Source organism: Vulpes vulpes, chromosome 14 (genome assembly GCF_048418805.1).
Source record: "Vulpes vulpes isolate BD-2025 chromosome 14, VulVul3, whole genome shotgun sequence".
In the NCBI taxonomy this organism is placed as follows: domain Eukaryota; kingdom Metazoa; phylum Chordata; class Mammalia; order Carnivora; family Canidae; genus Vulpes; species Vulpes vulpes.
Genome location: NC_132793.1, coordinates 59,155,509 through 59,299,687, shown reverse-complemented (window position 1 = coordinate 59,299,687; position 144,179 = coordinate 59,155,509). Strand labels below are relative to the sequence as shown.

General features: G+C 36.3%; 1 protein-coding gene, 1 long non-coding RNA gene and 1 other non-coding gene across 6 annotated transcripts; 1 reads left to right on the top strand and 2 right to left on the bottom strand.

The window, feature by feature from the left end:
* Positions 1-29,389: 29,389 nt before the first annotated feature.
* On the bottom strand, positions 29,390-103,088 carry CHD1 (chromodomain helicase DNA binding protein 1). Of its 4 annotated transcripts, none has more exons than XM_072736689.1 (37): positions 102,735-103,088; positions 100,571-100,761; positions 76,885-77,086; positions 75,794-75,895; positions 74,735-74,799; positions 72,650-72,802; positions 72,239-72,510; positions 70,673-70,898; positions 70,185-70,285; positions 69,753-69,931; positions 68,769-68,896; positions 68,107-68,323; positions 67,344-67,433; positions 66,139-66,329; positions 65,034-65,222; positions 63,520-63,682; positions 62,513-62,665; positions 60,026-60,097; positions 59,429-59,578; positions 56,305-56,453; positions 55,617-55,713; positions 55,408-55,503; positions 53,433-53,609; positions 50,390-50,550; positions 49,056-49,097; positions 47,671-47,801; positions 46,787-46,925; positions 46,412-46,562; positions 45,102-45,224; positions 44,069-44,197; positions 43,364-43,627; positions 42,869-43,009; positions 37,645-37,823; positions 34,882-34,978; positions 33,895-33,946; positions 33,166-33,376; positions 29,802-31,360 (listed from the first exon to the last, which is right to left on the bottom strand). In XM_072736689.1, exons 2-37 carry the CDS (start codon positions 100,621-100,623, stop codon positions 31,015-31,017), a joined length of 5,391 nt encoding a protein of 1,796 aa, XP_072592790.1. In that variant the 5' UTR covers positions 100,624-100,761; positions 102,735-103,088; the 3' UTR covers positions 29,802-31,014. The 4 variants fall into 4 exon arrangements, with proteins under 4 accessions (XP_072592793.1, XP_072592794.1, XP_072592790.1 ...); XM_072736691.1 differs by lacking the exon at positions 102,735-103,088 and adding an exon at positions 101,534-101,580; XM_072736692.1 differs by lacking the exon at positions 43,364-43,627 and having other exon boundaries at positions 29,390-31,360.
* A 322-nt stretch (positions 103,089-103,410) lies between these two features.
* On the top strand, positions 103,411-105,298 carry LOC140595428 (uncharacterized). Its single transcript, XR_011997017.1, has 3 exons — positions 103,411-103,526; positions 104,194-104,310; positions 104,473-105,298. It is a non-coding gene; the product is annotated as an uncharacterized lncRNA (long non-coding RNA).
* Positions 105,299-143,349: 38,051 nt separating this feature from the next.
* Positions 143,350-143,456, bottom strand: LOC112915641 (U6 spliceosomal RNA). Its single transcript, XR_003234125.1, has one exon. It is a non-coding gene; the product is annotated as a U6 spliceosomal RNA (small nuclear RNA).
* Between the last annotated feature and the right edge of the window lie 723 nt (positions 143,457-144,179).

Sequence of the window (144,179 nt, the reverse complement as noted above, 5' to 3'; positions counted from 1 at the left end):
TCACTAGGGGATCAGCTGGAGCCGTGAACTAGAGTACCTGCATGTGCTTTTCCACGTGACTTTGCCTTGGGCTTCCCTACATAGCATGGCAGCCCTAAGAGGGAGATTAAGAGTGAGCAGAGCAGAAAACAAAAGCAGTTTCCTAATGCCCAGAGAGGATCAAACAGAGTTAAGGTCTATACCAGAAACTAGCAGTGTCCCTTATTTCCACTATATTCTGTAAGTCAGAGCCATCACAGGTCTTATCCAAAGACAAGAAAATAGAGAAATAGAGACACTTGGGTGACTCAGTGGTTGGGTGTCTGCCTCCGGCTCAGGGTGTGATCCCTGAGTCCTGGGATCGAGTCACACAACAGGCTCCCTGCAGGGAGTCTGCTTCTCCCTCTGCCTATGTCTCTGCCTCTCTCTGTGTCTCTCATGAATAAATAAATAAAATTAAGAAAAAGAAAATCGAGAAATAAATCATCTCTTGATAAAGTAGCATCAAAGTCATATGTAGAAGACAATGTGGGATTAGTGTTATCTTTGGAAAACACCATCTGACACAGATATAAAAGCATTGTTTTGACCAATATTGTACTTCAGATTATTTTAACTCACTATTAAAACATTAAATGCAGTAAATTATCATCTATCCAGCAAATAAAGGTATCCTATCTAGACTTTCCTAAGGGAAAGAAAGAAATGCCTCATTTGAGGAAAGAACTCCCTTCAAATAGTAAGATAAGTACTAGTTTATGCCTAACATGTACATCACACACACCCACGCTACACATAGAACAGACAGAAGTCTTTAATATGAAAGGCAAGATCATAAATCCAAACACAAACCTCATTGATAATAAATCTAAATGCTTATCTTAGAGTGTCGTATCTTCTCAGCTCTTTATCAACTCAAACTGAGATTCACTTAAATCATCTATATGATACTGTTAAGTGTTTCAGACTATATAATCGTGTCTTCTTGGATTTTACAACCTATATCAAGGGGGAGAAAAATATTACCTCCTCTTCATGATGAGTCTTAACAATGGTTGATGTGTCCCTTATTACTGTTTGTTCTTGGGCTTTTTCTTCCCCAAATGGCTACCAAAATAAATTGCACAAAATATAGAGTTGACTGGACTGCCTTTTAACCTGCGTTAATTTACTAACCATTTCAAGCATTTGTTGTTGCTCATCAATAGAGACAAGATTACTGTAAAAGTCTCAACACTTTTTAGTGCTCTGCATAAAATGGAAATGTAAATCCCTTTTATAGTAACTAACACAGATTAACTTTGGTGAAACTGATATCAACTCTTCATTTTTAAATAGGGTCATTAGGTAGACTTGGAAAAGCCCAAAATACTCTCCCGATGCTTAAAAATTTCTAGGTCTCGTATATGTTAGTCTTCTTACAAAGACTACTTTCTTAAGTGGGGACTTAGAAAATCCCAGATAGTAAAAATGTAGGCTCTTCCATGGCCAGAAGAGAGAAAAGCATTTTAGAAGACTGCAGTTTTTCCTGAGAAGAACTTCCCCCTGCCTTGCCTTTGGTGCAATGGAGAGGAGTCCTTTCACCTCTTGTTCTCCATGAGCAAAGATTCAGTCCTCTTTCCTAGCTCCCATCCCCAGTGTAAGCCTTGCTGCCATTTACCAGTATCGACAGTCCTGAGAGCTCCCAAGCTCTCTGAATGATGAGGTTAGGGAAAAAGTAGCAGGAGGCTGGTTCACTGGAGGGCACTTTGAATCGATTGTTAACATGTGTTGGGAATGCAGGTCAATGCATTCTGGGATTGGGCTCAGGTGGCTCACTGAAGGAGGTTACTTCCTTGGGCTACCTTTGACCTCAATTTAAGCAATGTATTTATAGTTGGGATAATGTAGTGATAGCATGACCTTATGGTAAATTGAACGAGCCCATTAACGATGCAATGATCACCCATTATGAAGCCCTTTTTTACAGGAATGATGCATTTAGGTCTTGGATAGAACTTGATAGGGACCAAGGTGGTAGAAGCGTGGGAAGAAACTTCAGAAACAAAGATAAAGGGTTTGTTTTCTGGTGAATAAATGGGTCACTGTTCCCAACACTCCATTTCATTAATCAAGTTGGCAGGATAATCAACAAGCTTAATTGCTAGCAAATGATTAAAATGGGAAAAAATAACATGTCCAAATAGCTGGAAAGTATGGTCAAAATTTTATAAGATTTTAATATAGTCTTGTCATCCAACATATCACTGGCACAGTCAGAACAGAATCTATTAAGAATTTTTTTGGCCAGAAAAAAAAAAAAAAAACCCTTAAGGATTTACTTCTCCATTACAGGCTATGTATCCCTTATTTTCTTGAGAATCTTATTCCAATTCTCAAGTTTACTGGAACTACCTTGATGCACTTATAAAACTAAGCGGATCTCCATTATTCTTGTTCATGATGCTAAAAACAAATTCCTTAAGGTCGTTATTGTATTCTGTTATCTACACATTTTGTTGTGCCATTACCAAAAACCTCTAGGAAACTGAAAATGATGATGGTAAACAATGAAATCGCTACATGAAAATCAGATGTAATATACCAAAAATGTAGAGAATAAAGGAGTGTTCTTTTAACTGTCCTCATAGGTTATGAAAATGATAAAGAGAGGCAATGACTAACGCCAAACTCTTGTTCCAAAGACAGACAAGTGATATTTCAGATGGGTATCTAGAACATTCAATCTCCAAGCCCTGAGCCTTCAACACCTCTGTCTCCTACATTGGATGACTCAGTGCTACAGTCTGGTTTATCTAGTCCCCACACACCCGGAGCTCTTGCTTAACTAATCTATTATGTCTGTCTGACAAGAGGACTTTCCCAGAAATACTTCTGAACCTCCTTCTCATGAATTATTTTACAAGCAAGCTCTCCCTTTGACACCTTACTCAGCATAATACTGTATCCTGTGTAGATGGATCTTTGAAGAGATAAACAAAACTGATATACCTCTAGCCAGACTCCTTAAGAAAAAAAAAAAAAAAGAGTCAAAATAATTAAATAAGAAATAAAAGAAGTTGAAAACATACAACGGATATATGGAAGATCATACAAGAATGCTACAAACAATCCTATGCCAATAAATGGGACAATCTAGAAGAAATGGATAAATTGCTAGAAACATACAGTATTCCAACATATAGTCAGGAAGAAATGCAAAATCTAAACAAATTACTGAGTTGAATCAGTAATCAAACCCCCCCTCCCCCCAAAAAACAAAAAAACAACAAAAAGTCAATGCCCAAACGGATTCAACGGTCAATTCTACTGAACATTTATTTTTTTTTTGATTTTTTTTTTAATTTTTATTTATTTATGATAGTCACAGAGAGAGAGAGAGAGAGAGGGGCAGAGACACAGGCAGAGGGAGAAGCAGGCTCCATGCACCGGGAGCCCGACGTGGGATTCGATCCCGGGTCTCCAGGATCACGCCCTGGGCCAAAGGCAAGCGCCAAACCACTGCGCCACCCAGGGATCCCTCTACTGAACATTTAAAGAGGAGTTAGTATCTATTCTTCTCAAACTCTTCCAAAAAAATAGAAGAGGAAGGAAAGTTTCCAAAGTCATTCTATGAAACCAGCATTATCTCTGTACCAAAACCAGAAAAAGATATCACATAAAAGAAAATTACAAGCCAATATCCTTGATGAACACTAATATAAATATCCGTAACAAGATGTAAACTGAATTTAACAATACATTAAAAGGATCATACACCATGACTAAGTGCTATTTATTCTAGATATGCTAAGATATTTCAATACCCACAAATTAATCAAATCACATTAGCAAAAAGGATAAAAATTCCATGGGGGATCCAACACGGGAGAAATCAACAGAATCCCAAAACGAAGTGAAGGAAGATCCTAGGTCTGTGCTGCAAGCTAGAGGTACACCCATTCCAAACAGGAAACACCAGTAGGCTTGGAAGAGACTTCCTAAAGAAGTTAAATTAGGGCAGCCCGGGGGGGCTCAGCAGTTTAGAGCCACTTTAGCCCAGAGTGTGGTCCTGGAGATCCGGGATCGAGTCCCACGTTGGGCTCCCTGCGTGGAGCCTGCTTCTCCCTCTGCCTGTGTCTCTCCTTCTCTGTGTCTCGCTCTCATGAAAAAATAAAAAAATAAAAAAATTTAAGAAAATTAGCAGAGTACCTAATGTGTTTGAATATATTAAGGATTTATATAATTCGGAGGGAGTTTTCAACTGAATTGAGTACGTAAAGCCATGTAAATGATGGACAAGATGCTTAACAATCCCAAGGAAAACAAAATGAGTAGATGAAACAGAGAAATCACGACGTACTGCAGGACTCAGCAGCAGACAGTGTTTACTCTGGCAGCATAACATCTGAAAACCGAACACAGTTTCTATTACACATATCTGTACAGGAAAGATCAGCATGGGAACTCAGATGGAGGTAAAAAATCAAACTAAACCCTCTTCTTTCAAAATAAAAAGGTCCTAGTTAGTGTCTGAAACTGTAAGATTGAGAAGTAGCCATACGCTCGCTGTCTTTAGGTATATGTTCATTACATATACATAAAATCAGGCTGGAGAGTTAAAAAAAAAAAAAAAAAAAAAGCCAAACGATGGCTCAGAAGGCTACTCTATTCCATAAGAGGTTTGTGGAGGTATCTAAGGTCTTTGTAGTATGTGTATCTTTAATTCCAATAAAAGTTAAAAAGTGTATTTCAATTAGTTGAGGTACAGAATACAAAATCTTACCTATTGTAACATAAGCAAGAATTAAAAGAAGGTACGAGCTGGCAAAGACATTGATATGGAGAAAGAAAGGCCTTCCTTGGGTTTTAAATGATATACTTTCATAAAAATGAAATTTGGGGTTTGCATACTTTTCAGTGTTTATCACAATAGATTTCAAAGGTCCAGAGATGAGAAAAGCCCCATATGTTTCTATTGGGTTGTTAGGACAATGATCTCACAACTGGTTGACATGAAGGCTTTCCACAGGGCACACAATTTCCAAGTTCTTAGTTCATATGTGGTATTTTCTAAAATAGTTGTCCCTGAAGACATCCTTGGGGCTGAAGACGATGCTGGTTTCCCTTGCCCACGTCCTCTACATAATCGCCTTTCTCCCAATTTTCAAATGAAATGCAGATCCCTCCCTCATCCCTAGTCTTAGCGTGAGACAAAGCCACGACTCCGAAAACCTCTGGAGCATCAAGCCGGGAGACAAGTCAAAAGCCTGGAGTAAGCAAATGAATGACTCTGATAAAGGGGTGATACTCATTTTACAAATCGCGTAGTTTTTTATTCTTTCTTCCCACAATACAGGAGTATCTAAGCCAATTTGTCAACTACTAGGCCATTAAAGTATTTCTGATGATAACTGTGACTGTCAGCATGTGACAGGGCAGGAGTTGAAGGAATCTTGCTACTCCCTCAACAAAACACTCTCCGTTTCTATATACAAATGTGGTTGTTAGAGCAGAAGAAATAAAATCGATGCTGAATCCTGTATCACTCTAAAATGTATCCTGGTCCATCTCATCAATATCTACATTTTGAGTACCATTTTACTTTTTAGGTTTAATAATTACCAACACTTGTATTTATGCTATCATGATTATATATTAGTAATAACTAATAATTATGGTCACTTGAAGTTTTTTTTTTTTTTACAACTCTTCCGATTCATATTTTTGCAGGAAAAGCTTGATAAGGCAATCTAGAAAACCCTACAAATATGTATGTTGTGACAGAAGTGGAATTTATGTTTGAGAAGAATGAAAAGCAAATTTTCCAATTTCTAAAGCAAGGCTTTCCTCATAATCCCTTTAGGGATTACAAAGGGGTTGTTTTTTTACTTAGTTAACAACAAGGATGAGGGGCACCTGGGTGACTCAGTGGGTTAAGCATCTACCTTGGCCCTGGGTCATGATCTCAGGGTCCTTGTTCAGGTCCTGTGTCAGGTTCCCTGCTTTTCCCTCTCCTCTCCCTCTGCCCCTGCTCATTTTCTCTCTCTCTCCTCTCTCTCTTGCCCCGCCCCCTCAAAAAATAAATAAAATCTTCAAAAAAAAATACAAGGATGAGGTCAGGCAGGGCAGTAGAGACATACCACCCATAGAAAGCCCAAGTTCCTTGGGCCCTCCCTCCTCTGTTCCCCACCATCTACGTTTTAAATGGATAGTGATGACTACCAAATTGTCATGTATTTGTATTTCTTTGACTATATGGAAAAGGTGATACAATTTTTTTCATTTTTAAATTTTTCTTTATTTTTAAGTGTCAATATTTAAAATATGCCAGAAATCATCTTTTGTTACATAACAATCATGCCTTTCTCTTGAAAAAATTTAGGTACCAACTTCAGTGAAGATATTTAATTTTGAATACCTTAAACTTAGTTACCAATTCTACAAGGGGATGCATAATTTTTGAAATTATTTTTACAAGTCTGAGAGCAAAAATTTTGCAGTACACCTGCCCAGTTTAACGGGTGGGTTCACACCGCCCTCTTGTGGTGGTTATGATGGAAGGACACATAATTTAGACATGGTTTTTTTTTTCCTCAGAAATTACATTCTCCTTGTTGCAATGAATAAATAGCAACTTGTTGTAGAGATGAGTACATCTCACATCTTCTTACTAGTTTTATAAAATTTGGATATAGTAAAAGGATCTTGAAAGTTAGAATATGACAACGCTTGGGGCATCTGAGGGGCTCAGTTCCTGATCCCAGGGTCCTGGATGGAGCCCAAGTCGGGCTTCCTGCTCAGCGGGGAGCCTGCTTCTCTCTACCCCTCACCCCGCTTGTGCTCTTGGTCTCTCGGTCTCATTCTCTGAAATAAATTTAAAAAAAAAAGAATATGACAATCCAATAGATCAAAAATAAATCAGCTTATTTGCCTTCAATAATTGGGATTCGGTATTGACCAAATAAGATTTTTGCTTTCCACATATGTGCAGACCGTGCAGAGTCCAGAGACACAACGGAGGCACTCCATCAGCTGAGTGAAAAACTCATCCTATCGTTTCAGGTTGTTCTCAGGGTAACTGTGGAGCTTTGCCTAGGAAGGCAAAGCCTCTGCAGTTTTCTCCCTACTTCCCCCTTCTTCCTACCCTGCCCCACGGAACTCCATGCCCTGGTGCTGTCAGCAACGAGGATATCCATTGTGGACAAAGGGTGGCACAGTAGACAGCAGGGGATAGTGAAATATCAAACAACAGGATGTGAATTTTGCACACACCCCCAAGCTCATTGCTAGCTGTGACCTTGGTTGATATAACAGAATTCTCAGGGTCAGTTTCTACAACAGTGCAATGCAGGCCTCACAGATGCCATGTGCAACTGCCAAAACACATTGGAAAGGTGCTCAATAACGGCAGCCAACTGCAACGATGGCTCTTTTACACATGCGAAGGATGAGCGGGTCTGCGCACATGGAGGATACAGTCCCAGTGAGACACTTCGGGTAGCTTTAGTCACTTTCATTTGTTCAGTCACAGCAGTGCCATCACATACATCTTCCGAACTGTTTTCTTTCCTGTTCTGAGACAAAAATTTCACCCTTATTACACTTGCTCGCTCTTCTCGCTTCCTCAGGTGACTGAAGTTGGTTTATGATGAGCAAACAGATGCCGGCCCCACAAATATGATCCTGTCAGCGACCCCAGCCTGACAGCAATGCCCCACTCGCTTCCTTCACTACGGAGAAGGCCAGCTTCTCCCTGTGTGCTCAAACCCTACCCGTCTCACCTTCATGGAGGCTTGACCGTTGCTTGATCATGTTGTTTTCCTTTTTAGTGAGAAATATCCTCAAGTATTTGCTTCTCTTTCAACCAACCTTACCTCCACCTCCTAAATAAAAATTGCCTTTGTACGCCACGTAATCCTGTAGATGATGATTTATTGCTCTGTCCCCCTTCATCATTAAACATCTTGAAAGAGTGGTCTATAGTCAGAGTTTCTGTTTCCTCACCTCGCATGCTTTTTTCATTCTACTCCATGTGGAATGATGAATGTTCTTCTCCTTGACTGAAACTGGTCAAGGTCAAAAATTTAATTCTGATACCAATTCCAATAAAATGGATTCTGCTCTTAACAGATTCCTTGGCAGCTTCTGACGGTTGACCACTCAAATGAGAAAATATATATATATATGGTATGTGTACATAGTGTCTTAGGGATGACTTGGTGGTAAAGAATATAAATTCACAGTAACTTAAATAAACCAACATTCATTTGTGGGGAAAAAAGACTATTATCTCAGGAAATCTCAGCAGGAAATTCGGCCAAGTGCTGTAAGATCATTCACTGGGTCACTCTGGGTATGCATTCTGGGAACTCCTGTTCCTCCTCCTCTCCACATGTCGGCTTCATACCCATGTTTCTTTGAAGATTTCCAATATATAACTTTCTAGGTCAAGGGATCAGCAAAGACCTCTAAGAGTAAGTCTCTCACAATAAATTTCCATGAGAGAAACCTGATTAGTCCAAGCTTGAAGTATGAATCTTTTCCCAATTAGCTACGGTCTGTGACGGTTAATTTTTACATCAACTTGCCTAGGCTACGGTGCCCAGTTACTTGATCAAATGTTAAATGTTCCTATGGTATCAATGTTGCTGTGAAGGTATATTTAGATGTGATTAATATTTAAATGAGTAGACTTTGAATAATGCGGATTAACTCCCTCCCTCTAAATTTGAGTGAGCCTCATTCAATTAGTTATTAACCTTGAGAGCAAAGACAGATTTCCCAAAGGAGAAGAAACTTTGCCTCAAGTCTGCAAAATAGAAACTCTAACTTTCCAGCCTTTTGACTTGTCATAAGGGTTTTGGACTCCCCCAGCCACTATAATCATGTGATCCAGGGCCTTAAAATTAATCTTTCCCTCTCTTCCTTCCTCTTCTATCTCCTCCCCTTCTCTCTGTATCAATACAGGTAAGTAGATAGGGAGGGAGGGAGGAGGGAGAGAGATATAGATAGACCAGAAACAGGTATTGTTTCTCTAGAAAACCATAATAATACAGTCACAAAGAACAAGCTTAACCACAGCAGTCTCTCCTGTTATTGAAAAGCAGGTTTAGGATACTGGATATGAGCAGAGTGGCCCCAGCTCTATTATGCATATGATTCCAGAGAATCTCAAACTTAATTATATTTATAGTTCATTGTGCTTGCTCAAGAAAAATTCGCCAATATATTAACATCTGTTCATTACTATTTAATCTAATATCATCAATTCAAATATTAGCTACCTAATTAAAATTTCAATCTTTTCTTTAAAGAATGCCTATTCATGTTGACATTTTATACCTTCAAAGTCTAGAATTAAAATAGAGAAGACTCTTTGGAACCCTCTGCATTCTTGGAGGGAGAGACAAGTTATGGTTGACAAAAATATCCTGTACATAATATGGGTTCCTGTGATGGGGGAAAGAGGTGGGAAGACCAAGGACAAGAGTGGGAAGGAACCCGATTCTCTTTATGACACCAGTAAACCTTCATTTTTGCCCCCTTCTTCCTAGAGGAGCAAAAGATGATCTTGGATTCCATCATAAATACAAAATATGTATTCATCCAAATGCTAAAATTACTGAAGAAATATAAATGGTGTTTTGTTTCTATCCCTGGGTCTTATTTTTCAAATCATCTATATAGTTACAGTAAAACCATAATCAACTGGAATTCTACTTACCAGAAAATAAGCAATGGAGAATCTGAGGTGAGAAGCTTTTTTTTTTTTTTAAAGATTTTATTTATTCATGAGAGCTGCAGAGACACAGGCAGAGGGAGAAGCAGGCTCCCTGCAGGGACCCCATGTGGGACTCGATCCCTGGTCTACAGGGTCACACCCTGGGCGGAAGGCAGATGCCCAACCACGGAGTCCCCCAAGCGCCCCAAGGAGAGATGGTTTGAGGAGGAACATGGGTTGACTTAAGAGAGGGAGAATTCAAGGTGCTAGCAGACAACCAGCCCCTAAGAGCAACACTTCAGAGCTTAGAAGTCACTGTTGGCAACAAGGTGGAAACCATCCACTGAAACAAAGTACTTCAAGTGGCAAAAGTCGGTGGGCTTGCTAAGGGCGAACAAGTAAAGACAACAAGTAGAGTTTGGTACATGTTTAATGATTTCAAACAGAGAAAGGGGTCTGACATGAGGGAGATAAAACATCTGCTTGGAGCAAGCACCATGGTTTGCCTCTCAGGCCTTTTTCCTCTTTCACTCTTGCTAGGCAAGTCTTAGTTTGCCTCATTCCACTGGGGGGTGGAGGAGTTACTGCAGGCTCCAGGGTAAATCATAACTGAGCTAAGCCCACCACTTGTCCTCCTTTCCTTTTGCCACAGGCTTGTTTAGGCATATGCACATATACACACGTTTGTACAGCACTGGTGGCTGAATTATGAGAGGGAGAGTCTCCAGTGTGGAGACTTCTGAGAAAGATACCTTCACTAGGATAGAAAACACGGAAGAGAAGCCCCCCTTTGGCTACATATTGCTCCTGTTAGAACAATACAAGCAACGTGGCCCTGATGAAGGACACTATCTCAATAAAGGCAAAGTAAAAAAGGAAGGAATCGTGTTGACTATAATCACTCAATTATTAATTACTCTCGATACTAAGTACTTCAGGACTATGGGAGGTGACTTCTCCTCCATGTTTAAATCAGTTGAATAAGATTTTCTGTTACCTTACTTGTTGCCCAAAGTGCAAATTAATATCTAAAATACAGTCAGAGTCTTAAAAACAAGGCAAGTGAGAATCAGCAATGTCAAATGCTCTCAATAATTCAAGAAGAAGAAAAGTCATTGGTCTAGATCCCAACTGAAAAGTGTGTGTTGGGGAAGAGGGGGAGAGTCAAAATCCTTAATTTTGTTTCTTATTTTATATATCTCTTTTCTTATTATACTAAGTGAAATAAATTTCAATTTCTCTTATTCTCTACATATCAAAACTTATAAATGTATCCATACACTTACCAATTTAATGCATGCAACTGAGAAGGACATTTTATTCACACTTGTATCAGTTAGGGTGTAGTCGGAGAAGAAGAATGACAGTGTGGGGATTTGGCACAAGGATTTGAACTTATTGATTGTAGGAGATGGTTAAGGAGTCTCTGAAAGGCTGCTGACCTTGCATCTGACGTTGGAGTTTGATACGCACATGTTAAGACAGATGGGAAGGGAAGACAGATATGAAGTGAGGAAGAGAAGAACAATCCCAAATTCACAAGGAAGAGCTGGAGCCCACAGAACAGACTGAAAAATATGTTCAGTTTTTGTTGCCTCTCACACTGATTGAGTGAGTATCCTGCAAGAAGTAGGGCCTTTGATCAAGCCAAGGGATCAGAGACAGGTGCAGTCCCGGCCACTGCCTCATGCTAGGAGGTGAGCCAGCAGATAAATGACAAGATGCACAAATGGTGCCAATCCCCTCATAAAGCCGCCTTTTGGTCCAGCCTTACTGGCAACATATAGAAAAGGGAATTCTGGGGAATGTAATGGAGACTAATAAGTTGGCACATTACAGTAATCCACATTTGCTAGTCTCATGAAAGAAAGGGTCTCTATTATCATGGTGATACTTTTTCCTTAATCTCATGGAATGGCCTTTGGAAAGGACATTTGATACTTGTCAGTATCAGACTACTAGTCTTTTAGTAGGACCCATTTTGCAAAATATTTGCACCTGCTCAGGCATCCTACTATTTCAGTTAGAAGTTACAAATAAGGGACCATTTATCACCACTGGACTATACCCTGAACTTGGTGTGTATACAGATAGTGAAAAGGTACATTCTGAAAGCAGTTGCTTTTAAAGACACATATTTCTTGCTATGATGTCAAGAGACTTCTACCAAGTTGGCATCCTCTACTCTCAATTTTGCCCAAATTTATCAAAAGTACTGTTGTCTCAACCTACAAAATTTAGACCCACAATAAGGGTCATCTAGAAACAAAATAACATGTAAAGACCCTGTTCTATTCTTGGAAAACTAGTTTTGCCAAACACGTTTTTCTTGTGTTACAACTGAATGAAAGACTAAGCCCCACATAAACCATAGCTATGTTCAGAACTGTAAATAAAAGCCAAGTTAAGAAATATGTATTTACTATTGATTTCACCAGTAATTTACCTGTATCCACTTTGGTATGTCGGTTTACCTCTTTGTGCCTCTTTTTTCTTATTATACTAAGTGAAATAAAGTAAATTTCAATTTCTCTTATTCTATACAAATCAAAACTTCTAAGCGTATCCGTATACTTTTTTTTAAAATTTTTATTTATTTATAATAGTCACATAGAGAGAGAGAGAGAGAGAGAGAGAGAGAGAGAGGCAGAGACACAGGCAGAGGGAGAAGCAGGCTCCATGCACTGGGAGCCCGATGTGGGATTCGATCCTGGGTCTCCAGGATCGCACCCTGGGCCAAAGGCAGGCGCCAAACCGCTGCGCCACCCAGGGATCCCATCGTATCCGTATACTTAAGTCCAAAATATTTAAGACGTATAGAACAGAACAATTTAAAATATAAAAATATTTCCATTCATTCTGACTCTGGCATAAATATACTTTAAACATACCATTATAATGGAGTGATTAACTATTTTTTAATGATTCGCATAGACCAAGAAACAAATCCAACCAGAGAAATTTTGCATTAAATGTATCATACATTTTTCCTTGTACATTTTTAAAGTTGTACAAATTAATTAGAAACCTTAAGGCCAATATAAATAATGTACAAAAAAATACATTTGCCTAAAAACACATACTTGTGAGAACAGCTAAGAGGATAGATTCACCCTACCGTGTAGCAACACTCTTGTAATACTGTAATTAAGTGGTCAGACAACTGGATGACTGAAACAAAATAGCACAAAATTCCACTTATGTATACCCAACAATTTGATATAGGTCAAAAGTTACACCATGAATCAATGGGAATAGTATGGACTATAAGATAGTGTTACAGAAATTAGTTCACAATATGGAGGAAAATAAAACTATCTCCTTGCCTAAAACCTTGAACAAAGTAGATTCTAAATTAATTAAAAACTTAAAAGTAAAACCTAAAGCCATAAAAATGAAAAGAAGATAATGTAGAAGAGTGTTTTGTGGCTAATGTAGAGATAAAGGACAGTCAAAATTCAAAAGTACAAAACACAAGGCAGGGAAGAGACAATGGATTTGATCATCATTAAGAAATTTTGTTCAATTAAAGATTTTATGTAAAAGTTAATGATAGATAATAGATTAGGAGGAGATATTTATAATATTTCAAACCAAAAAGGGACTAATTTTGCAGCACCCCAAAAAAATGATAATGATCTATCGATTTCTTGTTAGAAATCGACAATTAAGTAAGACAAGCAATAGGAAAATGGGCAAACTCTATGAACAGGCAATGCACAGAAGAAACTCAAAGGAATGTGAAATATACGAAAAGATGCTCAAACTTAATCTGGATGTGCAAGTAAAAATGAAAAAATTTTAAATAACATGAAAAGATGCTCAACATCCTACATTATTAGGAATATAGTTGCTCATTAAAGTAAGTGAGATACCCTTACACACCTATTAGAGTAGCCAAAATACAAAACACTTGACACCACCAAATGCTGGAGAGCATGTAGACAACATGTAGAACAGCATGCAGAACAACTCTCATACACTGCTGGTGAGAATGCACAATGGTAGAGTCTCTTTCAAAGCCAATTTGACAGTTTCTTACACAACTAAACATATTCTTCCCATATGACCTCTTTCATATTTATCCAAATTAGTTGAAAACTTAGGTCCTCACTGAGGGGGGTACTTGATGGGATGAGCACTGGGTGTTATTCTATATGTCGGCAAATTGAACACCAATAAAAAATAAATTTATAAAAATAAAAAAATAAAAAAAAGAAAGAAAACTTAGTTCCTTACAAAAACCTGCACACTAGTCTTTATATGAAATCTTCACTCATAATTGCCCCAACTTTGAAGCAACCAAGATGTCCTTTAGTACATTAAGGGATAAGTGAACTATTATATCTAGACGCAGTGGATTATTCTTCAGCATTAAAAAGAAATTAGTTATTAAACCATGAAAATATAGGAAAAAATTAAGTTGCACAGTATAAAATTAAAGAAGCCAATCAGAAAATGCTACATATTGCATTATTCCAACTGTATCACACTCTAGAAACAGCACAACTATGGATATAGTAAAACGATCAATGTTGCCAGGAGTTGGGGGAAAGGAGGAATGAAAAGACAGCGCACAGAGACTTTTTAGGTCAGGAAACTATTGTGTATGACATTATAATGGTGTATACTTATCATGCATCTGTCACAACCCATAGAATGTATACCTCTAAAATCAGGAACAAGACAAGGATGTCCACTCTCACCACTTTTATTCAACATAGTACTGGAAGCCATAGCAGCAATTAGACAAGAAAAAAAAGGCATCCAAATTAGCAGAGCAGAAGTAAAACTGTCACTATTTGTAGAGATGTGACACTACATAAAGAAAATGCTAACTACTCCATCCCAAAGCTATCAGAAATGATAAATGAATATCCATAGTTGTGCTGTTTCTTGGGTTTCATACAGTTGGAATCGTACAACATGTAGCATTTCCTGATTGACTTCATTTTTATAAACCTGTAAATTTGCAGGTTACAAAAATAATACACTGTAATTACTTGCTTTTCTATACACTAAAAATGGGCTACCAAAGAGATATTAAGAAAACAACCACATTCAATTGTAACAAAAAGAATAAATACCCAGGAATAAATTTAATCCAGGAGATGAAAGACTCATACTCTGAAAACTCTAAGACAGTGATCAAAGAAATTGACCAATATTTAAATAAATCTTTAAATAAATGGAAAGAGAAGATGTTTATGGATTAGAAGAATATTGTTAAAATATCCATAGTGCCTAACACAATCAACAGATCTAATGCAATCCCTATTAAAATAATAGTATCTTCCACAGAACTAAAATAATCCTAAAATTTGTATGAAATTACAAAAGACCACATATAGCCAAACAATATTGTCAACGATGAAAAAAGCTAGAAGTATCACAATCCCAGATTTCAAATTATACTACAAAATGACAGTAATCAAAGGAGCATGGTGCAGATACAGAAATAGATCAACGGAACAGAACAGAGTGCTCAGAAAGAAACCCACACGTACAAGTGCTCAATTAATCTATGACAAAAAAAAAAGGCAAGGAGAGTTTCTTCAATAAATGGTGTTGGGAAATGGGGCTGGGAAAACTGTAAAGCTACATGCCACATCCTGGATCACTTTATTGCACCATACACAAATACAAACTCAAGATATATTAAAAACCTGAAAACATAGACAGTGAACTCTTAGACCTTAGCCTTAGCCATATTTTTCTGGATCTGTCTCCCCAGGCAAAGTGAACAAAAGAAAAAAAAAAGGGAATTGAGACTATGTCAAACCAAAAAGCTTTCAAATAGTGAGGAAACAACAAAACTAAAGGGCAACCTAATGAATGGTAGAGGGTATTTCCAAGTGATTTATCTGATAAGGGATTAATATCTAAAATATATGATGAATTCGTACAACTCCAAAACAACAAATAATCCAATAAAAAAATAGGCAGATGACTTTAATACACATTTTTCCAAAGAAGACATTCAGATGGCCAACAGACACATGAAAAGATCCTAAGCATCAGTAATCATCAGGGAAATGCAAATCAAAAATCACAATTAGATATCGCTTTACACGAGTCAGAATGGCTAGTCAAAAAAGATGATTAATAACAAGTGTTGGCGAGGTCGTGGCGAAAAGGGAATCCTCGTGCAGTGCAGGTAGGAATGTAAACTGGTGCATATGGAAAACAGGACAAGGTTTGTCAAAAAATTAAAAACAGAAATGCAATATGATACGGTAATCCCACTACTCAATATTTACCCAAAGAAAAAGAAAATACTATTTTAAAGAGATAGATGCACTCCTATGTTAAGTGTAGCACCATTTATGATATGGAAGCAATTGAACTATCACAGAATGAATGGATTAAAAATGTGGTATATATAGAGAGTGGAATCTCTCAGCCATAAAAAATGAAATTTTTTTGTGACAACATGGATAGACTTAGAGGTTATTACGCTACGTGAAATATGTCAGAAAAACACCAATACCATAGGTTTTCACTTACACCTGGAATCTAATCCAGAGAAAAAACTTGTTTCCCAGAGGGGAGGTTGATGGGGTGATGGGCAAAATAGGTGAAGGGGATAGAGAGATACAAACTTCCAATTTTAGAATAAGTAAGTCATAGGGATGAAAGGTAAGGTATAGAGAATATAGTGAACAAAATTACAGTAACATTGTATGGGGACAGATGGTAACCACACTTAAGGTGATGAGTAATGTATATAATTGTCAAATGAATATATTGTATTATAATTGTATGTCAAACTACACTTCAATAATTTTTTTTAAATGTAATGACAAAAGAAAAGGAAAGAAGCGACAGAAGGAAAGAAGGACTGACAAACTACTGAGAAAAAATAAAAAGCCATCAGAGGCCTCTTTGTCTCCTCCACCCCCACACCATTGCTGCCCACTGTGCGCGCTTCCCTTGTACCCTTCACTTTTTTGTTCTAGGTCTTGCTGAACTTCTCTTTTTCTCAGAACCTCTCCCTAACCTCCTCCTCAGAACCCATTAAGACCTGGCCCTTTAAAATTAAACCCTCTTAAAATCCTAATGTTAAATCCTTAATTTAACCTATCCCCTGGACTAAAAATTTCCCCAAAGTAAGTGAGGATTCCCACAAATTTGCTGAGGAATCTAACATAGTCGTTTGGACTTACCAACCTGGTTCCTCAGACTTAGACCGGCTAGTTCACATGATCGTTAGCAAAGGCCAAGCCCAACTCGGGATGAAAACAGCTAAGTAGGATGAGTCTGAAAAATCTAGAACCACAAAGGTAAGACCAACCCCCTGCCTTGTTATACTATCTGGTTTAAAATCACTAAGTGAATTCACCTGGCAATTCCTAGGGCTTTTCCTGAAACCTTCTGATGAGAATGAGATTCAGGCTTGCACTCAGAAACCCAGTGAACCTGTGCACAATTCTGACTCAAGTTGACTCCAAATGGTTTCTAAGGCAAATTCTGGCCTTCTGTTGATGTTGAATCCACTCAGGTGGATTCACTCAGCCTTTAACTGTGTGTTCATTAACAGGCTCAACTGAGATCTTTTCTTTCTAGTTAAAAGGACCAAGGTGGGGCAGCCCCGGTGGCGCAGCGGTTTAGCGCCGCCTGCAGCCCGGGGCATGATCCTGGGGACCCTGGATTGAGTCCCGCATCGGGCTCCCTGCATGGAGCCTGCCTCTCCCTCTGCCTCTCCCTCTGCCTCTCCCTCTGCCTCTCTGTCTCAATGAATGAATGAATGAATAAATCTTAAAAAGAAAATAAATAAAAGGACCCCAAGGTGGAATGGGAAACCATGTCCACTCTACCTTTGGTTAAGTTAGCACATCAGCTCGCCCCCACCAACCTAGGTGGTTCAACTAAAAGAAAGGCCACTAAGGATCCAACTAAGGATTTTTCCTTAGTTTTCAACTCTAACAAACGGAAGCCTCTAAACAAAGCCAAACTTCATCTGATCTTTGTCATTACTGCAAAATCTGGGACACTGGAAGAAGTTTAAGCTCTCCAGGAGCCTCCAACCAATCCTTTCTGAATTACAAGACTCTGAGGAACTACAGCAGCATTTCTCCATCTTTCTCCAGGTTGGAAATGAATCTCTTTCTGTACTTATTGACGCCAGAGCTACACTGTTGGAGCTCACCCCTACTGTTATTTTTTTGTAAGATTTTATTTACTCATGAGAGACACAGAGAGGCAGAGACACAGGCAGAGGGAGAAGCAGGTGCCCTGCGGGGAGCCGGATGGGGGACCTGAGCCAAAGGCAGATGCTCAATCGCTGAGCCACCCAGGTGCCCCTCAACCCCACTATTATTAAACAGTCTCTGCCTTGAAGTATTCAAATGGCTCACATAGCAGGGGTTTCTAATAAAGCTCAACACATTCCTGTGTCTCTACCGATTCCATTTAAGCCCTCTGAGGGATAACCTCTTCTCCTTACTTCTTTCATCCCTATCCTTTAATTGGGCCAAGATTTCATATAGAGATAATACACTAAAATCTCTTTCTCCAGAAAGGGAGAGATAATTCTCAAATTTGATAGCAGCAACCAAAATAGGCAACCAGATTGATCAAATAACCCTTCGGTATCTTTATTTGTTCCATCTCTGACAACACAAGATCTAATAGGAAGGGTACTAACTATTGTTCCCTACTGGACGGGCTACAGGGCATCAAGCCCATAAAAAAAGATTATAAGCTTGGGGGGGGGGGGCGCGCGCGTTACTGCTCCCCTGGGGATAAGACCGGCTAATATCTCTTTATCTTTATTCAGGAAGGAAAAGATTACAGCTGGACAGTTACGCCCCAGGGATTTACCAAAAGTCCTTCCTATATCTCCCCAAATTTAAAAACCATTTTGGACGATACAGTCACCTGGAAGCTCTGCTTTGTGACAACATGCAGAGGACTTGCTTTCTCTGCTCCTCTTCTCAAGCCTCTTCGCATGGAAGACAGTATCCACCTGTTAAAACTTTTAGCCTTAAAGGGACACAGAGTCTTTAAGGAGAAATTGCAGTTTGCTCCAAGGAAATTCTGTTATTTGGGCCACCTAATTTTACAAAAAGGGCTACATTTGTAGATCAAAATAGGTTCCATGGCTTCTTGAGCTTGCCCCAAGTCAAAACTAAGTGCCATTTACAAGGTTTTCTTGGCTAGTGGAATCTAAAAACAAACCTGACCCTATCACTTGGGAAGATCGGGATGATTTTGCCTTTAAAACCCTAATGAAAAACTTAAAAAACATCCTCCGCCCTTGAACATCCCAATGACCAATTTCCTATTTTCCTGTCCCTGCTGAACCCCATCCCACTTCCCTGCTCCTCACACAACTAATCATAAACCCACCACCACCACCACCTCCTTGCCTCTTCTGGGAGTGGTACTCTTCAGGACCGGTTGTCTCTGGCAGGTCACCTCCTTGCCCCTCCCTGATGACTTACAGGGAGCTCCTTTGCTTAACATCAACTTTTTTGTCCTGACAGTTCTTATTTAAAAGGATCAAAGTGGTAAATGTTATGCTGGGTATACCGTTCCAGCTTCTTTGGAAATCATCCAGGTATCTCTGCCCTTGGTTGCCTCGGCCCGGCAGTCTCAACTGTCTTAGCTGAAGCCAAACTGCATATACCCATGTGACAATGGTGATGCCTCTGCAGTAGCTCATGACTTTGGAACGCCCCAAAGTTGCACTGCTCTCAAAGGAACCAACAACCAAACTTCTGTCATGGTCTGTGGAGATGTTCCTTCAAATGATAATCTAGAAAAATTGTAGATGCCCAGCAATTGGCCCTAGAAAAGGAAAAACAATATTGGAAGTCTAATAATTGTTGGTTTGGTTAGAAAAAGAAAACTCCAGCTTAGGTCAAATAATAATACAGTTGTAGGATACTGACCTTAGACGGGAAATGCCTCAGAGTTCTCCCTCATTCCCCTCCTTGTTACTCAAATGTAGCCTCGACAGTCTGCAATCTGTGCATTTTCCCTTTGACGTGGAATAGGACAACCAGTAAATGTCTCTCTTTTGTTTTTAAAGATTTTATTTATTTATTCACGAGAGGCACAGAGAGGCAGAGACACAGGCAGAGGGAGAAGCAGGCTCCACGCAGGGAGCCCAATGCAGGACTCGATCCAGGGACTCCAGGATCACGCCCTGAACCAAAGGTAGACTCTCAACCACTGAGCCATCCAGGCGTCCCTAACCACGCTTTAGGACAGTATTTACATAGCATGCCCCAGGGGATGAAGACCTTAAACATCCCACTTGCAGCCCAGAGATTTTGTTTATTGGAAAAAGCTATCCCCAGAAAGGCTTCATAGTGCAACTCTGTTAGAAAGGCCCCTCTCAGGTCCTGTTAATGGATCCTTATGGAGCCAAACTCCAAGGAATCGACCCGTGTTACATCTAAAGAAAGCACCAAGCCTGGGGCATCTGGGTGACTTAGTCAACTAAACATTGGCCTTTGGCTCAGGTCATGATCCCAGGGTACTGGGGTCAAGCCCCATGTTGGGATCCCTGCTCAGCGGGGAGTCAGCTTCTCTCCCTCCTCCCTGCTCATGCATGTGTGCTCTCTCCCTCTCTCTCTCTGAAGCAAATTAAAAAAAAAAAAAATCTTTAAAATAAATTTTATTTATTTATTTTTAAAAGATTTATTTATTTATGATAGACACACAGAGAGATAGAGAGAGAGAGAAGCAGGCTCCATGCCGGGAGCCCGACGCGGGACTCGATCCCGGGACTCCAGGATCGCGCCCTGGACCAAAGGCAGGCGCCAAACTACTGAGCCACCCAGGGGTTCCTTTAAAATAAATTTTAAAAAGAAAGCACCAAACCCTGACTGGAACTGCATCCCCACTGGCAGCCTGGAAAATAAAGATTTCCAGGAATTAAAGCAGCTGAAGAAGATAGCTTTCCCCAGAAGACAGAACGGGTTTATTTACCTTTTCCTTGCTGTTGCTTTTTATCCTATTTCCTTCTTTACTTTTTTGACCCAATCTGTTGCTTAAAGAGGGAACTTCCCTGTTGGATCTGTTACCAGAAACTCCGATCTATCCACAATGTCAGGGATCCCTTGGTTTTCTCTGCAAGCAATTTGTTTGATCCCAAGACCTATCAAGATAGGCTGTTAGAGCTGGATGTTCACATACTGGTTTTAACCTCTAACCATAACCATACTCTTTAGCTGTTTGCCTTCAAGTTCGGCTCCTAGTTTAGAACGATTATACATACAACCCAGGGTCATTATTCTGCTATGTAAACATTTTTAAATTTTGCACCTGTTGCCTGTCAAATCTCTATAGAAGTGACGCACCCAGTAGGTGGTGTTAGCTCGGCACTCACGGATGATCTCCGATGCTTACAATCTTGTAAGATACTGACCTTAGACGAGAAATGCCTCAAAGTTCTCCCTCATTCCCCTCCTTGTTACTCAAATGCAGCCTCGACAGTTTGCAATCTGTACATTTTCTCTCTGACATGGAACAGGACAACCAGTAAATGTCCTTCTTGGCACTAAGGGATAAGACCACTAAATATCAAAAATCTAATCTTGGAGCAGCAAGGTTTTGAGGAAAGATCTTCATCAGAAGGGGGAAATGGGGAAATGTGAAAATAAAAGAAACCTCATTTAAAATGGAATTGGGAAGCCCTAAACGGTGAGCTTTCATGTACCACCAGTCACCATAAGAAGCATTACCTTGCATTTCCCAACAGGAGACTTACTTGACATACTCCGGCAGCGGGAAGGAAGAATTTCTCTTTGTCCAGCAACAGCCCAGCCAATGAGAACTCCATGAAACAGCCCTTTCAGCTTCCTCCTTTCTTCTGTAAAAGCAAATCCCTCTCCTCTGTTCTCCAGACTTGCCTCTGCTTCACCATACTTTGCTTGTCCTGAAATGCAATTCCTCTGCTATTCTCCAATAAACTCATTTTGTTGGCAAAATAGCTGGCTCTTTTGTTTAAGGTCAACAGATAATGAAGGACTTAGAGTAGCCACAACAATTTGGAAAATGTACAGAGTTGAAGCACTCTCACTACCTGACTTCAAGAGTTATATATAGTTATCAAGATTATTTTAGAATAGGGTCAGTAGAATATTCAGAAATAGACACACACATGTGGTCAACTGATTCTTTTTATAAAGGGGTCAAATAACTTAGGAAAATTATTCTTTTCTGGAAATGATGCTAAATAAACTGGATATCCACATGGAGGAAAAAATGAGCCCCAACTCTTAGCTCTCATCATACAAAAAAAATTAACTTGAAATGGAATAATGACCCCAATAACTCTTCTAGGAAAAAGAAAATACACACACACACACAAGAAAATCTTTTTGATTCTAGGGTAGACCTAAGCTTCCTATATGGATGGGATACAAAATATAGTAAATATTACGGGGAAAAAATTAGAAAATGGACTTCATAAGAATTTGAAAGTTTTACTCTTTGAAAATTACTGTTAAGAAAAAAAAAAGTAGGTCACAGATTTGGAGAAAGTATTTACAATACACATATCTGATAAAAGACTGGTATTTAAAATATATTTAAAATGCTTCCAGAGGAAGTTGATATTGTGAGACGATATGTATATGTTGGGGGCAAGGGACATTAGCAAAATCTCTAGCTTCTCCATTTTGTTGTGAACCTAAAAACTGCTTTAACAAATATAAACTACTAAAAAAATAGGATAGAATAAATGCTTACAACTCAGTAGCAAGAAAGCAAAGAATCCAACTACAAAATGGGCAAAAGATTTGATAGGTACTTCAAGTAAGACATATAAATAGACAAAGCACATGAAGGGATCAATATCATTCGAAATCAATAACATGCAAATTAAAACATGTGACTGCATTACAAAAGTATTACAATAGCTTTTTTAAAAAAAGACACCATAGCTAGTGCTGGCAAGGATGTAAAACAAGTAGAAATTTCATACATTGTAAAACGGTACAGCTATGTTGCACGCATTTGGCAGCTTCTTTAAAAGTTCAGTGTTTACCGTATAATTTAGCAATTCTAAAGTATTTACCAGAGAAATGAAAACATATGCACAAAACAACTTGTAAAAGAATGTTCATACAAGTTTTATTCATATTAAAAGCTGGAAGCCCATGAAGTGAGCAGTATATCCATACAATGGAATATTATACACCAATAAAAAGGAATAAAAACATGAACTAACCTTAAAAACACTGTATTAAGCAAAAGAAGTCAGACAAATCTAATAGTAATTAAGCGAATCAGTACGTGGTTTCCTGGGCTACAGTTTAAGTATGGGGACTGACTGGGAAGGGCACACAATAGAAACTTCTGGGGTGATGGAAATATTTTGTATCATGATTATGTTAATGTATACATCTCTCAAACCTCAGCAAACTGCACATGTATAGTACAATTTACTGTAGATGTTTATCTCATGCCTCAATAAAGTTGACTTAATAAACACCCATTTTAGAGTTTCTCTTCTTAAGATAGAACATTCCTCCTATCCTAACAAGAAAAAATAATCTAAAAAATCATAGTCTTATTTGAAATCATTAGAGAGTAGAGGTCACCAGGCAACAAAGAGAACTGAATTCTAAAAACATGACAAGATTCTCCAAGGGGAGCTGATACAAATGAACCATATATTTGACAAGAAGAAAGACTGTATAAAGCAGTTAAGAATAAATCAGTTAGGGGCACCTGGCTGGCTCAGTCAGAACATGTGACTCTTGATTTGGGGTCCTGAGTTTGAATGTCATGTTGGATGTACAGAGATTACTTAAACATAAACCTAAGCAAAAAGAAGAAAGAAAGAAAGAAAGAAAGAAAGAAAGAAAGAAAGAAAGAAAGAAAGAAAGAGAAAGAAAGAAAAGAAAAGGAAAGGAAAGAAAAGAAAAGAAAAGAAAAGAAAAGAAAAGAAAAGAAAAGAAAAGAAAAGAAAAGGAAAGAAAAGAAAAAGAATAAACCAGTTAATGTTTAATGGATTCTTAAAGGATGACTGTGGGCTAGGCTAGTGCTGGGGTTTGCAAAAGCAGCATAAACACGAGGTGCTACAGGAAATTTAAAATTTTTGAAACACACTGATAATGTCCGTCTGTCCAAAATATTGACCACCAGCTTGAGATGATTCAATTTCATCATTAGATCCCACTACATTACAAAGTTTCATGGTTGTTTTTTTTTTTTTTTTTTTATAAAAATCAAGTGCTATAAGAAAATCCGTGCAGAACAGGTAATGAGGATGGCAGTCCCCAATGTGATTCCATGACTTAAGATGTTATACAACGGGTGCACATATCCCAAGAATAAGAACTTGTGGTTATTTTAATACAAAAAAAAAAAAAATCACTTTTTTTCTTTTAATACTCAGAAAACTAAGATTAGAAGGGAACTTCTTTGACAAGATAAAGATCATATACAAAAGCGCTATGGCTAGTAACTAACTTACACTGTGGTGGAAGAATGAATTCACCCCAAATGGGAATAAGGCAATTCTTGTAAGATGTCCATTCTTACCAACATCATAATAAAGGTCCTAGGAAGTAGATTAAAGCAAGAAAAAAAAAAAAAAGGCATAAAAGATTGTGAAGTTACAAATAAATTTTTTTTCACAGACGATACAATAATCCATGTAGAAAATCTCAATGAATCTAGAAATTATAATTATGGAGTATACCAGGGTCACAGGAAAAAGGTTAAGTACAAAAATCAATAAATACTTAAAAGCTGAAATTAAATGGGTACCAGAGTGGTTCAATTAGTTTTGGATTCTTGGTTTCAGCTCAGGTTATTATCACAGGGTGGTGAAACCAAGCTCCCCCATCAAGCTCCTCACCCAGCTAGGAGTCTGCTTGGGATACCTTTCTCTTTCTTCCTTGTCCTCTGCTCCTCTCCTCACTCTCAAATAAATGAATCTTTTTAAAAATTGTAATTAAAAAGAGCATTTATGAGGAATAAACTAACAATATATATGCAAGATTCATTCATATAGTGAAAAACCACAATGATGGGAGAAAGACCTAAATAATTGAATATATACTGTGCGCTCTTAAGTCAGACATCTCAATCTTGTTAAACTGTCAATATTCTAATTGATTATAGGTTCAATATAATTTAAATCAAAATCCCAGCAGGCTTTCAGTAGAAATTTACAATTTGATTCTAAAATGTCTGGGGAAAACCAAAGGAATTTAGAAAGCTCTAACAATTTTAAAAAAGAACAAAGTTTAGAACTCACACCACCTGATTTCATAATTTACTATTTATTTAAAGATTTTATTACTGAGAAAGAGAGTGAGCATGCATGAGTATAAGTAGGGGAGAGCAGAGGAAGACAGATCATCCTAAACCAACTCCATGCTGGGCACAGAGCCCGACACGGCTTGATCCCAGGACCCTGAAATCATGACCTGAGCTGAAACCAAGAGTCCATCATTTAACCATAAACTGAGCTACCCAGGTGCTCCCATAATTTACCACTTAGAGTGTAGTAATCAAGACCGTGCGTTGTTGGCATAGGCAGAAATATAAAAATAGGACAAAATGGAAGCCCAGAAACAGACTCACCTATATATGAACAATGGATTTTCAATAAGGTAAAACAGAAATACAGGGGAAAAAGATAGTCTTTTCAATAAATGCTGGAAAAATTGTATATATACTCCCAAAAAGAAAACCAAAAACTAAAATCCTGCCTGCACACATACGCCTCTCATTCATACCTCACATTATATACAAAACTCAATTTGAGATGGATCGTAAGACTTAAATGTAATTCCTAAAAGTATAATCCTTTTAAAAGAACACATGCGGAAAATCTTTTTGTGATCCTGAGTCTACCCAGAGACTTGCACGTGAAAGTTTATTGCATCTTTATTCATAATGGCCAAATGACTGGAAACCCAGTTGGTAAATGGGTAAACAAACTGTAGAATATTCAATATAAAGAACAGCACTTAATAATAAAAAGTAATGAGCAGTTAATGCAAAGCACAGATGAACTGCAAAAATATTATACTAAGTGAAAGTTTGGCTCAAAGCCTTTATTTTGTAGGATTCCTTTAAATAACATTATGGGAAAGGTAAGCCGATAGATAAATCAATGGTTGCCAGGGACTAGGTTTGGGGAAATTAGGATGGGATAACTTTTTTGGGGTGATGGAAAGATTTTTGTATCTTAAATACGTTGGTGGTCAAACAACTGCATAATATACCAAAGCTTATTACAATGTATACCTAAATACTCCTTAGGAGTAGAAAAAGTCTATCTAAAAACATCAAAATATAGACAAATCATTTTCCATTACATACCACATCTCTGAATATCTCTTCAAAGTATCATGATCTTTCCTAAGTAGCTATAAGTTACAAAACCCAATTTTTCATTTTATATATATAAGCATAGTGTTTTAAGTGGTTAATTAACCTCTGTATTGCTCAAGTCAATAAAATAAATATTAAAATTCCTGAAATTTACTCGAGACCTTTCTCTCTTAATTTCTAAACATGCAACTTAGGTGTTTATGTTTTAGGTGGTTTTTAAAAATTAGTTAAAAAACAAAAAGATAGTGAAAGACTAGTAATAGAGATATTGATAAGGCAAATAAATGTTTCCAAAAATACTAATGGATCATGTAACAATGGAAAGACAAAAAAGCTTAATAATGCTGGCCAACTTATGGAACATAGCATTTCTGGGAAAGAATCAAAATAATGAAAACAAAATACAATTGATATGTGAGGCACAGTTTTAAGTGCTAGGGTTACAGCAGTGAACAGGATAAAATCCTTCCCCCAATGGAACTCACATATTCATGAAAGGGCAGTCAATGACAAGTGAAAAAGAAAAAAAAAGTCAAGTAATAGTCTAGGTAAGTGCTAGAAGGAAAAGGTAAGGGATTAAAAAATGATTGATAGGGGCAGGGTACCAGTTTAGAGACTTGACATGTGAGCAGGGACTTGACTGGATTATTCAAGCGAGGGAACAACAATGCAAAGACCCAGAAGTTCTTTGGGGTATTCTAAGCAATGGTAGTGTGAGATAGAACAGAAATAGCTAGGGGTAAAGTGCCACAGATTATAAAGTTGTGAATGCCGAGTCCATTCATTTATCAAAAATTATAGACATCGGCAGTTTTTATTTGAATGTTTTTGATGAAGGGCTGAGTCTGGTTTTCCATATTTAAGATTAGATGCCTGTTAGATATTTAAGTGCAGATGAGTTCAGGGGAGTAGTTGAAGCTGAAGATACTCTACACAGCAATGAAAAGGAAAAAAAGTAAAGCAGGTGAAACAGAGGACACAAATAAAAAATATTATGACAGTAACACCACAGGTTTCCACAAAGCAGAAAGAACTGGTCAAGAGGCAAGACCTGATCTAAAATATCAAATAAACAAAGAATATCACACCTAGACACAGTACAGTGAAAAGAACACCAGAGACAAAACAAAGTTTGGAAAGGACAAAGAGGGGAAAAACCGTGAATGCCAGGTCAAATTCCACAGCTCATCTACAGATTGGATACCTAATAGTAGTCTACAATAATAAAATTACAGCACAATCCATATTTCTGCCAGATAATATAGATGATCAATGCAATCAAGATGTTAACTTATTTAAAGAGAAGTATTATGACTTCACGTTTTGAGACTATTTATATGTTCCCAATTAATATTTAGATCAAGACTCAAATGTAGACTGGGACAAAGAATTAAAATAATCTTACTCATTTGGGAGTTTGAATTACCAATCTTGTTTCAAGTAAGAGCTGATTTTTTTTTTTTTTTTAAAGGACAGGTGGCTAATGGCCTTTTAGGATAGAAAATATGGCACATGAAGCTTTACCGAAGAATTTATATAGATATTTGGGAAAAAACCTCGAATTATTCTTTAATCATACTTTACCAAATAATCTTATCTTTCATTCTTTAACATAGTTAATATTTCCTATCCTTAAGTCTTTATAAAGAATCCAAAGATTTCCTGTAATAAAACCAATCTACTAGGTTCTTAAAAAAGAAGTTAGCCTAAATAAGGCATCTATAAAATTACTTACTACAGTCATTCTCCAGAGAAAATTTCAATTGTTTTGTTTTAAATGTCTACATTTAGAAGATTTAAGAATTTTAACAAAGAAGTTTTGACATTTTGTCTCAAGATTTTTGTACTATTGCCTAGTTGCCTGTCCTTAAATATGTTCATCATAAATCTTGCACTATATATAATAGTTTCATATTTTTAAATTGAGTCTTAACTAATGGGTTCGATAGTTGTTCATATTAATATGTTTAAATATCAATTTAGACACAGTTAAAAATATTTTTTGCATTACTTGCTGAGCAATGAACTACTCAAAATTTTAACAAGCCACATTTATGAGTTCACATTACAATTTCAAATGAAGCTGGTTGTCTAAAAGAATCCGATATTTAAAAATTGCTTTTCCATACCCCACAATCCCCCAAATCACTACACCCCTTGTAAAGAAACATCACAACTGTAAAACTACATTATTTACGGCCCAAAGACTATTTTCCAGTCAGAAACAGTAACGAAGGTAGGAATTACGGCATTTACCCTAGTGCATATTCTTTAAATCTCATGGAAATGAAATCAGTATATTTATATAATCCTTTCATTACTTAACTACAAAAATGGATTACAGAAATTATATAACGTACTGTTTTATGCAAATAAAAAGGTTTGTTTTATTAAGCCACTCACTCTGAAATTAATGAACGAAATCATTCACACTCCAGTTTTCCACAGCTTTCCAATCTAAAATTACTTTCTAACATATCCTGAACAAAGAATATTTTCTTTATAAGCAAACAGGCCACTGCTTTTAATAAGAATCATTTATTGTATATTATTAAAGGGGAGGGTTAATTGGTACAGTACTATGCATAATCTCCCACCCTTGAAAATTTAAACACAAATGGATAAAAATAGCAAAGCAGAATGAGCATGTAAAAGACAAAATTTATGCATATCTTATAGAGAATGTTCCCTGTTATATTTATGTACTAATGTTCTCCATTGTGTTTTAATAAGTTTATGGCTTGTTCCTCTTCTACAGGATTGCTGACTTCTTACAAATAATGAACATATTTTCCATCAATTAATGTTACATACAGTTTTAGGTTTTTCATTCAATTCAACTAATTAGGTGACTGAAATATTTAACTAAATGTTAAATCAGAGCCCATTCCATTGCCTCAAAATATGTAATACTGTTCTATGAAATCTGTACAATAGGATATAATACAAATATCCCAACTACAAAGTGATGATTAAAAATGCCAACCCTGATCTGTTTACTGTATTAATATAACTTCATTAAATATTATATTTTTTCATTAAATGCGATCTTCTACTAAATACGGGAAAAAGTGGAAAAGCTTAAAAATGTATACTGGCACTAAATTGTTTTTATCACTTTTATATTTATATAAATTAATGTTTAAAAACTGAGTTATTCTTCATATGTTATCTGATACGCCAGAAAAAAATAGATTATCATTCTTCATGGTAACTTAAAGAGGGATCAATACTTTAAAAAAAAAAAAAAAAAAAAGGAAGGAAAGCTTTGTTTTGTACACATAAGATTTTAGACCTAAATGGATAAAAGGAAAATATTTAAAAAATAAATCCATCTATGGATAAACTTCTGTAGACTGCTCCCACAGTTAATAAACAGGGACACATTTAAGAATATTACAGGCATATACCAATATATTTATATTTGTCAAAGTTAAGATTCAAATTTGTTACATCACAGCACACATCCAAAATGTATGCCAACATGATTCAAAAATCCGCACTGAATATAACAAAATAAAAATCTGTGAATAAATATAAGGCATTCTAAAATAAAATCTGCAGAAAACCAACAAGAGTCCAACAAAGATTTCTATGATCTAAATTTTACTTCATAGATTCATAAAGTCTTCAAAATAGATTTAGTTGTAGTGCCACACGTTAGCAATAATCAACTGCTTACCAAAATACCTTTTTCCTGGTAGCTAAATGTTACTACTAAAAACAAAACAAAACAAAACAAAAAACAAAAAAAAGTTAAGTGCTTAAGGGAATAAGAATGCAGCAGAAAATTACAGGAGCCCACATATCCTTTTTCTTAAATTTAATTTGTCATATATAAGGTTTTTATATACAATCAGTGTGCATTGTAACAGTTTATATTAAAAGTCAATCAAGTTTATCTAAAATGTTACCTGGCTGCATAGCACATTTGACATTATTGCCCACATGAAAAGGGAAAACAAATGGATTTACAATAACTTTTGGCCATTTTGGATTCTGTAAAGTGTTCATACACCTACCCTTTTAAACCAAATGCATCTGAAAAAAATGTTTCCAGAGCATGCAGTTTAGATTTTACATATTATCTCACCATTTTGTTACTACAAACACAATATTTACTAAAAAAGAAAAAAAAAAAAAGAAATAACATGTATCTAATAAAATAGTCAATATAAAAAAGAGGACTAATGGAATTAAGTGGCCCCTTTCCCCATTTTTTACATTCTAAACAATGATTCCATCAAGACAAATCATTAAAAAGTGTTATTACACTGATAAATTTTTTTAAATGATAAGAAGGCCTGAGTTGGTAGGGAAAGGAACAGTCAAAAAAAGCCTGAGAAGGGAAAGGAAGTAAGGAAAGCTCATTTAATCCATTTACAATAATTTACAGCCATTTTTATGTGTGTATGTATGTATGTGTGTGTAAAAAGGCATAATAATAGATCACAAACAGGAAATTCCTGGCTATTTTACAGATATAAGTACAGAATTTAAATATTCAAGCTTGTGATGAAAAGCGGCAAGGTGGTCGCAGTGTACAATGTAAACAAGTAGCTTTGGAAAGTGAACAAAGTCCTTGAGTGTTTTTTCTTTATTAAGAAAAGAACTCTCTTTCATTCCTTCCTGAAACATGATCACAGGTCAGAGTAAAGTTCATATACAAACATAATTTAAATGGAGGTCAGTCTAAAATCACTGACTTAAAAACAGTTTTATCCAGCCTATATGGAAGGGCAGTGTTGAGGTCCCTGTAATAGTAAACATTTTCCATTTCTTTAAAAAAGAAAAAAAAAAAAAGTACTACAGTATTTGTAGTACAGTGCAGCATAATCCTTAAATATAAAAATATTTTCTCTTCTGTTGGGATAATAGACCTTGCATCCTGGAAAGAAGTAACAATACTGCTACTGATAGAAGATCTGTTTATATCTTTCAAGTCATGTAAGGCAATTACTGTGTTGGTTTATGATATATGGCTAAAAGAAAAGTCCAGAAAGACAAAGTATCAGTTTTTGTTATGTTTTCCGACTACTCCAGGTATGCTCAGGTGTACTTTTGTGTTCAATTGAATGTTCAAATGGAGATCTGGAGCCATAAGGAGATCTCTGATCTAGTGGTGATCTGGGGCCACTACTGGAAGCTCTGTGGTCCATTTGCCAATCTGAGTGATACCTATAATCCCTGGAAGATTTATGGTGTGTATACTCAGAACTTGCCCGATGGTCTGAATGTAACCGATGATCTGAATGAGAACGATGATCAGAATGAGATCTATCCTTTATACTTCCTTCCAAATTTGACCTGTGATCTCTACTCCTGTGATCGTCCAGTTTTCTGTGTTTCTCTCTATCACTGTAATACCTAATAAAAGATAAATTAGAATTAAATTGATACTCCAAATTAATTGTTTCCAGATTAAAAAAAATTAAAAAATAAAACACAAAAATACTTTAAGGCATCCTTTTAATTGTGTATTAAGCTCTGTGTTTTACTATAAAAACTTCCTAAGTGAGCTTCAGTCATTGGACCTATCTCTGCATGCCTCTCTGGAAAAATCATTCAACTCACAAAATTAAAGTGAACCATACAGAATACCCCAGACAGCATCTAAGTTTACACGCCCATTTTATTTTTTAATTATTTTTTAACTATTTAATACTTAATATTTATTTTTAATTAAAGCATAATTGACATACATTATCATACTAGTTTCAGGTATACAACATAGAGATTTGAAATTATACACATTATGAAATGCTCACCATGGTGAAGTGCAGTTACCATCTGTCATTATACAAAATTATTACAATACTGACTATATGACTAAACTATACTTTATATCCCCGTGACTTATATATCCGTATAACTGGAAGCCTGTACTTAATCCCCTATACCTATTTCACCTATCCCCCCCAACCCTCCAGACAACCATCAGTTTGTTCTCTGTATTTAGGAGTCTTGTTTGTATTTTGGTTTGTTCACGGTTTTATTTTAAGATTCCAGACACAGTGAAATCATATGGTATTTGTCTTTCTCTGCCTTATTTCACTTAGTTCACATGCCCATTTTTCAATTGGTTACTTTTTACTCTACATAACAATTACATTAATGCATCTTAATTATCTGGAAGTGGGGATTAAGATAATGGTCTAGAATATCCTTGCAATCAGAGCCTTTTATGAACCTCCAAACAGAAAGAAAAAAAAAAAAAAAAAAAAACTTCTAAAATGCAGTCTGTGAACTAATTTGCAGAAGAGAATTTTCACTAGTTGGGGAAAGGTCATTGTTATAAATTATATAAATTATGTTCTATAAGCCTGTAAAATTATAAATATTTATTACTACAAACAAGGCTTTTCATTTTGTGCCTTTTTCTAAGAGCCAATCTACAATTGACATAATTATAATGTGACAGTGCTTCCACTACAGAGAAGAAATTATTGCAGTGAGCACAACTAAAATGCAAAAAAGCAAAAAAAAAAAAAAAAAAAAAAAAAAAAATCTATTAATTTCTTTACCTCTGACCTTTTATTCTCAAGTTTTTTTCTTTTGCTTTCATAGTTATCATTAACTGATGAAAATATTCCTTTACCAAGTAAAATGTATTTTTTTGTTATTATATTCAGGTTGTTTACTATTCAAAGGCTTCAAAAAACAATAAACTGAGAAAACTTCCTGATTTCAGGACTTCCCAGATTGCTGTGATGAAGTTTAACCTCAATAAAGTGTCTTCACATCAGTTAATTTTTCCCCTTTGTGTTTTGTTTTAATGGAATGGAACATAGAACCCGCTCGCTGAATTTCAGTCATATTCCATTGAGCTTTTATTTGACTCTATTATTGTTGAAGAGTATTTGAGCCAATATTCTAAAACCAACCAACAGAAATGAATCCCTATGACTTACCAATTATAGAACTCCCTACATTTTCATCTCTCACTGTACTTTCATATTTATAATTAAAAAAATATTTTATAGAAATTCAGTTCTCAATATTAACAAAAAGTATTATGTATCAGTTTTTTTTATTTGTAAGCAAACATCTTTATTTCACTCAATATTTGCTATTATTACCTGAATACTGAATTGGATGAAAATGTCAAATATTATAAATTAAAAAAAAAAGTCACGAATAGGCAAACTTTCAGAACTAATTGTCCAGTTTACCTGCTTTCTTGCTTGTAATGATCCCAGTCACGATGATCTTTACCATTACTAAAAGAAGAATAGGGTCTTTTCCTAGAGTCACTCTTTTTGTAAGAATCTCCCTGATGCCGGTCTTTATGATGATCATGATACTGAGATAAGTGTCTATCAGATGAATAACTGTCCCTGCTACTATCATCGTGATTTGTATTCTCTTTTAATCTTTCCACATCTGTCAGATAAAGAATACAGCTTTTGTTAATGATGTTTAAAAAAAAAAAAAAAGAAAAGAAATACATGGTATACAAACTTTGCTGCTAGATTATAAGAACTCCTTTCTCAACTCCAGCAAAACAAAATCAGTTGTCCAACAAACAGACTTTAGAGATGGTCTATAAAAGCAGTAGAGTAAGGCCTACAAAGGGGTTACTGTATTCTGAAGTGTGAAAAAAAAAAACTAAAAAATATAAGGCCCACTCTTCTTAGACTATACTTTTGTGAGTCTTGCACCTACAGAATACATTATTCTAAATAATATTTTTAAAAATTACATTCATTTTAACAATTATTCTGTAAGTTCTAGAAACAAAAGGTTGATTTATGAAAGGTTAATTTAACAAGCTAATATAAAGGATTACTGTTTAAGATAACAGATTTGACTTAAAAATGTGAGTATATATTATGTAAAGCAAACCTGAAAGAAGAAAATAATTTTTAAATTTACTCTCTAAAACAAGTGGTAGCACTTACCTGGATTTCTAATCACTTGAGCATTCAAGTTGCTGTTCTGGTCATTATTTTGCTAAAATAAATACACATATGTAAGAATCTTTTAAGTGGCTTCAAATACCTTTATAAAATAAGATAAACAAAACATCCTAAAAAGAAATCATGATGCTGAAAGAAGTCCTCATATATTAGGATGTATAAATGTATCATTTGCAGACATCTTTTTTTAAAGCATAGACTATTTATCCCACAACTTTCTTAAAAATTTGACTTTGAAAGAATTCTAGACTTAGAGAAAAGCTGCAAAAATAATACCTAGAGTTTCCATATGTCTTTTACTCAGCTCCTCCTAATGTTAATACCTTATATAACACCACAGTATAATCGTAACTGAGTAACACTGGTACAGGACTATGAAGGGAACTAGAAACCACATTCAAATTTTACATTTTTCTACTAAGATCTTTTTTCAGCTCCAGAATCCAATCTGGTATTCCATATTACACTGAGTCTTTATGTTTTCTTAATGTCCTCCAATTTAGGACAGCTTTTTAGTTTTTTTCTTGTCTTCAATGACCTTAACACTTTTATAGAGTACTAGACAGCTATTTTGTAGAACTCTCAATTAAAGTTCGTCTGATATTTTTCTCAGGATCAAACTAAGGTTACGCACTTTTGTCAAGAATTCCATAGAAGTGATATAACCTTTCTTAGTGCTATATTATACTGAGGGTTCATGATATTAATCTTGGTCAAATGTTTAAGGTAGTTATTAAATATCTTGGAGGAGATACTCTGAGACTATCCCAGTATCTTGTTTTCTTGCCCACTAATTTTAGCTTCTTTCACAAGATCCTATGGGCAAAAAACTTTAATCGTGCTCTAACAGTGATTTTATAATTCCTTCAGTCCTTCTACATTTATTAAAGGAATTCTTCTATAAAGAAGAATATCTCTCAGTTTTAATAACAAATTAAAGGAAAAAATATGATGGATGCATTAATTTACCTGAGATTCCTGCCGTTTTTTAATAGCATGTTTATATAATTTATGTAATTTTCTTGCATCAAACTCTGTAAACTTAGATACAAAAATCCACAGGTTTCTAGGAGAAGAATAGGTAAATTAGTCTAGTGGAAGAATAGGTAAATATTTAAGCTTTTTCATGGAACCCTTAACCTCTAGATATAAACACAAACACACACACACACACACACACCACACACAGAGCCTTCTACAGAACAAAGTCTAGGAGATTATTTCTAGTATTTTTAAAAACTTTATATGGCTAAGACTCCAATCTATTTTTTTTTTAAGTAATCTCTACATGCAACATGGGGCTCAAACTCACAACCCTAAGGTCAAGAGTCACATGCTCCACTGACTGAGCCAGCCAGATGTCCTCATACGGTAAGATTCCAAGTGAAATTAAACATTAAGGGACGCAGGAGTAGTTCAGTGGTTGAGTGCCTGTCTTCAGGGCATGATCCCAGGTCTGGGATCAAATTCTGTATCAGGATCCCTGCAGGGAGCCTGCTTCTCCCCTCTGCCTGTGTCTCTGTCTCTCATGAATAAATAAAATCTTTAAAAACAAAAAACAAAAAAAAAAGAAATTAAACTTTAAGTTTTACTTTTCTTCCAAATCCCTTCATTTTATCATCTTTTAGAGTGAAAGGAGTAATCTATCCTAATTTGAAACCAAAAAAGATGTAAACTTACAAATCAGGAAGGGACTCCTAAGAAACAAGCTATGTTAGCAGTCTGACTAAAGATAGCATCAGATAATGTGGATTAAGTAGTTTAAGAAGGGTCCTAAAGAATTTGTTAAAAAAAGTAACTGTATGGGGGTGCCTGGTGGCTCAGTAGGTGAGTGCCTGCCTTCCATCTTATGCTCCGGTCATAATCCCAGAGTTCTGGGATTGAGTCCCACATTGGGCTCCCTGCTTAGTAGGGAGTCTGCTTTTCCCCCTGCTTGTGCTCTGTCAAATAAATTTAAAAAAAAAAAAGCAACTGCATGGAAGTTATCAACAGAGAAACTTTGAATCTGGTTCTTGAAAAATAAAAAGAGAATTCGGCTTTAACCATTTAAGCCACACACACACACACACACACACACACACACACACACACACACATAACTGAAATTTACTGTACCCCTGTTCTATGGTTCTGTGGTTTGGGGGTATAATAATTTGGTTTGAGAATAATTCTGTTTTACAGTATTTACGGAAAGCATTAAAACTCCAGTATATATATTCCAACTATAAATGAAAGATTAAGGCAGATAATATAGTACTTTAGGATTATTTCCTCTCCTTCCTCATAATTTATCTTTTTAAAAAAATATTTATTTCAGAGAGAGAGAGAGAGAGAGAGAGAGAGAGAGAGAGAACGCACATCTGAGAGCAAGAGAGCAAGAGAGCAAGCAGGGGAAGAGGCAGAAAGGAAGGGCTTGATCCTAGGACCCTGAGGTCACAACTTGAGCTGAAATCCAGTCAGATGCTTCCCGACTGAGTCACAAAGGTGCTCCTCCTATCTTATCCTTATCACCCAATTGAAAAATATGCAGTGCCTTATATACACTTTATAAAGGGTTTGCAGATGATTACTAGTAGGTTCAGAGATATTCTCTAACTGTTCAAGGTCACAAAGCCAGGAATTAGCCAAGATGGGGACCAAGCACATCTGATGCCAACTCCAGGAATCATCCCATGGCATTAGGGGCACATGACTTCAGGCTATTATTATGCATGGTTTCAGTGTCATCAGTGTCATCAGACAGGATAGCTCAGTTTCATCTGTTTTTAAAAGCCTAGTGATCATAATCAACTTCCTGTCTCTATAACAACATGGGTTCTGGTTAAAGGGCACAAGGATAGTACTTTTTTCATTTAGTGTAATCACTCCTTCTGAAATATGTCATTAAGTTTTTTGCTTTGATGTGTAGCTGTGCTGCAAAGAGCAAGGAAATCAGCAGACTAATAAACTGATATGACTGGTTTGTGGTCATTTTATAGTATTCCTAAATTGTTTAATAGTTTGGTTTTAACACTTATCTGGATCTGGTAATCATTAAGTGATTTGTACAGGATTATGGCAGTTCAGATTTACAATTTTAAGATCAACTGTGCTGCTGCTGCTTCGAAAATAAAGCAGGAAATAAAATTCATCTTACACTGCCTGAGAATATTAATTTTTACAAGGCTATTTATTCATACCTGAGTACGAACTGCTAAATTTACATGATAATACATTTTTGTGTCTGGTACTACAAATTCTAAAGATATTACTAAGAAGAATTTGGTGAAGTAGAGATTTCTAAAAATCAAATGCAATCTGAATTCTAGTGAAACAGTTTCCTTTCTTTTTTTTTTTTTTAAGATTTTATTTTTTGGAGAGAGCACAAGCACACACGTGAGCACTGGCGGGTAGAGAGGCAAAGGGAGAGGGGGAGGGACAGGGAGACTCAAACTGAGCTCTGAGCCCAACGCAGGGCTCAATCCCAGAATTCTGGCAACAATGACCTGAGCTGAAGTCAGATGCTTAACCAATTGCGCCACCCAGGTACCCCTCCACCGTTTTGTATTTAAAGGCAGAGGTGACTCCAGTGGTTTATCATGATGTATAATTAAGCAACTGTTCACTAATAAAAAGATTTAAAGTTAAAGGAAAAAATGAAAACAATCAGAATAAGAAAAATTGAAATGTAAGACACAAAAAGATGGCTACATAATTATAAATTTAACATTTCCTGTAAAGTACATTACTTACTTTCTCCACTGCTTGATTTGTTCAGGATTTGTATACTCTTTTAGACATTCTGTGATATGGTCTCCAATTTTTATTAAACACTGTCTAGTATGCTCCAGTTGTTCTCTTTCTGAAAGGCCTTTTTCAGGCCTATCAAGTTGTTTCAAAGCTGCTTTGACAGGCCTCATTCTTTCCTTACACTTTAAAAGGGAAAATAACATGTGTTAAAAAGAAGAATTCAAGAAAGATCTACTTCAATGGTATCTTATATGAGTAAATATAGCACTGTTTGATGCTAAAATTAGCATTAAAGCTTACCTCACAGCTCTTAAACATCAGGGTTTTTTTTCCCTCATATTTTCTTCAGAAAGTAAGGTTTTCCATTATCACTTAAATTAGATCTTTGTGTATGTAAAAGCTTTGGATTTACTTACCTTCTGTAAAAATAGTTACTTTTTACCCTGTAACACATCATTATGCAGCCTTAAACACAGAATGTTAAGAAATAAAATGTCTCAAAACATAATATCCTAGAGATCCATTTTTTTTTAAAGATTTTATTTATTTATTCAGAGAGAAACAGAGAGAGAGAGAGAGAGAGAGAGAGAGAGGGGCAGAAGGAGAAGCAGGCTCCACGCAGGGAGCCCAACGTGAGACTCGATCCTGGGTCTCCAGGATCACACCCTGGGCTGCAGGCAGCGCCAAACTGCTGTGCCACTGGGGCTGCCCCTAGAGATCCATTCTAATAAAGAATATAATATAAAAAAAAATAAGAATCTCCATAAAATATGCTGGCAAAGCTATTAAAAACAATATAGCTATAAGGATAAATGTCTACTCTTCTAAATCTTTGGGATCAAACAAAGCTGCTAACGAAATTTTACTCTTATATTTTGACTGGTCAGGGAATTGGAGATGCTTGATAAGAACCAACCTTTTCCTTGGCCCATGTTATCACTGATATGCTAATAAAAGAATGATATATCAAAAAAACTGTATGATTCAGTTAAAGTTTAGTAAGTGCAATAAAAGTAATTTTTAACCAAAACTAAAATAAAAATATTACTAAAAAAGCAAACTATACATAAACTTTACTTATATATACAAATGCAAAACAAATTTAAAATGAACAATAATTAAATTCTCAAGCAGCAAAATTGGGATAGTTCCTGGAAAGTTAAAGATGGATCAACTACAGACAATATATTTAGCTGATCCAACGCCATTACATTTTAAAAAGAAATCCTTACACTGCTGCTGTAGAAGGGCCATTCTTATTTAAGGGCCACACTTACTAAATTAAGTGTCTATGTATGTGTGGAATTGAGTATTTTATTCTATTTTATTTACCTATTTGTCCAAATCACTTAGAAGTTATCCATCTTTTGTCAGAAATAATTTAAATAACATTAGAATTACATGTTTTTTTTAGTTAAAATTAGAACTCAGCCAGGCCTGATGTCTTTTTTTAAAAAAAAAGCAAACTCTTTTCCTTTCTAATTTTTATTTTATTTTTAAAAGATTTTATTTATTTATTCATGAAAGACAGAGAGAGAGAGAGAGAGAGAGAGAGAGAGAGAGAGAGAGAGCAGAGACACACAGGCAGAGAGAGGAGCAGGCTCCACGCAGGGAGCCCAATGTGGAACTTGATTCCGGGACTCCAGGATCACACCCTGGGCCGAAGGCAGGAGCTAAACCGCTGAGCCACCCAGGCATCCCCTCTTTCTAATTATTAGCATTACTCCTACCTGTTCTCTACATGTCCTGTTTCTTGTTCAATTTTGGTAGTTTATATTCTGATAGAAAAGGATTCATTCAGCATACGTAATTTGAGTGCATACCATGTTCTAAGCATTGTCCCAGACCCAGGAAATAGAGCAGTAAATAAAAGAGAACTTTTCTTTGTGGAACCTGCACTCTAGTAGGAGAAAGCAGGCAATAAATAAACAGGATGCAGTGTGTTGGATGGTAACAACTGTGATAAAGAAAAATAAAGAAAAAGTAGAGAACTTTCTACTTCATATAAGATTTCAGAGAAGAGTAATGTTTGAGCATACACCTAAAGATAATGAAGGAGAGTAAGCTATTTTGAATAGAGGAAAGAACAACAAGTTCTTGTATGTTCAAAGGAATAGTATAAATGCCAGTGTGGCTGGAGTCTACTAAATGAGGGAAATACAAAGCAAGAGATGATAAGAGTTAATAAATGAGATGCAGTATCTTTTATCCTGTTATTATGAATCTTTCATCCTGAGTGAGGGAAAGCCATTCAAAAGTTTGAAGCAAAAAAATAAGAGGAGATGAGTTTCTTCTCTCTGTAACAGTCATTATTACTCTGGTTGCCATGTAGAGTACGCACTGAGGAATGAAAGGGGTATAAGTTCAAGAGTGGGAGCCATGAGAAACAGCTATGAAGCTACTGAAATAATCAAGGGCAGAGACGGCTGTAGCTTGATGCAGTATGATAGAGCCAATACGATTTACTCATTGACTGATAGCAATAAAGAAAAAAAGAGGAATTCATGACTAATATCTATGCTAAGCCAAGGCTAAAGTTGGGAATTGGAACAATGATAAATATCTATAAAGCACTTATTAGATATCAGAAGCTATGTGCTGTGTAAAGACACCTCGTTTGATTCTGATGGTAGACCTTTGCAACACTATTTTATTGAAGAAACTAAAGCTTAGGGTGAAATGACATCTGTCAAACCCAGGTCTGACCTCAAATGTTGTACTCTTTTTCTTGACTGTTAAATTTTGAATGACATTTAGGAGACAAATCAGTAAGACACAAAGAAAATCAAGAGGTGTCAAATTAGGCAAAAGATGTAAAGGAAAATGACCAAGAAAAGGCCTCTGAATTAATAATCAGAGCTATTTCCAAGTAAAATTTATATAGCAATAAAATTCTAATCATGCAAGCTCAGAAAGTCTGGTTCCAGAGTCCATGTTTAAAATTATTTCATTCTTCATCTCCATAATACAAGAGATTTTTAGGATCAATCATGAAGGTTAATGGAGAAGAAATTCATGCATTGGGCACAACAGGAAATTTTCCATTTCAGCTGTTATATGAACAAGTCAGAAGGCTAAGGAGGAAATTGGGCAAAAAAAGGTGGCAAGAGGTACAAAGGTACAATTTCACCTAACTCAGTAATGAACAGGGAGAGTAAAGGAAGCACTTCAAAAAACTTCAGTTTTCACTTCAGAAGAGCAAAAGCTCACCACCACCTCCCTATTCCCACCCAATAGAGAGGGTTAAAAAAAAAAAAATCAACAGAAAATGGATAGAAATGCTAGATTAAGAACTTGGTCAAAAACAGAAGGTTAACCTTAAAAAGATGGGAAGGAACCCGAGATAAAAATGAAAAGTCCAGAGAAAGGTTCAAATAAGTAAGATGGAAGACAGGAACAAAAGTAACTTAATTCTGACTGTCTCCAATATTCTTAGGGATTGAAGGGATATAAAAAGCCAAAAATTAGGAGGGGGAAAAAAAAACTGTCATAGGAACTATTAAACTCAAAGAGCATGAAAAATATTTGAAGCTGTATTAGGGCATGCCATGGAATTAAAGGAACAAATAAATGGGTTCATTGATCAACATTCTCTAGTTAGGGTACAAAAGAAATGGGACAAGAAGGTAACCTGGGCATTTATAATGGTTTCAGAGGTAAAATAAAAACATGGTTTTAGAAGTGAGAAGTTCCATCTTTCAAGTACAGTATTTATTACTAGCAATAAAACTGACAAGATGACACCCAAACGGCACAAATGATTCAGAGTCTAGAGATCCTAAAGAAGAAATGTACCCCCCCCCTTTTTTTTTTTTAAAGATTCTGTTTATTTTTTTGAGAGTAAGCTAGCAGTCATACACTCCTGAGCACAGGGGTGGGGGTGGGAGGCACAGAGGGGAAGTGTGATGATCTGAAGCAGACTCCATGCTGAGACCTGACAGAGGGGCTCCATCTAATGACCCTGAGATCATGACCTGAGCCAAATCCAGAGTAAGATGCTTAACTGACTGAGCTCACCCAGGCAGCCCAAAGAGGAAAATTCTTATATGAATGTAGATCTACATTTGTGCACATTCTAACTGCATATGTAAGACCCAGACTGTACGTTGTTCCTTTAGGTGCTACCAATAATAATGTATCTCTTATTCAAGGATAATATGTACCTGTCTTGTATCATACAGGCTTTTTCTTTAACATTGTTACTCCTTCCTGATTTTGCTCTATATCTGGATTTTTTTTAGTCCTTTATCAATCAATCTGCTGGCATGTCTATATTCAATAATAACATCCACTACAACCACTATCAATTTTTTGAGCAAAGAACTACCTGAAAACTTCCCATGTATCAACCATCTGATCATATTTAATTTCCTAACAGCAGCACTCTGGCTCTAGAGGCAGTACATTCAATTACTATACATAATTATTTCCCCACACTGCAACCTCACTATAAAGGTTTCCTCAAAATGTGTATCAAAATTAATTTCGCAGGTGAAACTATTCTGGGCTCCTGACTGTATCCAGTAAATAATTCATTTGGGAAAAGGCCAAGATAGATACTCCCTGACTTTGATGAACAAAAAACATGACAGCATGTAAAACCACTGTTTTTAGACCTGTGTTACTCAAAGTGGTCTATGAACCTGTCTGTATTAGTCCAAAAGAGGGAAGAAGTACAGAAATTTTAGAAAACTTTGTATCATTTTGACAGTGCAATTTTTTATCTACTGAATCTAGTAATATAACATTGGAGCTTTACATTTTGCCTTTTTTTTCCCTCTCATTTTCACTTTTCTAATGAAATGTTTAAAAAGAAAAAGAAATGTTTTCATTTGTTTTTATTATACTTTCTAAGAATACTGGTCTATAAAAGATTGGGGGAAAAAAAGAAACTAGTCCTTCACTGTAGATAAGAAGCACTATTACATAGATAAAAGGTTCAGAATCTGAGAAGTTTAAAATTCTAAAGCTGAAGGGAAAAAAGTTTGCTCCAAGGATTCTCTAAATGCCTCTCTTTAAAGTCTTTAATTTATTAAAAAGTTTTTCAAAGTTAATTCTAATTTTAAAATAACTTTTAAAATTTAAATCTATTGCCTTTATAAATCTGAACTGTAGTACTACCCAATTCAAATACATTTCTAAATTGAAAGCTCCAAAAGATAAAATTGCCAATTAAAATAAAATGTTATATGAATTCTTATTAATAACCAGCAAGTCTACTACTTACAATGCTGAATGTCTTCTGATCTAGCTCTTCAGATTCTTCAGATATGGGAACTGGTTCACCACTTGCAGTGATATGAACTGGAGCATCTGACACTGAAGATTTCTTGGATCTTTCCTTGCTCTCAGACTTGGATTCGTTCAACTAAAGAAAGAGAGAAAATAAAAACAAAAATCCAACAAAAACAAAGGCAAAATAACACTTGCAGAAAACAATGTCTCACTTTCTATTATTGTTTGTTCTCATTTCATACTCTGTTTAATCTTCCTAGGAAACCAAAAATAATTCTACTCTGTACTATTACCCTATAGGTAAAGCATTAAAAAAAAAAAAAAAAAAAAAGATTCAAACCTATTTTTCTCCTTTTCTAGATATCCACATGTATTCTTAAAGAACTTAGTTATTTAGGCTAATTTGAGCTGATAGGCAATTTATTTTCCTAAAATGTAAATAGGCTGATTGTGACACTTTCTAAGTTTTACATTATGATTTGCATACCTTTTCTTCCTTTATGTCTTTTTCTTTCTGTATAGCTTCTTTTACTTTGTTTTCTCTTTTCTCTTTAAAATCTTTTTCTTTTATATCTTTCTTATCCTCTTTTTCTTTTATCTCCCTTTTAAGTTCTCTTTTATTCTCTTTTTCTTTTGCTTCCCTCTTTTCTTCTGATTCCTTCTTTATAAAAACATCTGGCTCAGGTCTTTCTTCACTGTCTCTTTCTGTTTTAATTTTTTTATTTGGATGTTTCACAGAAGTGATCTCATCCTGAAAAGTGCAAGTATGGCCAATGTATTACTAACCAAATCTTGACAAAGACTAATTCCTTTTCTTTGCAAGACTATGGATTGCATGTATGTGGATTCAGAAAGAAATAACCCAGAATCCCATTAATAATGATACATGCAATGTTCACCTTCCTATAAAAACTAAAGTAAGCCAACCCCATTTGAAATTCAAAATAAAATTAAAGGAAACAGAATCTCATTTTAAAAAATGGCAAATGTTTGAAAAGGAAGGTCCTTTGCTCTATCCCTCTTAGTGCTATCCTGTTAGAGGAGACTATGTAATGAGCTTTATAAAAAAGGAACTTCAGTACCTAAAAAGTAGAATTTCAGGTCTTAGTTCAAATTTTAAATGTCACGTATACTAAAACATGCTATGTCTCTTTCTAATATAAAAGTCTGTTTTTCTAAAACACGTTCTTACCTTATCATCATCTTCATCGGACTTCTCTGAAGGCAGGGGTGAAGAATCACTCTTCATTTCTTCTTTCACTTTTATAGACTTCATTGCTTTATTCTTCTTAGCTCTTGCTTTTCTCCTCTTTGACCCTCCCTGAAAATAATTATTTTTATTCTAAACAACTCCACAGATTAAGTAAAAAAAAATTTCTTAAAATACTAAATCTAAAAAGTTAAAAGAACACATATTCCTACCCAATCCTTAGTCTAATGGTAATGAGCTACACCAATCTTAGGAAGTCAACAAGAGTGACATAACTTAATAATATTAAATCAAATGCATAGTAATATGAATAAGATATATTAACTATAATTAATGATTCCTTTAAAAATTAGAGAAAAAATGGAAGTTGAAAGAAATAGAAGGAAGGTTTTTCAGCTTCCTAAATTAGTATTATCTTCAACTAAATTTGATCCCACCAGAGATAGCATCAGAGACATTTTTATTAAAAAAAGAAAAATATTTTTATTGGTACATAGGTATTTATGGACGTTGTGGTTATAATGCAAATGGTGAAGGCTATTAGTGTCTAATCACCTCTCCTTCAGTGTATTTTTCCTACTTTTTTGTACCCGTCTCATAAATAAGCTCAGTGATCTTTAATGCTGTCTTTCCAAGACCACCATATAAAATAATAGAGGCTTGAGCTCTTAAAAGTACACCACTCTAAGCAAACTGCCCCTAGTACCTATCCAAACACTAGGAAAAAAAACAAAACAAAACAGGATCAACTTCTGAAAGATAAGACTTGCCAGTTTTAACAGGAATGCAGAGATAACTTAAAGCAAAGTATCAGCATTTGCAATTAAAGCTACCAAATTACAGAAAAATATACTTATAAGGTCATATTAGCCGCAGATATCTAGGGCTATCAGTAAACCACATTAATCTTACTGAAAAGTAAATTGCTCTTAAGCATCTAAATCTTAACTTACTGTAAACCAAATTAATCGTACTAAAAAGTAAATTGCTCTTAAGCATCTAAATCTTAACTTACTGCACCAGAAAGTCTCTGAGCTTCTTTTTTTGCAAGATCTCTACTAAGTAATTTGATGAGGTAGTCTGCACGTGTCTGCAACTGCTTTGCTTGTGGTTTTTTATCAGGATCATCTGGAAGAATCTGAAAAGAAATTATTTTTTTCTAGTTGTCTTTAATAAATAATACGAGAAACCTATTGCCTAAAAAAAAAAAATGCTTACTCATTTAAAGAAATAATGTAAAATTTACTGGCAAGTTACAATCGTTAAAATTTGTAGGAATAAACAACTAAGAACGCAAAATACATTTTTTTTATACCTATAACCACAGCAAAGATTTCGTTTCCCTGGGATGAGTTCTAAATAAATACACGAAAAAAAATCCCTCCAATCAGGTAATAATACAAAGTATGAGGTTAAAAATTTCTTTCAAATATACGTGTATTTAGCATCCAGTGTTATTAAACATCTAATATTCTTAGATTTCTTTCCTCTCTCATTTAACAGTGTATCTAACCACAAAGTATACAAAAATTCCTCAAAAACAATCTATCAGCTATTTAGGTGACCCAAAGTATGCACCATGAAGAAATTTTTACAGTGGAAATTTCAACTACTCAAGTTTGGCTTCATAACATAGCAAATGACATAGTACCAATATCAAAAGGTTCCTCTCCTCTGTGAAGTAGCAAAATATAAAAAGATAACTTAAACGATAATAAGGCAATGTTTCCAGTGTTTTCTAGTCTAAGCAAAGAAATGATTTTAGCTACTGTGGTAGTATCAAAAGACTAAAACCCTTAAACATTGTTTGATAGTAACAAAAAAAAAAAAAATCAAAATAGTTTTTGCTCTTGAGTAATATGACAGAATGAGAATTTTACTTTAAACCTAGTACTAGGAAGAAAAATACACCTATACCTTAATAGGAAAGACATAATTTCAGAAGTAAAGCAAAATCTCAAAGATCATTTAAATTAACCCTCTCATGAAAACCAGGACACCGTGGTCATACAGCTAGAGCCTTGGGTTCCTATCGAGTTTGTTTCTTTCTTTCTTTTTTTTTTTTTTTAAGATTTTATTTATTTATTCATGAGAGAAACAGAGAGAGAGGCAGAGACACAGGCAGAGGGAGAAGCAGGCTCCCTGTGGGGAGCCTGATGCGGGGACTCATCCCAGGACCCCGCGATCACATCCTGGGCCAAAGGCAGATGCTCAGTCGCTTAGCCACCACCCATGCATCCCAATCAAGTTTATTTCTAAAATAATTTAGAAGCAAAAATCTAATTCAGTATCAGTAGTCAACAGAAACAAGAAATATATAGGTACCTTGTGTGTTAAACTGAGGTCAGGATCCATTTTAATCATTTCCCAGCTTCCATATCCATATTCGTAGATACCAATTAACAAATTGGAATCATCTTCTTTGCCCCAGTCTATATCAAAATGAGCTGCCTTTGTGTGGCATGGGATAGTATACCTGTATCAAAGTTAATAACCACTGAGAAGTTTAGAACTGCTATATTAAAAATTAATTTTGAAGAACATATGTGAATTATTGAAACTTCAAAAATACTATGTTTTATTTTCTGTTTAAAAACATTTCATTCAAACTAGTCAATGACATAATACATTTTATACCATACATACATATCCGACTTATTGAATAAAAAGTTTTTACAACGGATAAATTAAGCAACTCACTGCTTTCTTTCTTCTGGATCTGAAGGAATGGATTTGTGCAATGGTATTAATTCTTCTTCATGGGAGATGACGAGCTTGGCATTCACTTGTACTCCAGATATTCGGAACGTTGGACCCTTTACTTTTCCAAGTCTACCACCTTAATCATTTTCAAGATAAAAAAAAAAGTATGAAATATGCAATTCTATAAAATACGAAGCAAGATATATTATTACTTATATTAATATGCATTACTTATTTAGCTGTATTAGTAAGTATTACTTGTTTGTATTACTGAGGAGTGGTGCTTGCTGGGAAACCTTATACTTCACTAGAAGATTTTTTAGTATGTACTACAGTGATTATAATATAGCAGATGTGGATTCACAGAAAGCATCTCTTAGAAAGCATTTCAAAAAAAAAAAAAAAAAAAAAGAAAGAAAGCATTTCCATAAACATTTTATCAACTGCATAAGATACATCAATCTATTAATAATGTCACCTTCTAAATAAGTATCCTAGTATATCTTTTTCAGGATTATTAAATCTTATCTAAATATTTTCATTTAGGTAGGTAAATTACGAAATAAGCTTAATGAAGTATCTATGCCCAAAGCCAGTATCACATGTATACACTACATTTTCCCAGCCATCTATACTAAAAATACAGTAATTTCTAATGTTATCAACCAGCTACAATATACCAGACAGACTCCCTTGCTTTCTATAATACAACTCTGTTACCCATTTCTTATTTCCCAAAAACAGTCCTGCTTTATTTTTTAAAGCATCTTTTAAGAAGCGACGAATAGGTAACTGAGATGTAATACCTACATAACTCGTTAAAGTTATTTGAAACTTCCATTTACCTCTCTTTAAATCACTCTCACTTTAATTTTTATTACCTGTTCGCTCTGTTCCTGAAGAATTATCCTTTAAAGCTTTAATGCAACCATTATGCACCAATTCTCCTAGTCGTCTGAGGTCTGTTTCTGACTTATCAACTAATTCAGCATCCCGAGCAATTGCATCTAATCTGTTAATGAAATGATATAATTTTCAGTTAAACATTCAATGAACTGGTGTAATTTAAGACAGAATAAGTTTTACTCTACCTCAAGCTCTACAAGTCACTCTACATGCCGTACAAATTCTAGTTCACATAAATGGCACAAGACATATAAAAAGAAATTTTTAAAATGTTAAAATATTTGCCAGGAAAACAATTCATTTATATAAGCAAGAAAAATAAAGTAAACCAATTCATTATATAACAAATGGTATGCTTCAAACTTGAAGATCGTGTAAGAATTCTATAAAAGCTTTTCAAAACCGATTAAATCTTAAATTCAAAAATGATTAAGCATTGTAATACAGATGACCCTTGAGCAACACAGGCATGAACTGGACAGGTCCAGTTACATGTGGATGTTCTTCGATAAATATAGTAATTCTAAATATTCAAAATAAAACAAAATTACTTTAAGAGGGAGTTTTGGAGAGGAAAAAATAGAATTAAGCCAATTTGAGTCTCTGACACTGTATATTCAGTGCGTATGCCACAACAAAGGACAAAGAATATTCAAATCAGCAATTATTGAAATTAATCATTAACTTAAAAACAAATTTTTCTGATAATTTCTTTTTTAATAGTTTATATAAAAAGGAACTATAATTAGGATAACTTAAGAAAACTTCCGTAGTAAGGGAAAACATAACTGGTCTTTAAGTCAAAAGACTATATTAGCAGGATGCCTGGGTGGCTCAGGGAGTATCTATCTGCCTTTGACTCAGGGCATGATCCCAGGGTTCTGGGAACGAGTCCTGCATCAGGCTCCCCAGGGATGAGCCTGCTTCCTCCTCTTCCTATGTCTCTGCCTCTCTCTCTATGTCTCTCATGAATAAATAAATAAATAAAATCTTAAAAAAAAAAAAAAAAAGACTAAGTTAGCAACTGACCTTCTCTAAAGGATAAATCTGCTATTTTATGTTTGTGATGAAAAAGATCGGATAAAAGCACAATTATAAAAATGCTGAATATTTTACAGACATGTGTATTTCACAGGAAACTTCATTTGTAGGTAAAATTTTAGAGCCTAGAAAGAATTATGAATATGAAATCCTTTAAAAAAGTCTATTTGAAATCTGCTTTCTACAGACTAACTTTGTGAATGATTTTCAAGGCAAATTTAGCAAAGTAGCTAAACTGAATAGTGGTATATATAAATAAAGCTGACAGCATGAAACACACATTCTATAATTCTATGCAATTATAGACAAATGTATTTACCTTTCCAGAGGGCCACCAAATTTCTTGTAACTCTTGATAAACCTAATAGAAAATAATTGTTTGGTTTAAATGTGGGCTTCACTATCCATTAAAAAATAGATTTATAAACATGCAGAAATAAGAAAACAGTTGTTAGTGCAAAAGTTAAATGAATAAACTATGTTAAAAACAAAAAAGTTAAAACGTTAAGATATACTAAGTAAAACAAGACATATTTTAACACCCAGGATGATGTTCAGAAACCAATATAAATAAAACAATAGAAGCTAAATTTTATTTTAGAAATTACTTTATTATTTTCACAAGACAAGTTCAAGGCTACCACAGGAAGTGTATCCAGAATTATCAATCAATCATACTACACCTCCTCAACATTCCAAGTATTGATAAAAGTTTACTGAATAATAGCTTTAATTCAGATGTATGGTATTATACCAACAGTGGAAAATAAAAATTTTACTTAAGAACAAAGCTACCCAAATGGTTGATGGATGAGGGGAAATATCCAGGAAAAGTAGAAGTTGAAATGTTCTTCAACTAAAGACAGAAAGTCCAGCAAATCAGGTGGTCATTAAAGTACCCTTAATAAAATCTAACAATGTATTTAGTTTTCTGGTAGAAAGAATGAGGAAGAACTTTATCGGTCAGGTCTATGATTTAAAAGAAAAGAGTTACAATGGCTTGAAAGAAACAACAGACTCTCAAAATACAACAGTGAGCAAACCTTTTTACAAATTTCATAAGCAAAAATATTACATAAACAAAAGTAGGCTGTTATCCCATTCCCCTTATTATAAATGTGTATAAAGAAACAAACATACTTTGAAAGAAAAGTAGAATTTATACTACATAACTATCTTACCTCAATTACTATTTGGACATATCAGAAATGCTTTTTAACATTGTTCTTTCAAAAAGCAAATCTCAGTGTTAAAAAACTAGAAAAATATGGAACTAAAGTATTCCCACATAAAAACAGTAATATCGGGACTCATAAATGCAGTGAGAAATTTTAATAAATAAATCTAACGTACTAAAATATATATTATTCAGAAGGGCCACTATTCTGAACCTCATTAATAAAACCAAAAAATTTTAGCAGTCTAACAGACTAACAATAAATAAATAACATGCAGAGATTAGATACCAAACTCTTATTTTTCATAGCTATCATGAACACCCCAAAATAGAACCATACAATCCCTACACAATTATCATATATTTGCCTCCTCTAAAACTCTCATCTTAATCTTTGAAAATTATGGGATTTGTGTATTTTAGTTTCATCTCCTAACAAAAGCAAGTTGAAGTAAAATAGTCTTATGTCATCTTACCGCCGAATTTCTGCATCACTAAATCCTTTGATATTCTCTCGAGGAATAGTCCGTGGTCTTCCACGTTTCTTTGGCCTTTTCCTTTCTGAGATTGAGTCACTATCAGATCCAGAATATCTCCTACTTCTACTGCGCCTCCCTTCACTTCCATTAAAACTAATCTGGAATTGGAAAACAAAAATGCATCTAACCTTAGACTTACAGAAGGCTTCTACTGTAAGAGCAAAGAAAACATTACAAAAGAAAAGACTGAGAGAACTAACAAATTCAAATGTCTGGATATCAAAAAAAATTCTATAAATAAAATTTAAAAGCAATTAAAAATAAAATTAAAAACAGAGAAAAACATGGCAGGTTAATGACAAAGAGTTATTAATGGCCCTAATATCTTTAAAAACAATCTTAAAAGTCAGAAGGAAAATACAAAATTGCCTTTCTTTTTTTAAAGATTTATTGAGAGAAAAAAAAAAAAAAGATTTATTGAGAGAGAGAGAGAGAGAGAGAGAGAGAGAGAGAGAGAGAGAAAATGCACGTGAGATGAAGAGAGGGAGAAAGAAAAATCTCCAATAGATTCACCACTGAGCAAGGAGTCCAATGCTCGATCTCACAACCCCTGCCATCATGACCTGAGCAAAAACCAAGAGTTGAACACCTAACCAAGTGAGCCGACCAGGTGCCCCCAAAATTGTCCTTTTGTAACAATATGAGAAAAATTGACAAGCAATTAATCAAATATAATAAACAAAGAATTAAATAATCTCAATGGTAAATGTCTTTTAAATGAAAATTAAAGTAACAATATTTATTTGTAACACCCATTACTTAACAGAAACATCAAAACACTTTCTGTAAGTCTCTGGAATTTTTCCAAACTCATGGTGCATTTTCTGAACTCCTAATATGCTGAGACCTAACTGAAAGTCAAAGGTAGTATTCAGTTCTTACTCATTCTAACCTCCTCCCATCCTTTCACAAGAAGTAATATGGTGCTGTGCTTACCACGTACTATAAAAGGAAATCATTATGGGGCTGGCCAGAAATAAACACTAACAAGAAACTACATACATGGTCACTTTCAGACCAAATACACATTATTTAGCTCCATTTCTGCCAATGATGTAAAAAGATGATAGGATGTCACCACGATCCTAATAACAAATCTCATCTATAAAACCCTAACTTCTCTTACACATCAAAATCATTAGGCAAGGGATCCCTGGGTGGCACAGCGGTTTGGCGCCTGCCTTTGGCCCAGGGCACAATCCTGGAGACCCGGGATCGAATCCCACGTCGGGCTCCCGGTGCATGGAGCCTGCTTCTCCCTCTGCCTGTGTCTCTGCCTCTCTCTCTCTCTCTCTGTGACTATCATAAATAAATAAAAATTAAAAAAAAAAAAGCTTTAAAAACAAGATTAAAAAAAATAAAATAAAAAAAAATCATTAGGCAACCTAATAGTCTAGAATATATAAGATACAGTAGAGCTTGTAAGAAAAGACAGAACTTGAACACTGGCTCACCTGTGAAAAGCAAAAATGGTAGACAGCAAATAACATATACGCAGACAAAAGGAAGTTGGCTAGAACTTGCTAAAGGCTGAGTTTGGGTAACTATGAGAGCATAGGATCCCTGGAAATGAAAAACATGGAGAACAGAGCTTGTACCCTCTCTCAGACACTCCTCTGCAAAACAGGTGCTCATGAGTGAAGACTGGAATCAGGGCAGGAGATCAGAAAAAACTTTCCTTCCAGATACTGGCCTGGAGAAAAGGAACAGTTTTCTACTGCACTGAGAGCACCCAGAGGAAACATAATACAGTAGCAGGAAAAGAAAAAGAAAACAAAAAAACTCTACCCTGGGGGAAGGATAGCGGAAGGATGACTAAGCAATTGCCATACTTGCCTCATACTCAAAATTTAAGGAGGCACCAAAAAAGCTCAGTAATCAACACAAATAATCTTGTAACACAATGTTCTAAAAAACAAAACTTAATTCAAACAAAAAAATCTAGTATTAAAGTTTCTTTCCTTTTGCTGTAGGATCTGATGTAGCCTGGGACGGCACTGTTACCATTATTTAAAAGTCTCCTCTATGTTCTTCATTTGGGTTATAAAATAAACAGCAGTTAAGTTTTTAAAAATTCGTATCACAAAAGGTATGCTCTCTAATGATGATAGAATTGAACTGGAAATCAAAAACAAAGACACTTAGAATATCTACCAAATATTTGGAAATTAAACACGCATCATAACAACAACAACAACAACAAAAACAAACAAACCAACAAAAAATACCTAAGGGTCAAAGTATGTCATAAGGCAAATTAGGATATACTCTGAAATGAATGAAAATGAAAACACAACCAGGTACCAAAATTTACAAGATTCAAAAAAGGTAGTGCTTAGAGGGAAACTCATAGCATTAAATGATAGTAATATTAGAAAAGAAAGATCTTGATTCAATTGTCTTAAGCATATATCTTAAGACACTAAAAAAAAGTAGAGCAAATTAAAGCAAAGCAAAAAAAAAAAAGGGGTAATAATGAATACAAATCAATGAGTTTGAAATAGAAAAATAAACAAAACCAGGGATGATTTTTTGGGGGGATATTACTAATAACTTTATGCTCATAAATTCAATAACTTAGATAAAACTGACAAATTCCTTGAAAGAAACAAACTACCAAACTCAATCAAAAAAAGAAATATTCTGAATAGCTCTTTATTTATAAAAGAAATTAGAGTTAACTTTTTTTTTAAGAGTTAAAAATTCTAACAAAGAAAACACCAAGCCTAGATGGTTTCCCTGACAAACAGTAACAAACATTTAATGAAGAATACCTATTCTATACAAACTCTTCCCAATAGCAGGAGTAAACACTTTCCAATTGATTTTATGAGGCAAGAATTATTAAATTAGATGAAAACATTACAAAAGAAGGAAACCATAGGAAACCATAGACCAGTATACCTTATAAACAAAGCCAATCAGTCCAAGTATAAATACCCTTACAACAACAGACCTATCTTTTAAATGAAAAGGTCACCTGTTTTGCACAGTTTCTCATTCTCGGGAGCATATAAATTTCTTCAAGTTCCTTTTGCCTTTCTTCCTCTTCTAATCGTCTTCTTTGATCTTCTGGAATTATTTCCTCCCAATTCTTTGAATTTCTTTCTGGTTCCAACTCAATGTCATCCTCATCCATATTTGAAAAGTTGGCAACCTTAAATTCCAGAATTTTAACAGAGTATTAAAGAAGAATTCATCCTTAAGTTACATTTTTGGGACAAGAAGTGACATATTCAGAATAAGGCAACAGAAGTTAAATATCCTCAGGATAATGAATATGATGACTATGGATTTGGTCAAAGTAGAATAAACCAAAAGACTTCTAAGAATGATTCTCTTTTGTCCTGCTGCTCAAGGAAATTAGTTGACAGAACAAAATAATTTATAGTAACGTGTTAAATCATCTTCTGCCAAAAATACCACACTAGTCCATTAACTACAAAGTGTTGTAGAACAACCCAATATTCTCATTTTTATAATCATAAAAAGTAGTACTAGAGCTACTGACAAGACAAAAAGAGCTCTGGGTCCTTAGGTTCCTAGCTTCTTCGTTGCTTAAAAAAGAGGATAGAAAGAGCTAACTTTTGTGAAGATTAAATAAGACAATACATTTAAAGAATTATGATGACTCTGGTACACTGAAGGGATTCATTAAAGCTAATTACAGAAACTGGATGATAAAAACCTATGCTTATCCTGTGTAAGGAATAAGACTGCAAATGGTATTCATTCTCTCATGTCTATTATTTAGTTGTTTATTTACCTTAAAGATTTATTTATTTGACAATGTATGTGTATGTGCAAGGGGGGCGGGGTAGAGGGAGAGAATCTTCAAGCAGGCTCCCTGCTGAGTGTGGAGCCCTACATGTGGCTCAACCCCTGGACCCATGAGATTATGACCTAAAATGAAACCAAGAGTCAGATGCTTCACCAACTAAGCCACACAGGAACCCCATATTTATTACTTAAATGTGATGGAAGCCCTAAAGCCAGCAGTATAGGAGTATCAACTCACTGATATAAAAGCAATCTGTATTTACTTACCTTATCAATGACATTTTTTTAAACTGCCAATTAGTCAAATTAAAACTAAATAGTATAACTTAATATAAAATTAATCACAGCATACTCAGAATAAGTACCAGTTCCAGAAACCTTAATTTTTCCTTAAGATTAAACAGTCGTCTGACTTATCTCCCTGCTTTTAATTCTTACTCCATTACACTATATCCTCCGCATTGCAGCCAAAGTGATTCATTAAAGTTACAGAAGTTTTTATTCACTGCTGTGTCCCTGTGCATGGCACACTCGAGGGGCTCAATCAACATTTGCTGGATGAACAAATGACACAAACCAAACAGTGGAAAATGGCCAGAGGAACCTGCTTCTTTATACGAAACAACTGACATACAACTTACTCCATGAAGCTGGCTGACTTATGTTGCTTTAGGACTCCTTCCAACCTTTTCGCCCTCATTTATAAGTACTAATTAATAGGCATTCATTGCTTACATGAACTGATTAACTTGAGTTTTCTTAGGTGAGATAATGCTTAATTTAATCCTTTGTCAAAAATTGCTCCAACAAACATTAAAAGCCTTCCATCATAACTATCTACATAAGAGATAATGTTCATTAATTTACCCATATATTTGAGGATGTGCTATTTGCCAAGCACTTTTTTAGATGCTAATCAGAATAACAGCTGTCCTCATTCCACTAAAAGTACCTATTCATAAATGATTTGGTCCTTTTCAAAACAAGTTGCTACTGGTTTGTCAGAATAAGGGAGAAAAATTTTCATAGACTATAGCAAATTTTAAGACAAAAATGTTAATAAATTATGTGGATTGTGCTTAAAGACATTAATAAAACATGAAATGACAAAAAAAATCAATCCCTTTCAATTTTAATAATTTTAAGGAAAAAAAATAAAAAGAAAGGAAATCTACCTTGAACTGGGAAAGCAATTCATCTCCTACAGTTAAAGGGCCTGGTTCATTTTCATGAGTTTCAGCTCTCTTCAAGATTTCATCTATATCCATTTCCTATAATTAGAAAAAAATCTTTAAGTATACTTTAATATATTTTGAAGTAAATATACCTTATACTTAAAAGTCTACAGAAATGGCACATTTTGAGGCAATTTTTTTTTTTTTACCTGGGGCTCTTGTTCTTCTCCTTCAGGTTCCTTAAAAAGTTCTTCAGCACCAAACTTTAAAATGGCTGATAATTCCTCTTTATTGAAAGGAGTGGAACTAAATCAAGAAAAACAAAAATGCTTAATACTAACAGTTAACAATTTAATATTTACATTGCTGTTTTATTCACTATTGATACAGTCAACTTTATATAACTAAGCTATATGACAGAGTCAGACAGGTGAATTATTAGTTCGCTTATTTTAAAAGTAAAGAACTTGAAACCTGGAAGTTAAAGGAACTTCTCCCAAGACTTATAAAACTTGAGTCGTGAATTCAGCACTGAACGTATGCCTCTGACTAGAAATTACTCTGGTGCTTTAAAAAATTAAAAAAATTACAATACTAAATATGGTGCTTCAAAGATCTATTTATAGTATGTAATACTTCAGGAGAATGATTGTAGAAGCATTCTAAAATTATTTTTTTAAAAATATTAAAATAACTACCAGGGCACCTGGGTAGCTCAGGCAGGTAAGCAATCTGCCTCCGGCTCCGACCGTGATCCGAGGGTCCTGGGATAGAGCCCTCGTCAGGCTCTGCTCAGCAGGAAGGCTGCTTCGCCCTCTCCCTCTACTTTTCCCTCACTGCCCCTGGTTCATGTTCTCTCTCTCTCAAATAAAAAAATCTTAAAAAACAATGAACTACCTTGAGGGAGCAGAACCTGTATGTAGTACTGTCTTCCCCGTCGTGTCCATTCTCTGAATCACAAGATGATCTAAAACCATCTTCTTTTTGGCCCTTTCAAGTATATCCTCTTCAACTGATCCCTTTGTAACCAGACGATAAATATTCACCTGTGAAGATACATATGATAAAACATAAAATGTAGTAAGAAGGCTCTGTTTTGCTAATCTGAAATACCCAAATACTGTATAGAGCGGGAAGCTCATGCTACATGAAATTTTAATAGGTCAAAATAAAAATTAAAAAATATATACCAATATATATATAAAAGCTAAATTTCTTCAATTTGAAGATGATTTTGAGGTTGTCCTTGTTACATTTTGGTTACGAGATTTTATTGGCTTATTTTATTTTCTAAAAGCAATGACAGTAATTTTTAAATTATCTTTTAGCTGAGAAAAAAGGGAGAAAAAGTAGAAAATATATGATAATTTACACTAGGTTCCCTTAATTCTGATTAACGTTTCATACTCCACAGAATCATTACCCTGGGGGGATGGTTCGCCATCCCCCCAGGGTAATGATGAAACCCTGCCATAAACAATGCTTTCTAAAATAGACAAAAACTGATGTGTAGAAATTTGGCCCTATTTCTCAAGGTCAGCAGTTCCATATCAAACAGTACCACCATATAGGGATATTTTGAAAATTTTAGTTTTTGTAATCATTAATTAGGTGAGCTTACGAGCACTTATAGAGCATAGGGACCTAGGACACTAGACATTCTGCATTAAAATGGATATTGAGGCACAAAGACAAACTATCCCAAGTCTTACAAATGATTTTTTAAAACTTTTTAAATTATTTGGAATCAAATTTCGAATTCTATTTTAATGTAAACAAGAAGAGTTTTAATGAAGTTATAATATATACAATTTTTCAGCATTGCAACTATTCCATAAAGCAGATAACTGAGTATCTTTTTATTTAATCTCTGTCAAAGCTATCATTTCCAAATGTGTTTAGTATTGGTGTCACCAATAAAACTCATCTGGATTACTCATCTACACTCATTTTGTAGTCATTGCATGTAAATATTTAAAAATAGATATGAAATACCTTTGTGTCAGATTTAAAACCAAATACTAGTAAAACAGCAGGTACATGCATAATTTCACTCATGTGGAATTTGAAAAAACTAAACAAATGATGATAGAGGAAAAAAGAGAAAAAGAGAAGCCAACCAAGAAACAGCCTCTTACCTATACAGAACAAACTGATGGTTAACTTGAGGAGGTGGGGGAAGGAGGGGGGGGGGTGTTAAATAGGTGATGGGGATTAAGGAGTGCATTTGTTGTCATGAGCACCAGGTGTTGTATGGAAGTGCTGAAGCACTATATTGTACACCTGAAACTAGTATTGTACTGTATGAAAACTGGAATTTAAATAAAAACTTAAAAAACAAAGAAAAACCAGCCAGGTACATGAAGCACAGGATTCTTACTATAGTACATCCATAATGAAAGAATAAAAAATGTATCTCAATAACCATTAATAAAAAAATATATATATATGCACATTTATATATTTTAAATTAAATGATAATGTATTAAATAAATGTATTATATTTTAAAGTATATTCATATTTATATCACATTTATTTTTTTAAGTTTTGTAACATAACAATAAGAAATCTATGTTACCATTATTTTGTGAGCTTATTCAGATATTATTCCCAGAGGTCTACCATGTAACTTTCTATGATATCTAACTGGTTCTTCTAATATATCCTCTATTTTCTATCATCTATTAGAAAATGTGGTGCCCTTTAAGTAGTCTTTAAGTAATATAAATGGAATGTGAATCCAGCCAGGTGTTGAGGATTTCAATATAGGAAGTGTCTGTTTAGTGCAATTAACCACTATCCCCCATCTCATTCATAAAACAGGGCTCTTTTGACTATTCACATATAGATTAGGCCCAGCTCATTTGTGAGATTATCTTATTTCCTGATCATCTACTCTTTGACAGTCTAAAATTTATCCTGGTATGTTATTATCCGTACTTCAAGATTTGCCTCTCTTTATAATGTGCAAATAAATGTTGTTATCTAATTTTAATACTAATTTTTACTCTCTTATGCACCAATATACCCCTGCTCTTTCCTTCCTTTGTACTTTCTATGGAGAAAGAGTCTTGCTCTTATTTCCCCAACTCTTAAATTTATTCTTTATATTCTCGTGTAGTACTATAGGTTAAAATATGTATTTTTTAAAAAGAGGCTCTTTTAAACCTAAATTGATATTAGGACATTCAAATTATTTTCAAATTCATGTATCCAATTCAAGGAAAAGGTGGTGCTAAAAATAGCTGTTGTAAAATGGGACCATTGCTATAAATACAAGCTTTCACTTAGGGGTATGCAACATTGTTCCAGAGTATAAAAAATTACAGAAATAATAATGTATTTCTGATGACAGTTTTGAGAATTATTTGGGTAAAATATCTTCTCAGTTTAAAATTATGGGCATATTTTTCAGTAGAAAATATGAAATTTTAAAAAGGTGGTAAGATGTGGTAAGTCTTTCTGTGCTACTTGTTCATATCTCCACTCTAGAGAAGTTTGAGCAGCACTATTCTAGGTAGAGTGAATTAAAATACAAAGACCAAGGCATCAGAATGATGACAGATGTTTTTTCTCAAGGCCTATTACAACAGTGCCAGATAGCTGTACAAAAACTGTAACGAGAATGGCTTTTTTTGTGTAAAAAAATCTTATAGGCAAATGGATAAAATACAGGTAAACACAAAGGTAGCAATATACTAAGCAAATCTCTTTTAATAGTCAAAGTAAATAAAGACATTTTAAAGTTTATGTTTTGAATGAAAAACATTGGTTTTCTACAGCTATAAACAGAATATGATTTAAAGAGGGTACATAATCCTATTTTGGCTTGGTTACTTCAATTCTGCCAGACTGACAGGTGATTTTGAAAAATGAGTTCCTATGTACCTTACCTGTTAAAGAGTAACATGACTGTGTTCCGATGATATGACCAGGAGGATAAACCAAAATCACTTCCAAACACTGATGATCATAAAAAAAAGAAACTTTAAAAGTAAAATAAATGGAAAAAAATAATACCTGTTTCTTCTGCCCAATTCGATGAGCTCTAGCCTGTGCCTGAAGATCATTTTGTGGATTCCAATCAGAATCAAATATAACAACAGTGTCAGCAGAGGCTAAATTAATTCCTAGGCCTCCAGCTCTTGTGGAAAGCAAAAAGCAGAAATCCTGTAAGGAATCATAAATAGGCTCAATTTTAAGTTCTTTTGAATTGTGACTGTAAATAATAAATAGGAGAATTTTACAATTGTTTTGAATTTCAAGGTATTTTACCAATAAAACTAAAAGGTAGTTTTAAAAAATACTAAAATACAAAAACCTTTGGCAAAACCAGGCAACAAGACTCCAAAATACAAATATACATTGGGATGATGTAGACCAAGTTTAAAAAATTCTAAATAAAATTGGGCTAATTTATCTTGAAGCAAATTAACTGTCCTATGCTGAAATAGTATTGATAGGAAAGGGTAAAATTCTTCAGATTTAACACAGAATACTGATTTTTAAATCTCATGTACAAAACAAAGTTGGCTAACAAGATTTTTTTAAATAAAAAACAAGCACATGATTAAAATAATGATTAAAATAATTTGCAATTTTAAAAAGCACTCATACCTCTGATCCTTCAGCATTAAAATGATCTAGAGCTTGTTTTCTCAGCTCCCCCTTTATTGATCCATCTAATCTCTAGAATAAAACACATTAGAATACTGCATATAACAGAATCAAATATTTAAAAATATTATAATCAATTATAGAATTAAGTTAGTAGAAAAGGCAGCATTGCTTTTGCTAAGACTGTAAGAGTAGAAGGTACTTCTTAGGCAAGAAGACCATGCCCAGCCATTCTATCTCTCAAGTTTGTGCTCTTAATTACTAAAACTATTTCCCTAGTAAATAATGGCAATGGCAATCATTCTGAGTCTCACTATAAGAAATACATTTTAGATGTGAATGAGTACACAGCTGTGCACCCAAAGCAAGTTACGTGACACAATGTATCATGATAAACTCTAATGCATTAAAATCTATTGCATTTTTTGAAAATGTCAGTACAACGCATTGATTCCCAGTTCCATTAACAGGTTACAGACCAACAACTATCAGTGTCACCTGAGAACTTGGAAATGCCAAATTTTGAGCCCCATCCCTGATCTACTGAATCAGAAACTCTGTGAAAGGGGTCCAGCAAAAGCCGCTGATTAAGTCTGAAAGTCACGGATTTGGGCACCATGGTAGGTTCTAGTCAAACAGCCTGCATCTGAGTGTCTTCAGTATTCATGGGTGCCTGGGCAAGAGATCTTGACTTTTCACCTCGTCCCTTTCTGAGGTAATGGACATGATAGTGGTACTTCCTTCAGAAAATTCAGAGGATTCAGTGAATTAACACAGTAAAACACTTAGCACAGTGTCTGACATATATTGAGTGCTTACTAAACACTAGCTGATATCCACCCTCCCAAAAAAAAAGAAATTGTGCTATTTGTTTTTCATTAAAAATCATAATCAGTATAAACTTAAAAAACTAAGCATATCATTTATTGAGGTATGATCTAAACCAAAAGAATGTTAAAAATAATTTTCTCTGGAAATTAATCTGGGAATGAGAAGGGATTAAAGCCAGAGAACCACTGATTACAAGCACTTGTTTACTATTTGTTTTGTTTGACCACATACACATAATAGTTTATCTAAAAACAAACCAACATAAGGTTGAGGCGGGATAGAGAGGTGGAATGGAAAAACAGGGTAATAGCTAAAGGGTAGTTTCTTTTTGAGGGGATAAAAACATTCTAAAATTGATTGTGTTGATGGCAGCCCAAGTCTGTGAATATATTAAAAATTACTTAATTGTGCACTTCAAGTGGATGAATCGCATAGGATGGAAATTACATCTCAATAAAGTTGTTAAGGAAATCAAACAATGATACTTTTTCCTAGCTTGAATGACTATATATTTCTCAATCATGTTCATAGCACCAAAAACCTGTCCTTCAAAGCAGACATTAATTACCACAGCTGTAACGTTCTATTTATTTGTAATTATCTGCTTAATGTCTATCTTCCAGATTAGGATATAAGCTCCAACAGAGCAGGGATTATATTTGCTGAGGTTCATCATTATAATTCTGCTTCTATTTTACTGCCTGCACTAAATATGTATCATTTACTAGTTATGGGAGTGTTTACTAGGTTCTAAGCACTGTTCATGGAAGGATTAAATATGGATTAAATAAATTATTAGAAAGTACTGAGACTAGCACCTGACTCTAAACATCACTCATTCCTATTAGCTTTAATTACACTAAATGGATTTCAAAATAAATACTGAATAGATGGAATATACACCATTTTGGTTGTTAGTACCTTCGTTAGAGTAGTCTACAGTTTTATTCAGCAAACTGTGTATCAGAATAATTATGAGAATATTATTCTTCAGAATCTGTAAGTCCTGGTAACATTCACAAGGAATGCTCTTTCTCTTCCTCAAACTAAAGCCTAATACATAAGGCTGCCCATTTAGATTTGAGCACAGAAGAGGAATATATAATTAAAACAGAAATCAGAGAAAAGGAAAAACTGCTTTGCTGCTAAAATGCAAGGTCAAGAAGAAACAAATAATGCCAAACAGAATTTTTAATTTTTTAGAGAGGAAGATGGGAAGGAGGAGAGGAAGAAAGACAATCTTCAGCAGGCTCCACACACCCAGTGCAGAGCCTGATGCAGAGCCAATCTCACAACCACAAGATGACCTCAGCCAAAATCAAGAGTCAGGCGCTAAACTGACTGAACTAATAGGCACCCCACGAATAATTTTTTAAAAGATTTATTTGAGAGAGGGAGACCGAGAGAGAACACCGAGGGAGAGAAAAATCTCAAGGAGACTCCCCACTCAGACCCTGAGATCATGACCTAAGCCAAAATCAAGAGCAAGACGCTTAACCAACTGAGCCCTCAGGAGCCCCCACAAATAGAAATTTTTAAAACAAATATATTATCTTAAGAATAAGTTTATATAGAAATCTATACACAGTTAATTTTATAGAACACCTTCAAGAATCAAATGAAATTTAAGTCAAAAACAAAAAACGAAATGCTTACTTGAAAGGGGAATTGACGGTATTTCAAATATTCTGCAAGTATATCTAACATCCGCACCATTTGGGAAAAAATAAGAACTCTATTGCCTCGTTCTCTTAGGCGAATTAACAGTTTGTCAAGAAGAATCAATTTTCCGCTACTACGGATTAAGTGCTAGGAAACAATAAATTACAACTGTTACAGCATGTAAAAAGAATCAATCAAATGAAACAAATGCTCCACTTAACAGTTCACCTTTAATTATTTAAAACTGAAATACTATATTTTTATAATATTGGAAAATAGTTTATTTCAGTTGTGAAAGTTTCCTAGGACCCTTCTAGGATCATTTTGATCTACGACAAGCTAAAATTTCCATTGCCATTTAGCACCTAGGCTCTCGTCACGTTTAGGGGGCAACGGGGTCAGTTTTACTTTATTTGCTAGTTATTACACTACTTCTCCAAAAATCTTAGCTGAAAAACAATACACTAAAAGCAGCAGCAACTAAGCAACTAAAGGTTTTAAAACAGTTAAGAAAATGTTTTAATTTATACCTATCAGTCACTGAACCTACAACTATAAAGCAGTACTGTGGCTGGATGGCAGCTGTGCCTTCTTCACACTTCTCATTTGTCTTCCAGAAGTGATAAAAAGGGTAAAATCTGAGGTCAAGATATTTTTCTCAAGATTACCATTTGCCATATCACAAATTCAGCATATTCACTGACATGAATTCTTGTCAATTAAGAATATACAAAGGGATTTCTGCTGGATAAATCTTAGTAGTCCCTTCAAATCCATTTTTAGAAAAATTATTAAAATAATTAATTGGATAAAATTATAATTTTGAAGGCTTTCTTATAAAGACTTAAAAAAAAAAAAAAACCAACACCGCTAATTATACCATAACCAAAGAGAATTCCTAACCAGTATATTAAAGCCATGTGCCATTTTCAGTTATAACTGAAATAAGCATTTCTAGAATTTCATTTTACCATAAGGTAACAATATTTTAAAATCCTTACTTGTAAGGCCTCCTGTTTATTATAGAATTCATTATTATCTGGTGGTTTAATGAGGTAGCAATGGTTACAACATTTCTTTAGCTCCATCATAATGTTCAAAAAGCCTGAGGTACTGCCCTTGGAACCTTTGCTGAGGGCTTTATAATTCCTAGTTAATATCCATCTGTTTAAAGAAAAAGAAAAAAAAAACACAAAAATGAGGCTTAGCAGAGTATTTATCAGAATAAATTCTAAAACCATAAAAAAACAATTAAGCACCAAAGCAAAACTGCACTATTATGATGTTCACAACTGGATATACAGTGGACCAAACCTTATTCATAAGATTGATGAAGTTCTTTCATAACATTAATGAGAACACAACAAATAACCTATTATCTGTGCAATACACAATAAAAAGGCTTAATGTAACACAGTGAATACCATGTATTAATCCTTCCCCGCACCCGCCAAAGTTACTTCAAAAATTACCAACTGTTATCTATATTAACCTTCCTACAAATTTTATTAGATTAGGAAACCAAAACCCAATTTCTTAAAGACCTACAAGAAATCTCATAAACATACCTGGTTTACTCACAATGCCTTCTCTAAATTACAATAACACGATACATATGATACATATTCAACTTGTAGAAAATTTTGAGTGGTTATTTTATTACTCTAAAATACTTAATAACTATGTAACATTTCCCCTCATCATAATGTACTTTGTCTTCTACCACCTTTAATTTTCTTCTTTTTTATGAGGAAGTCTTCGAGGGATTTGAAACAATTTCACCTCTGATTTGCCTCAAAATGATAGGAGGTGGGGGAAATGGGAACGGTTAGAGATAAAATAAGACTGGCTACGAGTTGAAAACAATGCTGAGTGTTGGGAATTTATTATATGACCCTCTTTTTTGTATATGTTTGAAATTTTCCACAATACAAACCTAAAATTTATGCAATAAATATATTTCTTTCAATGTATGGCACCTATAGACTCTACCATGAAATAAATTTCTGAGAATCTAAGTGCATGTAGCAGTGTTTTTTATGCAACTAAATGTTTAAAAAGACATTAGGACAAATATTCCCTTTTAATTCTTTGAAGTACTACTGCACAGATTTTACATATATAAATTATCTAAAGTATGATTAATATTCAATGGGGAAGTCAAAAATTTTGTTTCTTTTTCTGGCCTCTGTCAATTAAGTAATTATCATAATTACAAAATAATGCCTTAGTATTACTAATACTTTAGTATTTACACTGAACAGAACCTTCTATATGGTAACAAAGCATAAAACAAACTCAAATTAATTACGAATTAATCTTAGGTTAGCCAAGAACTTGAACATGCCATTCAAGCTCTCTTTGTTCAATGGCCCAGAGAGTAAATCTATTCTAAAATTCAAGAACTGTTATGGCTCTACAGACCTACTGTGCTGTGGGACACCTTGATGAGACAAGGTTACAGGAGATTATTTAGAATTAAATGTCTACAACATGTGCTCTGTTTACTGCTTACTTGTAATACTGTTTCTGTAAAGCACTCATTTCCATTCTTAAAATCTGCTCAACTTTGGCAGGAAGAGATTTTTCCACATCTTTTTTAACTCTGCGTAACAGAAACGGCTCAAGCTCCTTGTGGAGGCTTGCATAACCATATTCTCTGCCTTTCCCATGTTCTTCTTCAAAATCTTCCCAGGAAGAAAACCTTAAAAATTTAAGAAAATGGAAGAATCATTGAAAAAAGTCATATAACACTGAAGTTTTTTTTTTTTTTTTTAAGATTTATTCATTTGAAAGATAAGAGTGAGCGCTCAACGCCAAAGAGACAGCACCAGCAGAGAAGAGGGGCAAAGGCAGAGCAGACTCCCCACTAAGGAGGGAACCCGATGCAGGGCTCCATCCCAGGGCTCTGGGACCTTGACCTGAGTGGAGGGCAGCCACCTGGGCGCCCCTGCATATGAGATTTTTGAGAGTAGTCATATATAAGCAAAATACAGATTTTCAGGAAAAAAGATTTGCTAATATTAGCCACTTCTAAGAATTATCCTTCCCAAGAAATCCACCATGTATCTATATAAAGGTAAAACATGAATTGTTTTATATAATTATGATTCTCCTTGAGTAAAAGATGTTAAATAAAATTAAATATTTTCAAATACAGAATTGTCACTAAAATATTTCTCAAAGAATGCAATTTTAAAGTTCTGAATCTATTGAAAAAGAATGTGATCTTAAACAAGTTATCTAGCCCTTATTTAATCTAGTTTCCCTCATATAGAAAAGGGCATTACCAGTACCTTGTTATTGTTACTGCTACTGTTAAATACCAGGAAGGACACTATTTGTTTTTCAAGCGAATTTTATTTTGAACATGGGCAAAATTAACTGTCATAATTTATTATACATGACTCAAACTTATTTACAAAACTGAAAACTTAAAATATTATTAGAAATATGAAATGCTGCATCCCATGTCCTTTATTTTCCTTCTTAGAAATCTGTGGTCTAATGTTCTAGGGCAATAAAACTTCTTGTGGACCTTATTACCAACACTAATAATTTTCTAGCTAAACTAAAGATACAGAACTAATATTAAAACCGTATATCCCAATTTATCTTACTTTTCTGGCATAATGAAATGTAGCAAAGACCAGAGCTCTTTGAGGGAGTTTTGTAGAGGAGTTCCAGTAATAAGGAGACGGTGATTGGACTTAAAGTCTATTAAAGTTTTATACAGAAGGGAGTCATCATTCTTCAATCGATGTGCTTCATCTACACCTATAAACGCCCAGTTTAGACCTCCAAGGAATGCCTTAAAATGAACAGAAGAACAAAGTTAAATCCTTAAGAGAAAATTTAAATTCAAATTACTAAACTGAGGTATATTAAAATTAAGAGCAAACTTCTGTCTTTTTTCAAATAAAAATTATATTATTTCAAGATTTACTGAAATCCTCAAATCAAGTAACTCAACATGCAAAACAAAGTTCCTTCCATGACTAATTCACTCACTGGAAAACAGAATAGCAAATGAAAGGTTTTACTAGCTTACACATTCATTAAAAAAAAACAAAAAACAGTATCATTAAAATAGTATCATTTAAAAATTTTTACAAAAGGTTTTTAGCCGAAGGCCAGCAGAAGCCTCTACTAATTTAGAGAAAACATGATATAAGTTTGGAGGTGTCTTACGCCAAGTGTAGAAATAATTCACTGTACAATTTTTATGAACTGTGGATCTCTAATATATAAATGGTAAGTCTCTTACTTAAAACAGAAACAGCCTGATTCTGCGATTTAACAGTTCTGTGTTCTGGGAGACAAGCTTATTAACCTCTTGTGAGACTGGATTTTTCTTTCCAAAAAAGTAGAAATAGCAGTATCTTATAAAATAGATGGGAATTACTTGAGATATGAACTACAAAGAATTAACATCTATAAAGCATTCAGCATAGTGCTTCACCCAGCAGTAATTAATTCTTTTACCAATTTTCCTCCTCTTTAGAGACCTTACAAATCAACCTATTATGCCGAATTAGCTTTACGTTAAGTCAACAGTTGGCAAACTTCTCCTATGAAGACCCAGATGGTAAATATTTTAGCTTTTTGCAGACAATGTGTAGTAGTCTCTGTCACATAACTCTTTGGTTGTTTTTATACCGTCAAATATGTAAAAACCATTCTTAGTTCAAAGGTCATAAAAAACAAGCCAAATGTGACCCACAGGATGTAGTTTCCTGACCCATGATTTATCTTCTCATCCTATCCACAATATATAAAGGAAAAAGGGATATACACCAAACAGAAAAGCATAGGTAATACATACCTTATCCTTCAGTAAAATTTCATAAGTTGTTAAAAGTATATTAAATTTTAACCGTTTGGTCTGGGGATGCATCCATTCATGAGTTCGTATCTATCAAGAAATTTCAAAGATAGTTTTAAGGAAAACATTAAGTATACTTTTATTTGAGTATCTAAAAAAAAAAAAAAAACCTTCAAAGTACATAAAAAACTATGTATATGTTTATGTAAGAAAATCATTTTAATTCTTAAAACAGTTCAACAAGCTAGTCATCTTATTTATAAATGAAATATAAATACCACAGTACATCAAAACCTGTAAAAAATAAAGCGGACGCGTTTTTAATACACACTTTCCACTGATGGAAGTTCTCATTTAACAAAACACAAGAGATAATTCTTTTAATAACACAGCGTTTATGGATGAAATAGGATATCCGAGTCTGCTTCACAATATTTGGGAGGAAAGTACTCTGTAGAGGTACAGATGAAACAAAACTGGCAATGCACTGAAACTCTGAAGATGGAGATGGGCACACAGAGGTTTATTATATTCTTCTGTCTGCTATCCTGTATATTTGAAACTCTCCATAAGAAGTTTAAAAACATTTATCATATAAAGTAATACTCAACTGAAAATAGTCTTTTATTACAGCCAATTAAGCATGTATTGAACACTTACTTTGTGGCAGGTTTTACACTAGAAATTAAGACTATAAAGACAAAATACCTGTTCTCAAAGACAAGTATGTCTATATTTTTAAATTTGTGGAGAAACAACTTACCATATTTCTGCTGTTAATGTCACCTAAATAAACCACAGCATTCATTTGAGAAGCCCATGTCTGAATTTCTCTTTGCCAGGAAGTAAGGGTGGAGAGTGGTACTACTAACAGAAAAGGTCCATATAATTGATGTTCGTGAAACAAATAGTTCAGAAATGAGATCGTCTGTATTGTTTTTCCAAGGCCCATTTCATCAGCAAGTATACAACTATTTCCTCTACAAAATTAAAAGCAAAAATTATGTATGCAATTAAGTTCAGAATTTTACAAAGACATTTTTTTACATAACCCATATACACAAATTTAAATAGTTAAAATTAATCGGACATAAAAACAAAAGACCACTTTTATTAGCTATAAGTAAGAAATTTTAGGAAAGGCCTCTGTAATAGTTTAAGTGGACAAAGTTTACCATTTTAGTCCAAAGGAAGCTTAAAGATTAAAAGTAATAGGAAGTAGTGTGGCAATTAAATAGGTTAAACTCAAACCCCACTGGATTTTCTTCTTAATATGTAGTATTACGTACATACTAAGGAAATTTAAAAACCTGCATATAAACGCCAAAATCTTTATCCCTGATATTGATGGAAATCTTTTCCAAATCCTGGATTTGTGAAATTCATATGCCCTCAAATTAAACAGACAATTCAAAATATACTTACTTGCACCAAGAGTGAGCAAGCCAATTTAAACCATTCAGTTGATAATCTCTTAATTCTAAACTTTCATGTCCTCCAATATAGGACGGCTGCTTCTTTAGGGCTACAAATCTTGGCCTCTGTTTTAATACCTTTAGTAGAAATAAATGTTAATAAGAACTATTAAATGTGAGAATTTTAGAAGATCAAAATCTCAGCTTTTACTGTAAAATTTGAAATTGTTATCTCCAATTATCAAGCTCAGACATTCCATGGGTCAAAATATATCTCAGGATTCATTCAAAGAAGACTGTTATGCCTTACTGTAACAGCCATATACAGTGATAAATATTCTGTCTTCTTTTTTTGGGCAGAAAATGATAGAAATAAGTAAGTTCCTGCTGAAATACTTGAGTCTTACACAGTTCACAAGCAAGAGCTTTGTTAAAGTCTTTCAGTAAGCTTGTGCAGCCCTGATCTAAGAAATAAGCCACTCAACCGGCTTAACTTTCTGATTTCTAAATTACCATTACCAGTTTAACTCAATCTTGTAATAAGAAAACAAATTCTAGTAGTATACTGATCCTCAAAACTATAGCTAATAATTTCTGTAAGTATAAAGATCTTATATTAGGCAAAGTAGTCCTGAGTACTACCTCTTTTCTTACGGATATATCCCTTTTTCTTTCCTACCTTAAAAGAAAATATTCACTACCTTTTAAAGCAAGCATATATTTTCTAAGAAATTTACCCTATTTTGTCTCCCCTCACAACTACTACCACCAATTAATCATGTTCTTGACAGTTTCACTCACCAAGGCTAAAAGACAGCACCACATCTAAGACCACACAGCAATTACAGGAACACCATTTCCTCTAAGACCTATCAACCAAGTAGTTCTCTCTTAGCCTATCTGAAATCAGGATCCAACTCTCTATTTGGGCTTGTAGTATTTACGATGCATAAATACTATTTTCAATTATTTAAAAATTTCAAACAATACTCACTTTGCAATCTTTAAAAGGAGTGGTTTTTGATTGATTCCTGCTAAAATACTCATCTATGCAGGCTTGAAACTTTTTGGAAATTAGAGCTCCATCCTCCCAGCTGCATTCTGAGTATGGAAGGCCCTGCCATTTGCAATAATAATCAGGATAACCAGCTGCTGACTTCTGATTGGAATGAGCTGTGAGATAAATCAGGTATTTATTTATTTGTTTTCACACTGAATCTTATCTGAGGACTAATTTTTGGTAAAAAAAAAAAAAAAAAAAAAAAAAAAAAAAAAAAACTACACAAGCAAGAATTAGTCAACTGGTTTACAATACCCTATTACAGTAAGACTACTACCATATTTGATGTGTAAGCAGTAAATTTGCATTTTTTTTCAGGTCAAGCATGGAAAGATACAAGTTTAGTTAAAATCACTTATTACTAACCAATTATTCGTTCCACTATTTGATACTGTTTATGTAGATCATCTGTAAGTTCTTGCTGGCAATTGTAATATTCCACATCTTCTGGAGAAGCATTTTTCAACCTGAAAGATTATTAATCCAGAAATAGACTTCAAAATCTCCCCTAAATAACCATTTCCCCCAAATACTATTTATAGCATAAAATCTCCCATTTGCCACTTATCATGTGAGTCAGCTGAATAATGAAGAAACTGAAATAGAAATAAAGTGAAGAATCATTAATTTTTAATTTTATATATGTATAACTTATAATATATGGGATACATTCTACATGACTGTTATTAAGAAGTTTAGATATGGCTATTTTCAAAAAGTTTTACTTTCAAATACAATTAAGTCTATAAATAATTAAGTGATTACTGGATTCTTGACTATGTATTCCTTATTAACAAAAAAAGCTTAATAATGATCTCTGAACTGTTAAAAAATTAAATCTAAAACGTATTTACCATCTTTTTGTTTCCTGATCTTTTTTCTTATAATTATCCAATTTTTTCATTCCTCTAACATTCTGCTGCTTAAGGGTTTCTTCTGTTTCCCAAGTATTGTGGATATGGGACCATCCTTTCCATTTAATTAAATACTGGATCTCTCCTGGTTCCTTGTTTTTCTCAAATCCTGCATTTGGGTCACCATCTGCTTCAACTGCATAGATGGTTGTAGTAGCACCAGTAGCTGAAAAAGAAAACACAATATTGTAATTCTGTTATAAGATTGTTTCCTTCAACTCAAAAATTCAAGAATATGAATAGAAAAATGTACGCACTTTTAAATAAGTATCAGGGTACAAGAATTTAATTTAATTTGGTATTACCCATTACATAAAACAAACTCCAAATTTTAGAATGGATAGATTATCCAATTTAATCCCTCAGTTTTAGAATTAAAAAAAAAAAAAAAAAACATGATCAAGAGACAGAGTGGCACACCTTAGATCACACAGCACTTTATAGTAACTGATGACTGGCTGCCTTTAAAAGCTGCATGTCCAAAACCATTATGTAGGAGGTATATGTACCCCTGTGTTCAATGCAGCATTATTTACAACAGCTAAGACATGGAAACAACCTAAGTTATCCATCAACAGATAAAGAAAATGTAGTAACACACATATAATGGAATACTATTTGGCCACAAAAAGAAGGAAATCCTGCCATTTGCAACAACATGGATGAATACTGACGGCATTAGAAATGAAATAAGTGAGACAGAGAAAGGCAAAAACCATATGATCTCACTTACATATGGAATCTAAAACAAACAAACAAAAACCTTATAGAAAAAGAGATAGATCTGTAGCTACCACAGACAGCTAAGCAGGTATGTGTGCGTGGGGAGGTGGGGGGGGGGGGGAGATAATAATGCGGATGTATACAAACTTTCAGTTGTCAAATAAAGTATTAGGGATGTAATGTACAGCATAATGACCATAGTTAACACTGCTGTACAGTATATTTGAAAGCTACTCAGAGAGTAGGTTCTAAAAGTTATTACAAGGAAAAATTCTGTTTTCTTTTTATTCAATCTATAAAAGATGATGGAATAAATATAAACTAAACTTGTGGTAATCATTTTTGCAATATATGTAAATCACTATGCTATCTACCTTAAATTTTATACAACACTGTATGTCATATCTTGACAAAAACGGAAAAAAGTACATGTCACGATAACTAAAAATGACCTACATATTTGAGATGAAAGAAAAAAAATTTTAAAAGCAAACTATTTGTGAAATTTAAAGTACCTAAATAATAACCATTATTCAGGCATGACAACAGAAAAGCTCAAATACATAGGTTAAAAATTTTTCTAATTATCTGCAAAATAAATGAAATGAGGTTAAGTGAATTATTCTGCGAGAAGAAAATACGCTGGCTAGGGAAAACATGTAACAAATAAACAAAATAGATGATAAGCCACCCTCTTAACTTTCAAAACTGAAATAACTTCAAGAAATTACTCTACTAAATATGAAACAACCAAACAATAAATATGTTTTTTTAAGAAAATACCTCCTTTTCTCCCAATCCGACAATCCATAAAACGTTCTATTGTTTCAAATTCCTCTTCCTCAGGTTGAGGAACATCCTCTCCACAGACTTCCAACAGATCATCAGAATCTGTTTTCATTTCTTCATCTTCTTTATAGCTAACATTGACAGTTGCTTGGCGACGAGAACTTCTTTTATCATTATCGTAATCTTCTTCATCATCTTCCTCCTCAGATGAATCAATCTGTCTCTTTTTTTGTCCAAGAATTTTCTTCCCATTTTTTGCCTTAGATCTAGGGAGGGAAGACCAGAGGATAGAGGTGTTTTACAAAAGCACTAGCATAAAACAAGATGCGAGACGCTATACACAAAAAGAATACCTTCTGTAACCAACAATTTTCAGCATCAAATAAAGAACATACTAGAACTTACCTATTTTGAGGTTTTCTGCTTTTAACTTTGTTTTTTGGCTCATAATCAGATTCTGTTTCATCACAACTGCTTTTATCTCTTTCTTCTTCTTCAGATTCTGAATCTGAACCAGACTGAGATGGAGATCCTGACCCAGACATTTGCCAATCTTCACTGCATATAGAATATATAAAGTATGTTTATTTACCCTTATGTTGTATAGTAAATTTTATCTCTAATAAAAATACAAAAAAAAATCAAAATGAACTACATTTCAGTTACTATAAAAAAAATGTAACTTTTACCCATACCAACATATTAAAATGTGTCTAGAATAAAAGAAATGCTTGAAAATATTCTTCACAGATTTCTCCTAGAACTCCAGCATTTGGTTAATCATTTAGTTATATACTTCAGTGAATGGCAAATAAGGAAATGTTATTCTGATTATCACTGTGGATGAAAACATAGTATGCTATTTAAAGAATCATAGGGTTTAATTTTGAAAATCTTGTATAATTATACTGGCCCTCTCAAAAAAAAAAAAAAAGATATTAATCCCTTTCATTTTACTTTTCAAGAGACTGTGATTTTTAAAAATACACACTCTGGCACTGATTTTTAAAGTAGTATATAATATTAAGAAGCCTAAAATACAGCACAGAAAAATGAATTTTAAAAAATCAGTTCATTTTAACCAAGAGTCAATGATTACTTGTTATTTTTAGTCTATTCAGTCTATTTAATTCCAATAAACATGTAGAGAAAAATTACTGGAAGCACATGCTAACATTCTGCTATAACATAAACTTCAAATGGAAGATACACATTAATTCTTATATATATGCCATATCCTGTCTCACAGCTACTGCTTCTACTCCATTCCTCTGTATCTCTTGCATCAATTATGACTACGTTAAGAGTTACATAAGCAGCACATATGCTAAAATCTGGTTTATGATAAAAAAATGAGAAGCAATTTTTTTGAGATCTTTCTAGAGTTTGCATGTTAGAAGTAGCAACAGGTAGAATATATGAAAGTATCTCCACTTATTTCTTATAATACAAATTATAATGATTGCAATATCTAACCAAGACTACCCATCATCTTAAATCACCGGTTTTTAAAAATATTATTTGGCTCTACCTATGCTAAGTTTAGAAATTACTGAGTGGAAGAGTTTGGAGAGCTGATGAGACACAGTAGTTGAAACTGTACTTGGTAAACTAGAAGACAGATCTGAGGAAATCAGCCAGAATGTAGCATAACAATAAAGGGATTAAAAAACATGATACAGTAAGATCTTTGAAGATGATGATGGATGATCCAGTAGAATTTTATAAATTTTATAACAGATAGAATCCAACGTGACTAATATATGTTAATAGTAGTACCAGAGATATTTACAGGGTAAGAGAGATACAAGAGTACAGAAATACAATGACTTGAATTTTCAGAAACTAAAATCTTCACATATAAAATGAGTGAATACAGTGGAATAAAAAAAAAAAAAAATCCAAAGCTATACACACCAAAGCAAAACTGCAGAATATACAAGTAGAAAAGTAAGACCGAAGACAATGGAATATTATTTTTGACAAAATGAAAAAAGAACTTAGACCATCTAAATAACTGAACCGAGAATCTGAAGTACTCTTAAACACTTTCTGTGTCAAGATCTTTAGGAAATTATAGTCAGTTTCTAAATGAGTTCTACAGAGAAAGTAAATTTCAAGTACAGATGAATAAGATAGCCATTAACATAAACTAAAAAATACTCAAAATCCATCATCCACTAGTCCCTACACTTCTACGTTAAGTTCCCCAAGTTACTAAGATTTTCTGATATGACCAAGTAGATCTCTGGAGTTTAAAAATACATAGGAGATATGCATTAAGAGAGGATATAAATAGGTGCCACAAGAACCTCAAGTCCTCATGGAAAGACAAATGTTAAAGAATACTGGTTTAAATTAACCTAATAAGATGCCATAAACCAAGAATTTACAAAAGTCTACTTTTGACAATAATTTTTCATCAAAGAAGAAACAAAATCAGTAAAGTCTTCCTGATATGAAAATGATTGGTTAAACAAAATGACATACTCTTTATGCTTTTTCCTTTTGACCTCATTCGATGAGTCATCAGAATCTTCACTGCTGGAGGAATCCTATAGGAGAAGAAAAAAACTAATGTTATTAATGATGAGAATCTGACCATTGATGTCAAATTTTTGCTTGTCATACTACTTAATATCCACTTTGCTAATAACACTGTTAAAGCTTTATTCTGATGTTGTTACATTTGTACCATTAGCACACAAAGTAATAACATCTTTATTATGAATTTATAACATAGCCATTGAAATTAAGTAAATATCACAATGTCAGCATTTTGTACAATACCTTAAAATCTACCATCTCTGAAAACTATTACTGTTGCCTAAGATCGTCTCAAAAAAGAATTGTAATTGTTGGTATGTCAAATTTTGACTTAGTATTTTTCTGCCCCATTAGACAGTTTTTTTACACAGTTCTTGACTATTTCTGTACAAATATACATGCTGGTGTACTTATGTGTGCACAGGAACTATATGTTTTAAAGCCATAGCCTACTCTTTTAAAAAGATGTTGTAAATTCTGTTATTCATATTCTCTACAAGTATGGTTTAATAGGCACATTTGTCTATTTTCATAGTATTCATATTTAGCTTATTTCTAGTTTTGCTGTGATGAGCAAATGTACACACCGCTCATTTTGGATTAATCCCTAAAAGTATAATTACTGGATAACTGAATATGGATATTTCAAGGCTCCTGATACACATACTTAAACAGTTATTTCCTCATCCTTTCACAACATTTACTGTGTAATAATTTCATAAATAACCCCACCCAGTTAAATGATTCAGCATCGTGTCTACTTTTTTTTTTTTTTTAAGATTTTACTTATTTATTTATTTATGAAAGACAGAGAGAGAGTGGGGGGGGGGGGGGGGGGGGGCAGAGATCCAGGCAGAGGGAGAAGCAGGCTCTACTCAAGGAGCCCGACGTGGGACTCGATCCCCGGTCTCCAGGATCACAGCCCGGGCTGCAGGTGGCGCTAAACCGCTGAACCACCCGGGCTGCCCTAAAAGTAATTGCTTTTTCATAATGAAAACTCACCTCCTCTGATCCACTATTGGATGAAGTTGGATGCTGCTGCTGCTGCTTCTTGAGCATTGCTGACCTCTGAACAGCCAGAATACTGGGGCTAGATTTCCAAAACTATCAGAGAAATACAAATCACAGAAGGATGAACTTTTGAAAAAACTGAAAAAAAGGTTAATTTACTGAACAGCAGTACCAACATTATCACTGCCTCGAGTAAGAAGACTCTTGTCTATACTCCCAGTAGGAGTAATACAATATTATGGCAATTAAAATTCTGAGCTTTAGTTGCATATACAACAGTTATAGTGCACTGATAACAATATTAATCAATATATTCTTTGACACTGAATATTATTTTCAAAAAATAAAGTGTCATTACAGGACACCAGCGCTACTCAAGAAGTGGCTGCCTAGTTTAATTGAGGTGAGGTAAAGATGAAGAGCTTGAGTCAGAATGCAAATCAACTATATCAACTAAATACAGTTTCAGTTCAACTGACTTATATTACTTATATTTGTATTTATTTATTAGACAGCGAGATTTTTCTCTTATTGAAAGAAGCTTGTGTTGATGTATATTCTGACCCAAGGATCTTACCATGGACTGGTACTCTAAGAAACACTACTGTATTCTATTATGAGGTATACATAGGTTTAGTAAATCTTGCAGTAGCTTTTTTTTCAAACAGAATGACCCTTAGCCTACTCTACCAAGTATCTTCAAGGAAGCAAGTTCTGTTAGATTCTCCTGCTATTAACAATAAAGTATCTCCTTTGAAGATCTTGAAAGTAGAGATCAGACACTGGAAGATTAACAGAAAGAAGTCACAAAGCCTTTAATTTTTATCCATGAGACAATGAATATTTATGAAACTCAGTTTCTGCCTTAGAAAGTTTTATTTGTTTATTTTGTACTTGCTTGACTGCTTCTCTTCCAAGTCAATTAAGTCCACAGATATTTAACTACAAGTTTGAGAAAGCAAATTCTAATGTTTAAAATTAATGTTTTCTAAAAGCTAGATTAAGAATGCTATAAAACCAGTGTTGTAAATTTTTCCAAAGTAGTACAAGAAATCTATCTTTCAGGATACTTTATTTATTACCTCAGCTCCATCAACTTTCGGTGGTTTTGCTTGGACTTTGTTTTCTCGGGAAGTGTCTGACTCAGACTCTGACTGACTGCCGGATTCAGATCCAGAGTCAGAGTCACTGCTACCTGACTGGCTACTGCTTCCATCACTACTGCTTCCAGAACTTGAACCAGATCCCGAGCCTGAAGCTGACCCAGAATCATCATCCGACTGGCTACAATTTGAAAATAAAGAGATTTCAAACAAAATTTATTAGGAACTTAATTTTCCTTTTAAAAGTCAGCAGAAAGCCCCAAATCATTAAACCTTATTTATGTCATATTTCCACATCCAATAGCCAAACAAACAGAAAAAAGAATTAATGTTAATCTGTAGTAACTGACATGCTTGTTAGATTTGGTACAGTTTTGGCAAAAACATAAACAACCAGGTTACAATCTTCCTCTAAGATAATGAGCAAAATCTATCAAACACAAAATCCTGGGCTTGAAACCTGGGAAGCCACAGTCCCTCATCCTTAAAAAGCCATTTAACTATAGGAAATCTAATGTAGAAATTATGTGAAGAAAAGGATAAATGTGCTGAAAATCCTCACAGTCACAGGTAGAAAAAAAATGTAGTTTTTACCTGTTTTTAAGTTTATATCTGTGTTCTCTCATTCTGTGGGAAAGTAATTTGTTAAAATTAAACTATGATAAGATGTAATTTTACTAAAAGAAAATCGGTAAATTGCTTCTCTGACAAGATCACTGCATCCATCATGGTACCACAGTGATAAAATCTGAAGTAATACTAAGTTCTCACACACTTTCCTAACCTCTGTATATCACATGTGAAAGCAATTAACAGTTCACTGAGAAACGACCTTTTTTCCCATTACTACTTTTCAGCCCAAAGTAACCTAGAAATGGTCTGGCCTAAACAGGTGATTTTGTAAATTACTATTACTCCCAAGACCATTTGTTCACATGGTGTTTACATCTGAAATGTTGAAAACTAGGGCATTCAATTCTTTATACACACAACAGACTCAACTTTTGATGTAATTTCATCTAGCTTTATGACAAACAACAGGTAATGCAGTTTATGTAAACACAGCTAAACTCGAGCTTCATGTCCTCTGCTGTAATTTTCCGAAATACCACCAGATGGAGGTATTACTCTAAGGAAATAGACTGCAGTATTAAAAGTAATTCATTTATAAGATTTCTCCTTTTCTAGAACAAGGAGTTTAGTATGCACATGGAAACACAGACAGAAAAGTTTGAAAGACTTTTGATTCCAAAAGTTAGATATAAATTAAAATGCTTAATATGCTTTATCTTTTTAAAACGTGGGAACCTAGCAGAATCATTTTTTTTCCACAGAAACAGCAAAAATCTGCCTTTTAAAGTCTATGATATCGAGAGCATTTTTCTTAAAAGACTTATTTATTTTAGAGAGAGAAAGAGAGAAAGAACACATGTATGTGAGCAGGAGGAGGGGCAGAGGAAGAAGAAAGAATCTTTAAGCAAAATCCCCACTGAGAGCTGAGTGTCGAATCTAAAGAAGGACTCAAAAATAAATAAATAAATAAATAAAAATAAAAAAATAAAGAAGGACTCAATCCCAGGACCCTGATTGAGATCATGACCTGAGCCAAAATCAAGAGTCAGACGCTTAACCAACTGAGCCACCTAGGCGCCCAATATCAGCTTTGTCACAATTTCTAAAAATCGGTCACATGGTTCAGAGGTCCAAAAAGAGCACAGTGTCTTGTAATAAATAAATAACAAATCCCACTTACATCTTTTACTTGGGTCCCTTCAGAGAAATTTTGGCAAGAATATTGAAAAGATATTTTTCCTGACAACAATTTTATTTCTCCTTTAACCCACTAGGTCTTCCATTTACTCAATCAACTTTACTGAGAGGTATCATGTATTAGGTACTAGGCAAGACAGAAAGCAGAAAGAATCCTTACCATTAAAAACCCTCTAACCTGGTATGGAGAGACAGTCATATCAACCAATAAATGTTGTTCTATACTATTTTTAAGATCTAGGTGTATGGGGAGCACTGCAAATACAAACAAGTCTAACAGAGTAATTAAAGAACACTAAGAAAAAAGTATGATTGACAGAAAAGGAGAATGGGACAACTGGGTGGTGGCTTGAGCATCTGCCTTTGGCTCAGGACATGATCCCAGGGTCCTGGGATCGAGTCCAACATCAGGCTCCCCACGGGGAGCCTGCTTCTCCCTCTACCTATGTCTCTGCTTCTCTATGTCTCTCATGAACAAAAAAATAAAATCTCAAAAAAAAAAAAAACGAAAAAGAAAAGGATAATTAAGCAGAGAAGTATCACTTTAATGCTTGTAAGCTTCTCGAGGATACCATTTATTTTTTCCAAAGTACCTACACCAAAAATCTTTACACAGGTGAGGGTGCTCAACAGATATTCGAAAAGTAGACCGATGAGAACTACTGAATTTGTGGGCTATCATGGGCCTATATTCTTGATTATGTCTTGATTAGTCATTCCAGATAAATGGCTAGTCAAAATTCTTTGTTAATAAATTAAAATTCTAGGTGAAAGGAGGAATCTTTCCCTGTACCTTCTTCAGGTCGTAGTAGTTCTGGCAAACGGCCTGAACCTAGGTTACTCTAATGGCATAGACCTATTCCAGAATGTCTTTAGCTTATGTATTTGAAGCATAAAGTATTTAGTTGTTCTTAGTAAGATTAAGAATATACAAAGATTAAGTAAGAAATACCTTAGGCATTGCCACAATCTCCAGGATACAGTTAAGTAAAAAACAAAAACAAAAAACAAGATACAAAACAATGTTTATAGTATGCTTCCTTTGTAGAAGGGGAAAAACAATATACATACTTGCCTATACTTTTACAAAAGCAATAATGCCAGCATAAACCAACAATTAAGTTAAAAATGGTATCTATGGAGGGAGGGACAGAGGGAAGAGAGTCGAGGGAATAAGGTTTGAAATGAGTCCTCAGATTCAAAACATGTAAATGTTTTATATAATTATTTTTAAAAATCCTAAAAATTTTAAGGAAAACACACAGGTTCACGGGGGAAGGGGGCAGACAAAATTTTCAGACAAAATTTTGAGTTAAAATTGGTGAAAAACCTCTCCTTATTAAAGTAATTGTTTCAGCCTACTTCTGTAAATGCTCTTTCCAGCATAAAAAATATGGGCAAAGCCTAGCTTTCTTTTATAAATCATCAGTGTTTCTATAACAAAGTGCAAACACTTATGAGGTTTTTCAGGAATTTATCTTTGCCAACCTATTGCCAGCCAGTTTCCCACTTAAACCTTTTAGTTCTAGCAATGGCAAACTACTAGTAATTCTGAGAACCAGTTTCTCTTTCCACTTCCTGCTTTTGCTCAAGTACTTCTCTTATTTTTCCCCACTTTAGAATTCCGACTTGAGTCTCATCTCAGAGTCATTTTATCTTATTTGAAAGAAAGAGCACAAGCAGTGGGGAGGCACCGAGGGAGAGAGAGAGAAGCAGACTCCCCACTGAGTAGGGAGCCCGAGGCAGGACTATCCCAGGACCCTGAGATCATGACCTGACCCAAAGGCAGATGCTTAACTGACTGAGCCACCCAGGTGCCCCTCAGAGATGTTTCTCTGACAAATCTCTTCTGACTCCATTATTCTTATTCCAACTTTCAATTGGAAGTATCCTTCCTCAAGACTTCCAAAACATTACGTACATACCACTCACTATCTTGGCTATGAGTACACTACGTAAGCATCACTGTGATAGTGTTTTTGGTATCCTAATTTTCAAATTTTACTCTATGTTTCTAGAGTGTTGGGATCAACTTGTTGCCTGCCCTTTGTATGCCAAACACCAAACAAAGAGCTCAGTATCTCAATGGGTGGATGGACGTATACAACAACAAAAAAGTCAAAGACAGATATGGGTTCAAATTCTTATTTAAAATTCACAAATATAATCTGCCTACAAGAAATATTGCTGAGCTCCAGCTAATGTTTTACTTATTTAGGTAATAACCAATACATACGAACTTTTATACAATAAGTCACTTAAAGAGTTAATTACCCTTATTAATTATATTAAATCCCACTAGCACATTAACAGTGCTAGATTAAAAGAAACACTGTATTCTTTTCCTCACCTTTCTCAATTTACAAAATAAAACCCACCATAAGTTTATGGGCACTTTGATAAAATTGTTTTCTGAGGGTAAATTAAATAGAAATACAACATTTAAAAAATAAAATAGTAATTCAAATTAAAGTCTCTATTCAGGCTTATTTTTACATTCAACTTCAAATATAAACAAGAGAGCAATATAATGAATTACCATATACCTAAAAACCGGCTTCACACTTACGCTTACCAGTCTTGTTTCAAATAACCTAGCTTCCCAAACACAATCTCAGGCATTTTAAAATTTTACCCATAAATACTTAAGTAGGACAAATAAAAAGAAACCAACACTATTTTTAAATATCCACAATATCAGTATCATACCTTTAAAATATCACCTACTCATGAATTTTAATATGAAATTAAATAATATTAAATATCTAGTTCAGTCTATCTGTTTAGTCATGATTTCATTCCTTCCACTAACTGAATACGAATCCAAATAAGGTTCACATTTTGCACTTCAAACTAATTTTTTAAAATCTCTTTCATTTTTTAAAGTTATTTAAATTCCAGTTAGGTAATATACAATATAGTATTAGTTTTAGGTGTATACTATAATGATTCAACACTTCCAAACATCACTAAGGGCTCATCACAAGTGTCCTCCTTAATCCCCATTATCACCTGTTTTACCCATCCCCCCCCCCCCCCCCAGCCTTTCTGGGAACCATCAGTTTGTTCTCAATGTTAAAAGTCTGTTTCTTGGTTTGCCTTTTTTCCTTTGCTTGTTTTCTTAAATTCCACATATGAGTGAAATCATATGGTATTTGTTTTTCTCTCTTTAAGTTGGCTTCATTATTTTGACAGTTCCCTCTTCCTGTTTTCTCTTGCAATTTATTTTGTGGAAGTTTTGTGGTAGTTTTTCCTGCTTTCTTAGATTTAACAACCCTGTAGTATTAACATTATTTTTGTGGCCCTTGTATGTCTGGTAAACTCTTAGACCAAGAGACTCAGAGTAAAATTCAGCTTTTCTGAGCAAGAATATTTTTTGAGTTGTGGACTTCTATCAGAAGAAACTTTCAAGTTTGGTTGTCTCATTCCGAGTGAGGCTGGTTGAGCTGCGGCATTTTCTGCCTTATCTATTCACTACACAGTTCCCTACAAGCTCTCAAGTTTTAACAGCCACTGATCATGATGGCTTTATCGCCTATTGTTTAGAGACAGTAAAATGGTGATATTATATCATTCTTCATTTACCCATTATATAATTTCTTCATTATTAATAGATGGAATACTTTTATAATGATAAACTTTCTCTCATATTTGTTATTCTTGAGGTACAGTTCATACACGAAAGCCATTTCCATTTCTTTTCCTTGTCAGTTTTGTCAGTTAAATTGCTGGCATCCTTTCAAACTTGATCAATAATTTTTATGTCTCACGAATGCATAGATTTGAATTATTTGATGAGTTTTAATCCACTGTATCACTGTTGATGTTCAAATTGTCCCATCTTTAGCCAAAAGGAAACTCTTTATTAGTTCCGGAGTCTTTCTGACAAGAACTGGTCTTTGACAGCTTCCTCACTTTCTGGTCTGACCAGAAGAACCAGGCTCATCCAGTATATTTCTTGTTTCAGTATGTAACTTGGGCATTTCATCAAAAACCCCTGCTTCTGTTTAGATTAGAACTTAAATTGCAATCTGAGTACTAGGTGAGCCGATTACTATGGGATCTGACACTGTTTTTAATGGAATGGTGTAGAATAAATACTTTGAGAGACAATGCATTAAGAATTTATACTACCAATTCCAATTTAATGGCAAACCAATTTAACTGGTTTTTATTTCTTTGGTTTTATTTTTATAGTATCACTTGGATTGAGTTTTTTTTTACTCCAAATGACTTTAACAAAATTACTGCTTATCTTAGAATTACATAATAGTTTCAAAATAATACCAATATTATTAACAATATGATTACCAAATGTTAAGATTTCTTTACAATTCTTTTTGTCCTTCAGGAATACTCACTCCTAGAATCAAATTATTGCTCTAAAGTCAATGAACTAATTTATTTCTATATAGCCACCAATTTGGTATACTTAGCATCATCTGTTTTTCTTAAACAAAATGCTTTTCCAAAAAAGCATTTTAGAAACTGCTTTTTATTCATTTCTATTTAATCTTGCTTTATTATTTACTTGGATCCAACTTGAGGGCTATAGAAGTTATAGTCAAAACCTACTTTCCATCCTTGTCTCCTCTACACTATATCCTCTCTCCCCTATAGTTTTTTTTTTTTTTTAAGTTTTACATTTATTTTCCCTTTTCTCAATATAAGAAAATTATGAGGGACGCCTGAGTGGTTCAGCTGTTGAGCACCTGGCTTGGGCTCAGGGCATGCATGATCCTGCGGTCCCCAGGATCAAGACCCACATCTCACATCAGGCTCCCTGCATGGAGCCGCTCCTCCCTCTGCCTACGTCTCTGCCTCTTTCTTTATGTCTCTCATTAATAAATAAAAAAAATTCAAAAAAATTATGAATAAAGATAAATGCTTGTATCCCAGTTCATAAATAATCACCAACATATTTACACACTATTAAATGTTATCTATATTGTATTCTGAAGATTATTTCACAGCAGTAGGTATGTTCCCCCTTCCTTTATGCAGCTGTACATATTTCATTTCGTAGATACATCACAGTTTTATTAACCTGTACCTCAATGATGAACATGCTTTGTTTCCATTCCTATGATACCACAGTGATACAAAAATATGGCCCCTTTGCATGTATCTATTTATGGCAGCATATCTTGGGCTGCTATTTATCAACCAATATAAACCATTTCTGCTGGAGCACCTAGGTGGCTCAGTTGAACATCTACCTTTGGCTCAGGTCGTGATTTTGGGGGTCCCGCCATCGGGCTCCATACAGGGAGCCTGCTTTTCCCTCTGCCTATGTCTCCGTCTTTCTACGTCTCTCATGAATAAATAAGTAAATAAAATCTTTAAAAAAACAAAACAAAAACATATCTGCTTTGAAGTGTTAAATTTATAATAATGTAGGACCCAGATCTTGATAGCTAAGTACTATTCCATACTTAAATGAACTCAGTCTTTTGAGAAATGGCAGACTCTAGGGACAGAGAAAGTACAAGATAAACCTAAATTATCTTGCCATACCAAAAAGCAAAATACAGGAAGGAAGGGAGGGAGGGAGAATATCAAAAGAACAGGGGGAAAAAAAAAAAAAAAAAAAAAAGGGACACAGGAGCGAGCCAACCTGAAGAAGCTTTCACTGGCCAAATCTAATCTGAGCATCAAAACAGACCATAAAAGGTTATTACCCAGTAAATAAAACAAGAATCCTTGAGTCCATGCTGATGGCAGGTAGGTAGACAGGGAGAAAGACAGGGGAGGATTCTGATAGGACTCTGAATGCCAAGTGATTAATGTGACCAGGAGAGCAGTGTTAGAAAATTACCATTTTGCAATCACCATAGAAAACACTGGTTTGGGCAAGGATCATCAGGACATGCTAAATCTGAGAGTCTGATGAGTAAGATACTTGCACAGTCTCAAGGCATCTTCTCAGAAATTCCTTTTTAGTATACTAGATAAATGTGAAACTAGTTGAAAAACCAGATACCACCTTGTCCTGGTAATCAAAACTCACACATCAATAGGGATGGACAGGAAGACAATATGAGCCTCTAGATATGTGTCTTTGAGAAAGACACATCACCATTTACACAGTATTCCAGCCAGGGATACATATGGTAGGAGATGCATAACTTGGATCTAACTGTAAATGAACATTAAGTCCAAATTGAGAAACATAACCTATAAAATAAGTAGCCTACCATCTTCAGAACACTAATGTCATGAAAAACAGAGGAAGTGTTCCAGATTAAAAGAGATTCTTCAGAGGGGACCTGGGTGGCTCAGTTGGTTAAGCGTCTGCCTTAAGTGTCTGCCTTGGTTAAGCATCTGCCTTTGGCTCAGGTCATGATCCCAGAGTCCTGGGATGAAACCCCAAGGTGAGCCCTGAGTTGGGCTTCCTCTCCCTCTGCTGCTCCCCTGCTTGTGCTCTTTCACTCTCTAAGAAATAAATAAAATCTTTAAAAGGAGATTAAAGAGACATGATATGTGATCTTTAACTGGACCCTATACTGAAAATTGATTAATTAGGATGACTGACTACACTAAAATAATGACTGAAAGATTAAAGTACTATTATCAATGTAAATTTTCCTGAGTTTAATAACTATACATGGCCTACGTAAAGGAGCATCTTTGTTCTTAGAAAATATATACTGAAGTGTTAATGTGTAAAGGGGTATGCTTTCTGTAAAATGCTCTTGAAAATTTCAGGAAAAATAAATATGTATTACATATGAATCATGTATATAGATATACATGTATAAAGGCAAAAAGTTAACAAATAGTGAATCTGGGCAAAAGATACACAAAGACTTCCATGGTACTATTTTTGCAAATTTTCTGTATTCTTCACGAGTACCCCTCCTCTATTCATCCTTTCCTTCTCCATTTGAGTTTTTCTAGATCTCCACCCCGAGATCACATAAGACACCCACCAGGATTATCTGATACTTAGTACATGCTTAACATAAGCTAGTTGTACTGTAGAAGTGTTATTACTTAAGTCTATGCCTACTCTCTAGAACTCTGACAGACTTTAAAAACATGTGAATTAATAAACAGTTAATACTCCCATTTCTCTACTTTTCATTCAAAAATATCATAAGCCTAAATCTTTCACAAATTTTCTTGTGCTTTCTTCCCAGTTTCTCTGCCTCTACTTTTCTTCTTTCATTTTTTTTCTCTAAGTCGTCTAATTTAAAATTGTTACGGGAAAAATAACTTTGAAGAATCAGAATATCTTGAACACTCAACACTAGGTCCATTTCTGATATGGTCACAATTATCCACATCCAAGCAGCACTGGTTCCTTCCAATGATACATATAATCAACAAATCTCTAAATAATCTTTACTCGTCACCCCCCCCCAAAAAAAAAATATCTTATACCCAGACAGCTTCATTCATTCATGTTATCTCTGCTTGACCCTTATGGCCCTTTCTCTCTCTCATTTATACTCTGGTTTAGACAAAATTTAGAATTGTTCTTCAGAGATTTCAAAATCTCTTCCTAACTATATTCTAATTTATCCTCACATCAACAACAAAAGTGTCCTTGAAGGCAGATAGAGGAAGTTTTTCTAGAGTCTTTCTAAAGGAGGAAATCTTCTGGGGTCTCAACTTTAAGGAGACTTAATTCCCTAGTCAAATACTTAATTCCAACCTCAGCCTCCTGTCCAGAAACCCTGTATCCCTCCAAATATCCCCTGTACTGCCATGTTTGCTCAGAGCTTACTGTTCCTTACTGCTGGCTTCAAGGTCCCTTCTGTTCCTGGCACATAAAAGTTTTTTTCTGAAGTTCAGCAATGGATCTATTTTTTGCCCATTTGCACTATTTTATTAAGGATTTTCATGGTTTGCGGGTAGGAAGTACTTTACAAGAGTTCATGTTAGCTCAGCCTTGCAGGATAAAATAGCAACATCTCCTTGCTCTGCACTCAACTCTCTGCTCAAATTAGTTCTCTAAAGAAAACACCAAGACTTACAATGGGTATGTGAGAACATATTCTCAAGTGAATAAACAAAGATTCTTCTATATTACAAGAAAATAATGTTCAAGTACTTTTTCCTTCGTTATCACAGGAATTGGAAACTATGTCTGCAACGGGACATAAAGGAAGAATGAATAAAATAGTGAATGATCTAAGAAAACGGTAACAATGAGTAGCTGCTTTCCTTGCCATCAGATCAGTGAGAAAAGAAACTGGCCCTGATAAAGGGACAGGAATAGACTAAAAAAGCCAAGAAAGTGTTATTGGAATGGGAAAAAAAGAGAAAGTATTATAGGAGTGGATGTGAAAGTACCAAGAAGTAATGAAAAGAACCTCTCAAAACAACACTAAGGAAGAAGACAAAGACTGTGTATTCAAACATTATATATAAATTAGACTGCCTGTATCAAAGGCTTACATCAATGATTTCTCATTTTAATTCTATTAAATAATGTATTTATTTACTTTTGTCCCTAAGACATCAAGATTTTCCTTCCAGTTTATCCCATTTCCCTACTTTATCACTTTCAATTTTTTTTTAAACCGGTAGTAGGAAGGATTAGACTCGGAGGTAGGGGAGGAAAGCTATTGGACACACTGATAAAAGGTAAACTGATTTCCCACAGAAATATTAATAGAAGGTTGACAAACTTGACAAACACAGTAATATGTAAACAAACAAATGTGTTTACTATTCTAAGGAACAAATACATTGCACTAAATTCTCATGTCATGCCTTGTTCCCTCCCCCTGATTACTGTTTAAGAGTATCATTCAAAAGGACTTCTTTGGAGGAGTTGTGAAAGAATTTTTAACAGACACTCATGGGGGAAATTCAGGGCTAAACTGATGAGTGCTCTGAAGTTCAACCCTAACTTATTTTTCCCTGGCTTTCTAGCTCCTTCTTCTCATTATTATTATATTTATGTAGGTACACCCCATTAGGCCTCACGCTTCTGCGACATAGGAATAAAGATACTTAAGGATTATTATGAAGATTTAAAGCATACAATCTGGCATATTATAGAAATTCAATACTGACAGCTATTAGAAATTTTTTTAAAAAGGTCTTTTTACTGAGTTTAAAATCAGAATCATTACATCAAGGTCTATTCTAGTGGTTCTTTGGACTATCATAACTGTAAGTATAAATATATAAAATGTCTATGAACAAAACCTACAGATAACCTAAAATTTTTAATACAAATTGCTTAATTAAAAAGGAGAAGATATGGTGGTTACTAATTGGTGCTTTGTGCCAGATCCTGAGTTCTCATTTAATTCTTTCAATTTCATTTAATAAATAAACAGGCTCAAAGAAGATTTAAGTGAAGAAACCAAATACTAATACTATGATTTAAAAAAAAGTGTACAAATTTTGAATACCTATGAAGAAATAAAATTCAGAAAAATGAGAGCCACTAAATTTTTACCATGATAGGTGTGATTTAAATATAACATTTCTTTATATTTGTGCCATATGTTTGTTATCTGCTTGCTCCTCCCCCACTCACCCAGTATCCATTTTGTTTGCCCTTCAGTAGTACAGAACTGTCCTCCAGTTTTCACTGGTATATGTCCATCCAACTGAAGATTAGATTTCTCAGTCTAGCTTTCAGCTAGATGTGGCCATGAGAAGAAGTTCCAGCCAAAGGGATATGGCTAGAAGTGACACGGGATTTTAACGTCATAGCTTAAATAAAGTGGTTTGCCTTAAATCCTCCCTGTTTTCTTCCTGCTGGCTGAAAATGACAACTAGCAGACCAAGAGAAACCATGTATTAAGATTAAGAAGAGCAAAGCTGTCCCACTAGTCCCAGTACCTAAATAACCTCAGAGGGTACAGCTCACTTATCTGAGAGTGAAAAAGAAGTTAAACTATTTGAGTCTCTGTGTTTTGAGGTTTCCAGTATATAAAACACTCTACCTGGTTCTCTAACATATTATAACAATGTTTATGCAATTAGCATTTTTGAAAGAATAAGTTCGGGCAGCCCGGGTGGCTCGGCGGTTTAGCACGATCTTCAGCCCAGGGCATGATCCTGGAGACCCAGGATCGAGTCCCACGTCGGGCTCCCTGCATGGAGCCTGCTTCTCCCTCTGCCTGTGTCTCTGCCTCTCTCTCTCTCACATGAATAAATAAATAAAAATCTTAAAAAAAAAAAAAAAGAATAAGTTCTGTACATGGATAATACGAATTCACTGGCTCATCTCTTCAACAAACAAGAAAGTACCGAGCAAGAATCTCTAAGCAGAGACAAAATATCATGGGAAAAAGTGAAAGTGATGAGAATCAAAGATATAAAGATAGACTGATACCTGATTAAAGAACTAGAGATTAAGGAAATGGAATCAGGGGCAAGGCCATTTATGGAGGGAGTGATTTTTAGAACTCAGTACTGATAGTATTCCCTATACTTGTCATTCTGAAGAATGATTCCTCTCTGAAGCAACTGATAAAACTTTCCACTCTAAGATTACTCAAAAATATCACATTCTTTATGTGACCTTCTCCAATTTCTCCAGGTGCATCACTGTTCCAACCTACACGTTCACAATATTTTGCTCATGTTATTAGAAATGCCTCCATAACACTACAATTATTTGGTATATGTACCTCTCTTCTAACTACATCCTGGAATTCATTAAGTCAGGGGCTCCATTTTAGTTGTTTTTATAGACCATTATTCACTTTAACAGGACTAGAGAAACAATATGGAAATTTGTAGGTATTGAGAAAATACTTAAAACTAAAAATGAACTAGTGGCCAAAGGCCAAAAACTTTTTGGACTATGGCAAATATTACATTTTATATCATAAAGCTGTATAGACATACACATGCATGCACACATAGGCATAAAAGTTTGATGAACCAGTATTCTCAAAAAGACATTGTATTTTTTATCGTAGTTTACACTACTGTCTTAAAGAGGAGCTGATCGTAATCCTTTAACATGCTGCAACTATTTAAAATGTATTACCCTAGAATAGTCATTTAAAAAGTGAGAAGAGGGACGCCTGGTTGGCTTAGTGGTTGAGCATCTGCCTTTGGCTCAGGTCGTGATCCCAGGGTTCTGGGATCCAGTCCCACATCAGGCTTCCCATAAGGAGCCTGCTTCTCCTTCTGCCTATGTCTCTGCCTCTCTCTGTGTCTCTCATGAATGAACGAATGAATGAATGAATGAATAAAATATTTTAAAAATAAAAATAAAAAATGAGAAGAGCTCAGCTAGATGATAATAAAATCAGACTACCTTTAAATTCTGTAAAATTACACTGTATTAAAATGTTATCCACGAAGAGCTCAGCTAGATGATAATAAGATCAGACTACCTTTAAATTCTGTAAAATTACATTGTATTAAAATGTTATCCACTTTATCTTTTATTATAAACCGTCAAATAAATATCAAAGGTTTGAGAAAACCTAGAATGTATCCATCCATCTGTATGTATGGTTCTGAAAACCAACTAACGCCACTGTTATAAGACACAAAACAGCAACCCAACAGTTCCTTTTAGCATTCTAAATTACCAATCCAAGTCAAAATTCTACTATAAACTCAAAGTACAGTACGCTTCTACCACCTTAAAGCCTCCAACTGAAATTGAGAATAAAACTGCTCTAACTAGATGCTAAAAAACGGTCACATTTAGCATGACTAATTTCAAAGATGACTGGGTTTAGTCGTGTTAAGAGGTGAAGACAGTAAACTCAAAAGTTTCTCTAGTAAACATTCAGGGAATCAGATGAGAAATAAAGGCTACTAAATATACATTTGAAAGGCATTAAACAATAGTTTCATAAAATAGATATAACATTTGTTGTAATATTAATAACAATACAAATCTCTAAGCCGATAGATAATTTTGTTTCTTTTCTTTTTTTTTTTTTTCAGGGGAGGGGGGTAACAGGGGGAAGGGGAGAGGGGGAGAGAGGGGGAAGGAAAGGGGGAAAGAGAGAGAGAGATGGGGAAGGGGTAGAGGAAAAGGAAGAGAGAGAATCATAAGCAGAATCCATGCCCAGTGAGGAGCCCAACTCCTGGCTTGATCTCACAACCCTGAGATCATGACCTGAGCCAATATTGGAGTCAGACATTTAGCGGTCTGAGCCACCCAGGTGGCTCCTCTAATTCCATAATTTTTAATTGTAACACGTAGACAAAGCTTAAATGATGACATTTATGTTTTCCCCATTAATTATCTATCATGCAAAAGTTTAACTCATCTAGAAACTTTATTTCTTTTTTTAAGATTTTATTTATTTATTCATGAGAAACACAGAAAAAGAGAGGCAGAGACATAGGCAGAGGGAGCAGGCTCCACACAGGGAGCCTGATGTGGTACTCAATCCCGGGACTCCAGGATCACGCCCTGAGCTGAAGGCAGACACTCAACCACTGAGCCACCCAGGTGTCCCAAGAAATTGAATTTCAAAATAATCTTCAAAATAATTGAGTGGAAAAAATAAGAATAATAATTGAGTGGGAGGATTTAGAGACTAAACTAGACTGGCCATGAGATAAAACATGAAGTTAGATGATGTGTACGTGGGGGTTCATTTTACTGCTGTCACTACTTTTGCACATGCTTGAAATTATCATCCACAGCTTAAACACTAATAATAAAACAAATGTCTATCTTTAAAAAGTTCCATTTAAAAAAATTATTTGATTAATTTGTTTTAAAAAAAGATGTCTGAAATATGTATACACTTTTTATTATTTTAATGAATACGGTTGCAAAACAACCAAGTTCCCAACACTGTATGCTTTACTTTCTAACAAAGTTATATGTGACTTGATATTTCATCAGTCCGCAGTATGCATGGGAGTGTGCTGCTACACATAACCACCACCTCCATTTACCGTGAGCCATTCGATTTAAAAAAAAAAAAAAAAAAAAGCAAAATCATCAATGTAGTATAATATGACTAACATAAGCTACTGAACACTAGGGTCAATCTTTTGTTATAAAGTACAGGCTAAAAGTGGAATAAAGACATTATTTACATTTTTTGTACCCATATACAACTGTAAGTCTTATGAAGTTTTCTTTCAGATTAAACTTCTCCCCTTTATTAATGCAACATTTACTCAACTAGAAATGGAAATACTGTAACGGTTGCATCAAATGGCAATAATCATACTATAATTAACTTCAAGCACAAAAAGAATAGTCTCTTTTCAGAGAATTTAGACTGCAAGTACACTCTTGTCCAGTGGCCCCATTCCTTCACATAGTAACTCTTTAGCACAGTATTTACTGCCATCTAACATCATTTTCCCGGGTATAACAGTTACTCTTTGCTTTTTTGCCTACGCCTGTCAAAATACCTTACCATCAAAAAAGTCACATTATCAGAACTTTTAACATGCATAGAATCTAAGATCACCCAGGTTTTACATACACCTTTTAAAAACACCACCAAATTTCATTCTGACATTGGGCTTGATATAGAAACTGTTTACCTTATGATCAGTGACTCCCACTTTTCCACTGCTGCAAACTATTACTTCTTTGTATTAACTACAATTTGGTATTTTTCTTCACTGTAAGTCTAATAGGAAAACCTCCAATTTTAATATCTCATGCAATCTACTACAAAGTAGTTGCTCAATCATCTAAATTAAGTATCTGAGGACAGAGAACTGTACCTGTGAAAGCAGCAATGAGAGATGTGAAATAGCTAATATGAATGGTTCTCATTTAAGAAAAGAGCTCCCCCCCTACAAAGAAAAGAGCTCCCCACTATTTTTTTTTTTTTTAAGATTTTACTTTATCTATTCATGACAGACACAGAGTGAGAGAGAGGCAGAGACACAGGCAGAGGGAGAAGCAGGCTCCATGCAGGGAGCCCAACGTGGGACTCGATCCCAGTCTCCAGGATCATACCCCAGGCTGAAGGCAGCACCAAACCGCTGGGCCATCGGGGCTGCCCCCCACTATTTTTATGCTTTATGTCTCATCTCTGAGATACTGGAGACACTGGATGCCAGAAGCCAGTACGGTTTAGCCAGGACTTTTCATGTTTCCGTACTTTATTCTCATTGATAACTTTTTTTTTTTTTTTTAAGATTTTACCTATTTATTCATGAGAGACACACAGAGAGAGGCAGAGACAAGGCAGAGGAAGAAGCAGGCTCCCTGCGGGGAGCCTGACGCAGGACTCGATCTCAGGACCTCAGGATCACCAAAGGCAGATGCTTAACCACTGAGCCACTTAGGTGCCCCTCAATGATAACTTAGAACTCAATCTATCCACAACAAAGAACTCTCAAACGCAGTTTAACATTTACTTAAAGTTGACTTTTGACTAAAGAATCACCTCATATCACAGTGACTGATAATACACCCTTAACAGCAATGTTCTCAGTCATTCATACATAAAAACTTGATTCTGGTACAATAAATTTCTAGAGTCCCTCTTTAAGCGTGTGGTTCTGATCAGTCCATTCACATGAGTAATATTCTCTCAATGAATGTTGCATTTAGTCAGCTATCCTTCCTTACCTCTCCTTCCTTCACTTGGGACCAAACCGTACACTGACTTCAGCATAACACTGAGTAACGTCAGACTGAAGAACTGCAAAGCCAGCATGTCCAACACATCCTTTATTAGGAAACTTGCACTTCTTCACTGGGGGAACTATGACCTCTGTAAAAACCTTCCTTTCCAACCCACTTCTGAATATATGCTATTTGTTCTTCCTTTCTTTCCAAACTACATCATTTCTTACTATTAAGGTCACAAAAATTAAAGAGCTCCATGAAAACTTTCCAATAGCCCATTACATTACTCCAGTACTTTGCCCAATTCTATTTTCTTTCACCTCATTTGTATACCTATATGCTTCCATGAATTTGAGTATGCTTACTCGATTGTGTGTTAAAACCAAGCTAATTGCATTGTCACCTCTAAATCATAATAATCTTTTTTTAAAGACTTTATTTATTTACTCTTGAGAGACGAGAGAAAGGCAGAGACATAGGCAGGAGAAGCAGGCTTCCTGCAAGGACACCAGGACACCCTGAGCCGAAGGCAGACACTCAACCGCTGAGCCACCCAGGTGTTTCTATAATAATCTTTCTTCGTTAACATGGCAAAATACTGAATGGTTCCAGGCAAAAAGCTTCTCCTACATGCATATGAATTTAATATACATACAAATCTGGGAATCTAGTTAAAATGAAAATTCTGATTCAACAGATCTGGGAAAAAGAGGGGAACTTTTAGGGTGAAGGAATCACTCTGCACAGTAATGGAGTAGAGGACAACTGATTCTGTGCATTTGTCAAAACACATAAAACTGTACATCAGAGAGTAAATGTAATATATGCAACTTTAAAAAACCAACTCATGTGACTGAGGAACACAGAATGGAATGCAAATTGTGCCAAATGAATCTAACTTTATTACAAATTTATGACAACCGCATTGAAGAGGGTGGGAGGAAGAAGCTAACTTTAGTAACTTTTTAGAAAACAGTGTTTTGACTGGAAACTGAAAGTCTAAATATAATATGAACTGTATACTGTACATAAACACTATATTCTAGTTGACAAATATGTTTCCTCTGGGAGCATGGCCTAAAAATTCTAAAACTGCTTTACCTGTATCTGACCTTGTAGTGCATGATGGGATGGTGGATGGCAGGTGCCAAGTTTCTCTTTGAAGGAGACTGAAGTTATAAAGGAGAAGGAAGGTTATCATGAATCCTGCAGTACAGAATTAGAGTTGGAGACATCAGTATGAACTCATGTCTACCTCAACATGCATAATGATAGATACCGAAAACTAGAGATATGTAGATATGTTTAGTATATATACATATACTACCTAAGCTCTGTCTGGTTTTTCCACTAAGAGAACCTTAGAAGTGATACTTGGGTAGCAACAAGTATACCCAGCACCCAAACCTTGGTTTCTAATACCCTTTTCTCCAATAAAAGGATCCAGGGCTCTTTAGAGAAATGGCTGATTCTAGGGCAAAAAGATAAGGAGTATATAAAAAGGATACAGAGGCCAACGTGAAAGACAACACCTGATGGGCAAGGCTAGAACAATTTGAGCAACAAAATACGTAATGTACTGGATTATAACCCAAAGTAAACATATTCATAAACATAAGTCCAGGCTTATACAAATGAACGATTGAATAAATGGAGAAGAAAAGACTTCTTTACAAAAGAATTCCTCTTAATATACATAGATACTCCCTCACAGCAGGAGATAGAACTTAATTCCAACCTTCCCCCCAACCACTTGAGAGAGGGCTAGACACAGTGACTTGCTTCCAAAGAATACAGTATGAAAAGAAAACAAGAGTAACTCAAAGTGGAGACCCCTGGCAAATATTATGTTAGCTAAGTGATGAAGATTAACATCAGTAATATCATGTGGATATTACCCTTTTGTGATATCCTAAAAACTGATAACCCCAGTTTATCCTAATTTAATCTTTTTTTAAATCTTTTTTTTTAAAGATTTTATTTATTTATTGAGACAGAAAGAGAGAGAGAGAGAGAGAGAGAGAGGGGCAGACAGAGACACAGGTAGAGGGAGAAGCAGCCTCCATGTTGGGAACCAACGTGGGACTCAATCCTAGGACTCCAGGATCACACCCCGGGCTGCAGGTGGCGCTAAACCGCTGCGCCACCTGGGCTGCCCTATCCTAATTTAAAAACCTCAGAAAACATCCCAAATGGGAAATATTCTATAGGACACCTGGCCAGTACTTCTTAAGACTTAAGGAAATCAAGGAAAAACGGAAACTCTCACAGACCAGAGGATACTGCACAGAGTTGACAACTTAAGGCAACATGGTACCCTGGATTGAATCCTGGAACATAAGTGGCATTAATGGAAAAACCAATGAAATCCAAGTAAAGTGTGGAATTTAGTTAGTAGTTTTTTTAAAAAAGATTTTTAAAAATGGCTATAAATCTGGTTTCCCCTTCTGGAGAGTAGGAATCATAATACTGCATACATCACGGGAGTTTTAAGGATGAACTGTGATAAATTCATGTAATACTCTGTGCACTATGTGTACCATGCCTGGCTCAGAGTAAGAGCTCAATCATCATCGCATGCCACATTATTTTTGTTTCAAGAGAAATGAAATGTACTCAACCTCTTGCTGGAATGGGCCAGGAGACCATCCTCTGGGGGTTCCCAGGGAAAAAAATAACAACAATAACAACAACAACAAAAAGTGGCAAGATAGTGAATGACTCCAGCCAAACAAGTTCATACACATACACATACACACACACACACACACACACACACACACACACACGAATTTCACATGAACACATATCACACTTTGGAATCTTGTTAAAATGAGATTCTGATTCAGGCGGACTGGGGTGGGGCCCAAGGTTGTACATTTCCAACAAGCTCCAGGTGATGCCAATACCACTGGTCCCAGGGCCACAACTGTAGCTTGAACTTTTCAGTTTATGTATTTTTTTTAATTTTCTATAAAAAAGATAAGGTTTTTTCCATCTATTCTTTATCTCTTCCCTGTAAAGAAATATCCTCCTTACTTTTATATACAGAACTGTTACCAAATGTAACCAGTCACCAAGATCTTAAATAGCAACTACTTAAACAGTATAAAAAAGGGGCAATTACACATTAACATTTGCCTCCACATTATCTCATGCCTATGTAGATAAAGTAATGTATCTGAAAGTCAAATCACATACAATTCTTTTACCCTTACCAGTCAGAAGTCTAAACACTTTCCAGTCACTAAATTAATCACAATCCTAAGAAATAGTATGAAAATTTTAGTTGAGTAAATTGTATTTGGAGAGTGTAACCTATTGCTAAAGCTCCTGCTCAATACCTTATTGAATTGCTAAAATGTTAAGATTCTAGATGATCTGAGATTAAATATCACATACAGCATATTTGAGGGGGAAAAAAAAAAAAACCCTAATAGGAATAGATGAAGTACATACAGAACTGAAAAACAGGGATTAACAGCAAATGGTGTAAAAGTGACATACTTTTCTGCAAATAATGACATCATGGGAAAATTTTAGAAACCAGTTTCCTTAACTCAATGATGTCTAGCCATTTTGTTTTTATGATTTCATGTTTTCCTGCCTTTCTTAAAATGCTTCTTAGCATAAATTTTTGAAATTTAAGAATAAACTGACTTTTTTTAAAAAAACTCTGAGATAACTGCAAAGTAAGCTTAGAAAATACCATTTTAACTGGCACTGCCTTTAAAAATTATTCAAATTTACTTAGGGAGAAAAACTGATTTTGATGACAACAAATCTTTCTGGTATGTGTGTACATAAATGCAACATTTCCAAAAATGGCATACCATAGTTTTCAAAAAGACACTAACAGATAAATATATGGTAAAGAAACATGGCCTGTGTTCGAATTAACTTCGACTTGGTGTTCCTTAAATTTAACAGGTCCTTTAGACTAAGGGGCTTCTCAAAGCCTTTTAAAGACCCTGAAGTTTTATAAAAGGAAATTTTCATTTAGAACATTTCCACTGGTCATATTTCCTACTCACTGCTTATGCAAAAACACTTTTAAAAAGTTCAGATCCAAAGAACTGTGAAGTATAAAAGGCCAACAAAGGTATCTTCTACAAGCCAAGAAAATTTGTGTGACATATAAAGTTCTTCTAAGTAAATATAAAAATTACACACATGTATATTTAAAACGTATTATAAATATGTTAAATCAAGCACTGTTAACACAATGAAAAGCTATAAAGAAACAGAAGAATTCTAAGAATCAGGTCAATAAAGCCCAATTGCCAGCCACAGATTAACTATAAATGGTTAAGACCATTGTGGCACATCACCAACAATTTCCCTCACTCTGTAAAAATTTTTCAAAGGCACTATATGTAGACGTTAATTAAAGTGATTCAAATAAATGATCAAATTCACAATTTTAGATTATTAAAAACCTAATCTATAGGCAAGGAGAGAAACTTTTCCAAGCATGAAGCATGTACTAATCCAAAAATTAGCAAAATGTGACTATGTAGTTCTGGTCTTCATCCACAAATCTATTCCTGGATTAAATCATCATTCAAGGGAACTTTATAATAAAAAGTCTAACCAGGATTTGGAAAGCTTATTTTTTTTTGTTTGTTTTTTTCTCAAATCCACACAGCCAGGAATCAGTACTTTGAAATCTTCCAACAGAATCTTTAGAAAGCTTTACCTCAGTTGTATAATAAACTTTGTGCTGAGTTTAAACTGATGTGCAGGTGCATCCTGACCCACATTTCTTAGTAAATAAGTTTCAAAATTGTCAGTTATAACATAAGCCAAAGAGACATCTTCCTGTGTATTCTTTCTCCTTTCAGAGAATAGTCATAGACCATCTTTCCACACGGAAAGAATCAAAAAACATTTTTTAGTAGAAAGCTAATTATACCAACCAAAAATGTCAGATGACTTCTTAATTTTACTTCATTTCATAATGGAATTTCCACAAAGGAAAAAAAAAAAATCTAAAGCAAAAATACATTTAAAAATTCTACCCAACAGAAATCAACTTTTACTTTAAAAACTATTTATGTCATTTAAAAGTAGAATATATTTTCCCTCCCTTCCTTCTATATTAATATTCATAGTTACTATAAGCTTTTTTTGTGGTGCGTTTTTTGTTTTTGTTTTGCAAGAAAATACCCCTCTGTATAAGTTCACGTCCTCAAGCACCATCTCCCTACTCTATACTGCCTATACAGAGTGTGAAAGCTCTGCCTGGGGGGCGGAGGGGTGGGGGTGAATGAGGGCTGAGGATTGGTAACAATGACAGTAGAGCAAAAGAAAAGGACAGCGTAAGAGCAGTAAGGAAGAAAATGAAAGCAAATTATAAGCACGCCTCCCTTCTGATAAACACCAAGGCAGTTGCAAGAACAAGATAACTTGACAACCACACTTCTCAAAAGCACATAAAAACCTATATAGTAGAAATAACTCAGAATAGAGAATATGACTTGCAATTATTTTAAGTATGCACTGTAAAAGATTCCTTTAAGTGATTTCACAGAGTTTAACTTTTTCACTTATACTACCAAATCTAACTTACTACTCCCCTTTAGATATGGCAGCAAAATGCATGAAACAGTATTGGAACCAGTAAGGGCTCAGAATGTAACAGTTGAATACTCAATCTGGAAGATTTAGTCTCAAGAGTCTTATTTCCTATTTTGAGAGTTTAGGTCCTGTGTTTCCTCTAGATAGGTCTATTAACCATTTTGTTGCTCACTGACAAATAAATAAAAGAATGTGGACAATGTGACTCTTTTAATCACTTACTATAGTCAATATGCCTGTAGAGATTTGAATCAAAGATGAGATTCAAAACTCTTCTAATTAGACTCTCAACTCTGGTGATTCTTGAACAACTGTATTATCTGAAACCTTATTATACTTTGTCAATTAAGTAACTGAATGTTTCAGTTCAATTCTTTTTTTTTTTTTTAAGTAGAGACCTCCTTCAGAGAACTAGTTAACGCAGAGCTGTCAACTCAGATTTTGTAACGTATAGACCAATACCTGTTCAGCTAAATAATGCTGTTTTCTATAACTGCTCCTATGTTATCTAAACAGTCTGCCCACAAAAGTTTATAAACTAAAGTACACCTAACAAGACCAGAAAAATACCAAGTTTAAAGTCAAATACTTATACCAATGCTTCCTTTTCTAGCCAGCATTTTTTCTGAAGTGCTCCCAAATGCCTGTATTTTCCTTTTTCTTACCCATCTCATTTCTCTACCACTGTAATTAATGTTCCAGTTACACAGTATCCTATGGTACATAAAACATGATGCTAATTATAATAAACAAAATGTTGAATGCTCATTATATCAGGACTATTTTAAGCCCTTTACACATAACATATTCTCAACTTTAAATAAGATAAAAATACTGTAATTCCTATTCTGTAAGTGAAAAAAAATCAAAACCTCAGAAGCAAAATAATTTGCCCAAATTTACACAAGTAATAAAAGGTAGAACTGGGAAAAGTAATCATGCAGTCTAACTCCGATGCTCACATTCCTGATCTCTACTGATTAAGTATATACAACTGCATGGACTCCATCAACGCGCAGATAACTCAAAATTTGGGGGTTACATAAAAATTTAAAAAGTCTCTGTATGTGAAGAGGTTTCTTACATGTTAAAATAGCTTCATATGGCTTATTCTCATTAACTGTATCTTCTCTGCAAAGACATGGCCCAGGTAACTCATTCACATATAATGAAAACTCTACTTTAAAAAGAAAATTGGGGGAAAAAGGGTTGCAGTTATATTTTAACAAACGTCCAGATTAGTGTTGTCCAAAAGTACTTTTGGAGGGAGAGCAATGTTTTCTATCTGTGCTACACATCATGGTAGCCATTAATCACATGTGGGTTTCCGCACTTGACATGCGTCAAGTGTGACTAACTGCGCTCTGAATATTTTGTAATCTTAAATAGTTTAAATAGCCACATGTGGCTAGTGGCTACTATACTGGACAGGACAGGTATAGAAGACAAAACGCCAGAAATAAGGTGAGTTAAGAACTCCTTACTGTCTTTATTTGAAGACTGCTCTAATAGTCAGTTATTTAAATGTCTCGTTTTACTTGCTCTATTTTCAATTAACTGACCCAAACAATATAAACCAACAAAGAGACTTCAGCAACCTAAACTTTCTATATTTAAATTCTTCTTTGCGTATTTCAATGAAAAAAATAAAACCTGTATTATCAACAAAACTTCAGGTATCAGAAACTTTTTACTGTTTGGATAACTAAGAGGAAGAATCTGATCTGAAACCTCTGCCACCTACTAGGAAAACTAAAGAGTCATGTTAAGTTTTACATTCTCTTCCTAATAAATACTTGATAATAAAGCGCTTACCTTGATTCTCCACTACTGTTTCTAACACTTTCTTCATCACTGTGTCCATTCATTGTAAATATCAAGAAGTTTTAAAATATAAATCTTCTCAGTTTAAAAGATGAATACAAATACGAACTCCTTTAACATCAAAAATTCACGGATGAATTTTCTCCAACATTCACAGGCTTCCTGGGCCCTTTCTGACTCACCTAAAAAAAAAAAAAAAAAAAAAAAGAGAGAGAAAGTAAGAAAATTTCTTGTAGAGAAAAAGATTAGTCAATCTATTTAGAACTTACAAAAATCTACCTCAGTCAATTAGAGATGGTAAGGAAGGGGTAGGAAGGAGTCCTTCCCTTGAAATACTTAGGCTTCTATTAACTACAATCCTGACTACGGAGTAGAATTTAGCACCACGGCTTATTTCTGACAGAAGAAATTAAAAATCTGTGGAGTGATAAAACTTTTAGAGTGACTGCAACTGTGTATCAATACACACATGTACACATTATAGATAAATAGACAAGTACAGTCAAGTGGTAGTATGTGACCTGCATCCCAAGAACAGAACATGTCCTACCAAATGAAGTCTTATTAGTTACTTGGTCCAACAAATGAATGGGGCGGGGGGGGGGGGGGCATTACCTTTAATCAAGCGCTAATTCCTCTTACCAACAACTTCATACACTTGAGGGAGGGAAAGTTTCGGAAATGATCACGTAAGAACAGAGTAAAAGGTAGCCTATACTTTCGGCGAAAAACGTACAGGTCAAAACAAACGTGTTCTCTCACAGGTAAACCGAGACCGGAGTGATAACATTTAAATAGCATTCATCCAGTCTGGACTTGCAGAGGTTCCATTAAGAAAAAAAGAAAGAAAGAAAGAAAAGAAAGAAAGGCAATAGAATACACAGCAGGATTAATCGAGAAGTGGGCTTGGGGTGGGTAGAAACCCCGAGCCAAGCAAGACACGGGCATCCGCACCTCTGGAGACAGCGGCGCACTGGAGAGTCACCTACGAGCCATCCGCGAATAAACAAAGGAGATCTCTGGCAGGGGAGGGAGAGGAAGACGCGGGGGAAGGAGACGTCAGATCCTTCCCCGGCCCCGAAGTACCGGGGCGGGCGCGGGGCGCGGGGCGCGGGGCCGTCCGCCGGCCTCCCGCTCCCACGAGCCCTTCCGGGGCCCGCGGGGCGCGGGGCGGGGAGCGGGCGGGGAGCGGGGAGCGGGCGCTGCCGGGCCGGCCGCCTCGGAGCCCGCCTCGGAGCCCTCGGGGGAGCCCGGCGCGGGGGACCCCGCGACACACGGCCACAGCCACAAAGTGGCCCCCGCTCGCTCCGCGCGCCCAGGCCCCGGGTCCCGGCGGCCGACGGGCTTGGCCGCCGAACAATGACGCCGCCCGGAGCCAGGACCTCGGCCGCCCGGAGTCTGTCCCCGCCGACAAAGTTCGCAACTCCGCCCGCTCTCCCCGGCGGACTCCTCCTCGCCCTTCAAAATGGCTTTCCCCGCGCGTCGCGACTTCCCTTTCCCCCGTCATCCTGCTCCCGCGGCCAGCGCCGAGCGCCGAGCGCCGCCGGGCCCCGGGCGGACGCGGCCGAACAATGACTCCCGCGGCCCCAAGTCGCTCGACCTCCCCGACCCTCCTCCTCCGCGCCCGTCGCGCACCGGCCGCTCCGCCGCCGCTAAGTTTTCCGAGCGGCCGCGGCCGCGGCCCCGGCCCCGGCCCCGGCCCCGGCCCCGGGGGCGGCCGCAAGCCTGCCCCGCCGCCCCCGCCGCCCGCCCGCCCGGGGCCTGCAGCCCGGTCCCAGGGGCGCGCTTCCCGCCTCAAAGTTCCCGCAGACCCGCCCCGCGCCCTCCCGGGCTCGCCCGGCCTCCCCCCGCCCGCCCGCCGCTCCCCACGTGCTGGGAGTCCGCGTCGCGGCGGGACCGAAGCCCCGGGCCGCCAGCCGCAGCCGGGAGGCGGGGAGGCCGGGAGGCCGAGGGGCCGCGGGGCCGCGGGGCCGAGGGGCGGGAGGCCGGAGCTCCGCCGCCCCCGCCGGCCCGCCCGTCCGGCGCCGGGATGCGCCCGCCGCTCACACGCCCCCCGCGCGCCGAGCCCGTCAGCCCGGCCTCGCCCGCCGCCCGCCGCCCTCCGCCCGCCGCCCGCCCCGCCACATCGCGACCCGCCCGCCGCCCCCTTTCTTACCGGCGGGCGTGCACGGCTCCGCGGGGCGGAGGGAGCCGACCGGGCTCCGCGGCCTCCCCCGCGCCCGGGCCCGCGGTCTCCGCCGCCGAGCGAGTCCCCGCGGCTCCGGGCGTCTCGGGGTGAGCAGGAGTCCGTGAGGAGCCGGAGGAGGAGCAGGAGCAGCAGGAGGAGGAGGAGGGGGAGGAAGAAGGGGAAGGACAAGCCCCGGGCCGCCGCCGCCGCCGCCGCACCAACGCGCGATCCCCCCGCGGAGCGGATCCAACAATCAATTCATTATTGAAGCACCAACGGCGAGGAAGGCAGCACAGGCGACAAGTAACGAGCCGTCGTCGTCGCCGCCGCCGCCGCGGCCACGCGCGCGCTCCCGCTCCCGCCGCTTATCGGCTCCCGGCAGCCGCCATGACGCCGAGAGAGCGAGCGCAACCGCCGCCGCCGCCGCCGCCGCCGCCGCCGAGGTCGCCGTCGCCTCCGCCTCCCGCGCGACGTCAGCTCCTCGGCTCGCTCCCCGGCTCCACTGGGCGCGAGGCGGGCGGGCGCGCGCACGCCGGGCTTCTCGGGCGCGCGCGCGGGCGGGGGGCGGGGCCACGCCGCGGGGGCCGTCGGAGCGGGGGAGCGGGGGGGCGGGAGGGAGGCTATTGGCGGCGGGGGCGCGCACGCGCGGGGGGCGGGGGCGCGCACGCCGGCCGCGCGGGGGCCGCCGGACTCTGGCCGCCGGGGCTTGCTCGGGCGCCCTGGCTTAGCGGCCGGGGATTCGGATCCGGGAAGCGGGAGCTGCGGGCTCGCTCCGCGCGGGTAGGGACGCTGCTGTCCCTCGGAACGGTTGCGCAAGGACGTCGCGGCGGAGGGACTGAGAGGCTCCCGGGGGAGGGGCGGGCTGCGGGGCCGGGGGCGGGGAGGGGGATGCTCAAAACGACGCGGGGGCTCGGGGCGCCCCGGGAGGGCCAGGCCGGGGTCCTGTGCGCGGTCTGGGGACGCAGGCCTCGAACCCTGCTCCCGGGGGTCCCGACGGGGGGGCGGTGTGCATCCCGCCAGGCGGCCTGGGAACCCGGCTGTCGGGCAACTGCGCTCCCTACCCCCCCGCCCCCGCCGCCAGCCCCGCTTCGGCGCCCGTGGCACAGGCTCCCGGCGGGGCCGCCCAGGAGCGGAGAGAGACCGGGCTGCTGCTGCCGTGACACCTCCTGCTCTGTGGAAAGGCTTTCACGGCCCTTGTAGGCGCCTGCCCGCAGGCGGGGAGGAGGGCGCGATGCAGGCTCGCTGCACAAAAGCAGCTCCCGGGACGCTGCGGACTGTGTCCAGCTGGCCCGCTGCTACTTAGTTGGCGGTTTCTTGCGTAACTGTGACTGCGGGTCTCAGTTACAACCCTTTTAAGGGTCGGAGGAAACACCCTTTCCAGCGTGGCGCTGCTGTCCGGCTTCACTCGTGTTGAGAGCATTCCAAGATTTTATTTATTTATTCATAGAGACACAAGACACAGGCAGAGGGAGAAGCAGGCTCCACGCGGGGAGCCCGACGGTGGGTGGGACTCGATCCCGGGGCTCCAGGATCAGGCCCTGGGCTGAAGGCAGGTGCTAAACCGGTAGGCCACCCGGGCTGCCCGAAAGCATTTCTTTAAATCCAAATTCTTGTAGACTTTCTCCACCTGCCCCCCTGCTCCCGCCCCCCCCCCCCCCCCCCCCCCCCCCGCAGTCCTTTGACTCAGGCCAGGTTAATGATCAAACTCTCTAATGGTTTTCTCCAGATTTGGTGCCAAGGCCCACCTTCCAAGGCAGAGGAGCATGACTGTGGTAGCTGCGTTCTCAAAACGATCCTTTTCATCTCTTCGGAAATAACTCCTGTTTTAGTCCACCAGCTGCTGGAACAGTTTGGTTTAGAGGCCTCAGAGAGATCTCAAAACGTCATCCCAAGTATGTGGAAGGAAGTAGGGAAAGGCAAACAAGTACACATGGTCTGCTAAAATACATGTATATATGTGTACATGTTTATCAATAAGTAGTAAAACAAAATGTAGCACTGCTGTCATTTGTAAAACGAGCTGTGCTCAGCCTCTTTTTCTTGTATCTTTTTTTTTTTTTTTCCTAATTACTAAATCGCTGTAATGCTGGGTTGTGAAGAAGATCCTAACAAGTAATCCATTTTTGAAGTCCGGAAAAGTAGAGATGAACTGCCAGTGTCTAATATTAAAGGTGATATTAATTCAAAATTAATGATGAAGGTGCCTTAACGATTGGGGCTTCCTGTGCCTCACACCAGTTTCTTTATTGGATTACTAGAGTGGTAAGTAAAAGGGAAAAGCCCCAAGAACACAGTAACCATGGCAGTTAAAGAATTCTGGAATCCGAAGAAGGATGCGGATGATAAAGTCTTGAATTATATCTGTACTACATTTTATCATTATCTCACAAAAAAAAGGATTGTACAAGTTACATGTGTGTTTTCTGAAAGCACATCACAAGCTTAAACTATGCCATTTGGATGTAATATATTACACGTAAACTCTGTAGACGCTTTTCTTGCAAAATAAGTCTTAGTAAATTTGTAATAAAGTATTGAACCTTGGATATTTATATTTCCGTTAATATCGTAATATTCTTTATGACTGCACAGAATTTTATAATTGCCATTGAGAATGTGGAGAACTACAAGGTAAGTGGAAAATGGGAACAATCTTGCCAGTTAAGTTTTTTAAAAGCTATTTTAAAATGAATAAGGCAAGAGTTATTTTCTTGACCAGTTGTTATCTGAACAGTTAAGTTTTTAGTTTCACTTTGTGTGAACAGACTCTGTCCTTATCTCTGTTGGTACTAAAAACAATAGACAAACAGTTGATAATCTCAGCACATGACTGGCAAAAATCCCTGAAAATTAATGGTAACCAGGAAGTCTTTATTATTTCCCATTTGAGAAATGTCATATTCTTTGGAAAACATACTATTTTTACAAAATCTAGGACAGCACTTTGTGGGTCCTTGATTCTGTTACGCTCTTCTAGGACTAGTTAACTGACAGGCATCCATAGATGGAGATAGATTAGGAACCACTTATCCAGAATTGTGAGATGTTCAACATAAAGGCAACGATAACTCTTGCTTTTCTCATGAATATTTTGGATGCCAAGATGGAATTTTAATTGCATAATTATGTTCTTTTTGCCTAGAGGATTTGTGTATGAGAAGCTGCTAAAACAATCAGAACAATATTAAAATAGCTTAGAATCTAAAACAATGTCGTCATCCCCAGATCCTTGCCAAACAGTGGAATAACTTTCCAAATATACTTAAATTTACAAAGTTCTTTATAAATAGAACCCATGAAATCCTAAGTTACCTTATACTGAAAATTTACATTTTTCTATGTTTTTAATTATTAAGATTATATGACAGGAGCTGTGGTTCCCAGTGTTGGCGAGGGGGGCGGCAGGAGTCAGAAACTGGGGAAATTTTTTCCTAAGAATGCTGGACACTCCTATTCCTTCCCTCTTCTGATATGCAGAATTTCTAGGTTCTAGATAGTGTTTAGAATTTTTTTCTGGATTTTTCTGATACCTACCAATTGCTCATTCACTTTTGGCCATCATATTTGGGAATTTTTACTGATAAATTCTTGAATCGTAAGTTTCAAATGGAAGGTTCTTAAAGGTGATGCTAAAAGACAACTATATAAAATCTAACCATTGGGGACTCCTGGGTGGCTCAGTGGTTGAGCGTCTGCCTTCGGCTCAGGGCGTTACCCCGGGGTCCTGGGATGGAGTCCTGCATCGGGCTTTCCACAGGGATCCTGCTTATGTCTCTGTCTCTCTGTGTCTCTCATGAATAAATAAATCTTAAAATAATAATAATAATACTCTTTGAACTATATATATTCTACTTTCTCTAGTTTCAAAGTGTGCCCACAGAGTAAGAAAAAAATTAGCTAACTGGTAGCAAATTGGTGCATTAATGCTGTATCAGATCCTTTATTTACTATTCATTCCACCTCGGGTATGCTGTCTTTACCTTTTCTTTATCCTTTCTACTTTTATTATATAGGCCCCACTTTCTCTGTGTCTTTCCCTGTAGCTCAACCTGTGGCTTCCTTCAGACTTGAAACATAATGAAATCACTCCTCTGCCTTAAATACATATTTTTAAATATACCACAAATCTGCATACATTATGTTTTAGTCTTTTCAGTCTGACCCCAGCATTGCCTCCCATCATTCCTAGGAGACACATGATACTCTAGCCACATATTTCTTCAGATCATTAGAAAGTTACCTTTAAATGTAAGTGGATATAGTTCATCTGTCTTATGAATTAGCCTCTTATGGGTTTAAGCAATTCATCAAGGATTGTTAAGTATCCTCTTGCAATTGTACAGACACCCTAAGAGGCATGTCAGGGGCAGCCCAGTGGCTCAGCAGTTTAGTGCTGCCATCGGCCCAGGGCGTGATCCTGGGGACCCGGGATTGGGTCCCGTGTCAGGCTCCCTGCATGGAGCCAGCTCCTCCCTCTGCCTGTGTCTCTGCCTCTCTCTCTCTCTCTCTCTCTCTCTATATATATATATATATATATATATCATGAATAAATAAAATCTTTAAAAAAAAGAGGCATGTCAGGCAGCTCTCCACCTCCCTTTTAGGACATCAAATTGTGTATTCTGTAAGTGCAGCATATCTTTGTATCCTATTAAAGCACTTGTTTCCATATGACATTGTGAGCTTCTTGAGTGGATGGAGACTCTGTTCCCAGTGCATTATTGTTGACATTTATTCAATAAATTGCATACCAGACATTCTGCTAGGGTGAGGGGTCACTGTGCTTAGGTTGTATTAGAGCAAAAACATACTTTCAAGAGTTAAAGTCTAATAGAGGAAACAATCATACTGCAAAATCATAACAAAAATGGTATGAAGAACCAATCGTGAGAATTCATAATGGAGGACCCTAGTCAGAAGAGTCTCCAAAGGAAGTGACATGGTCTGAGAACTGAAGAATTAATATGGAATAGATAAGCAAAAGAGAAGTAAAGAGCTTTCCAGGTTAAAAAAAAAAAAAAAAAAAAAAAAGATGGGCAAAAATCCTGGACCAGAGAGATGAGGTCGATTTATAATCCAGTTGGCCAAGGATGGGCATTTTTTACTTTCCGAAGTGCTCTGGTTTGGACTACAAGGAGGGTAGTACTGCTAGAGCAGATAGAACAGAGGAAGATGAAGCTACATAGGAGCCAGGCTATACAGGGTCCAAAGCCAGGTAAAGAAGTGGGTTCTGGGCACCTGGGTGGCTCAGTTAAGCGTCCAACTCTTAATTTCAGCTCAGGTTATGATTTCAGGGTTGTGAGATGGAACCCTGCATCCGGGCATGGAGCCTGCTTAAGATTCTCCCTCTCCTCTTCTCTCCCCCTAAACCAATCAGTAATAAAAATTAAGTGGGTTCTTTTCTTGGAACAAAGGGAAACCTTTGAAGGATTTTAAACTGTGGTAATGAAGGATTTGCAAATTGGAAATTTTACTCTATCCTTAAAAAATTAGTGGTATGTCAAAGAAAACACAATATCCTTTAGTGAATTAGGCTAAAAGCTAAGAAATACCTTGATGGGCCAGGGTAGTGTTACAGAAGAGAGAGTAGATTTGGAAGGAAATGTCCACAGAATTTGTTGATGCTGTTGGATTCAGGGTTGGGAGGAGAAGGGAAGCTGTACATAAAATGGAATGGCATGGAACTGAATAGTAATAGCATTCACTTCAATGGTAATATATTTGGAGATGGGTAGGTGTGGAGATCATAAATTTGGATCATAACTGAGTTTCTGATACCTTTGAGTCAGGATTCTTTGGGATAGAGGTCTGGAGCTGAGAAGGGAGATCTGGACTGAATAAAAACTGAAGTGTGTGGGGAGAAATTAACGTCTTGAGTATGCATGAAATAAACTTGGAAGACAGCCTAGGAACATACAGTCAAGAACTTCAGTTAATTTTTGGCTAGGTGGAAGAAGATGAGCTGGATAAGGAGTTGCAGATGTCAAGGATGTTGTGCAATGGATAACAAAGGCATAAGTACTTCAAGGAAGGAGTGGTGAATGGTATATAATGCTATTGAGAATCATATGAAATAACATCAGCATATCCATTGGATTTAGTAACATGATGAGCTTTTGTTACCTTAGAATTATTTTGCTGGAATAATAAATAGGGCCAGAGCCAGGTTGGAGTGGAATGTGATAAATGAAGAAATTGAATCATGGAGTCTAAAATCAATGACTTTGACTTGAGAGGGAATATTCTCTTTGCTTTTGGGGAGCAGGGTTGTGTAGATTTTTGTTTAGGTGAAAGACAAGATATTTCAAAGACAATGAGAAATGTCCTTTTGAGAGAGAGGTTGATTAGAGACGAGTTAACGATAATAGCTAGAAGGATTAACAATAGTTGGATTAACAAGCATTCAGAAATGGATATACCTTAAAAGTCTGATTTGGGAAAAAAATTTTTTTTTTCAACCAGGAGCTAAATACTAGATACCACTATTTATAGTTATGGGCTCCAGGTGATGACTTGTGATTTGAAAGTTTCTGTGAGTCTTCTATTCCCCAAATATATGCACACCTCATATTCTACTAATGTTTGAAAAATTGTTGGTAGAAATCTATTTTCAAGCATATACTCCTGGGAAGACTAGTATGTTAAGACATTAATTCTTGACTGTGCCCAAATTAAACTTTGGGTAGCTTTGCAATAAAAATGCTCAAGCCTTACGTCAAGAGATTACATTGCATTGTTTTTAGGTGGGGCCTTGGCTTAAGCATTCTTAAAAGCTCACCTTTTTAATTGTTTTTTTTTTTTTTTTTTTTTGAGTGACAGGTGACAGTCTTTTTTTTTTTTTTTTTTTAAGATTTATTCATTCATGAGAGACACAGGCAGAGGGAGAAGCAGGCTTCTCGCAGGGAGCCCGATGGGGGACTCAATCCCAGATGTCCTAGCCGAAGACAGATGCTCAACCGCTGAGCCACTCAGGTGTTCCAAAAGTTCACTGTTTTTAAAAGATGATTCTACTGTGCTGCAGCACTGGGAAACTATGGACATTGTTGTATTAACACTGCATTGACTCAAAACAGTTTGGATGAAGTATGGAGAGGCCAGGACACTTATTTTGTTAATAGTGGTTATTAATGGGGCAAGGGGAGATTTTGCCCCACAGGTGACATTTGGCAATATCTGGACATTTTTGGTTGTCACAATGAAGGTCAGGTGCTGCTGACATGTAGTGGGTAGAGGCCAAGGATCCTGCCTAAAGATCCTACGGTGCTTCGGACACCCCAACAACAAATAGTTATCTGGTCCCAAATGACAATAGTGCCATTGTTGAGAAACCATGCTATAAAGGATGACAAACTTAAGTATTTTTTAGTGAAATCTTAGTGGGTAGGGATCCCTGGGTGGCGCAGCGGTTTGGCGCCTGCCTTTGGCCCAGGGCGCGATCCTGGAGACCCAGGATCGAATCCCACGTCAGGCTCCCGGTGCATGGAGCCTGCTTCTCCCTCTGCCTGTGTCTCTGCCTCTCTCTCTCTCTGTGTGACTATCATAAATAAATAAAAATTAAAAAAAAAAAAAAGACATCTTAGTGGGTAGAGTGGTGGTTTGGTAAGGGTACTAATGAAGGAGGATCTGCACACTACCTAACAAGGTAGTCTAAACTCAACCTTGCTTATAATTAGCAACAAAAGAACCTCAAAAAAAGAAAAAAGAGAACCTCAAACAAAACACATTTGTAGAACAAAGAAATATACTTAGCACAATAGACTGATAATGTTACTTTCCTTGTTTAAAAAAATACAGTATAACAAACTCATTGTTGGTGTAAGTGTAAATCGGATTGGAAAATTGATGGCACATCAGGCTCCCTGCATGGAGCCTGCTTCTCCCTCTGCCTGTGTCTCTGCCTCTTTCTCTCTGTGTGTCTTTCATGAATTAATAAAAAATAAAAAATAAAAAAAGATTCACATTGTGAACAACTCTAATGCATTGTTTAGTGAAAGAAAACTTTGAATCTGAAGTCAGATCTAGTTTTGAACCATTAACCTCATCCATTATTGTTTACATGACATTGGACAAATCACTTATATTGGGATTTTTTTGTGACTATAGAAGAACAGAAGATTGATGATTTAAGAGAAGTATAGAAAAATCTAGTTTGTTCTGATTTTAGCCTTATTTCATGATCCTCCACCACTGAGAAATACAGACATTCAGGGATGGGCCTCAGCAGCTATATTTGTATTAGGTAACTCAATGCCTCTGTCTTTAGCTAGGATGAACAACTATACCCTACCTGAACCAATCAAGTTATCTTGAGTATTTAAAATTGAGGTCGAGAATGTTTGTCAACTAATCTTTCTGAGAAAGAAAGGTCAAGGCTACCTGACTTGGGAGCAGCATGTGGAGAATCTTAGTTGTGTTGCAGAGTAAGAATCTCTCACATTACTGTGTCATTCAGTGTTCTGTTATAATTGTGTGAGGTTGATACCTTTCTCCCCACTTTATTTTATGACTAAGGAAACTCAGAAGCCTGACTAAAGTAAATATGTGCTGAAGCTTAAATAGAACTCAGGCAGTCTGACTCCAGAGTCTGTGCTTTCATGAAACCGTGCTGACATACCAGACACAGCTATAAGAGCTGCCTTGGTTCCTGATAGGTTTCCATTTCTTGATCTCAGTCCCTTGAGAAGGTTGAGTTTGCTTCCTATCTTTGAATTATTTATCATCATTTATCTTTATAATAAAATTTCACGTCTTTGCTTAAACTAGCTGAAGTGGGTTTCTGCCAATTGCAACTGAAGAGTATTTCTCCAGTTTGACTGTGAATGGGATTGAAAACAACAAACCATAGAGAAACTGAAGCTGGCTGAATCAAGGTGAAATAGCAGGCAATAAAGATTTTCCTGCCCTAAATTGGGAACTTGTTAGCTCATGTTATACAATTGTGAATCTTTTACCCCCACTTTCCCCAATAGTATCTTAGAACTCAGAGTATATATGCACTGAGGTAAGGCATTAGAGAATTATCTAGCTGTATGTATATATGTATATATCTAAGTCATGTGCACTGGTTACTGTATGTGGAGGGTTTTATATAGTACATTTAAAAGTACAAAAGAGAAGTTCTAAACAAAGTTCCCAGATGAAAGTCAATTGCACCAAATTTGGCTATTTATGTCAAATTTAGCAGATTTGGCAATTATTGGAAGCCAATTTGCCTTTGGTCTGAGATTATATAAACAGATCAAGGAATTAGTCAAGGGAGGGGGATCTGAATGACTCACTTGGTTAAGCATCTCACTCTTGATTTTGCCTCAGGTCATGATCTCAAAATTATAAGATGGAGACCTGCTGGGTGTGGAGCCTGCTTAAGATACTCTCTCTCCTTCTCCCTCTCTAAAAAAAAAAAAAGAGAGAGAGAGAAAGAAAAGAAAAGGGAAAAGAAATTAGTCAAAGGGTTTATTGAATTGCAACATTTTTTTTTGCAACCTTGCTTCTAATACTGAAGTTTTTACATTTGCATTCCAGAAAGTGAAATTTTAGTAATAGCAATAGAACTCTCAAGAAGGAGCAAATGATATTAAGTAGTCCAATTTCTCAGTTCCCTCCAAAATATTTTCACTGCCCATCTCCTTCACAAAAGTGTGATGATCCTTTACAATTTCTATCAATAGCTACTAAGATTGGAATGCACTATGTGCCTGGGAATATTACTAAATGCCAAATGCAAGCTGCCGTGCACACTTTTTCTCTTGTTTGCTTTGAGGCTAACGTAGAGAACAATAAGGATGGACAGAGTCCCAGCTGTTGCTAAGAAACAGAAGTTCAGAAGAATCGACAACTTAAGGAGAAACCTGACCCACTAAGGTCTTCAGCATTAGCTAGATACAAAACAAAACTCCCTAAAAGAAAATTGGCAGGCAGTTCTCCACAGTAAAGCAGTAGCATATGATAAACCCCAAAGTAGACCCAGAGCACAGACTGTCTCAACCCCTCAAACACCTCTCATTATCTAGTACAAAAGAATCTGCACCAGCCAGAAGTGGGTACCGTTGCCCCAAATGACAAATTTAGTGTCCTTTGTCAGGATTGGCCCTGGAAGACTCTGTAAGAGAATCGAAATTGGTTGCAGCCAAATTTCCTAATAACTGACTAGGAAGTGGGTCCATTAGCTCATGCCTTGTAAGATTTCAAGAGCCTATTATTAATATCCTGTTTCTGCCGGACATAATGTGTGGTTTGGTTGAACTAGTTGAATTTAAATTTAGTCCACATATTGCAGAATTAATTCACGTATTTCTTGGGTGCTTTTTATATGCCTATCTTTGGGGTAGGGACATGGAAAACAGTGTTAAGACGGACGAGGGTTTTTCTCACTTGAAGTTGCCATTCTACTTTGGGGGAAGGAAGAAGAGAGACTGACCCATCATTAAAGGAAGTAAGGCTACAAGTTGGGATGGGTTCTGTAGGGGGAAGGTGAAGTTATGCCAGAGAAAATAAAAAAGAGACAAATGGAAAGAGCAGTGGAGTGGTCAGAGAAGGCTTCTTTGAGTTGTAACTGGTAGAATGAGGTCCTGTCTATTGTAGGAAGAACCATGGGAAGGGCAGGAAGCACAAGTGCAAAGACCCTAAGGTAAGAAGGGGTTTGTTTTATGTAAAGAACTGAAGGAGGCAAGTTTAGCTAAAGCATCATGTATGAGAAGTTAAGCGGATATTGGACTCGAGATGTTCAAGGAACCTCCTTTGGATCCAGAGGCTTGTGGTTTATGGAAGACATTTGGGTTTGATTCCAAACACGAGAAGATGCTATTGGAAGATTTTACACCAAAGAATAGTAAAATCTGATTTACTTTCTTTAAGAGTGTTGTAGCTGCCATGTAGAAAATGGATAATAGTAGCAAAGTGAAAGTGGGTCTCTCCAGTTCTCCGCTTAAAAAGCTATTCTAATATATAATAGCTGTTAATACAATTAGAGGAGTAGCTTTGAAATGTACAGAAGATGGAATCAAAATTAATTTGGGTTGTAAAAGTAACAACATTTGAGTTGAGGTCCTCATTTTCTATATACTAGTATCTAAATATATCAATAAGCAGCAAACAAGTATATTGTTTGGAAACGTGGAGATAAATATCAAAGAGCTAGAAACGTTGAAGGTATTTGAGAGTGGAGAGGGCTGAGAGAGGGAAATGCTTTTTTCCCCCATAAATATTCAATATCATTTTTTTAAATATAAATGTGTATGTGTGTGTGTGTGTGTGTGTGTGTGTGTGTATGTGTATAAAACCTTTACAATGAAAAGGTTAGAAAGGTGTGTGGTAATAGATGGAGTAAGTCAACAAAGCGTTTCTTTTTAGTTGGAAATACTGATGTATGTTGGTAGACTGGCATGAATAATAAGAAGAAAATGAAAATTTGATGATATGTAATAGACAAATGGAATAACTGAAGAAGCAAAACTGAGAAGAAGCGAAAATACAGGTGTCAAGAGTTAGAATTGCCCATGATAGGGAAAATGACACTATTTCAATTTTAACAGGAAAGAAAGCTGAAAAGGTGAGTACAGATGCAGAGAGGTTTGATTATCTGTTGGAATGAAAATGAAGTAAATCCTCTCTGACAGTTTCTATATTCACAATGAATTATAGACGGAGTAGGATCATCACCTGAAAATGAGGAGAGTGAAGGAGTCTGGGGTTACACACACACACACACACACACACAAAAAAAAATGACACTTCTACATCAAAGAATGTAAAGATGAGCTTCCTAGGGAAGCATAGTAGGACTGCCAGATTGACTTGGGTATTCATCTGTGGTCTGTGGTCATGAATTCAAGGAGAAATGAGTCAGCTAATTATATTTTCTTTATTAAGTTTCTTGGGTCTCTGCACAAAGAACCAAATACTTGAATTCAAGGAGGTTTGAGATTTTGTGAAATGAATTCAACAGAGAGAGATGGAGGCCAAGGCAATTAATTGATTGTGCTTCAAAAGGAATATGATGAAACAAGAAATCCAAGCTGGGTAAAAGTGGGAGTGAATACAGATAATTAAAAAGTAGTAGGAGTAGTGAAGGGTGTCAATGAACTTGAGGTCTATAAGAACCTAAAGACTTAATGACAAGTTAATGTGAGCTGGACGGATAGGAGGTGGTGGACCAAACAGGATGTTCAAAATGGTTTATTTCACAGGCAGTACAGTTATCAGTGCTTACATGGCCCAGTTTTAGGATAGGATAGGATATGAATTGAGTTTAGTGATGATCTTTGGAGATGATGAAGGCTAAGGAATTGTCGTGTCCAGTTCCACGGTAAGGAGCTTGGAAGTCTCTACCCTATGCTAGCAGACGGTAAAATCAGCAACTCTTCTTGGAAGAGAAGGGACAAGACAGGACAGACCTCTGCCCCCACAATTGGTGAGACAAACAAATACACAGAGTCATCATGGTTTACCTGAGCAGAGACAAGCAGCAACCACTGTGGGAACAAGACCAGGTGAGGAAAATCTGAACTGTAATTGATTAATTTCTGGAGGCTTCGTGTAGGTAACTCTGAGAGTTAAAAAACTCAGGGGAACCAGTCATAGGTTGCCCCAAATATTACAAGATTTACCTCCAAGAGCTTGCCTAGGTTCCCACAATAAATATCTTACAAAAATCCCCTTGTGCTCTCTGCAAGGGGAGGGGGGAAAGAACAATTCAGAAATATCCAGACCATTCTGCTCTTCTAAACAAAGCCTGCCTGAAACAAAGCCTAGTTTCAGGGGAAAGTAGTTAGCCAGGGCCTAACCTGCTGGGCTATTTTCAAAGCCTAATTGACCTAGGGGAAGGGAAATACCTAACTCCTTCCCACTCTAACTATCCCCACCTCAGGGGGGACACAAAAAAAACTGAGAGACACTTGTGAGGCTCACAATCCAGAGACACAGGCTCACGAAAAGACTGACATCTAATCATAGGACTATCAAAGGCTTCTCCTCCACCAACACCTCAACACCACATCACTAAAGGCCTATTTAGAGCAACTGCTTTTATCCAGGACATTAGGTGCAACTATCGAGAAAAAAATTTCCAAGTATATCAGGAGGCAAAAACCTCACAGTTTGAAGAAACAGAGTAAGTGTTCAGAACCAGACATGGCAAAGCTATTGGGAATTATCAGTCAAGGAGTTTAAAGTAATTATATGATTAATATATTCCAAACTATAATGGATAAAAGGCAGCATGCAAGAACAGATGGGCAGTGTAAACAAAGAGACAGAAATCCAAAGAAAGAAACAGAAAGAATTGATACAGATTAAGAAACAAATAAAAACAAAAACACAGAAATAGAAAACGACTAAGATTATGCTATTGGCTGGGTCATCTGCATAATATTTTGAAAGTCACTGAGAATGACCATGTATAGTGTTGGAAAGGGGAAAATGATAGTAAACCAGAAAATAAAGTTGTCAATAGATAAAAGAATGACTAGAAGTGAACAGCTATAAAGGACTGACTAGTGATCAAGATGATCGCATCAGCTTCAAAGAAGTTTATATTCTTGGAGACAAGAAGGACATGTCCCAGATCCTAACCCTGAGATTCACTATGTAGGGGCACAAAAAGTCTTCAGTTGAGGGGCGCCTGGGTGGTTCAGCAGTTGAGCATCTGCCTTTGGCTCAGGTGGCGATCCCAGAGTCCTGAAATTGAGTCCCACATCGGGTTCCCTGTGGGGAGCCTGCTTCTCCCTCTGCCTGTGTCTCTGCCTCTCTCTCTGTGTGTCTCAGGGATAAATAAAATCTTTTTAAAAAGGAAGAAAAGAAAGTCTTCAGTTGAAAAGAATATAGCCAAGTCATTAAGGCAGCCTAGACCCATTTAATTCTAAGAATATAGATCCTAATTTGATAAGGACACATTCTATTCAACAACTATATGTGAAAACATCTATGTATTATGCTATTTTTTCGGTGTTAGAGATATAACAATCAAAAAAGAAAGCCAAATGTCTGCACTTTTTGAAATTTATATTCCTGTGTGGGGAGCCAGAAAGTAAACATATGTTATATCTGGTAGTGGTAAGCACTATGAAGAAAAAAAATATGTATTTTGAGAGGGATAGAAGGTGATGGGGCTGGTATTTTAAACAAGGTCACCGGGAGCTTTACTAATAAAGGTCACAGACATGTGAGCCAAAAACTGAATAAAGAAGAGACTTGCAGATATTTGGCAGGAGCCGGGGCATTCTATGTAGAAGGAAGAGTGAGGACAAAAGCCATAAGGCCAGAGAGTACTTATTATGTTTACAACACAGCAAAGAATCTAATTTGAGTTCAGTAGAGTGAGCACTCACTAATTATTTGTTTGTTTATACTAATTTTTGTATTAACAGTGAAGAAGTAAAAGTGTTCATTTAGCTAGAAGCTTCTCTGTCTCTTTTTATATTTTAAATTCTCCATAGGTCATTATTTTTTAATCTGAAATGTGAAGTATTTACATATTTGGCACAACATAATAAGTAATAAATGCTTTATTAGTAAAAAATTAAAAATCAATTTGATTTTATGATTTCTTAACATTAGTTATTATTGTGGATCACCTGGGTTTTTTTTCCTCTGACTAGTTAAGACCACTTTAATAAGAGAAATGTAAGCAAAAATTACACAAAACTATCATTTTATATATGTCACTAACAAAACTTCCAGAGGGGATGGTAGGTGAGCCTACATGATTCATCTGAAATAAGTGAGTAAGAGAAATAAGTATGCATACTTTGTCTAAATCTGGTGTCCTATGGGTCTTCATAGTTAAATTAACATCTAATCATTAATAAATAAAGCTGTTTGAACATTTTCAAATCAGTCCAAACTTCTTTTTAAAAAAAAAAAAAACATAGGATGAAGAGTACGGTCCAGTGGAACTGCTATGAGGAAGAATGTGGCAGCCAGTATCCTGCCTATTATTATACTTCCATTTTGGCTCCATCCCTACCACCTCGTAAATCTACTCTTAACAAAGAATCTGGGGGGTTGGGGGTGTCTTTAAAAACATAAAGCAAATCCTATTGCTCCACTGTTTCACACCCTTTAAGAAAAATCCCACCTTCTTTCCATCGTATTCCAAGAGCCTATATAACTTGACTCCAGTCTAGCTCTGCAGTCTTAGCCCATCATTCTCCCCCTACTCATTCTGACCCAGTCATTTTGCCTCCTTTCTGTCCCCGAGCCTGCCAAATTCTTTTCCACTCACAGACTTTTGCTCTCGTTGTTTCTAGGCCTGGAATGCTTCTCTCAGCTCTTCTCATGCAGGCTATTTGTCATCCTTTAGGTCTCAGGTCAGATGTCACTTCCTCAGAGAGGCCCTCTAAACAGCATTCTCTAAGGAGGCTTTCCTCATTTACTTTTTCTAATTCCCTTGTTTATTTCCCTCATAAAAATAGCAATTAGGATTTACCTTTACCTCATTTTACTTGTCTAACTTGCCTATTGTTTTCTTCCTACTAGAAGATAAGCTCCCTGATAAATTGATATGATGAAAAAAACACTTGGAAAAATTTAAGGATATATTCAAAGTAAATTCTGTAGGATTTTTAAAAGCAATTAAAAATTATAGGTAAACCATAAGTGCTCTATAGAAAGGAAATAAAAATATAGTATCCTATTGCTGTCTTTTTCATGGTTATCATGAAGTTAAATATGATTTAACTAAATATGGTGATGTAATTGTCTTGGAGAGGTGGGGGTAGATATGGTATATGAATGACAGATGCCTATAGTGGAAGTTGGCATTGTTGGTCCAGCATCCATTCCACATTTTTCCTTATTGCATAGTGGCCCTATAGACCTCTTTAGATGTCAACTTGATTAAATAGTGGGTGTTATCCGATTGCCCTTGCCAATCTAATAAATCTGTGGATGGGAAGTTCTGAGCCAATAAATCCATGGCATTCCCCAGGTTATAGGGAATGAACATATGACCCAGTTTGTAGTAAAGATCTATAAGGGATTTGTATAGATATTCAGGAAAAAGAGATTTTCTTTATTCTAATGTGAAATATCAGAGAATGAACCTCTCTCTTCCTTTGGATATCAGCTGTGCTAGTGTGAAAGCAGAAACTGCTATCATTCACTTGTCCCCCACAAGAGAGACGGTCTAAGGATGGTGACATCATAGAATAATAGATAATAGAACTGAGGGAACCGCAGAAAGTGGAGCTAGTGCCATTGAATGAAGCTGACTCAGAATAAACTCACAATAAACTCTGGGCTTCCAATTGTGGAAACCAGTGCAGTTCTTATTTCTTAAATGAGGTGGGATTGGCATTACTAGAAGTTGAGGCCTCTTACCTGACAAAATCCTACTTTCTCTTAATAACAAGTGAAGAGACATTATCTAAAATATGTAAATGAAGAAATCACTTTCAATATATATTATTTAGAAAAACAGAGCTTGCTAGCTGAAGAAACTGCTTTAAATACCTGAAAAGTATCTACCTCAGGGCCCAGAGATGGAGAGAAGAGAGATGAGCTATAAGCTATTCTTTTTAGTTGTTAGTCTGTCAAAACTATTTTACTTGCTAACCATGTACTTTATTTAGACTTTTCCAAAAAGAACCAATGAAGTTTAGAATTTTAAATTGAGTCCATTTTTAAAAATGATTTCTCTAATTACTATTTAATATGTGCAATTTACAAATCAAAATATTTGGCGTTCTAGATGTAGAGAATGGTAATAGAAGAGTGGGACATAGAATGGACATAGAAAGAAAAGTTGGGTCTTAAAAGATAAGAAGTTTGAAGTTTCATCTTTTTTTAAAAAATTGAGAGAGAGGAGGCAGGAGGTGGGTAGGGGCAGAGGCAGATGGAAAGGCCAACTTTCTCTAAGCAGGGATCTGGACAGGAGGCTTGATCCCAGGACCCCAAGATCATGACCGGAGCAGAGGTTTAACGGACTGGGCCACCCAGCACCCCTCATCTTCTTTTTAAAGTGCCCAATGGGTGATATCTTTAAATGCATACACTATTTTAGAGAGGTATTGAACAACCAAAAAAAAATACTGAATGTTTGTTAAGATAGATTTCTTAAAATACAGTTGTCATAGCCCATTTCTGAGCACTAAGAATACCAGCTTTTCTTTTTCTTAGATTGATAGTATGCTTTCTCTAAGTAATATTATGGCCCCATGTTCCACTTGTAAAATCTTTTTCTGTTTCAATGTAAAGCAAATTTATTGCTCCCCAATAGATTTTCACAGCGCTCTCATGTTCACTCTGCATAAAATTCTAGATAAATATTTGATACTTTCCTCCTCTTACTACAAATTCACTTTGCATCTTTTCTCATCTCAGATTTCAAATGTCATCTGACATATATTTCAGTGGAGTGTTTCAGTATCTTCCACAACCACTTAATTTTTATACAGATAAATAGCTAGAGACACATCGAGTAATTTTTTCACTACAGAAAAATGCCCATGTGATAGGAAAGTAGTAGCTGAAATCCAGCCTATGTCCCTATGGACCTATGTCCCTATGTCCCTGGAATTTGCTGCCAATGAGAAAGGGCATGTTTTATAATTCACCTAAAGTTTCTATATATATTAGTGGTGACCAGAGTTGCAGAAGGAAATAAAAACAGCAATAGGAGAGGGTTATAGGATATATAATCCATTGCAACCAAGATTTTTGGAGCATTCTCTGAGCATTAGGCACTGAGATCACAGAAATGAGGAAGTCAGTGGGCGCGTAACGAATGGGATGATCACAGGTCTATTGAGTACCTCCGTTTGTGTATTTTTTGCCATTGTCTCATTTGGCTAGAGTCCTCTTTTGCTCTTGAATATGTATCAGTATGGATAGTAAATTATACAGTCACCCTAAAAAGGAAGGAAAAATCCATTCTAGACTGAGTGGCATTACAGGAGGGAAGTGGCACAGGGCAGAAATACGGCTGCAAACAGGGACTCTGAGCTGGTGAAGGGACGTTAGTCCCACCACTCTTAAGGAGTTTTAATTTGTCTTGAGAGCAGTGAGAATTAATGATGGTTTGGGAATAGGCAAATGATAAGATCAGATTGGTTCAGCGTTAGAAAGATCAAAAGTACATTTCCCTACCACTGCCTTTCAACCCCCAGCACCCCCACCTCCCACCATATACACATACATGGGGCTAGGAAGGAAGAGAGGAGAATCTTGTCCTTTCTGAGCATGAACACACTCATAACTGAGCTCCACTTAGTCTTAAATCCACTATAACTCCTTGGAATCACCCTCTCCATTCCCTCTATAAAACACACTGCTGTCGTTGGCACGCTGAACTTTTCAATGCTTATATGTGGTAAGCTACTCTAGGGCAACACACATTTCTGCTCCTGTAAGTTGAATTGCATATTTTAAATCATGTATTTATTCTTTTAAGCCTGTTGATGCCAGTTATACTAGTTACTACAGTTATGTAACTGAAAATTACATAAACCGTTAACGAAGAAGGCAAACTAGTTTCTATGATAATTTTGTGGAATGATTTTGAAAAAATGAAAGACAACTGACTAAGAATAATCAGATAAAAAATAATAGGTAAAATAGTATAATCATCCAGAAGATACTGTGCTCAATTTGCTTTACCATATACTGTGTAACTGAAGCCATATTAATATGCTCTAGTAAAGAGAGGCTACGTCAGGCCTGCCATCGAGGCTACTATTTGGTTGAGCTTACAGTAGTATATGATCATTCTCCAGGATTCATCATTCAGTTTTTGCCAGGGGGCAGACAAATGAATTAAATGAATTTATGATAGGGACCATATATTAGGATTCTCCAAAAAAAAAAAAAAAAGGATTTTCCAGAGGAACAGACTAATAGGAGATAGGAGATATTATATATATATAATATTTGTTAATATAATATAACATATTATAACATATATTATAACATATATATATATATATATATATATATATATATATATATATATATATATATACAGATTTGTTATAAGGAATTGGCTCATGCTTTAGAAGTCCCAAGATCAGCACTGAGCAAGCTGGAGACCCAGGAGAGCTGAGATAGTTCTAGTTCTAGTCCTTGTCCAAATCCCTAGAACCAGGAAAACTGATGGTATGAGTTCCAGTCTGAGTCTGAATCCTAAGGCAGGAGAAGACTGATGTCCTAACTCTAAGACAGTCAGCAGAGAGAGAAAATTTTCCCTTACTCAGCCTTTTTGTTCTATTCAGGCCTTCAATAGATTGGATGAGTCTGACCCTCATTGGGGAAGGCAATCTGCTCAGTCCACCTATTCAAATGTAAATTTGAATCCAGAAACACTCTTACAGACATGCCCAGAATGTTTAACCAAATATCTGGGCACCATGTGCCCCAGTGAAGTTGACACAAAAGTTAACTGTCACAGACCACCACAAGGCATCCTCGTGATCTTTAAAAGTGACACTTGGGGATCCCTGGGTGGCTCAGCGGTTTAGCGCCTGCCTTCAGCCCAGGGCGTGATCCTGGGGTCCCGGGATTGAGTCCCACGTTGGGCTCCCTGCATGGAGCCTGCTTCTCCCTCTGCCTGTGTCTCTGCCTCTCTCTCTGTCTCTATGTCTCTCATGAATAAATAAATAAAATCTTTAAAAAAAATAAAAGTGACATTCATTTCCACCATCCATACCCAAAATATGATATATTGTTTTGTTGTTATTGTTATTTGGTCAGAAGTAGACTGGGTATTAGTTTCCAAGACTTCTATTTAGCCTTCCCCACTTTAAACAGTTTTTACTTCAGAACTAAAACCCATATGGGGATTACTCCAACTGCCTATGTCAATCACAATTTTAAACCATTAGGGATTGAAAAAATGAACACTAGTTGGCAGAAGGAATGGGTGTCCCAGTGTACTCTGTGAGTCCTGATTTGTCCAAGACTACATTTATTACCTTGCCTTTATATATTCCTACTCTTGATGGGAAGATCAAGATAATACTCTCTGTCACAAAAGTATCAATTTCATTTCACACCCTGAATCTAACTTTCCCTGAAATGTCTGGATATTTCCTTTTCCTCAGTGTTCAGTCACCTGAGAAAATGGCCTAAATCCCTTTGGGAGAAGGACTAGAAGAATCATTATAAAATATATTTGCCAGAGTGTTGTGGAGTCCTCTCCACTAAGGCATGACTGCCTCTATAGTCAACAGCTTCTGGGTCTGAAAAGTAGCTCACATGTGGGAACTGGGCAAGGAATCATGATACCTTTATTATAGTGACCATGCTCAATCTCCTCATCCATTCTTCCTTACTTTGATCACATATATTAGGTAGTATCATTGTTGCGTGCTCATCAATTTTTTTCTCTTAGGGCCACTTAGTTCTGGAAAGCATCTCCACAACTCTTCCCAGGTTGAACTCCCTTGGCTATTATGCTGATTTTACCAGTCATTAGGATAATTGTGACTATGTTGCCTTCTGGCATTAAGTTCTGTCTTCTGGATCTACTATGCGTCTGGGCCCCACCATTCCCCACCATTATTGCTACTAATAAGTCAAGTTCTATGATAATATCACCTACAATGAGTCCTGGCCTTTAGAGGAGCTGTCACTGAACTTTTTCATGAGAATGTTGCCACTCTTATCAGGGCATGCCCATTGGTTTTGGTGAACAGTGTATCCTCTGGCCCTTCTCATGAAATGTAGTCTTCCTTGTGAGCTTCTGGCCTCATATAATGTATCTACTTCTCTGATCTTTTAAATCTTACCCTCTACTATCTGCCATGGCTCTTTAGGCATTTCAATATCTCTTAGCATAGGCCATTACTTTCTCCAGACTTCTAGGAACTATCCTAACAGGAGATTTGCACCATCTCCTGGGACCCTATCACGGTGTTAAATCCCATATCCCAAGAATTCCTCCAAGTCAATAAGCTCATCCTTATCTACTCTTACCTTCTAGCTTTCTTGATCACACTATTGGTGTGGCATCCATGAGAGAATGTGGGGTAAGTTTCTTAGAGAGCCTTCTTTTATTCAGAAGCACTCATTGTAGTGACTTTCTGCCTGGGGCAGGGGGGGCGGGGCGCGGGGAGTGCTAGTTTTTAATCAGAAAGGTGGGCAACTTCTGTATTCTGAGTGTTCAGGGGAGTCTCGGGAGCCAGAATCTTTGGGGGGCATCCACACAGCTATCCATATCCCATGTGTCATGGTCCCGAATTTTCCAACAAGTTACCTACCCTTGGCTTCAATTGCTTTTTAAAGCTTCTTGATTGATTAAGTTTTGAGTTTGGTGTTCAAGCTTTTTCTTTTTTTCCCCAGGGCAGAAGGAATGGATGTCTTTGGAAGCTACTAGGGAAGTAGTGAGTTTTCACTAGGTTAACTGCTCTCTGGTTTTCATTAACCTTCTGTAGGCTTGAGTGCAACTTAATAATAGCTAGCTAATAATAGCTTGTATCTATTGTTCATACACATACACACACTTTTGAATTGCCTGCATTTTTGCCCCTGCCATGGCATTCCTCTGCTTCAGAATAATCTCCCTAGTGACAACTGGTGAATGTTTTCGTAATTGGGCCACCACATTGTACCAGAGACTGCCCATGCCCCAGATACCGTATGAGGTGAGCTTCATTGACAGTGGGATAGTTCTGATCCAGTTTCCTTTTATCAACTATGTTACTTTGGGGCATTCCAAGAAACAAAATGACATGAAGTTAGTTGTATAAGGAAGCCTTTTGGGAAAAAGATGAAGGGAGATAAAGCAGGATTGGGAAAGAAAGTTTCAGACTGTGGTGTAAATCTGACAAAAGCTCAGACAACACAATGTGGAGCTCGGGAGCAAATATTGACTGTTGGGAAATCCTATATTGGGCAAAATGGCTCAGGCCTAGTACCATCACTGTGCTCAGTCATTGGTTGAGGGCTGCCACAGAAGAGATTGTCTCAATTGGAATGCTGTATCACAGCTTGAAAATGCTGCAGGTAGAGGCAGTTACCTTCATGGCATTAGTTGCAGTTGAGTTGCAAGTTCTATCTTGAAGGGAGACTGAAGTAGTGTACTTCCATGGCTGTCCTGCTGATTGAACCTGGAAAGGCTTATGGGTGCCAGCAACTAGCAGCTGAAGAACTTGATCAAGAAGAAGGGGAGGAGGGGATCCCTGGGTGGCTCAGCGGTTTAGCGCCTGCCTTTGGCCCAGGGCGCGTTCCTGGAGTCCCGGGATCGAGTCCCATGTCGGGCTTCCGGCATGGAGCCTGCTTCTCCCTCCTCCTGTGTCTCTGCCTCTTTCTCTCTCTTTCTATGTCTATCATAAATAAATAAATAAATCTTTAAAAAAAAAAAAAAAAAGAAGAAGGGGAGGAAGGCTGAAACATGGAGGGCTGATTAAAAGCTGCTGAAGAAGTAATTATAACAGTAAATCTCCCCAAGTCTGTATCACTGGGCAAAGGCCAACTTCAAAGTGAAGTTTTACCGGACAACAGCTATGCCCATCAGTTTACATGCTGCCCATGGCTTTTTTCTTGCTACCACACAAGAGTTGAGCAAATTGAAAATATTGACTACCTGGCACTATACGGAGAAGTTTGTCGACTTCTGATCTCTCGAGGTTATTTACATCTATATATTTCTATGGTAGAAATAATAATTTAAAAAAATCGTATGCTGTGGCATAGCTCTTCCCAATCTGCATCCAGAGGAATCACGCTGGTAGTTAGAAATTGGCTGTGGTGGGAGAGTTTTTACCATAGAAATAAGAAAGGGCTACAATTCAGGGCTTTTCCTTTTGGGAGAGCTGCTTGCTAAACATTTACCAGCAGCATTTATTGCTTCATGGTAAGTGCTGTGGACTGAATTGTGTCTTCCTGAAATACATATATTGAAGTCCTAACTCCCCGTCCCTCATAATGTGACTGCTTTTGGGGATAAGGTTTTTAAAGGGGTAATGAAGCTAATCCAATCAATATGACTGGTGTCCTCCTAAAAAGTTTGAAAACAGGTACAAAATGAAGACCATGTCAGGACTGGGGGGAAAAAAAACTGCTGTGAATAAGCCAAGGAGAGACGCTCCAGAAGAAATCAGCCCTTCTAACACTTTGATATTGGGTTGTTTTCTAAGCCACCCAATCTGTGGTACTTTGGGAAAACTGATACAGTAAGCGACTCCAGAAAGTGTCAAAGTTTACAGAGGAAAATTTATTGGAATGATTTTCAAAGACCATTGATCTATTGAGTGTCTGCACTCCACTCTTTTTACCACCAAATTCCGTTGGCCACTCCCAGTGCCAGATCAGGCTTTTGTATTTCTGGAAGACCAGTTCCCTTAGGAAATAAATACTATATTATTAGTAATACTATACTGGTACTAGAGTGTGTATTTGAGTAGACTATTCGACACAGCATCTTTTAGGCATAATTAGACTTTAAAACCTTTACAGGTACTTTTAAAAATGAAGTGTTCTTGGGAAGATGCTAATCTATTTTAAATTCAGATTAATACTACAGAAACTTAGAAATCTTTTGTTGTTGTTGTAGATTTTTATTCTGTTCATAAATACAATCATCTACCCATGTGTATATCTTTTCTGTAGTTTCAGTACCTGAATACGAGGTCAGTAAATGAAAAATGCTTTCCTTTTTAGATTTTCAAATACACACAATTTTTTAAAAAAAATTCTCTTAGCATGAAAAAGGAGCAGTTCCTAAACACAGAATTTGCTAAGAAACCTCTTAAGTGTTTAGATGTTGTTGAGCAGTTTTCTACATGGCATATTTACACTCTGTGCAGTAATAAGTGCATACCTCCTCTAGCAATATGGAGTACTTCAGTCATTTCCAAAAGTTTTTTTTTTGTTAAGTTTTTATTTTAATTCCAGTTCATTAACATGCGGTATTATATTAGTTTCAGGTGTATGATAATTTAATACTTTCATATGTTACCCTGGGCTCATCACAACGAGTGCATTCCTAATCCCGATTGCCTATTTAACCCATCCCCCTACCCATCTCCCTTCTGGTAGCTGTCCATTTTTTCTCTATAGTTAAGAATCTGTCTCTTGGTTTGCCACTCTGTCTCTCTCTCTTTTTTTTTTTTCCCTTGCTCATTTGTTTTGTTTCTTAAATTCCTGAAATCTTATGGTATTTATCTTTCTCTGACTGCCTTAGAAAGGCATAGAAATAGCATAGAAAAGTATCTGTTCATGTCTTCTGCTCATTTCATTTTTTTAAAAAGATTTTATGTATTTATTCATGAGAGACAGAGAGAGAGGCAGAGACATAGGCAGAGGGAGAAGCAGGCCCCATGCAGGGAATCCAGGATCACGCCCTGAGCCCAAGGCAGATGCTCAACCGCTGAGCCACCCAGGCATCCCTCTTCTGCTCATTTCTTAACCAGATTATTCATTTTTTGGGTGTTGAGCATTTCCAAAATTTTAAATGTATTTATTTTTTAGCATTGATGCTATCTTTAATGCAAAGCTTGTTTAGAATGAGATATAGCAAAGAAGTAAACGTAGAGATGCTAGAATTGAAGTTAGGGAGGGCTGCAGAGGCTCTTCAATGCAGCCATTCCTCTGTCATCCCAGAAGTCCTGTGGGCTCCTCCCAAGCATCCTGGGCCCCTGAGAGATACAGTTAGGATCTGTTACAGAGAAATAAGCTCTAGGTATAAATTTGAAAGTTTTGCTCTGAGTTTATGACTTTGAGCTGGCCATTAACCTTCTTTGGTCTTTGGTTCCCTGATCTGCATAGTGGAGATATAGACGACCTCTAAGGCAACTCTCAGCTCTAAAATTTTATGATCTCTAGGTCTACCTGGTTATAAACCATTTCACATCTATCCAGGTGATACCAAGGATTCAACTGACGTTTGTGAGCAAGCTAGACTATGACAAAGGGGAAACAATTCTTAACTGCACTCTGCATTGTCTTTAACTCTGGAAGCATATTTCATTTTTCACATTTGCTAAATTCATCTCTGGTCAGTAATGAAGAATTATTCCAACCTTGCCTGATTTATCTGGCATAGATAAGGAATGTTCATGTTGTAATTTGGAAACTCTGTTAGTACATGAATATCAAATTGACCAAAAACCTGGCATATACTAGGCATTCAATAAATAGTTGTTGTCCCTTGTGACTTAGCTAAAAACCACTGAATTGTATACTTTAAAGGAGTGAGTTTTATGGTATGTGAGGTACATGTCAATTTAAAATGTTGTTGAGTGAATTAAATGTTGCATTTTGAATGTAGAAAAGAGGGAATTTGTGTTGCAATTTTAAAATGTTGATTTCTGATGTTTGGAATAAAACAACAAGAAGAACCAAAAAAATAAAGCAAAGCAAAATAAAAACAGGAAATTTAAATCAAATACCTAATAGCATCATTAGTTGTCAGGACACATTAAAAATATTTGGGATACAACCTTGAACTTTGAGATTTTGGCAGGCATGTACATAATAAAAATTGTCTTGCTGCTTTTCAGAGGCAAAATAATGACCAGATAAGCTGTGTTTCATTATGGCATTGAAACATGTTTTTATGCTTTGTAAGTATTACACTGACATTTAATGACATGAATTCATGATGCCTCATATGTTGCATATTATTACCTTGCATCTATTTCTTAATGCAATGATAGTCATGGGCTTTTTTATTAACTATAAAGTTTTACGATGTTTGATCAAACTCAACATGAATGCAGTATTTCAATATATTTCCTCCTTTCTGAGTAAATAGATATTTGCTGGGAGGGGTGTAATCTTAACTATAAGTTACCTTAAAATAAAAATGCTTCATATTTGATCTATTTCATTTTTTCCTGTTTTATTGAAAAATAATTGACACATATCACTGTGTAAGTTCAAGGCATACAGAATGATGGTTTTATTTACATCTACTGTGAAATGGTAACAAAAATATATTCAGCTAATATCCATTTTCTCATATAGATACAATAAAAGGAAAAAAAAGGAAAAAAATTTTCTCCCTGTGATGATCTCTTAGGATTTACTGTAACAATTTTTCTATATATCATACAGCAGTATTAGCTATAATCATATTATATATTACATTCCTAATATGTATTTATCTTATAACTGGAAGTTTGTAGTTTTTGACCACCTTCCTCGAGTTCCCGCTCCCCCAGTCTCTGCCTCTCTTAATCACAAGTCTGATCTATTTCTATGAGTTTGGGTTTTTTGGTTTTGGGTTTGGATTTTTTTTTTTTTACACATATAAATGAGATCATACAGTAGTTGTTTCTCTATTTGACTTATTTTACTTAGCACATTGCCTTCAAACTTCATTCATGTAGTCACAAAACAAATGCTAGAATTTCCTTAGCTTTTTTTTTTTCTTCTTCTTCTTTTTTTAATGGCTGAGTAATACTCAACTGTATGTGTTTGGGTGGGGGGATAACTGCTTTATCCGCTCATCCAGTGATGGACACTTAGATTGTTTCCATATCTTGGCTATTGTAAATAATGCTGCTGTGAACATAGAGGCACACATATATTTTCTAGTTTGTTTTCCTTACCTTTGGATATAGACCCAAAAGTGGAATTGCTATATCATGCGGTAGTTCTATTATTTTTAATGTGTTGAGGATCCTCCATAATTGTTTTCCATAATGACTGTACCAATTTACAATCCTACCAGCAGTGCACAAGGATTCCCTTTTCTCCACATCCATGCCATAATTTCCTTTCTCTCTCTTTCTCTTTCTGTCTCTTTCTCTGTCTCTCTTTTTATAATGGCCATGTTAACAGGCATGAGGTGATATCTCATTGTGATCATAATTTTCATTTCTCAAATGGCTAGTGATATCGTGTATACTTTCATGTACCTGTTAGCACCTTTCACATTTCTTTTGGTTTATGTCTTATCTTCACCATATAATTAACAGGAGAGGGCAGGAATAGATTACTTTCAAGAATTCTACAGATTAACATATATTTTAAAGGCAAAATCCTATAATTCTGCTTCTAAACCGCTTCCTTTAGTATATGTGCTACGTGCTCTTTAAATTCATTACTAATGAATCATTTACACCTCACTTGTATCCCTTACCGCATGAAGGATCCTTAGAAATTGTCTAACCCACTCGTTTTATAGGTAAGAAAATTAAAGCTTAAGGAGCTTATGTGATACATCTACGACTACTGAACCACTTGATGGCACAGTTTGTTTAATTTTGTCCTTAATACCACAACAAACCATTTCTTTAGTTTGTGTCTGTGAAGTGGAAACCAGTTATAAACTTTGCAGTGGATTCAGAAGACATCTGAAGGAATTCAGGCTAGAATAAGGTGAGGTTGACCTCCTCAGAATTACTTAATAGTTCAAAAAATAAGTCAAAAATTATTAATTTACATTATCTGAATTCACAAATAAATCTGATGCCTCTTCCTCATCCTGTTCCTCATTTTCAATGAATATATTTCTACTAGTATGTTAATATTTTCATAATCTGTATTATTAACAAAGAGGATTTGAGACAACCCAGAAACATATATTTACAAAGCATTCAAGTCTTGGACTTGCTTTGCACCATAGTATTAAGTTCAGATGATATATAAAAATCATCATATATTAAATCCCAGGTCTGTACTACTTTGCCTGACTATATGCTTTTTTTAATGCAGTGAGAACTCTGCATTGCCCTGCTTATGATGACTCTGGGGCCTCCCCTTCTCTGGACTATCGTTCCCCCTCTTTCCCTCCAAAAACCTAAAACACTGGATAGGTTATGTGCATATAACTTCCAAATATCAGAGTCCTGGCCAGAATCTGGTCCTCACCGTCTTGGGGTGCTGCTGAGAGGTCCGAGGGAGCCACAGCAGAAAGATTGTAAGTCCTTTCCAAAAAAAAAAAAAATTACAGCACATTATATGTCTGTTAAAAATCATTCTTAGTAAGAACTTCGATAGGCTGAGGAAATTTCTGGCAAAAATTATATTTGTTTTCATATAGGCAGCTCTGAATAATATAACACAGTTCCCATTCTGATGCTACAATATGAGCAAACAGTAAAGATCAGGGCAAAAAATAGACATTTTTATTGACTGTTTCTCTTAGGGACGAGAGAAGCTCCCCCAACCTTGGTTTTCCCACCCAGGTGTACGCTGTTTCTGCCTCTGGGGTATTGTTCTTACTAGTAGCTTTGCAACAACAGCAGGTGCAGTTAGTTTACCAACACATTTGCTATATCACCAAAATGCTTCTGTCATCAGTAGCCATTTTTTATTATACACTCACTGATGAACCAGATAACTGCTAAATACACACACGCTCCTATAAAGATGTAAATGAGAATCTGTAGTGAATATTGTGCTGTGACACCTAGATTTCAGCCCCATTAGGACTGAGACACCTATGTTTACATCCACCTAGAGTGTTGGCTGCTGACAGCTCAGAGCTACATTCTTCTCTTGAAATTCATCTTGACCTAAGTCAGATTCTGCATCAAATTTACACCATCTCTTGATGTGGGGAACTTCTCTGAGGGGGCTTTAGAGCTCCCATGGGTCAGCTGAGGCCTGTGTTACAACTGCATCATGGTTCAAATTCTTCCTCTGCCCAACCCTATTTCTCTTATGGCTCATAGATCTTGTTTCTGAGGGGACCCACCCCCACCCCCAACAAGCCTCCTACATGCAGATCTCAGAATCTTAGAGTCCCTCGCCTGGATCCCACCCTACAATATATGCATATAGGTATATATAGAAATAGGGGAGAGAAAGGAAGAAATCTGAATAGGGTGATTAATTGTAGTTATCACGTGGCATAATCATGAGCTAAGGACAAGAAAACAAGGCTTGGATATCAAATTCATTTTCTTAAATACCACTGCTCCTATTTTATCTATATTCCTTTATTGGATGATCTTTCATTTATCCCTAAATGTTTACCTCATCCTTCCATGTTTCACTCTCTTTTCTCTGTCTGATTCCATGAGCAATCTTCACATTCAGATTATTTCTATGAAATTCATTAGTAACTCACAAATGGATTCCTAAATCTTTAGTTCCAACTCTAATCTCTTTTCAGAGATCTACATGAGAATTTCCAAAGGACTTTTTGACATCTCAACTTGAATTTCCTACAGACACTTCAAATTCATTCTGTTAAATTCATAAAGTGAACAAAACTGCTCCCCCATAGTCTCCATTCTTTTTTAATATGACCACTGTCTTCCCAGTTCCTCAAAGTACATTACCCTAATCATTGTTATTCTTCCTTAAGAGCTTACTTATTAATAGGTCACCAAGTCTTGAAGACTAATAAAAAATGTGTCTAAAATCTACTTTTTCCTCTGCTTTATTTAAGCCTTCACTTTTTTCTTGCCCCAAAGCCCATCTATATATCCAATTTTACTTCTTTAGCCATCTGCCCTTTTCTCTTTCAACCCTGTCTGTATCTCTTAATCAGTCTAATTTACCACGTGTAACTTAACCATTGGCCTATAAAAGAGACTACCCAGGGGTGTTTGCAGAAACCATTCTAGACCCAGTTACCTCTCTCTCTCTCTCTCTTTCTTTCTTTCTTTCTTTCTTTCTTTCTTTCTTTCTTTCTTTTAAAGATTTATTTATTTATGATAGACGTAGAGAGAGAGAGAGGCAGAGACACAGGAGGAGGGAGAATCAGGCTCCATGCCAGGAGCCTGACGTGGGACTCGATCCCGGGGATCCAGGATCATGCCCTGGGCCAAAGGCAGGCGCCAAACCACTGAGCCACCCAGGGATCCCCTCTTTCTTTCTTTCTTTCTTTCTTTCTTTCTTTCTTTCTTTCTTCTTTCTTTCTTTCTTTCTTCTTTCTTCTTTCTTTCTTTTTTTTAAGATTTTATTTATTTATTCATGAGAGAGACACACAGAGAGAGAGGCAGAGACACAAGCAGAGGGAGGAGCAGGCTCCATGCAGGGAGCCTGACATGGGACTTGATCCCAGGACTCCAAGATTACGCCCTGGGCCCAAGGCAGGCGCCAAACCACTGAGCCACCCAGGGATCCCCTGGTTTATTTCTTATACATACCCTGAGTCCTCATTCCATCTTTTCCACTTCCTAAATTTGGCATTTGTGTGTAAGTTCTGGCTCCTAATCTTGAATCTTGGGTTTCTGACTTGCCTTTTTTATTCTGGACCTCTGCAGGTAATGTAGTTACCATAGTCATTCTCATGCTTGGAGGTCTGCAGCCTAGGGTAGCTTAATCCCTGTGTGGGGGCAATGGACATTCTGCTGCTAACTGTTGATTCTAGGAACATACTTTTCCTAAAGATATGTGCAAAAATACACTTTAAATCAGCAGGGTTTTTTGTTTTGTTTTGTTTTGTTTTTTTTTTGGATGCCTTGGTGGCTCAGCGGTTGAGTGTCTGCCTTAGGCTCAGGCCGTGATCCTGCGGTCAAGGGATCAAGTCCCACATCGGGCTCCCTGCATGGAGCCTGCTTCTCCCTCTGCCTGTGTCTCTGCACCCCCCCCCCCCCCGGTCTCTCATGAATAAATAAATAAAATCTTAAAAAAAAATAAATAAAAAAGCATGTTTTTTTCAACACTTTCTTTCTTCTTCTTCTTCTTCTTCTTCTTCTTCTTCTTCTTCTTCTTCTTGTTAGCACACTATATGCTAGATGCTGTTCTGGCTACTAATGATATAGCAGTCAACAAAAATCCTTATATTTTAGTATTCTAGTGGGATAAGTGCATCTGTTGAAGCCCAAGGATAAAGGAGGGTAAAGGGAGGGCGGAATGCTGACCATAGTATTATACCTATCCACCTGGCTGAACTAGTTTGTCAAAAAGAGAAACTGCTTGTCCTGCAGGTGCCAGCGTCTTCTCCCACAGCTGTCCAAGGGATCTGCAAGCCAACATTGCTTCATCTACTCAAACATGTCTTGAGGTCAATGAGAAAAAATGCCTTTCTTGCTTAAGCAGCTAAAAATCCACATGGAAGCCCAAGACTCATAATTGGCACGTTTAATAGGGTGATATTTTACAATATAATGCTGATACAACTTAGTGCTTTTTTGCAGCCTTCTTCCTCTTGGGTTTGAGGCTTATTACACAAAAGGAGCTAGAGACTATTATACAAAAGAAGCTACACCAAAAAGGACATTGATGAGCTTTAGACTCAAAAGCTGACTTTCTTGACCTCTCTCTAGGAAGATAATTGTCTTGCAAACCTGGAGAGTGAAAAGGTTTTCCTAAATTCCTTTCACTGCATTTAACATATCAAAAGCTAGGCCTGATAGCTACTGGGCTTTCAAGGCACCTCTAACCACAATAGGAAACATTGTGTTAAGGCCCAGTTCATATGTATGTATTATATTCATTATATATATGTGTGTGTGTGTGTGTGTGTGTGTGTAGTATAAATATAACAGCTGAAAGAAAACTGTTACATTAAAAACTCTTACCGTTTGCAATATATCTTGATATACTTTATCCACTACAATTTCATTTATTTTTAATACGCTATTCAAACACACTGAATCAGAGTTAAAAACAAACAAACAAAAAACTTGCCTAGTGGTTTTTCAAAAGGGAGGATTCAATTAGAAAAAGGAGAGAGGTTAAGTCAGCTTCTGTAGGGGATGGCAGAGGTTGTGGGCAATGCTTAAGGGAATCAGAAGGATTAGGGTATTCAAATTCTTGATGTTAAGTAGAATTGATCAGAAGGAAAATATCTTCTATTGGAGGATGGAATTACAGTGATGTAGGTTATAAAAACAAACTGTATGAAGTCACTAAATTCAGTGGAAAGTGTAAGGTTACCAAGACATTTTGAGAAATAGATAAAGATGAAGCAAATGCTGAATGTTTACATTCTTAAGATGATAAGCATAGGATGAGCTAACAACCACAATTGGAGTTTGACCAAAGGTTAGGCTCTAACTAATGCTGTATGACGCCACACTCCTGATGTCCTCAACAATGGAATCCCTTTTTTGATGATTATGATATCTAAATAAAATACAATAAGAACACGAAATAATTGTTAAACAACAACCTGTGGTCTAGTTATTGTCACCTTGTGGAAAAACTAGGGAGCAATTGAAGGGTAATGGGGAGAGAAATTGTGGAAGAAAGATGAGAACATATAAATGATACTTGGTTTAGGCAAAAATAGTGTACAGACGGGGATCCCTCGGTGGCTCAGCGGTTTAGCGCCGCGTTCAGCCCAGGGTGTGATCCTGGAGACCCGGGATCAAGTCCTGCATCGGGCTCCCTACATGGAGCCTGCTTCTCCCTCTCCCTCTGCCTGTGTCTCTGCCTCTCTCTCTCTCTCTCTCATAAATAAATAAATCTTTATAAAAAATAAATAAAATAAAATAAAATCTTAAAAAAAATAATGTGCAGACTTGCATGCATAGATTTAGACCTGTTACATTTAACTGAGAAGATCATGTTCACTATGGATAATAGAAGATTGTGTCTCCGTGTTGGCTCATTAGTGTGTCCTATCCTACAACCTTTGTGGCAACAAGTAGATTAGGCTGAGATTTTCCTGGATGGGATTTAGTTTAGGGTTTGTTTTTCGTTTTTTTGTTTTTTTTTTTTTTCCTTCCAGCTTCCCAAAAGCAAGTAGGGGCTCACAAGGAAGATCAGATAGGTTACAGAAAATGAAAAGAGCTCATTGTTATCGTATATTTGAGTATCGTGAATAAATGTGTGACACTATCCCTATGATCTTTGCTCAGATGTCACGTTCTTGCAGGCCTTCCCTGAGCATTCTGTTTATAATTGTACCCCACCTACTTATTCTCCTGTTCTGCTTTACTTTTCTATATGGCACTTGTAAACAATTTGTGTATGTGCTGTGTATATGTGTGAATGGTATAATGAATTGCCATGTTTACATTGCCAAGCTTCAATAATTATCAATATTTTGCCAATATTGTTTAACCTATACTCCCACTACTTTTATTTCTGGTGTATTTTAAAGCAAATCTCAGACATTACAGCATTTCCTTCCGTACTGTATGTTTTATTTACTATGTTTAGTGTCTGTCCTATTTTACTAGAATGTGAGTTAGATGAGGGCAGCAGTTTTTATCTGCTGTAATCACAGAAGCATCCCCAGCACCTAAAAAAAGTTTCCTAGCACATAAGTGCTCAATAAATATTTTTCTCCTCACTGCTAAGTGGGAGTCTGCTTCTCTGTCTCCCTCTGTCCCTCCCCCTACTTGTGCTCTTTGCCTTTCAAATAAATAAGTAAACTTTAAAAATAAATAAACGTTTTTCTAATGAATGAGTATGAAATTTAAAAAGCAATATTTTTAGTCTCTTGCTAATTAGGTAGAGATAAATGCATAATTTTATCTAAATAACCTGGCAATTTCCCATTGGTAAATTGGGGGGGGGGGTGGTTTCTGGCCATCTTCTAGACTATGTTTGAAATGTCCAGCCTACCCTAACAGAACATTTAGCACATCTGTTTGGAAAGTGTAAATGTAGAATTTAGGTTCTTCTAACAGCAATTGGCTGAAACTGGCCCACACTTATGGCTTAGATCAAGAGGACCTCAAGAGAGAGCTGACTGGGAAGCTGGCCCAGACTGTGAGTCCACTAGTTGGCCACAACTGACAATAACTGAGACAATTAGGCAGAAACAAGTGGAGATTATGCCTTTTAGTATCTGGTAGTGAGCCAGACACAGCCCCAATCAGGTCCTAAACTAGACAAAAACATCATGCTCCATCATTCAAATGAGGAAGTACAAATGTGAGTCTTAATTGTACTCTAATGCTGATGTTGCTTTTAGAAATTTCAGTGCTCCCTCTTTAAATACAATGCCTAGGTGGGTGGGGGGATGCGGTAGTTGAGTGATGGGCTTTAAAACTCTTTAAAGTGCAGATGATGTGATGAGCACTGGGTGTTGCATGCAACTGATGAATTATTGAACTCTACATCTGAAACTAATGATGTAATTTATGTTGGCTAATTGAATTTTAAATTTAAAAAAAGGATAAAAATAAATACAATGCACAATACTTTAGCACCACTCAGTTATCTCTTTCTTTAGGATTAGGAAATTCTGAAAGACTTACTTTATTCACTCCAACCCCCTCACCCACCTGCAAAATCATCACCCTCGATTGATAAAGTACTTGCATCTTTTCAAAGACCACATCACTCTTATTAGATGCATTCACCAAAATGGCAAGCCTCACTCTCCTTCCTGAACCTCTAGCTCTCCTCGTCATTGTCCTATGATTTATTAAGAAACATTGCCTACACTGATATCCTACCGTTGATCTCATTTCTCCTCATGCTTCCAGTAGTAACTGCTCAAAGTTCTGTATCTCTCTATCCATTCGTCCATCATCCACTATCTTAGACCAATTATTGCACCAATTATGTTTTAGAAGATTATTTCCAATGCTATATACTATGCAGGCCCAAGGCATAATCCACTACAGTGTAATTTTCAAAGAGTATATTCTACCCATTCAGCTAATCACAACATTCATGCCATCAAAGCTTCCATCCCTATTTCCCCATGTCTTGTCCTTCTAAGAAAAATCCCTGATGGTTACCTGGATGAGCTGCTGGAGAAACTTACAGGATCCCTGCTTCTCTTGGACATTTAATGTTTCAGCTTGGCTAGAACGTTCTCCTTTCTTGTGGCAAAGATCGGATTTTTTAAAGGCATTGCCTCTCTTCCATTGTCAATTCACTTTATTAGGTTGGGACTGATCATCTCCCAGCTTTGATCCAGGAGTGAAGATATGATCCAGTTGAAGAATCACATTAGTCACAGTGCTTGGGCCATGGATAAGTACGCAATAGAAGATGGGAAGATAATTTCTGAGCTATATTTGAAATTTTGGGGGGGCAGAAAAGCTCTCCTTACAGCAGATTTAAACCGATATTAAAAATCTTAAGCTGTTGGTGACAATTTTGCTGCTGTGTGTGGAAAGCCTGCCTAAGGAGAGCCTATCTGAGATTGAAATTAATGCAGAGGAAAGTAGAATCAAAATATGGCTAGATGGACAGCCCGGGTGGCTCAGCGGTTTAGCGCCGCCTTCAGCCCAGGGCCTGATCCTGGAGACCTAGGATCGAGTCCCATGTCGGGCTCCCTGCGTGAAGCCTGCTTCTCCCTCTGCCTGTGTCTCTGCCTCTCTCTCTGTGTGTGTTTCTCATGAATAAATAAATAAAATCTTTAAAAAAATATGGCTAGATAATATTAATTGAGCAGTTACTGTATGTTAATTAACCATACAACTAATCATTTAGTCCTACAGTAACCCTCAGAGGCAGAGTAAATGTTTATCATCCCCAATCTAGAAATGAAGTAAATGAGACTAAATGTCCAGGACAAAGTTTAGCCTAGTGGTAAATCTGAGACTTGAACCTAGACAATCTAGATCTAGAACTTGTGTTCATTGCCAGTATGTTACAGTGGTAAGCAGTTATTGCTAACAAATACATCAACTTCAGAAAAAGAGAGAGAGAGCCCAATAATTTGTCTTTGAGTCCCTATACCCAGTCATCCCTGAATGCATAAACTTTTGATTTTTTTCAATTAAACAAGCAAGGAGATTTCTCTCCCCTTCCTATCTCTTCTTCAAAAGTTGGTTTGAATATAATCAAAAGCCTGAGTAGTATACTCTTCAATAGGGAAGGAGCAATATTAAGTATATAGAAACCTATACTACACATCAAAGCAGACAGACCGTAGGGGAAACAATGGATGGCTTTTCCCTAACTTACAGGCATTTACACTTGTGCTTGTTTGAGGATAATTCATAAGGTTCTTTAAGATAATTCACTGAGTGAACCAACCCTTTAGTATTTCCCCCATACTTACCCCTGCTCATTTGTGTTATCTTTTATTTCTTCATGGCAAACCTGACTGACATACACAATGCTCTACATGTACGACCTATAGCTTCAGGTGGAGAACCCAAGTATATAGTGAAAGTAGTGCTCTGATATCCTGGTATGCTGCAATTAGACCCTCATATCAAGATTGCCTCTGAATATATGCCAGCTCTTCCTTAGGTCATTCCAGAGAAACTTAGACCGAGCCCTATTTGGCAGAAGGGATCTGAGTCATAAGTAGTGTCCATTTCAAATCTGTAGCCTTAAATAATCCCCATACATCCACATACTATGAACCTAAAGGTGCATGACTTGCTCTTTCTCACTTGTTCTTTTTCTGTGTCTACTTTGATCCTGACCTTAACTGACCCCTGATTCTTCAAAACACCTCGTATTTATCCTCCCAAAGAAATCCAATGATTTCTTAATCAGTATTACAAAGAGTATTAACCATAAAGGAAAAGATTGGCATATATTGACAAAGTGGATGACATTAAAATTAGGACCTTTTGTTCATTAAAAGCTACCATCAAGAGAGTGAAAAGGCAAGTTATAAATAGGAAAAGATATTTGCAATGAACGTAACAAAGAAACCCTACAAATTAATAAGAAAGATAGGTAACAATAGTGAAAGGAACAAGAAACTTGAATAGACATGTCATAAAATATAATATCCAAATTCTCAATAAATATATGAAAAGGCACTCAATGTCATTAGTCAACAGGGAAATGAAAATTAAAACTCTAATGAATTAACATTTGCCAGTGACCAGAATGTTTACATTAAAAATATCAATACTAAAAGTTGATGTGGATTTGGATACATTGTATTGGTGTTGTTCTAGAACTCTCATGCCCTTTAGTAGAAGTATAGTTGGTACAACTTTGGTAAAAATGACATTACCTACTGAAATTAAGCATATGCACACTCAGTGAACGGCAATTTCAGTTTTAGTTGTGTACCCAACAGAAATATACACACGTAAACATCAAAACTATACTGGAAATTCATAACACTATTATTTACTCTGACTATAAACAGGAAGCAATCTAGATGGAGTTAGAATGGATAAATAAAAAGAAAACATGGTCTATATATAAGAATGGAGTACTATTCAACCTTAAAAAATAAAATTCTTCAGTTTGTGACAACATGAGTGGACCTTGAGAATACTATGCTAAATGAAATAAACTAGATACAGAAAAACAAGTACTTCATGATTTAATTTTTTTGAAATATTGAAAATAGTCAAATGCATAAAGATTGGAACGGTGTTTACCAGAGGTTACACGGAAAGGTTAAATGGAGAGTTATTAATCAACAGGCATAAACTCGAGATCTGCTGTATATCATTGTACCTATCGTCAGAGATAATATATTATACACTTAAAATTTGTTAAAGTGTTCTTACCACAATAAAATAATAATAAATGGATAAATAGTGGGTGGCACATTCATAAGATGAAAGGGAAAGTAAACATAATTTATTTCTACACACACAATATGAATGAATCTCACAAATACAACGTTGGCTGAAAGAAACCAGACATCAAATAATGTAACTACATGATTCCTTTAATATAAACTTCAGAAACTAAATTTCAGAAGTTAAAATTGTGGTTACCTTAAGATGAGAGAGCTGATAGCTCTGTCTTGCTCCAGAATGCCTCTGGTATTATATATATATATATATATATATATATATATATATATATATAACCAACTAACTGCTTAGTGAGTAATTCTTCCCTCTACCCCAGGTCCTGCTCTAGAATACTGACAGGTTCCCCAGTCTGTCCACCTGATTCATCAATGAAAGTGGTGGTGGAACTGTGCTCCAACAATAGGTGACAACTCAAATTTTCCCAAATGCCCCATGTATATGAGTACCTATTTGTTCATACTGTTCCCTGTGCCTATCATAGAATTTTCCCTTCTCTCCTAGCCGAGAAACCTACGATTGTGATTTAAAACATAGATGACACTGCCTGCAGCCAGAGAAAGAGGCAAAAAGGGATTATAGTCAAAGCCATCTTTGACCTTTGGCTTGCCACTTTCAAGTTGTGTGCACTTGACTATCAGTTAAATTTTTAGCTTTAGTTTCACATCTATGAAATGATGATAATGATATTTAGCTCACAGGCTGTTTGGGGGAATATGTAATAATATGACAGGAACTCATTATATATTATTTTTCTTTTTCTTTGCAATATTACTTGCTTTTTGCTACATACTCCTCTAGTACCCACTTGAAATAATTTTGAAGCCATTAGCTAAAAAAAATTTATTTAATAAAGCTTAACTTGGTATTAGGAGGGAGGGTTACAAAAATGAGTAAGAGGTAATTAACCGAGAGATTACTACTTTGATTAGCAATAGAAGGTTTTTCATTGAGAAAATTTTCTAATGTTATAATTTTAGGAAAAGTAATAAGACCATTATATACAGAAGAGACTAACATGTGGAGAGAGAGAATAATTAGGAATCTATAGTAGTCATGTTGATCCAAAGGTATCAATAACTAGCCCACTAGGATGTGTGAAAGGAAATCAGAAAAGAGAAATAATATATGGGACATTAAAATAGACGAAGCATTAGTAACACTTTTGTATATGAAAATAACACAACGGAAAACTATTCTGAAGCCTCACAGTCAGGAATAGTATTTGTTCATTCTGAAAACAAAAGTTATCAATATTTTATCAATATAACCATTGGGTTAGATGAAAAGACTCACAAATTCCCAATAAACAAACACCCCACATTATAGTAATACTAAAATTCATCAAATGGATTTCAGATTTTCATTTAAATATGAAATGTAAGTTTTTTAAAAAAGATTGTATTATTTATTCATGAGAGACACGGAGAGAGAGAGAGGCAGAGACACCGGCAGAGGGAGAAGCAGGCTCCATGCAGGGAGCCCAATGTGGGATTTGATCCCGGGACCCTGGGATCACAACCCAAGCCAAGAGCCACCCAGGAGTCCCATTAAACATAAGTTTTATGAAACATCCTGACTGTAATTATTAAGAGAGGATGATAATTCTGTTACTGTTTTGTTTTTGTTTTTGTTTTGTTTCGTTTTCAGAATAAGGAGATGGACCTTGGGAGGAAGAAAATAAGATGCCGAAAAACATGGAATGGAAATTTTTACCACAAAGAAGGAAGACTACACATGTTGCAACTATTAAAGAACCATTTTGATGCTCCATGGCTTTTTAAAGGATTACTGACTCTGTAATGGGATATAAATCTTCAAAATACACAGAACTTGAAATTTGTTGCTATGATTATGAACTTGTTTAAATGATAAAGTTTTACTTTGACATTTAAATAAAACCTCTAATATGCAATTTGCTTAAGGTATATTTTGTTGCATATTAACTACTATAATATAAGCTTTTATTGTAGCAGTGGCATATAAGGTATAAAGACATTTTTGTACAACAGAAGTAAACTGAATCCTTTAAGGCTAAATGTGAACTGCTTGAGGAAGCAAAAAGAGAAAGGAAGAAGACAGAAAGCCCTAGATGGTATGGGAAGATTTATTACAAAACAAGATTTCATAGAGCAGATCATATGGTGATGCTATTAATGTTATTAAGCACTGAACCAAGATTCTTAAATAGAGACTAAATGTTTGTGATGTAAAAAAAAATTACATATTTACAATTGTGAATATATATATATTTTTAAAAGTGTTGAAAAAATGCTTCTGGAAGAATCAGGCTGACCAAAGACCAAAACTAATTCTAGAGTTTTCATCAGTGACAGGTATGTGAGAGATTGTTTTGAAGTAATGGAGTAATCACAATGGGGAAGATAGATTCAGGAGAAATAAAAAAATTCCCAAGGTAGAATCATGGAAAGTCACAGTAACTGTTTAATAGGAACCAATATTCTAAGTATTAAATTCCTGGATATTGCTCATCTGGAAGGAGAATATAGAAATTATTTTTATGCTTACACAAATGTTTGGCATATAACTTCATCCCAAACAATATTAGCACCTTGAACATTTGCTATTTATAATCTTGCATAATTTGCTTATGAATTTACATTGCCCTTTTGGAGTAACCTAAAGTCAAGCATCATTCCTGAAGAGGTAAGATATCAAATATCATACTCAAGGAAGGTAGAAGCAAACCCAGTCTAGAAATAATGAAAGAATGTGAGAACTGAATCCAGAAGTGAATAATCCCACTTGGATGAGAGTTCACGAAGAATTATTGACAAACTTGGGGTTTGGTAAATGCAGAACATATTAGACTAAGTGATTTCTTATTTTGCTCTTTACTCCAGAATTCTGTGACTTAAAAAAAAAATCAAATTTTATTTAAATTCAATTTGTCAAAATATAGTATAACATCTGGTGCTCATCTCATCATGTACCCTCCTTAATGCCCAGTTACCCCTTCCCCCTACCCAAATCCCTTTCTGTAACTCTGTTTCCCAGAATTAGGAGTCTCTCATGGCTTGTTTTCCTTTCTAATTTTCCCCCACTCAGTTTCCCCCTTTCTTTATAGTCCCTTTCACCATTTCTTATATTCCACATATAAATGAAACCATATGATAATTCTTTCTCCGATTGACTTATTTCACTCAGCATCATACCCTCCAGTTCCATCCATGTCAACACAGATGGTGGGCATTCATCCTTTCTGATGGCTAAGTAATATTCCATTGTATCTATAGACCACATCTTCTTTGTCCATTCATCTGTTGCAGGACACTGTGGCTCCTTCCACAGATTGGCTATTGTGGACACTGCTGCTATAAACATTGGGTGCACGTGTCCTGTCATTTCATTATATCTGTATCTTTGGGGTAAAAAATATGGAACACTTCACAAATTTGCATGTCATCCTTGTGTAGGGGCCACATTAATCTTCTCTGTATCGTTCCAATTTTAGTAAATGTGATGCTGAAGTGAGCATGAATTCCATGATTTTAAGCATCAAAAGATAGGAATCTTTTCTTGTAGTGAAAACTAAGATTCTTGGTGTTAATTAAGTTGTAGTGTTAGCTGCTCTAATAGTTAAGTACTGGATTTCAGTGGCCTAGCATAGTGCATTTATTTCTCAATCTTTCAATAGTCCCATTTTGGTAGCTCTAATTTGGAGGCCTAACTAGTATCTGGGGTGGGGTGCAGACCCTGCCCTATTCTAGGTCCTCTAAGACCTCTTCAATCAGATAGAAGATCCAAAGATCTTACATGGGAACTTTTTTTGTTTCAGGCTAATCGTGGCTTAAGTCATTTATGTCCATATTTCATTGGCTAGAACTCAATCTTATCACACATTTAATTGCAACAGAAACTGGGAAGTATCATCTATTTGTGTGCTTGGGAAAAGATATGAGTTTGTGGGCATGTAGACTCTACTTTTTGAGATAGGCAACAACAATTTTAGAGAATATTGAATTATGTTCTGTGTCAAGTAATAAAATGTCACAAAAAAATCTAGCAAATTTCCCTTGGTCTCTATTGTTGACTCTTCTGTTAAAAGTGCTTTTTATTTCTCCTTCATTACCACTGGCTGGTAATAAGATTAGAGTATTTCTTTTAGAACAAGTATTTTCTTTTAGAATAAGATTAGAGTATTTCTCCTTCATTGCCACTGGCTGGTAGACAGTGGTAAGAGAACTTGGGTATGGCGGTC

Excerpts from the sequence above, each read along its gene's own strand:
- CHD1 (XM_072736689.1), bottom strand. The coding sequence starts at position 100,623 with ATGAATGGACACAGTGATGAAGAAAGTGTTAGAAACAGTAGTGGAGAA. Across the intron at positions 63,683-65,033 it reads TTACAGAAACAGTATTACAA|ATGGATATTAACTAGGAATT; the intron begins GTAAGCAGTAAA and ends TTCTTTAAACAG. Across the intron at positions 55,714-56,304 it reads ACAGGTTCTGCTCCCTCAAG|TTCCACTCCTTTCAATAAAG; the intron begins GTAGTTCATTGT and ends TTCTTGATTTAG.